The 142,441-nt window shown below is 42.4% G+C and overlaps 6 protein-coding genes across 11 annotated transcripts in view; 2 read left to right on the top strand and 4 right to left on the bottom strand.

Moving 5' to 3' along the window:
- The window catches only part of CACNG2 (calcium voltage-gated channel auxiliary subunit gamma 2), a 51,998-nt gene extending 33,807 nt beyond the window's left edge, over positions 1-18,191 (bottom strand). The window contains exons 1-2 of one of the 2 annotated variants that reach the window (XM_064702470.1): positions 17,457-18,186; positions 16,767-16,912 (exon numbers count right to left, since the gene is read on the bottom strand). In XM_064702470.1, coding sequence (XP_064558540.1) covers positions 16,767-16,908 — 142 coding nt within the window. In that variant the 5' untranslated portion in view covers positions 16,909-16,912; positions 17,457-18,186. Of the gene's footprint in view, positions 1-16,766 lie in introns of both variants that reach the window. The other variant, XM_064702469.1, reaches the window with a different exon arrangement.
- Positions 18,192-32,370: 14,179 nt separating this feature from the next.
- On the bottom strand, positions 32,371-42,065 carry IFT27 (intraflagellar transport 27). The gene is made up of 8 exons (XM_064702468.1): positions 41,938-42,065; positions 38,278-38,357; positions 37,157-37,216; positions 36,438-36,497; positions 35,380-35,497; positions 34,956-35,065; positions 34,653-34,754; positions 32,371-34,031 (listed from the first exon to the last, which is right to left on the bottom strand). Exons 1-7 carry the CDS (start codon positions 41,969-41,971, stop codon positions 34,656-34,658), a joined length of 561 nt encoding a protein of 186 aa, XP_064558538.1. The 5' UTR covers positions 41,972-42,065; the 3' UTR covers positions 32,371-34,031; positions 34,653-34,655.
- Positions 42,066-52,406: 10,341 nt separating this feature from the next.
- PVALB (parvalbumin) lies at positions 52,407-62,358 on the bottom strand. Its single transcript, XM_064702467.1, has 5 exons — positions 62,241-62,358; positions 61,867-61,934; positions 59,778-59,910; positions 59,185-59,294; positions 52,407-53,987 (listed from the first exon to the last, which is right to left on the bottom strand). The coding sequence occupies exons 2-5, from the start codon at positions 61,925-61,927 to the stop codon at positions 53,959-53,961; spliced, it is 333 nt and encodes a 110-aa protein (XP_064558537.1). The 5' UTR covers positions 61,928-61,934; positions 62,241-62,358; the 3' UTR covers positions 52,407-53,958.
- NCF4 (neutrophil cytosolic factor 4) lies at positions 60,485-99,976 on the top strand. Of its 5 annotated transcripts, none has more exons than XM_064702463.1 (14): positions 75,819-75,868; positions 78,087-78,167; positions 85,984-86,110; positions 88,026-88,110; positions 89,263-89,416; positions 89,722-89,792; positions 91,168-91,295; positions 92,276-92,333; positions 93,896-93,994; positions 94,736-94,866; positions 94,960-95,025; positions 95,805-96,029; positions 98,936-99,058; positions 99,871-99,976. In XM_064702463.1, exons 3-13 carry the CDS (start codon positions 86,079-86,081, stop codon positions 98,958-98,960), a joined length of 1,074 nt encoding a protein of 357 aa, XP_064558533.1. In that variant the 5' UTR covers positions 75,819-75,868; positions 78,087-78,167; positions 85,984-86,078; the 3' UTR covers positions 98,961-99,058; positions 99,871-99,976. The 5 variants fall into 5 exon arrangements, with proteins under 5 accessions (XP_064558534.1, XP_064558533.1, XP_064558531.1 ...); XM_064702461.1 differs by having other exon boundaries at positions 75,830-75,868; positions 86,024-86,110; XM_064702464.1 differs by lacking the exons at positions 75,819-75,868; positions 78,087-78,167; positions 85,984-86,110 and adding an exon at positions 60,485-61,100.
- On the top strand, positions 99,897-116,080 carry CSF2RB (colony stimulating factor 2 receptor subunit beta). Its single transcript, XM_064702460.1, has 13 exons — positions 99,897-100,040; positions 105,658-105,787; positions 107,754-107,947; positions 108,264-108,412; positions 109,270-109,441; positions 109,522-109,654; positions 109,745-109,905; positions 110,815-110,960; positions 111,061-111,235; positions 112,246-112,336; positions 112,605-112,674; positions 113,451-113,554; positions 113,831-116,080. The coding sequence occupies exons 1-13, from the start codon at positions 99,971-99,973 to the stop codon at positions 115,032-115,034; spliced, it is 2,799 nt and encodes a 932-aa protein (XP_064558530.1). The 5' UTR covers positions 99,897-99,970; the 3' UTR covers positions 115,035-116,080.
- A 23,271-nt stretch (positions 116,081-139,351) lies between these two features.
- The window catches only part of LOC135442556 (thiosulfate sulfurtransferase), an 8,831-nt gene continuing 5,741 nt past the window's right edge, over positions 139,352-142,441 (bottom strand). The window contains exon 2 of the mRNA XM_064702459.1: positions 139,352-139,838. Coding sequence (XP_064558529.1) covers positions 139,540-139,838 — 299 coding nt within the window. The 3' untranslated portion in view covers positions 139,352-139,539. The remainder of the gene's footprint in view (positions 139,839-142,441) is intronic.

Here is a 142,441-nt window from a genome sequence, read left to right as displayed (position 1 = left end):
TTAGTAGTTCATGCTCACTTTTAGTAGCCATGGATTGGACCCGATATGTCAACTTCATGACTTATTTTCCTGACACTGCCCAAGATTTAAACAGCACAGATTTTCTTTTTCTTTTTCTCCCTTGTTGTTTTCTTCGCACTCAAAGCATTGTAGAAATGGTTTGTTTTTTTAATAAAACCTTTTTTAGGTGCCAAGTAACCCTGCAGCTGCAGCAAGAACAATACCCCAATGTTCTCTCTTTCCCCTTTGGTTCTAACAACCTCTGAGTATCAATTGAGCATTGCTTCACAGAGGAAAAAAAGATAATGATGAATGACTTAAAATACCTCTGCTCAGGAAAATATGAACTTGATTTCAGTTTCAGAGGGAATGACATTTTTCCTGGCTCATTCACTGACTCTAATTGAAGACCAGCAAGATCTGGTGTGGCTCCAGCAGAGACCTCCTATGTTCAAAGTATCTGGGAGCTTGAAAGAAGTACTGTAGAGTTTGAATTGGCTCTAATATGCTACTGATTGCTATCCATGACGTTTCCCTGGAGCTTTAGAGAACATCTGCGTACTTCACACTTGGAAAACAGTCAATGTCCTTCCATGGTGTGACGGACAGTGGGGCCAGGTAAACAGCACTTTGGAAGGAAGGCAGAGTGATCTAATAGGGACTTATGGCTTGGTGAAAAGTGAGTTCAGCTCTGCTGCAGTCTTTGTGTATACTTGGCTTAGCACTTAAACTTCCCATGTCTGAAAATTTCCACAACTAGAATGGGCATGGGAGTATTTTCTTGTGCTCCAGAGACACTGGGTGATGGAAAGCATCAAGGGGTGAAAAACCACGCACTACCAGAACGGCTTCCATTGCTTTGAGCAGAGGACAGCAATTGCATGCATGGAAAGCACAAGCTGAAACCTCACCCAGCAGCACTGGTTTTGCAGCTGCAAACTGGGACCTTGCATTCAGTACTTTATCTGTTAGCCTTTGTTTACCTGACCAGTGATGACACTAGTGGGTTTGGAATGTCATCTTGATTGGCGCCAGTAAAACTTTCAGACCATGATCTGCCACTCTCTGTTCTAGAGGGGCCATGTGTGTCATGGAAAATAAATTTATTTTGAGGAGTTAAAAAATGTTATTGAGACTATTCTTACATTGCTTTCCTGCAAAAGCAAGCATCAGTTACTTCTCAGATAACCACACAGATCTCACAGGAGGCCATAATGGTCCTTTTAAAAATGCTAAAATAGTCTCTCTATGCATAAAAATGCCAACATTTTCAACTCATGCCATTCAAAGTGACTTCTGGAGGGAAGCTGTGGATTTCCAGCTTTTTCAGTGGTGTCTGAAGCAGGATGGTTTGTGTGGGGGCTAAAGGCGGCTTTGTGCTGCATTTGTGTTTTTCTGATCACCAGACCAGAAGAGATTGGCTTAGTCTCTGATACAAGCTGGAGTACCTCAAGGCTGTTGCAACATATACCTGACCAAATCCTAACTGAAAACAAGGGACCACTGTAGCAAGGGACTCCTGGAATGTGATGTCTTGTACTGTTCGTCCTTTGGCCACATCCTCTCAGTGAGAGAAAGCTTATGCCTTTCTTGGCTATGTGGGAGTTCTTGATAACAGGAATTTAAACCACCAATGTTCAGCAATGTTAGTAAAGGGCAGAATCTGACTCCATGGAGTCAGGCAGCAACAGAATTAACTGAAATAGCATGATGCTTTCTGTCTGAAAAAAGGAAACCACTGCCTTAAGACTAGATCTTATTCGTTTTGGGCCTTGGGCAGGTGTTGTTTTGGAATGCAAAATCACAAATGTCACAGTGTCTGCTTAAACTAATAAATGAGAAAAATGCACATTTTCCAGGGAAGGGATACTTCAGCCATGAGAAGTGGCTTTAAGTCAGTGCAGTCGAAGGCTACATAGGAAACCCTTCTCATCATTTCCCTGATGCACTCCAACAGGGCTACCAATGAGTATCTGAAGAACCCAGCATGACCTTGAAAAAACCTGTGTGACACAGCAGTACCTGATAGAACCAGTGCAAAATCCCATGATAACCTAGCATGACCCACAGGACTGACCCTGTGACAACATCTGATTTATGGCAAATGACATGGATTTAATCACTCACTGGAGAATGCTGAATGACGCAGCACAGCGTTGCTCACTGTGGCTCTACTGAACTGGCACGCTCCAATTGGCTTTGGGAACACACCCATTGGGTGATTCATACAATTAAAGAGCTGCCAATCCTCCCAATACTAATGAAATGCATCTCTGTTTTACTGGTAGCACTTTCTAGCAACCCATTTAGGCTTTTCTGCTGCTCTCATCACCCTAAGGTATGAGCACATCACAATTGATGGACAGCTGGTTTGCTGTTGAGGTTAAAAGGAAAACCTGGCTCCAAATAGGATGGAATTGAATAAATAATGAGTTTATAAGCAGAGTACAAATATTCAGTCAGATAATTAATTACTATACTGACTTAGAATGGATTGGACGAGGTACCCCCACCTTGGGAGGGGGACACATTAACATTAATCTAGGAATGCTAAGAACTGTGTGTTCTAAGTAAACCAGCCTTACAAAATTGTTGTAGTGTACAAACTATATCTCAAATGTGGTTTGAGATTTTCTGCAGACTGTGAGAAAGACACTGTGGTTCTTCTCCACTGGAAGGAACAGTAAAGATAGCTTCAAGGTGCACAGCAAGCTGCCTACTAAGATCACTGATCTATGAGCATACATCAGCCAGAGCAGGTGCATAGGGGTCAGTCTTCAAATTCATTCCAGTTGATTCAGCCCATTTAATAGCACAAAACAACAAATAATTTTGCTTACATTCCATCTGAAGACATTCCATATATAGGGGAAATCCTGGATGACATTAATAAAGGGACATGTGGACTCTGCTTAAGTCTCTTTTCTCTTCCTCTGTCATTCTGGACCAAGTATGACCCAGACATGCTGGAAGATGTAGTCTATCTAGGACAGCCAGTTGGGTCTGTCATGAACTAAACTAGTTCAATAGTATTCTCTCAAACCTTACAACAGACCTAAATTTCCTATTAGAGCCTCAGTTTCCTTTACTTCCTTTGGTTTAACACCCATGAGGATCCACCTCACTTCCTTCCCTGCGTGAAAATGAAATCTTCCCTTGCTGTAGGGTCTATGCTCACTCCCCACGCATGTTTTGCTGCTGTACAATTAAAAACCAGATTCTCCCTCATTCACTCTCCCCATCCTCCTAATCTAATGCCCTGGTGTTATCCTGATTACAGCATGTAGAGATGTGAACTGATCTGCCTCCCATCTTGTCATCTTCTCTCACATATCCGACCCAGTTCCCAGGGTCTGATTTTGTACAACTACGAACATTTAGTCTTGAAAATTGATCACTGGCCCAGAGGCTAGATGTTTGTTACCCGGAAAAAAAAAGATGACGTTACAGTTATTTTAGGTCCTGAAAAGGGCAGGAAGTCCTACTACATTAGCAGTGAAAGGATCAAGAATGGCTCAAGAAGGTCTTGGCAGGTTCAAAAAGTCACAACATTTGAAAGCATAGTCCACATTTGATCACCTATCAACAATTTATCAATAGCTCAGTGATTAAAAACAAAGCTCTTTCACTTCATTAAACACATTCAGTGCCGTTTGCTCTACATTCCAAATGGCTGAACTGATGTTCCAGTGCAGTCTATTTTTAGTCTTTCTGATTAGTTCATTATTTAGGAAAAGCTACTGACTGTGTATCTGTTGCAGGGATCTAATTCTTCATGTGGATCCCAAGGAAGAGAAGAGCTTCACATAGGTCTTAAGTATTTATTTGAATGTGGGTTTGACCACTGTCCCTGCTGTGGTGCAGCTCAGTGAAGTGATGAGCATAGAGCTTTCCTCTCCTTGAGTCTTTTCCTTCATTTTTGTTATGGGAAGAAGCCCCGTAATATATTATAGTTTTTTTCCCTGAGAAAACTAAGATACAGATTGACAAAACTAGCAGTCTCAGTGAGAATTAAACAAGATACTCAAAATAAGTGATCTCTTGGGTGTCTGAGTAAATCACCACCTCCAGATCAGATTTTATTTATTTTGAGAACAAACTATTTCTTTGCTGGTAAATCCTGCAGTTTTGTCATGAATCCAATGAATTTTTCTCTGCTAAGTGACAACCCTGGAGACAGAAGTGGCCGTGTATCCCCAGGGCAGATACCACATGGGCAAAAGCATTCCAGCATTACCTCTTCAGCAAGCTTCAGCCCTCATGTGAAAGGACAGGATCTGCAGGTCACATGGAGATTAGTCCCTGTGTCCTTCAGCCCTGCCTGCTAAAACTGCAAAGGAGAAATCCAGCTGTGATGGCATCTTCTGGCTCCCAATTTCCCAAGCACTTGCACACATGTCTGGGCCAAGCTCCATTTCAGAACCCCAAATAACACAATGCACCTCCCATAGGGACAGAATGAGATAGGATCATTCAGTTATTTCAGACCACCTGTGGTTACCAAGCATGAGGAGGCTCTTACTACAAGTGCCCATGGCATCACCAAGTCAAGTCTAAAATGTCATGCTCCAACTAGTTTGTTTCTTCTTTCCTTTTTCAAACTTCACTGTATAGAGTCAAAACCACTGGTCACACTTTCCAAATTGCTGGAGGTCCAAGACTGGTTGGTCTATATGATTGATCCTGCCCAGTCTTTCTACGTGTGAACCCATTCTCCCACAGACTGGGGCAGGAAGGAGTGAGAGGGAGCACTGTTAGTGGTGCTAGATGTTGGCATCAGCAGGTGAAAATCCATCCCATTCCACAATTCAAAGATGGATGAGGAGGTCTGTCTCTCCATCCATCCAGCCCTATCTGATACTCCTGCTTCTCTCAGCAATTCAAACCTCTCCTACCTCTGAGTCCCAGGATTTCTTCTGACTCATCTTCCTCTTTCAGACCATGTATCTCAATTATCTCCTTCCAGCACACTGCATTCCTATTACCACCTTCCCTTGTCATGCTGTGGCCAAGTCCTGGGTCCTCTCTTGCCTAATGTTTCCTTCTGGCCAGCTGTGCTTTCCAGCTGTCACAGACTTTTCCAGCCCCAAATGTCCCTCCATTTCCACCATGCAGAGACGCTTTCCTCCACATCTGAGTTGGTTTATTCCCAGACACAACCCATCCCTTCAGTTTCTGCAGAAGAATAAAAGTCCTTCCTGGTCCTGGTGCCTTTATATTGTCACAATGCTCTTTCTCACAGTCTTGCTTTGCTCTGAATGCTTTTCCCCTCACTGTTCCTGTAAATGTGGGCCAAGCTGTAATGATGCAGCACACAGAAAAACACCTTTCTCCTGTGATCTTAGACAGCCCCTGGAATTAATTCCTGGAAAGTCATTCTTGTCCTTTCTGAGTTATGCTTTCCTGTGAACAGATGGACAAAGTGATGGATGAAGAGGGGAAGAACGGAACAATGATTGAGAAAGAGTTGTGCAATGATTAGGTGCTCACCCAAAATTTAGAAAAATTGCCAGTCCCATGCATTTTTCTGTGCTGTGCTGCTGTTTGCATTGCAGTTCACTCAGCGGGGTAGACATACTATTTTCTCTTTTGCTCCCTTTCCCAACAGCAAAGCAGCTGCACTGCTCTGCTCTGCTCTTGGCAGTTGTTCCCTTTGAGGCTATTGAGTACAGTTCCAATGGAATCCTCAGCTAAAGGACACTGTGCAATGTTGAGCTCCAATTATCTCCAGCAGCAAGCCTGTTCACAGCTGCTGTGTTGCCCCAAACGCTTGCATTTCATGAGAGACCCTATCATCCTCCCAGGCTTCCTCCCAAATTCTCCTATTGAACTTTTTCTGTGTATTTTCTCTTCCTTGAAAGAAATACATGGCTCCTACTTTTGGAGACACATGGGCAGCAGGAAAGATTAAAACAACTCCATGTTTGGAAGTCTTAGAGGTCTAGTCCATTGTCCAATTCCCCCCAAGCCTGGAAGATATGAAGGAACCAAAGCCTGGTTATTTTTTAGGGAGCAGCTACATGTCTCCACTTCTGTTATTTCACAGGTCAACTTACAATTTCTCTCTGTGCTGCATACACTGAGATCATAGGGCTCCAGGCAGGCATTTTGAGGAATATCTGGGACAGAAGCTTCTACACCAAACTGTAGCATCCCCCATACCAAAAGCATGCACTGCAGTAGTGCTTGGAAGTAATTGGAGGAGAAAGGAGCCTGGAGATAGCTATTCCTGGACCTTTCCTCACTCCTGTCCAACTGCATTTCCACAGTGCAGTGGGGATCTCAGTCTCTCACTCAATTGTTTCCACTGGACACTGGCCCCTCTTGCTGTCCCCAAAATAAACTAAAACAGCTCTTCACCCTGCTTAAAATGTTCCTACTGTCTGTGACCAATTAGGAATTCCCAAACACAGGGAAACCATCCATCCTGTGGTTGTGAAATTCACTAAAACTTCATAGTGGCTCCAACCCATTTCCTGTACTTTTTGTCTCTGAATATTTGATTTCTGTCCCCCTCCCCCCTGCCTTCAGGCAGGATGACATTCTTTTCTGCTCAAGTCCTTTCAGTCCTTTCAGATCTTGAAGCTCCCCAATTACAACCACTTTTCTTGCGATGGTGACACCTTAAGAGACAACAGCAGCTGCCTATAAAGGGCCTCTGCCATCTGTTTCCTCTGCCACTTCTTTGAGACAGCTCTAGTTATATACAGAAAAATATTTATCACAGTTCATTCACTCCTCACTCAAAAATGAGCAAGAGAAAAATGCCTTCTTTCATGGTTCTGCCACTGCCCTTCAAAAATCCATGACCCTCAGCCTAAGGAAAAGGACAATGCTTGAATCTAAAACAAAGCAGCAGAAATTCCTGAAGGTTGGTCCCTTGAGACCCTGTACCCTGAAGGCAATTCTGGGGGTATCTACATTTGGGAATGGCTCCTCATGGCTGCCTGAAAGGCAAAAGTCAAAATCAAACCACTTCATCTCGAGCGCCAATCTTTCATACCAATCATATCTGAAAGGAGATGCACGTGTGCACATGTGCACACATGCACATTTGAACAGACTTAGTTGTGAATCCTTTTCCACCACCTTTCCAAAGAGGCTGGATGGGATGGGATTAAGTCCTCCTCCTACCCAGGAGGACTATGGGCTAGAAATGTAAAGGGAAGAGGGGAAACATCATCAAGGGTTAGGACTGTGGGAGAAAGATCCACACATGAGAGATGATGTGGAAAAAAGGGAAAAGATGAAGAAACAGCGAATTCTGAAGAAGAATGATGAAGATAATGAAGAAAACTGAAAACCAAAGGTGAAGAAAAATGAAAACCAAAGGTGAAAAAAAAATTGAACTAAGAAAGAAAAATATTATGCAACATCCTCAGGAAGAGATGAAGCTTCAGGAACCGGTTCTCAGAAATTTACTGTTTACAATGGACAGGTCACAGTAAGGTTGCAGAAGTCAGCAAATAGGGTTGGAGGAAAAGTCGTTTGATTCACAGTGATCTGTGATACTAAATGAACACAACCATGAACTTGGGAAATATTCAGTGTTCAAGCATTATCCATCTCACTGCAGCTACACTGGTGATATAAACAAGACCTGAAGAAAGAGAGAAGTTCCCTGAGTGATAGCAAATTTAAGAATGAAATGTTGTTATGAAGGAGTGGGAGGAGAAAAATAAAACCAGCACTAAAAAAAAATATCATGTTCAGAAGGAGAATGAAAACTGAGAAATAGGAAGAGAAAAATCAGAAAGGGATAGAAAATCCAAGGAACGGAGGTGGATAGTGTTATTCTTTATTTGACAGAATGTATTCTTTATACAACAAGCTAAATCAGAAATTTATAGGTGTTTGCTTCTAGCAAAAACACACATCAGAAAAATCCCTACCCATGAATAGGATGACATTGCATTCTCAAGTTTTTGTATACCATCCTCATTTTCTGTTTTTCACAGCTAGAAGATAGGAGTATATGCTCTGGGGGAATAGGAAATGCAGCATAAAGTCCATATGCTTCTCTGGGGAGTTATAGATTTGACAGGAAGCTAGTATAAATACTTTAGTCGCCTGTGCCACAGAAACAGAAGTGGATTTCACCTGTCCTGCAGGGCTTGATATGAAAACTCTGATTGAGTAGCTTGGAATTTTATGGGAGAGCTTTTCTGTAACACAAGGAGAATAAACAGGTCTGGGAGACAGAAAGCTGTCAATAAAATAGAGACATTCACATAAAGATAGAAATGCAGAAAGAAGAGAAAGAGAAATGTGAATGCCAGCAAGTTCACGATCACCTCTGCCATTTTACACACTCACCCATCCAAGGTGAGGAATGTGTATGAGAATTTTTGCCCCACAGGAGGAGCAGCCAAATCGAATTTTCCTAATGAGGGTGAAAGATGATGTTAAAGAAGGAACTGCTGGACTTGGTGAACAGCTGGCATAAGTAAATGCAGAATCTCATTACCTTTGGGGCTGTCTCACCCACTCACACTAGAAGTGAATTTAGCCCCTGGTTGGTTGGGTACGTCACTGGCGGAGCGGGGACACACGGTGACCTTGGGGGCACGGATGCTGGAAGCACGCACAGCCCTTGCTCAGCCTCGCTCTCCCCTTGCCTGCACGGGCAGCGTAAGCAGTGTGACTCCGTCCGAGTCCCCGAGGTCACATCAGAGCAGCGAGGGGAGAATTGGCCTCCATCTCTTGTGCACAGAAACACTACAGTGCTGTACGTCACTGCATGCCAGTGCAGTCATCATTTCCACAGATACCAGAGGAAAGAGACACCCTTGTTTCTAATTTCGTTGTGATAGCATCAAAGAGACCCAAAGCCTATTGCTTTCTGGGAAGCAGGGACTTCAACAATAATAATTCTTTGCACATATATAGCACCTTCATTGCCAGCTACTTACTTTGTACCCTGGGGTGTGAAGAAAAAGGACTCCACTTAATTCCATATGCTCTTAATTGCTCTCTATCCCAGATCTTTCCTAGCAAAATATGATAGAAATACCTAAACTTACTGTTAATTTGTCAAATTAGGGCAGTCATTGACACCAGCAGAAATGCAGGCCTAGTTTGCATCTTACATTGCAACTGCACAGCATAGCATCTAGAAACAAAAGAAATGCCAGACTAAGTAAATCTGAGCTCTGTTTAATCCCTGACAAATGTTTCAGGGAAGAGGCAAGAACCACATGGCAGTCAGATAGGGGATAGACTGCCCTTGTGAAATGTTATCCTAGTTTTTTATGGCGACTGGCTTAATTGCTGAATTACAAAACACCCAAAATGCTGTTCACATCCATTAGGAGGACGCTTAATTTTCGTGAACTCTGTCGTAAATGCCCACTTGCTTGCTAAATGTTGTTAAAATCTTGGCCGTGAGAGCTCCAGTGGCAGTGAGCTCCACAGCCCTGATATGCATCAAATGAGAAAGCTTTAACTGGGTCTCCTGTGACTCATGTCAGGTCCTCTTGTCTGTGTGTTACAAAATGGGGAAATCAAGAGCTACTGATCCACCTTCTCTAGTCCATTCATTATTCAACACAATCCAATCACTTTCCCTCTCGTTTACCTCTTTTTCCAGGCAAACATGCCTAGCCTTCATACACAACCTTCCTACTCTTCCTTGTCCCTGTCCCCCTTTTATGAACCCTGTTCTGACTTTGCAACATCCCACCCTTGAATAACCTTTGCTTCTGCACTCTTGCTGTCCCCTTTGCTTCACTCCTTATGCTCGGGGACTTGCTGGTGGTGGAGGGTTTTCTGTCTGCAGCCATGTGCTGCATTAGACCATTAACAGCAATGTCCCCATTTCTGGCACCCAGTGAGTCACCACGGTTCATGTAGAGCCCTGCATGGCACACAGTCCCCCTTTTCTCACCAGCCAGTGATACCCTCTGCCCCTCCTCACATAGGTTCATTCAGACAACCATGGGGCTTGGAGCCCCCAGCCCCATTCACCTCCCCACCTTAGGTATTCCTGAGAATCTCAGAGAAAATAATTCCCCTGAAAACAGTTCGAAAAGGACGACTGCTCGCTGAGACTCTTCTCCCTGACAACCAGAGATCCTTCACTGTAGTGCACAACAACTGCCCCAGGGTCATGGCTTGAGAGACCCTTATTTTCCATTTGGATCCTGGCCTGATCCATGTCTGAGGGTTGCCAGGGAGGGCATTTAGGGCTGCCATGAGCTCCTTCCAGCCCAGTTGCTGGCTGCACGCAGATGAGCCAGCTCATCAGCTGAGCTGCCAGTGAGCCCTCCGGCCATGGGAGGTTGGAGGCAGCAAAGTGGAGGGAGCTTGGACTGACCACAGGCAGTGAGCAATGAAGGGAGCAGAGGGAGGGGGTCGGGTTTCAGCCCCCTCAGAGGTAGCTGGGCTGCGAGTAAGAGGAGACAGTGACAGCAACCGGTGTCATACATTGCTTTGAGGAGGGGGCACTGGCTGGAGAAAGGAGGAGAGGGACAGCCAGAAAGAGGATGGAAAAGTGTTTATTTAGAGCACACAGGCAGCACAGCTCCAAAAGAATGGGGTCCTTTAGCTGGAGGGAATGACTATATGAAAGACAGGGGGAAATGATGGCAGGGAGAAGAGGAAAGAGGATAGAGAAATGCGACAGCAGCAGCAAAGGGGACGGAGAGGAGCAAGGACAAGATAATATAACAGAGGATAGGATAATATAAGATAAGATAGGATAATGTAACAGAGCAAGGGGGATGGGCCTCAGAGAACTTGGAGACAAACAGGGAGAAATAATGAAGAAGAAGCTTTTGAGAGAAAGCACAGAAGAGACATAAAGATGAAAGGGAAAAATAAAGAGGAAAAACAGGGGAGGGAAATGAGAACAAATTAAAATGGAGATGGATAGAATGAGTCAAAGATGGAGGGTGAGGAAAAGCTGGGGTTATATAGGGAAGGGAAAAATAACTTTTAGGTGTATTGTATTTACACTGCATTCTGCATATGCCTAAGCAGAGGCTGCCTAACGGGGTGGCTGCTGCCTTGGACTGGGGGCTGAGCAGGGAGGACATGAAGCAGGAACCCTGCTGTAAGCCATTCCTCCGGCAGCAGCCCCCTTCTCTCCTTGAGAGCCTCCTGCAAGGGGGAAGGTTTCGTGCCCATGAAAGGAAGGCAGCAGCACATCCCCTGACAACGAGTGCGATATGGAAGGGAGAAGCAGCCCCAGAATGGAGCAGCGAGGGCTCCCCCTGGGATAAACCGGGTATGCTTGATTGGGAATCTGCTCTTAAAACAGGGGCAGGGGGCAGAGCCATCTGAGAGCCTGAAATGTTCCCTGCTCCCCCCGGCAACCGCCTCGCTACTGCTTTTAAATTAAATAAATATGGAGATTCTGCTGTCAAACCTCAGTGGTTCTCCTCCCCCAAAACTCTTGCTTAGATCATACCAAACCCCAACCAAGTGAGACGGGGGCTCAGAGGGCTGCATGGGGAAAGGGATGGGTTAAAAGTGAAACGTTAGATAGGAATAGCTCCTGGTCTCCCTGGCAAAGAGACATTTGTTCTATCTCTGTGTAATTTCTTTATACATTACTGCTGCCACACTGAATCTCCATGTCCCTCCCACTGCATTTCACTCTCACTCTTTTCAGCAAGGCAATTTCTGGTGCATTTCAGGACAGTATTAACCCATTCCTCTTTCTCTGTCAGCAGGAATATTCATAATTTAAAAGCAATTTAGAAGTCTGTTCTAGCAACTCACTAGTGAGGAACAGCATTTCTTTGTCAGATCTTACAAAGGAGCTGAGCTTGCAGGTCTCAACCCCTCACATCCCTGTCTTCTCTGTGACTTCAGTCAGGTGTGAATTTAAGCTGAGAGGACAACCAAACCCACCCAAGTCTGGGATCCTGAGTAATTCTTCCTCACCATCTGCCACCCCACTTTTTAAAATCCTTTATCTTCTTCTTCTTCTTCACCCAAGGCCTGTCCAGCTTTGAATCCTTTTTTCCCTGTCAGATGTAATGCCAACAACAATCAGCTCTGTGCCTGGTCATTTCCTTCTGCTGCATCTCACGGCTGGGCTAGGATGCTCCTGGTCTTGAACTGTGAACACATGGAGACCCTGATTTAATCTACTGCTACACACACTGAATTTTCAGATAAGGCCCTGGATTAGGTCAGCAAGGATGAAAGGAAACGACCCTTTGTAGATTTATGGATCCTCGGAAGTAGGACGGCAGGCAATTCTGAGAGCAAAACTAGGGACACTGACAGGAAACAACAGCTGAAAGAAATAAAATCATGAAAGGTAAGAAGGAAAACAGGGAAAAAACCTGCATATAAAATGGATATGAAAGGAAAGAGGTGCACCAGGAACAAACAGCAGTGGGAGAAGGCAGTGAGAGGAAGCGACGCAGCGCCAGAATCGTCTGGCAGAAGCTTGTCCACTGCCTATGCCCTGCCTCACTTTGCTGTCAGCTCTTCATTTTTGCAAACACTGGATCTGCACTTAGCTCTCATGCACTGTTCAGATATAACAAGCTGGAAAGGGAACAGATCAGCTCATTAATTCTCCTTGGGAAGGGTCTCTAGGCAGGAATTATTTTCTCCACCAACATCCATTCAATTACTTGCCTTCACACCAGTCAGATCTACAGGGATGTCTAACCCCATGTGCATCACTCATGCCTGCCTGCCCTGGACTCTTCTCTCCCGCCTTCTCAGTACAAAAGCCTCCCAGACCTATCCGTTTCTTAATAATAATGACAACATGACAAAACCAATAACCTACAGATACGAAATACATTTCATTTCCTTGCTTCATAAGACCCTGATAAGGCATCGTCCCTCACTTTTTGAGATCCTATAGGAGATCTACAGGAGCTAATGAAAGAATTAGACAGGGCATCACTCATAATAAAAAGCGGTTTTAAACATTCAGTGCCAAGAAGGAATTAGGCTGGAATATCTGCAGCCATTTCAAAGTTGTAAGAGGTGCAGCATCCATGTGGGGCATGAGCTTGCAGATCTCAATTGTTCAGTGCTCGTGTGTGTTTTGTGCCTATACAGCTAAAGGGTGGAGAAAAACCATTTTTTCTTGAAGGGCAGAGACTTTTGAATGGCCCAGAGACACATTTGGGCAACCCCAAAGTCTAAGAGAGAATCATCTGGAGGAAGATTAGGGAAAAAAATCAGAAGCATGATCTTCAGTAATGTGAACCGACACCACCTGTCTGCTTGAGTCCCACCATAGAGCAGGGGCTCACTGTAGGACACAAGAAAGGGGGGAAAAAAATCCCAATAGAGGAAGAACTTCCCAAATTCTCAAATTACACTCTTCTTTGAAGTAATACAAAGATCTGAAAGTGCTGACTGAAAGTCCATTGTAGGGAATAGAATGACTAAAGACAGGGAAACCCAAAAATTGAAAGCCTGGGAATGAAATTCTCCAAGAGGAGCTTGCAATTCTGACAACAATGTATCTGTGCATAGAACCCAAGATAAGTACTCACAACCATTTTTGCTACTAGATCTCTTGGCCAAGAAGAGAAAAGACAATTTAGTATGATAACTTGAACATGAGGTGTCCACCATCTCTGACAGCCTACAGTGTTGACTAATGCCAGCATTCCTCCACGTTTCCAGAAATGAAGGCAACATTATCAGAGGCTTCCTACCAGTAGCAGATGGCAGTCTGAACTCCTCCTTTGATTATTTTCTTGTTACAAAGCCTCCTGCCCTCCTCTTCACTACCTCCCTCACCCTACAGGCCTGCCCTGAAATCTACCCCAGGGAGAAGAGTGCCTGCCCCACATCCTTTATCATGTGCCTCTGCCACATCATGGGGAGGCTGTGCACAGACCAAGGTTTTTGTCCTTTTTACAGCCTCCTGAGATGAAGGTCTTTCCTCCATAAATCTACCCACTCTATGTATCATGGGGGAAAGGAGCCTTTGCTGCATCCTTCTCTCTCCTGTTCACCAGCAGGAAGCTTTCACCAGGGAGAGGAAATCAACCAGGGACACAGTTCTGATTCCTTATGACAAGAAAGAAGATACCCCCTGACTAAGTTGATCAGACATGACAGTAAGAGCCCTGCCATCCAAGGGCTGGTGGGAATATTTGGCTGTGCTGTCCTGGGACCAAGGGAGTGCCAGCCACCACCCCATGCAGGCTGTGGGGCTGCAGGAAGCCAAGCAGAGGCATCCCAGTAGTGCCAGTGCCAAACCTATGCTGTGCCACCTCACGAGGCAAATCCATGCTCAGGCCCTGCTCAGCGCGTGCCCATGGGGATGGTTTTGCCTTCTGCTGAGATGCTCTTGAAACCAAGTCTTTATCCAAGTTTTAGTGCAACCTGTGCCCTCAGGCATGGCACTCAGAGCTGGGCTCAGCTCCCCTGTGGTGCAATGCACCCTCCTACCCCACTTGCTGCTGCTGCCCAGCATTGGGGGCCTGAGGGATTGGGCCAGCCCGACCCTCACGTGTGTGGGGTGAGTGAGAGCACCCTGCCAGAGCCACCCTGTGCTCAGGCAGAATTTCATGCCGTTCATGCTGGGCTGTGAGGGTTTTAGCCCACTGGAGAGCATCAGCAGGGAGGGCAGGGAACCTGGGCTGGCAGCACAACATTGTGGGGGCTGGGGGCACTTCAAAGCTTTTAATTGGAAGCATCCTGGCACATTCTTTTGCCATGCAAGCCACTTCTCAACAGTGCCTGTGGGGTCCTGTCAGATGTAAAGGAGAAGGAGCCCCGAGCTCCTCCAATCTGACAAACCTCACCCGCCCCTTCCTCCTCCCCCTCAGACCGCGTCCCTCTGGGTACGGCTCTGTGGGCAGATAGACATGATCTGAATTCACTGCCTCTCCGGGCTGGGGTCCTCATACCTTCTACCACAACCCCAGCCTCTCTCCACCCTCCAGCTTGGGGACACGGCTCAGGAAGGGAGTTCATCCCTGCAGCCCAGCCTCTCTTCCCTGCATGGCTTTGCATTTGGGCTTTTTTTTTCCCTCTCTCCCATTAATTTTTAATTAAGGAGATGTCTCCTTCCCTGATTGTAATGAATATCTGTGTGAAAGGCTTTTCATTTTTTATTAATATATACCTCTATGTATTTATCTATTTGCAGGAAATCTGTGCGTGTGTGTGAGCAAGTGTGTTTAAAACATCCCCCATTAATTTACTGCTATTGATTTTCTGGCGTGGATACAGCATATAGTATTCAGCATAGAGCTCCTCTGCAGGATATGTTAAAAGGCAGCAGTTTGGGTTGACAAAGGGCACTAAATGCAGTATGCGTCAAATAGACCATCGCTCAATGAAGTCACTTAGCTATTCAAAACATGTCCAGCCATCACTCAACCATTTGCACCAAGAACGGGGGGGAAATTCATGCTTCTTCCTGGACACAACCATTTCCAAACAGCACCTTTAGCTTTCTTTGGTGAGAGACATCAAAACATACATAGTTTATTTCCCCCTTCCCCCTGCCTTCCATCTCCCAGTGCCGGGTTAAGAAAATAATTTCTGCGGTATCCACTTGCCGTTCTCTCCCGACAGGGAGCTCCAGGCACACCCAGCTCCAGTGGACACCGGCAGGCACCGATCTTATCCCTGCATGCCCATGAACCCCAGCAGCCCACTGTCCAGCTGGGAGCTGATTCACAAACAGGGCTTTCACAACGGGCTCTAATGTGCGCTCCTGTTCTCTCACTCTCTCCTCACTACGTGTGTAACACAAACCATGCATTTACATCGCTTGCCCCTCTCCCTCCAGCACAGGCTGGAGACCACCTCCCCAGCCCACATGTACGCCAATAGCAGTACTCAGCAACACATATTTAAAAGCGAATCACTGGCCCCTCTTTTCTTTCCCTCTCCCTTTAGAATGTCTGATTCCAGAAGTTGGCTGCAGTGGTGTCTCTTCTGTCATCAGACATGTCACTGAGTTGCTGTTCAGTTTCACCACATCAGGCTTCAGCTGATTTCTCCATTCAGAGACTTGTTTATTGTAAGCCTTTACCATAAACCTTAAAAAAAACCCCCAAAACCCCAAAACCAACGCCAAACAAAACCCACCTCCCAACAACAAACGAACTGGGGAAAAACCCCAGCCCCCCCCAATCAGCAGCAAACTAGACCTCTCTGCATCCAGCCCAGTGAGATGTGGTTGCCTACAGACATTACAAAATGCTCTGAACTCTGTTTGAGATGACTGGTATCATTCTGTATGAGACATTTTGGATGTAGCACGGTTGCTTCCCTTTCTCTCTTTTTCCTTCCTAAAGTACACTAAATTGCATCCAAAGTGCTTTGCAATCACCTCCTCCCCACATTGCCCCTCACTCACAGTCTTGTCTTTGCAAATAAGCCTTGTGCAAAGAGAGCAATTATTTCACTCTCTGGTTGCAGTCGGAGCACGGCAATAACACAGCATTTTGGCTTACCCAGGCAATACAAACAAGCTGAAGACAGGCAGACTGCACAGTTGCTTTTTGAAAGGATCTCTCGGTGGTTTTGTAACACACATATTATCTAGTTGGAGGGAGGAAGTGAATTTTTGGAGAAGGTGGGAGTGGGGAGGGTGGGAAAGAAGAAGGAGAAGGGAACAGAACAGTGAATGTTTTGCCTGTCTTCTTGCCTCTGTGCTCTGAGTAACTGAGCCCACCACTCTCAATCCACCGTGAAAGGAATGAAGTGAGAAAATGGTGGAATGTGGAGGGATTTATTGGGGGGAGGAGGGAGAAACGTGGGGTGGTGGGAGAGGAAGGGGTGAGGGGGGGGGGGTGTGGAGGTCCAGAATCAAATACCTTCTAGGCAGCAGGTTCTCCATAATCCAGAATGGGTCATGACTTCCTCGTTCTTTTTGCTGGTTTCGTTCTCACTGACAGTTTTAGTCTTGCAAACCCCTCTGGAGTAAAGCCAGTAGTCGGTCCCCACAGCTATGGTCATCAGGCTGAAGGCAGCGAAAGCACCAACGGTGGTTAAAAGCATCTGAACACCTCTGTCAAAGAGCCCCATAATTCTTCATTATACAAATACCCAACCGCCTTCTGATTCTTGGGGTGTGTGTGTTTAATAAAATAAAAGAATAATAATTCCGACTAATAATATAATGGGTATAGAGAGAGAGAGATAGATATCAAAAAAGGGAGGTAAGAAAGCCCACGGAAAAGAGTGTAAATTAGAAAGACCACACGGGAAGAGGCTTGCCTTTTAAATCGGAAACGTTCTGGTTGAAATATAAAAAAAGGAAAAAGGAAAAAGAAAAAAAGAAGAGAGAAAAGAACCAAGAAAAACCAAACAAATAAAGAGAGAACCCCCCCCAAAATGAGACGCCTTAATCCCTTTTTCTAAAATTCTGGTCTCCAGTTTCCATATGTAATGGCTAATTTGGAGATGGCTTCCACAGTGAACAGGGGAGCAGCAGCAGCATCCTCAACACAATCTCTCATTATCTGGACCTAGACAGTTAGAGACTGTAAGAGCAGAGATGCAACCTTCAGTCTTCTTGCTTAGCTCTGCAGCCTGCGCCATGAAAATCCTTTTCCTTCTCAGTTATCTTCCTTGGGTTTTTATTTTTTTTTTTTCCCGGCAGCGGCAGTCGCTCCAATCCTCTCTCACTTTTTCTTGCTTGCTTCTCCTTCCTTTTGCTCGCTCCTACCACCAAGCCAGAGTGCCCAGTATACTGTAAGCCCTTGATTTCAGCTGAACAGGTGCCGAGGTCTTGCCTCCCATGGCTTTTCCGCACAGCCGCGGCGCTCGCTCCCGGCGGAGGTGGGCGAGGAGAGAGGGGGGCTCCTGGAAGGGGGGGTTGGGGAGGGGGAGGAGGGGGACAGGCGCGGCGCCCCTCCCGGGCGGGGGTCGCGGAGCGGAGCCCGGCTGCGGCACCCCCTGCCCCGCGGCGGCCCCCGGCGACTCCCGGGCCCCGCTACTGCATCAAGCCGGCGGCGGCGGCGGCGTTGGCGGCGCGGCGCTGGACGGCTCCCCCGCGGCAGCGGCAGCGGCGGCGGCGGCGGTGTCGGTGTCGGCGCTGGCCGGCGGTGCTGCAGGACAGCTCCCCGGGCGGCGGGGCGGGCGGAGCGCTCCCGGGCCGCCGGTGCTGCAGGACAGCTCCCCGGGCGGCGGTGCGGGCGGAGCGCTCCGCGGCCCGCGGTGCTGAAGGACAGCTCCCTGCCCGCGCCGCCCGCCCTGCCCGCGCCGCCCGCGCCCCAGCATCCGCGGGCGGCAGCCTCCCTCCTCCTCCGCCCCGCTCCGCTCTGCGCGGGCAGGCACAGGCAGCAGGCAGGCAGCGAGGGGCGGGGGGGCAGCCTGCCCCCGCCCTGCGCCTCGCCCGCCGCTGCCGGCTCCGGCAAGGGTCGCTTCCCCGCGGCCGCCGCGGAGCCCTGGGGAAGACGGCGCTGGGTCTCTCCCTCGCCGATCGCCTTTCACCCCCACCGCCGCCCCTCAGCTCGGCCTCCTTCGCGTCCCCGCCGTAGGTACCCGGAGCTGCGAGTGCGACCCGCACACCGCAGTTAGACCCGCACAAAACTTCAGTCAGCCGTTTCTCTCCCCGGGAGGCGGGTGAAATGTAAGGTGGAAGGGTAATTTAAAAATAAGCATGTATTTCTGCTCTTATTGCTGTTGTTATGATTTTTAAGTGCTTGCTCTTCACTCTTCTCGGGTTTGCTGCAAGTTGCATATGTCTTGGTGTTGCTCGTTTTCCGTCCCTCTGCCTCCCCCTGACCAGCGTTGTGTCGATCCCTGTGTTCTTACTTTGTCTTTGGAGATTTCACTGAAATCCCAATGCCTGCTCCAAGAAGCAGACATTTTGGGAAGATTCTTCATGAGAAAGGACGATTTATGATAATTAGTATCATTTTGTTAAGGAAAGACACCACTAAAATTGAATACCTCCACCCCCTCAACCCTGGGAAAGCAATCCACCTCACATCACATCCTCATTTTACACAGAAAGACGCATGAGCTGAATGGATGCAGACTGAAATCTATCACTGCTTAAGTTTTCTGTGTCAGACACAACCTGATAGTACAGGGAACACATACAAAATTGTGCAATACTGACATCTAAGTATGTCATAATCCTCTCTCTCTTCCTCAGCAGTATCATTACACCAGGTTAATTACATTAGTCACCTCCTGGTTCTATACATGTAGCTGCTCATTAATGCAACAATCATGAAGAAAAGAAATAATCTAATTCTTGATGCAACCGATTTTGTTTCTCTCTGATCAGATTCATTGTTCAGTGAAAAATTAGACCAGGAGATCTGCTTGAGGTTCACTGCTGCTCTATGCGGGGGAGCAGCGCTGGGGGAAGGGGGTACTGGGAAGTTGAACCAGTTGGAGAGCTTCAGCCATGCTGCAATTTCTTAACTCCAGTTACCTCTTCTCCCTACTCCCTCTGTGGGTGCAGACTGGGACAGGCCTTCCAGGCCAATCTGGCACAGGAGTCATGGACATTAAGGGCTCTATAGCAAGCAGTCAGGGGTCCACTGGCTGCCCTACAGGCCCACGGTCATTTCACCCATTTGGAGGGCACAATCCAGGCTGCCCTCACAGCTGAGACTGAGGTAGAGGTGTTTACCAGCAAGCACTCATGGTGTCCAGCATCAGCCATATACAAATCACCACCAGCAGGCAGAAGAGGCCCCAGGGAAGGCAGAAAAAGGGAGAGGTCATAGAAGACAGTGCAGGTTGAGATCACTGAAATCTTCTTGGTGGACAAGCATAGTACCTAGTTCATCTGGGGGAATCCTAGCCTTGCCCTCTGCCATTGGAGCTGCGGGGGCTCTTTCTGTACCCTGGAGCTGCTGAACAGCCAGGGATGAACAAGGGGGCAGGTGCATGCTGTACTCTGCATTTTTAGTACTCTGAGTACAGCCTGCTGCAAGAATGTGGGGGATGGTAGTTTGTGGGCAGGCTCTCCGAACTGTTGTCCTTGGTGCAAAGGAATTTGGGAGGCAGAGGGATGTGGAGAGCCCCCCTAAGCTGGTGGGAGATTATGGCTCTATAAGGAATGGCCTGTGCTGAGGAAGCTCCATGAGGCTCTTAGCTTGAAAGCTAGGGAAGATCACCCAAGGACCTCTCCTCCCCTTATATATCTCCTGAAAGAGGGAAGGGGCCTTGAAGAGGAAGGCATAAGGGAAGAATAAATAATTCTTGGAGCTCTGAGCATTTTGTTTTTGTGTTAGTGGTTGTTCCTTTCCAACCCCACCTCAATATTCAAATCTTCTCATTCTTCAAAGAAAGATAGAAAGCCTGGGCCAGGAGTCTGAAAGATTCTGAAGAAGAAAAATCTTCATTTGGCTATTCTTGCACTTAAATCCAGCAGGCACAAACATCTCATGTGTGGACAAGAAAACCACTCTGGAAATCTGGACCTCATACTTCCAAGGAAGGCTGGTTCTCAGTTACTCTGTACTCTCAAACACTGTATTACAGCAACAAGACAAGGCCATGTTCTCTCCAAAGAAATTGCCAGTGTAAGAAGGCCATGTTTGCAGGGGGGCAATTTCTATAATCTCTGGCTAACAGAAGTCAGACCTATGAGAGCTCAGTGCATCGCAGAATCAGAACTAAACATGGCTTCCTGCCTCACACTTCCCAATTTCCAGAAATAATTCTCTTCCTACTACCCTACTTAAATACTCCTAGACCATTCACAATAATCCCTCTACAGTTCTAAATGCCACAGGAGAAGAATGGAACAAAGGCAATGCAAATGCCAGACTGTCCTGTGTGACTGCTTGTGCTGTGGTTAGATGCTGTGCTGAGATTTCTTCTTTCCTACAAAGAATCATTAAAAATTATAATACAAAACAAGAATATAGAATAAAATCACTGTGGCAGATTTTTACAACAGTCGCATCTTCTGAATAGCGCAACACAGAATGACATCTATAGAAGAGTAAGGAGAGAGAAATTAATAGTCTGGAGGAAATAGAGAGATTTTAAATTACATTTTAAATTACTTGAAATGAGAAGCTGATGAGACAGGGAGCCACAGGAAGTCTGCTTCCAATGGCAAACCAAGAGTGCTGCTATTTGTGGAGAGAAGGGGCAGTGCTGTAGGAAAAAAAGGGGCACGAGAAAGATGCAGGAAGCGAGATGAAGGGCACAAAGTCGGAAGCAACTCCATGGGACGGTAATGAGACTGAATAGTGTTTGTGGATTGAGTGCTGCAGTGGAGCTCTTTGGCACATAGGATAAAATCAAACAGCAATAGTGTATAAAAATTTGATCTAGGAATCTTCATCCTGGGGAGGCCAGCTGAGAAGGAGCTGTTGCAATGAGCTGTAAAAGAGATAGAGTTGGTGCAGTTGCATTTGCAGGCAGAGCAGAGGTGTTAATAGGGAAATGCACCAGCAGAGGAGATGTTAGAAAAAATAAACTGGGGTTAGGGTGATGATCATAGAACTGGAAGCCAATGGGGCCGAGAAGAGAGAAATAAGATATGGCATATAAAGAGAATGAAAATATAATATATTCTACTGGGGAAGAAAAAAGACACATATCTGTATTGTTAGAAAAGCAGATGGGGTGATCAGAGCAGTGATCATTGACATCCAAGGCAGAGGGTCTCAAAGCACTTAAGAAACATTATTCGCATCATATCTTCATACTGGTGCTTTTCTTAGCCCAGTTCAACAAACTAGAAAGCTATGGAAAGATTTGTGGGTTTTGCCAGAGACCTGCAGGTGAAGGAGCTAGAGATGGAGATGATAGACATAGGGAGATAAATACAGATGGAAAAAGCCTCCCTGGGCCTCTCTTCTTATCTTCAGGTTCATGTAACTTGAAGATCAACAACATAGTTTAAACATCAGACAATCAATACCACAGCAAAGTAATCTCTAGTGTAACCCTGTTACCAAAAATTAAAGAAGAAGGGAGATACAGGATATGGAGGTCTATCAATTTAAATGAGCAGATTTCCATGCAAAATGGGTGCGGGTTCTGCCCTGGGAGTGCCTTAAAAAAATCTTATGATAGGCAGGAGTGGACTCTGGTAGGCACCAAGTATGAGATTCTAATGCTGCCATACAGAAGTCCCTCAGTTTCTCACTTATGTCCTCTTCCAAGATAAATCTTGTACAAATGGTTCGTTTAGCCTCACAACACTCCTACAAAGTAACATGTTCATTAGTTTGCAGAGGCATTGGAAAATCCAGAATGTGTTCAAAAAGCACGCCAAAGTGAAGGTGTTTGTGCTGATTTTAGTGGGATCTGCGTGCTGCTATGAATGAATTGGGTACCCCAAGATAAGTGTTTCAGATTTAGTCTTGAAGCTACAACTCCTATGCTTTCCATGTGAGACTCCTTTTCCCCTTTTTCTTACACACCTTTTCTTCCATTGAGTGGTATATTTGAAGACGGTTGGGAAACAAAGAGTGTCCTCTCATGAGCCCTGAGGGTTGATTTCTGCAAAAAAGGAATGTGTTCCTTCTCTACTCACAAGAGATAGTTGGAGAAGACTGAGATACAGGATGAATTTTCCACCATGATGAGTTGCTGCAGTGTGAACTGTTTTGCCTCCCTTTCTCTTTCCATGCTATGCTAAGGTTTGTATGTACAGCAGCCTCCTAATCAATAGAAATAAAAAAAAAATCAATACCTGCAACCCATTAGCTCTAACAGAGGGCAGGCTGCTAACAAGTCATCCTAGCTGGAATTCTAGTATTTGGTAAAGCACTCTCAGTGAGCATATATGCATATGGATATATATATATATATATACACACACACACAAACCGAATATGACTAGCAGAGAATATAAGTTGTGAGAACATTCCCCCTCCCACCAGCCTGTCTATCCCTGTGTATTTACATAAGTATGCTAAACTGAAGACACTCTTCTCCACTCAGATGCTGTGCCTCATACTTATCCTCCCCAGAACACACATTTTTCTACACTTAATCTATAATCCCAGCTACCTTCATGTTGGACTATCTTGAGTATAAATAAATACATGTCTCTACACTCCCTTACCCCTGCCTTAACCATATGCCATAGAAATCCAGCTTGAGATCCACTTATTCACAAGCATACAGTCATTGTTTCGCCTTTGCTGTATCTCTAGATCCTTAATGGAAATTCTCTTTTTAGTTCACATTCATATCCAAAGCCAGGCACAGAGAGTTTCCACTGACATCTACATACATCCAACCCTCAAAGCATATTCCAGGGAACAAAAAGTTGGTGAAAATTTTTGGCACAGGTTTTGTAATCAGAATCTGCTCTAGGGCCTAAGTCCCAGGGAAGAGTCTCCAGAACAGATCAGAGAGGCAATGGGACTCACTGCCCTTTGTGTCTGAAATATAGGCACCAATAACTATGTTACCCCCAGTAAAGCCTTTGTCCATTTATCTACTAACTGTAACTAGATTAGACCATCACTCCTGATTTGTCTCTCATAGAATGGGTGGTTTCTCCTGGTCAGAGGACTGGATTTCAGAAAGTCCAAAATCCAAATTAAAAGCAGTCATCATTTCTTGACAAACAGCTTTATGAAACTCCCCTGAGGTAATGTATATGGGCTGTGGTTTGGTTCTTAAAGAAAAAAAAAAAAACAAACGTGTAATCAGTTAATAAATCAAAAAAGAGAAAGGTCTTACTTTTTTCTAAAGGCTTTCAGAATCTTCTTGGAAGCATCAGTGCAATGATAAATGCTGAGGTAAAGGTGAGGCATACAGTGAGGATGGTTTGTGTTGACACTGATCGATACCCTGGGATATCAGTCTTCCTTTCAGTGTAAAGGGCACAGATGGGGACAGACAAGAGGATCTTGTGCAGCCGCATCTCTTCAGCATCATAATTTAAAGCCACAATCTGGCCTGAATTTGAGTTTTTGCCATCTAGACCTCTGCAGCCACAGAGGTATCACTGGGGCTTCCTCTATGGACAGACTTGGCCTCCTAGGTCTGGTGGTACTGACACAGACAGTACTGCAGGACAGCTATGCAAACTTTCATCTTTAGGATACCCCAAGCTTTTCTTCTGTCAGATAGTTTAGGGTATCAAGGCAGGAATATTGGACATTTAACTTATCTGATGCTCAATTGGTATATCAGGGTTAAAAGGATTCTTGAAGGAACATCCCAAGAAAAGGAAGAGAAATGGTTGGTGTCTAGGATAGGCTATTTCATCCCTCTGAATTTTCAGAGGGACAAATCAAGAGCAGCACATATCACAGCACCTATTCAGGAGTTCAGTGAGTTGGCATTCTAAGAGAATTCAGAATCAGCATATCCCACTGATGCCAGAAACAGGCTACCAATTTTAATGTGAGAAGGATTTGCTTCTGTAGTCCCACATAGTCAGGGAGGCATCCCATGAGGTGTAAAAGCACCTAAGACACTGTTTCTGAGCAAGTCAGCTGATACATCATGACCACAGAGCTCTTGTATTGTATGAATTCCTAAGATTTGTTTTCACATTACCATTGTAATGGTTTAGGATCCCTCAAGTGAATTCCTATAGAGGAAGTAGGTTAAACACATCAGATTAAGCCAGTAAGATGCTAGACTGGAGCATTATGGTGATGCATCGAAGAGTATTCCATGGATAGAAATTGTCAAGAGAATTCCCATTCTCTGCCTTGGGAATAAAGGCCTGCTTTAAAAAAGGAAGCAAAACACATAAGTCTATTTAGGCTTCTAACTCCATGTTTAGACAGTGAGGAACTGTCTTGATTTTCAGTTGTGCTAAGGAGTCAGCATCTCATGTCGAATTTAGAGGGGCTCTAAACACCTCTGAATATACAGATTTTTGTTTTGCTGTTTTAATGTCATTTAACCTAATAGTTTTGATCTCACGAACCAACAAATTTCTTAACAGAAATTAAATCAAAAATTCCAAGGCCAAATAGTGGGTTCATCAGTATTTGACACTTTCAGTCATTCACTGTAGATACTGACCACTTTTAAAATTTTCTGGGAATGATCAGAAAGCAGCCCTCATTTATATGGTGGCAAATCATGGGAAGTGAGAAGCCTACTGCAGAGCAAAACAATTCCCAGCAGGGCACTTGGTTCATACAGCCCCACCAGACCACACTCAGGGCCTTGATGATGCCTCTCTGCCACTATGTCTATGGGGTGTTTGGCAGCTGACCCCAGCTGAGGCTGACCAAACACTCCAGCCCATCCTCCACAAGTGTAGAATTATGGCTCTCCTTTGTACTTCTCTAATTTATTTGCTCAGTTGTTGTGCTCTTTAACAGAGTGAGCTAGTCTGGCAGAGGACACAGGGAAGCATCTCTCAGCCATGCTCCGAGTCCATAGCAGAGACATGGGAACACACACAGGAGTAGGCAGCTCAGAGCAGGAGAAAGGCTGTTTTTTCCCTGGGTTACGGGGGCGGCTGGGAGATGAGCAATCCCCTACGCAGAGCTGGTCCTCCTCCCATGCTCATCACTACTGCATTCTCTGACAGGATCCTTTTCCTGTGTCTGTTAGATAAAACTATTCATTTGCCATCTTTCCACTAGCCAGTCTGAAATGACAAAACACTTCTCTATTTCACAGACCATTGGGACTCTTCTCTGCAGCTGACCTATATTGGTTATAAGCTTCATTTGTTCTGGCCTGCACTCCTCTCTCTTCTCCCACATGGAGCACATGCACTGCTCCTCCCCCTCAAACAAACACCTTTACACATCCAAGGACATTGTAAAAATAAAATTATCACAACCTGGCCCTCCGGGAACCTCGGTTTTACAGTTTGTCCCACTCTGATGCCAGCAGAATTCACAACCCAGTTCAAGAGAGACAGACAGTGAGTGAGAGAAAGCAGGCAGACAGGCACAGACACAAGGAGATGGAGGAATCGGGGAGAGAGAAAAGGAGCAGAAGGAAAGAAACAGGGCTCCTAGTTCAGAACACAATGGAGAAAGGGGGATGGAGTTATAGGGACAATAAAAAACTTAAAATTATAGAAAATTGAAGGAGAAGAAAAATAAGTAGATAGAAAAAAAAAGCAGAGGAAAGTACAGAAGAAAACAAATGGTCAAAGGGAAGAAGGGGATGTCAAGTCAGGCAGCAAAGCAAACTGGTGTCTGTGAAACAAGACAGAAGAAATAAGAAGGTGCTTGTGAATCTGGGCACTACTTTTTCATGTCTCCTTTTCTGTTATGAGTACACTGTGAGGAAAAGGGCAAGAGGAAAGGGAAAGGAGGATAAATAAATACCTGAGCTGCCATCTTAAACAGTTTCTAATAGTCAAGCAGATATGCTTGAAATAGGCAGTCCACAGGTTGCAAACACTCAGGTACAAATTGCAGTTCAGCAGGTAGGAAACTGTCTGCACTAGCATAGTGGCATTTACATTTCTGGGTCCACTGGGTCTCTCTGTGCACTGGCAGCAAGCCCTGAATGCATAAAAATGCTTCTGTTTAGTACTGGGGAATAGTGCTCTGATGGCTGCCCTGCCATCTCTTTCAGGTTCCAAGAAGAAAACCTCAGCCCCAAACATACGAATGCAGTTAGTCTCCCTTCTTTTCATACAAATCCCTTCCTCCTCACTGCCTGATGCCAGCTTGTTTGCATTCCAAGGGTTTATCTCTATCTAGCATTGTTCTTTTGTTGCTCTGCTTTCACTCTCCTCTTTCCTTATGGCTCCCCTTTCTCACTTCCATTCATTCAGCTCACCCTTACACAGGCCTGTGTAAACACACACACACAGAATTTACCTCTGCAGTTATCCACTTATCTATGAGTGTAGTATCTGGCTGGCACACGTCTCTCTCCCACAGACAATCCATTGATTTCCACACCACAACCCTGCCAAATCTGCCTGTCTTTCCTTCCTTCACAGCCTTTCTCTTGCTGCCCCCAGCCACTCAGTTTCATTGTCTCTCCCTGCACAGCTCTCTATGTTTTCCCCTCCAATCCATTCTTCCTTCTTCCCAACTCTGCCCATCTGTCTGTCTGTCCCTCCTTCCCACAGTTCTCTCCAGCCGATACACATGTACCCCAGTGCCTCTCTCCCTTTCTCCCCCTGCCACATTTCATTTCTTTGTGTCTCCTACACACCCAAGCCCACACTTGCTCTCTCCCATACTGAGAGGAGGCAGCAGCAAAGAATTTGCTGCTGACCGCTGCATTGCTAGGAGGCAAACACATGGCCGGCCTTGTGCAGGCCAGTTTCTGCCTGAGTGCCCCAAGTCACATATCCCCAGCATCATCTCCAGCACTGGGAAAACAGATGGTAAAATAAATGAGCACAGTCTGATAAAAGGAGGAAAGGGTGCCTGCCTCGGATGCTCCTCACCCGCACAGAGATACACATCCAGCATGGGCACAGCCCTCTCGCTCCTATACCAGTCCAGCTTTGTGCCAGAACTAGCCAGCTGAACAGGGCACAAGCTCTTCCCTACTAACAGATGGAGAGGGGTAGGAGAGAATGACCAGTGGCTATTTTTCTGACCACAGCTTGTAATCCTGGAAAGCAAAGTACATGGGAGGAAATAAGCAGTCTTAAGGTCACGGGGATGGCTGGTGTCATGGGAGGTGTAGCAGAATTGTGGGGACATACAAGACCTCCACATGCAGAGATAGGAGGAAAAACACAAAAGGCGTGGACAGGGAAAGGAATCAGATATCAAACAGCTGTGGACCAAGATGGCATTCAGGAATCACTTTTATCTCAGTGAAGAGTGAAAGCCAACCTACTGGCAATCTTAGCTGTGAGGGTCATCAAGAGCAATGACATACTCTGCTGAAGGGAAATAGCTCCATACCTCAAAAGGGACAGAAACCAGAGAGCAGGGTTTGCATTACTCTGCTTTTGCTCATACAAGAACCATCCTCCTGTTCTTACCCAGTTCCAAAATACTGTCCAAGAATGTTCCTTTACCTCTACTACGTCCCCAGGTACCTCCATCCAGTGACTTGTAGCATCCTTTCCTCTGCATTTACCTGTTAGAAGAAACCTATACTTGTTACCCTTTCCAAACCCACCAGAATCCCTTCGTAACATTTTCACATTCATTGCAGCCTCTCTTTGCTGACAACAGCACTGAAAAGCATTATCTTAACCCTGCAAGACATCTTTCCTAAATACTCTGTTCTTCTGTGCCTACAAGCTGATTTTATGCTTGATGCTTCCTTCAACTGTAACCTGAATCTCAACACTTTCAGTTTTACAGTCCTCAAACAGAAGCCACCCAACATCACAGAAATAAAGTCCTATAACTGGCCCACAACGGTCACACATAACTGTTAGACTAAGAGAGAGCAATGCTTCACAGGAATCAAAATGAATTAGCAAAAGCAGAGAAGGGAAACCAACACAGAAAATATTCCTTCCATCCCTTTTGCTGTATGAACTGATTGTGAAGTTTCTGTTGTGAGATATCAATGCTCAAGTAGTAGCAGGCATTTCTGCCTGGTCAGGTGGAGGTGCAGGTTCTCTTTCCATTTCCTGAATGTATTCATGATGCAGCATCACAATTAGGCATAGATGTATGTGTTGTTGTCCACTTTCTCCTTCCCCCTCACCAAAAAACAAAAAAAAGGGTTTAAGCAGAAAGATCATGATAATTTTTGGCAAAGGAAAATAGAGGTAGCGTATATAGCATTGGAATTTTTTTGTGTTTTAAATGTGTTTATGAAGATGTGTGGGTACCAGTTGTAGATATCTATTTCCCTTCACGCAGAAATTCCCTTTAGAAGAGCTGTACTCAAATATGAATTTCCAACATCTCTTCACACTCTTCCACCCTGATAGTCTGATAGTGCCCTCAGCATACCTACTCTATTTTTTCTGGTCTCACCTAGGTATGCCGTCTCCAGCCACTGCTGCTCACAGCATCACAGCTTGCTGTGCTTATCTCTCCACACTATTCCTAGGTTTACCATTCTGGATCCTTGCTACTGCCCTTTCAAATTCCAGTGTCAACCCTGTCACACAGACTTTAACTCTTCCTGCCTTGCTCTAATGCAGGCCCTACATCTTAAACCTAAACTGATGGCTACCAGTAGCCTTCCTCATCATGGCTCTGAACCCCCTGTCTGCCCTTGGCCCTGAGAGCTTGGCCTGGAAAATCTCCTTTCAGTTATTTATTCTTATCACTTGCCCTTCCACCTGCAAGGTCATCCAGCTCTATCCTGTATCCTCATTTTCCCTCAGTGGCTCATGCAAAAATTACTTTCCCTCCCACTTTATTTCCATACAGCATTCTAAAAGACAGGAAAAGCCTCCGGTTTTCCCATTCCTAAATCCCACCCTCCCAATCTGCCTCAGCAAATCCTTTGGGCTCTTCATGAAGGAATACAGCCCTACATATTTCCTACATATTCCTGTTCCCCTAGTGCTCCTGCATTTTCCCCTGTCTGGGTCACAGAAGTCGATTCTTCTGCCTTTATATCCTTTTCCTCACAGTCCCTAACTGGCAGCCCTCATATTGTCTATTTTTCTAGTACTTGTGCAGAAGGATCACAGGCTCCACATATCTCCAATTGATGTATATCTGGCTGGAGGGAAACTCATCAAACTGACCCCATCCCTGACCCCAGCTTGACATGTAGGTTCTGTCACATTTCCCTTTTAAACATTTCCAGATTAAATCTCAGAAACCAGGAAAGGGAGCAATTCTAAGCTTCTTTTGACAAACAACTCTAGGGGAGGAAATATGTGAAGCCATGACAGATAAATGAAAGACCTCCAAGAAGTAAAAAACCCCTATCAAAAATTCCCACCAAAACCCCAGGTTAAAAGAACAGCCAGTGTCTGAAAAAGTTACACTGCAGCAAGGTCTGAAGAGCCCAGATGAGGCTGCCAGGACTCTGTTAGTGGTCTCCTGCCAGGAAATTACACCCTAGACTGAGCAACACTCCCATCTCTCAGGTGACTTCCACAAGGAGTCACAACAGCTAAAGAGCCCTGAAAAGACTCAAGACTGAGTCTAGCTCTGTTCTTCCTCCCTCCCCCAAGCATTGTTGTTCTGGGTCAACAGCGCCAAGGGCAAGTGGCACATAAGACATTGTTCTCCAGGCAAAATGACAGCAGGAGGAGGAAATAGGACGCGAGGAGTAGAGAGATGATGCGCCCCTAGGCCAAAAGGGATGTTGTGGAGGCCAACATGGCCCTTGAAGTGCTCCTGCTCTGACTCCACCTTTGAGATGTCCCTCAGCCCTAGGTTCCATCTGCAAGATGGAAAAATTACTTGTTAAGAGCAAGCAGAGGTGGATACTGTCCACCAAGGAGCAGATATGAGATAGGAAAATGACTGAGAATGCATGGGGAGAGAGGGGTCCCATCATGCAGGTGTCAATAATAGGGATGTCTTCCTGCCACCAGCAAATAATCTGACATGATGCTGCTGACTTTGTGTAGGCAGATGACTGCAAGCAACTGCCACCTGAACATGATACAGTAATTATTAAAAACAGAGCACAGCCTTGAGTTGCGTAAGGACCCCCACAGATCTGCATAAGCAGCAGCAGAAAGCAGTTGCTGCCTCCAGAACAGAAATGCAGAGTTTTCCCTGCTGTCAGCACCTGCGTCAGGCTCCCAGTTTCTCTTGAGATACAGCTCTTAATTGGGATAGATTGTACGTTTTCTGCCCAGCTCCCAGTTTAATTGCTAGTTTATGGCTTAGCCTGTTTTGTGCTTTCCACGCTACTTCTTTCCTCACTTAATCTAATAGAATTATAGAAAGTATTGCTGGGAGGACCTCAGGAGGCCACACAGTTTATCCTTCTGCCCCAAGGCAGTATTTCATTTTCAACAACATCATGTGTCTTTTGCTATCAGGTCAGATCGGTCCAAGATGTATAGTGGGTAAAGAAATGAAGCTTACCCAGGGGAGTCAATTGGCATAAAAGACTAAATACAGCTCTTCAAGTCACTGAAGTTATATCAGAAATAACCCTGATCCAAATGGTGTCATTTATCAGATCAGTCTTTTAAAAGATGTCCTTTCTTAAGTTTAAAGTCTTTAAAATGAACAAATCTCTAGAAGAAACTGTTTTGACAGCCCCATTTCAGTATATTTAATGCTTCATTATGAACAGCAGTGACCACTCCATTGTTAAGACTTAACAGATCTTATCACAGTGTGATCAGCTTTGAAACTCCTATTAATTCCCACAGTAAAACCTGATCTTTCTGGAATTTTACATCCTGAATTTCACTCCACAGTAGACTATGTCTGGCAAGACAAAACAAAACCATTAAAGCATCTTTAATATGACAACTTTACACAAATGAATTTCCAGTAAAATTTCAGAATGTCAGACAGCTTCTTAAGGCTTTTTCTTCCAAGACAATTTGATTAAAAATTCCACTTTTGTTTCCTTTTGTCTATTAATCTAAGAAGAAATGTCTTGCAGCCTTGGGAATAGATAATGCAGAAATTAGAAGGATAAAAAAAAATCAGCTGATGATGTATCATGCTAAGTAAAGCAGGGCACAAGTATAACAGAGATTTTGTGCAGACCCATGAGGACCAAAGGAAAGGTAAGAAGGAGGGACTCCAGGGAGGAAAGAAATGGTTTTGTCTAATCAAACAAGCAAGCAGGAAAATGGACTATGTATCTATTAAATCCAGTTAAAGGCCTGTTTGTTTCCTTCTCCTTCTTTTGAAATTTCAATCCTGGTTGAGCTGAGTCTCTTCTGTGTTGTAACACTCATGCTGAGCACCTGCAGCACTACACAGCTGGACAAAGCAGGGAAGCTGTAAGAAGACAACAAGCTTCCTGGTCAGCAGACAGGCTTTCTGTCTTCCTCTCACGGTTCTCCACAGCATCTGTAATTCAGACTGATACTAAGCCTATAAGCAGCAAACACAAATCCTCACTCTACAGATGTGACTGCCAGTAAACAGGTAGGAGAAACTTAATAACAGCTCCAGACTCTTACTCATCCCGCCGGTCCAGCTCACTTACTCACCATCCTGAACTCCTTCACACGGAGACAAAATTATTTCCCACAATCTTCCCATGTTTGGCTTCCATGTTTTTTACCCCCTCTTCACTCCTAGCCTCTACAACCAAGGTCACAATTAAGCCAGAAAAATAGCAACAACCACTACTTGCATCAGGCTGGTATTATACAGCACATTAGCCAGGAAGGACAATATATTACGCTATTAAATAGATTTGAAAGGGATGAGATTGCTATTGTCAAACACACTATTTCGAAGGACATTAAACTTTGTCCACACTAGTGCTTGAAACAGTCCTGTAAAAAGCAAGTTGGACAACATGCTTTAGACATGACTTCTTTTGTAATTGTGGTTGTGGCCTGTGGAAGAGGAAAAGGGGCAGTGGGTGAATCCCTACTGTTAGCTAATTAGATCATACATTTCCTCTCTCAGGCAATACATCTTTCCCTGCATGGGCGGCATTTTTCTTCACTAACTTCTCAAAAGCAGCTTCCCTATAAATCACAAATCACCACTGCAAGCATTCCATTAATGAGCTCCTCCAGCTTTTGCATTTATTTTATAAAAGAGCATTCACCAATCTTCATCTTACAGGTGCATTTAGAGTGTTTATTTGAAGTTATGGGAGGTCCTTCAGGTGCAGAGAGACAGACTCCCTGGTTAAAGATCGCACAGAATTCATTTTATTACCTATTCCCAAGGCATTCTTCCCCCTAGACACACCATGTCACAGGTGACACACACATCTGGTATGTTATTTTCAATACGAAAAAATACATGTCTTGTTTTGTGATCACATTGTCAATAGAACCAGAGGGAAATGAGATACCAAATAAAAACAAACCTTCTTTATTTCTTTAACTGGATCGGCACAGCATCCAAAGTAGCTTTTATTCTTACTAGTCAGAGTAAGAATAAAAGGTGCAGATACCAGCACCTGCAAGGAAGAGTCTATAAGGCCTATGTAAATCAACAGAAAACACCCAGGATTAACAAGAAAACCCCTGCTAGATACAAATGCTAGTAATGCTAATCCGGTTCAAAAAGAGTGAGTCTTCCAGCTACCCCTAAGTCCATAGAGGACTCCTTCCTTCTTTGGGGAAAGCAGGAGCTTTCCCAGCTTGTTCAGTCATTTCTGAGTTGGCTTTTAGCAAAAGAACCTCTTGTTTTTACTTCTTTTAGATGGAGCTGCTACTCATCCTCTTTAACTGGTATTCATGCTCCCTAGTGAGTTCTCAGCATCAACACACTGTTGCCAGTGAAATGAGGCCACTGCTTCTCCAGATTATTGAAGTGCTTCATAAAGTCTGCTACAACATCTGCAGCCATATTTCTTACATTCAGTTTAATGTACTTTTCCTAGCACTGGGCATAAAGATGATTATAAACCACACATATCGAAGTCTTGAAACACAGATTCCTGAAAAGGCTGCCTGAAAAATCACTCAGTGCTCAGTCTTTACAAAACTCAGCTTCCCTTGCCCAAGGGAGTCTACCATAATCGGGAAGATAGTGGTTAAATTTTTGAAACTCTTGGTGTTAGGCTCAGTTACAAGGCAGTGCCTTACCACAGATGCTTTTGCATACTGCATTAGCAAAGACTCTACACATGGAACATCAGTACTCCACACAATAGAGCAACTCTCTCTAGGCTTTTACCCTTTCTAATATGAAACTTCTAGCCAGACACAGCTGAGTCAGAGTAACTTAGCCAGGCTGCCTTTCATTTCCTTAGTTCTGTTTCCACTAGCAACATCAGAACCGTGGTCTTTTATCTGAAATTCAATGACAAGCAAAGAGACTTTAATAAGAGGACTCTGATTTTGAGATTGAGAGCTGAACCTAATCAGAACAGTATTGCCAAATTCAGCTGACAAAAATGACACAACAATATGTAAGATGATAAAGACATGAAGAAGAAAAGGTAATTTTTTGTAAGTTTTAGATTCATCTTTAGAATAGAAAAGGTATTCTTGCAATTTCACTCCATTTTGCAGCTAAGCCAGTTTGGATGTCCCTGCAGGAAGCCCTTCCTGCTCACTTCAAGGGAGGTGGCAGCCTCTGGAGAACTCCTGTGACCTGGGACCAGCAGAGGGCACTGCGTCACCAAGTGACAGCGGTTGGACGCGACACAGCTCCCACCAGGCAGGGACAGTGAGCCACGCCGAAGGAAAGAAACAGATTCTGGAAATTAGAAACATGCATTAGTCACCAGCATATCAATCCTACAACTGATAAAGGCTACACTGCTAAAACTGGCCTCCAACTCTGGGTGCTCCTGGAAACACACCGAAATCCATCTCTGCCTCCGCACATCTCAGTCTCTAGGTGTTGATTTTAAGGCAATAAGCCTCCTCCTGAAAATACTTTTCAAGGGGTAGGGCCAAATCGGTCCTGCCCTGAAGTATATGCATCAAGGCTGGCTTAAGTCAAAAAACATCCTGTCAGCTTCCTCTCTCCTTTTCCAAACCTCTAAATCCCTGTTTGTAGCAGCAGGAAGTCTATTCAGACAAAAAGATACTAAAGCAAAGAGCTGGCAATTTCCATTCTGTCCTCCCCTTTTACTCTCCGCCTCCTCCAACCTAGCAGACTTTCAATGAGCAGAGAACCAAGTTAGAGGACATGAAAGGAATGCTGAGGTAGCAGCTTTAAAGAGTGTCTTTCTACTTGCCTATTTCTAGTTTATTTTGAATTACCAGAGGATGACCATGAAGTAGCAAATAGCTCATATTTTTTCTTCTCTCTGTATTCAGTCCAGCGGGACTCTCAGTACTAGAAGAAGCTTAGAGGATTCATAAATCATACCAGTCAGGCTAGTGAGTGAAAAGTTTCCACTTTCTCTTTGTACAGTTGGTGGAATAACTTTGCCAGGATGTGGAAAGGGGCCTCAAAATTTTTCATTTCCTTCTGTAAAGAAATAAGAAAATTGCCAATTGCAGATGGAATAAGCATTTTATTATTTCTGCTCTGTTTCACCAAAGAAGGATTAAAACTGAGTTAGATGACAAACAAGGTGAAGAGAGTCCCCAGTTATCTTTCTCTGCCTGAAAGAGAAGACAACTTTACCAACATCCCCTTGCACAGATGGTGAAAGGAGCAGATACTCACCACTGACATCTCACAATATTCCAGGCCATGTTTCTCAGCCCATTCCCGTGCTTGTTCCTGCTCCACAACTCGACGATCAGCTAGGTCTGTTTTATTCCCCACTAAGACACCTACAGAAAAAAAAGACATGCAAGGAAAGAAAAAAAACCCAGCTCATCAATGCTGACTTGTATGCCATAAATACTGGAATATTTGTAGAAGTAACTGAAGAAGTTGTAGGTGTGGCAAATAGTCTATAACTACCTAAAAAGATTCCAAAAAGGAAACATATTCAAGCCTTATCTGTTTCTTGATAAAAGCAAAGGAGTTGGAGGAAGCCATGTCTGCCCCTGACTTAAAATAAATGCTCTGTTCCACAGCTCAGCAGAAACAACTGCTGTCATACAAGAGGGGAGTAGATAACAAGAATCACACTCATTCTTACCTGGGATGTGCATCCCAACTGCTTGAGCCCTCATCTTCTCCAACCATTTGTTACAGTTGTCAAAGGATTGCTCATTAGTGACATCATACACAAGGCACAGGACGTTGGGCTGCTCCCACTGCACAGCAAGAAAGGAACACTGTCAGCTCTAATGAAACTGATGTGGTCAACAGCCATGCTGTAAACGTAGCAAACACAGCTGCTAAGATGAAAATAAAAAGCCTAACACCCAGGAATCCTATGCCCTGGCTGAGGTTTCACATTTCAATTGACCCAACTAAATCACTGACATTGGGAGAGGTGGTTTTTCTTTCCTCCCCAGTCTTGTCTGTGCAGGCCTGCCCCTTGTATCAGCTCTGGCACTCATCTGATCCCCGGGGAAGCTGATTTTTCATGCTGAATCAGCACAAAATTAATCCTAGGAAAAAAGTGTAAAGGTTTTCTTCCACTTTGAGAAGCTGAGCCAGCTTCTAGAGAAGACCCTTGCAAACTAGATCTAGTGCAAGTGTAAAAGTGGAATCACTTTTGTAGACAATGAACCATTAGGTTGACTTAGCCATCTTATGAAAGCTTACACTAATTAACTGGTTCTGCTTCTCAAAATGACATAACGCAGTAGAGAACTGTACAGGGAAGGTCACAAATATGTGAAGGAAAAAACCCAAGGGCAGGATTATGCTCAAGGACAAGAATGAATCCTGTTGGATCAAACACATCACCGTAACACAAAAAAAACCTCCCACTGTTGAAGTCGCAGCAAAACAGATGTTTTTCTAAGAAATAAAAATAACTTTAAACAACAGTACACAGAAATCCTCCGTTAAAGTTTCCTATTTCTTTTGTAAGAAAACTGCCTATCTGCTTTCCTTTCTCTGGAAAGTATTTCTTCTAGTACTTACGCAAGTTTTAGAGAGGTAGAACAGGATGCGTTGGCAACAGAGGTAATTGCTCCCATTTACACTAAAGACAAAGTTTGCTACATCTGCCAGACTGGGGAGCTCAGATCTTCAAAGCAAAAGCACTTCTTTGGAAGAAGAGGACTGTTACATAAGACTTACCAGTTTCTCCAGCATTTCAGAAAATAGATCTTTTCCTGCAGAGTCAAAAATGAAGAATTCCTGAAAGCGGAAACAGAAAGAAGGCTCTTGCCAAGAAAAATGCAGTGTAGGGAAAGGTTTTGGAAGTAAATACTGCAACTTGTAACTCCAACATTTTATTCAGTACAGCAGTGTCATGTCCCTAGGGGACAAATTCCCCGCACTGAGAAAACTCCAGATAGTATGAGAAAATAAATAGCCATTTTTCAAGTATAAGCAGTAAAAGAGTTACTTCCAAGGCCCAAAGTTTAGTTTCCATCCCTACTGGAAACAGAATATGTTAAGTGGGACAGTAACTTCTACTATTTATACAAAATTATATACATTCCATTAGTGGGAGTATAGGGCATTAAGGAAAAATAACAGATAAGCTTTGGCTTTTGTAGTTCCAAGAATCACGAACTAAACCTCAGTGTCCTAAAGGACAGAACCGAATCTCAACAAAACTGGCAATAATTTTGGTTTAAAATATTGTGTTGGATATAAGTATATAAAAATTACACTTTTAAGACTAAACTAACCCTGGAGCATCAGCAATTATACATGATCAGCCTCATTTCCTTAATGAAACTTAATTGCCCTATGAACATGCTAGTGATCTTCTACCAGAATGAGACTTGTGTGGGGCTTGAGCTCTGGATGTCTCTTTCTGACCCAATTTATGTCACAGAAAAACTCACCACACTATCACTTGTCTCTGGAACTGATACAGTCTTCACCAACAATTCTATGCCCGCTGTCTGTCAAGAAAAATCAGGAAAATGAGGATCAGGAGAGTTTTTAAGAGCCTGTCCAACTGCATACCAACCGTGCATTGGATTGAGGCAATTCTTGTGAATCATTACAATTTCATCAAACACAGACCGCTGGAAACTCAGCAATACTCCTCCCAGCTCTGGTAACCTAATCTCACCAATATGTCAAAGGCTCATAGATTTGCTCAGCTGGGGGAAAAAGGAGGAGAAGCAAAGAGATTTGCTTATTTACAGCTCAGAGTATTAGCTGAAGTCCGCAGGTCTACGCTCACTCTCACACCGCTGCTCTAACGCACGCCTTCGAACGTTCTGCACTAACCATGTGATGAGCTAACATATGGGACTGAGATTATTTGTGCTTCTCCCACCTTTTATCTCATTCTGCTTTGTAGCTCATTTGTTTGTTCTATTTCTATCCTTAAATTCTGGTTTCCATCTTTATTTCAATGAATAAACATATTTTAGGGGTTTTTTTCCTCCACACTCATATTTCCCTTTTTTCACTTTACTTATATTTACTTTTATTTTTATCCTGCTTCTGATTAGTCATCACCATTGATTCTTACACTGAAAGACTGCAAACTGTATCCTCTTCATCTGGGAACAGTTTCTGTAGATTATAATTATCTTGGGGCTATGCAGCACATCTTGGTGTTTGCACAGTGATAAGCGCACTGTCCACATCCACATTTAATAGTTGGAATTAAAAGCTTTCTCCTTCAGCAGTGCTTTTTCATAGAGTAGTCCCTAAAGGGGGAAGCTCTCTAACACCACAAAACCTTGTGAAAACATTGGTTCAGTAGGAAAATCACAAGATTAACTAAATTATTCTGCCTTAAGTTTCAACACCAGCACCTACATAATGCAGACTTACAGAATGTTAACTGCTTCTCTTCAGAATCTAGTGTGGAAGAAAGAAAACCCTCTAAGTTCCCACCTCGAATGCCTCAACTTAAAATCATATTTGTTTTCTTCTGGGCCTCTCAGTTTTTCCACTCATCTTAGAAAACAATTTAGACAGCAGTCTGAGCCTGCTGTATGCTTACCAGTGTGTAGTTCTTCTGAAAATGACCCCCATCACTGCGAAACATCTGGGCTAAAGCACTCTTACCCACAGCTGGATCTCCTGCAAAATCAAAAATATAAAATATTTTTGTTTCATACTAGAGAATCTTATTTTTCCTCAGTTCTGATACTATCAATGTTGTAAGAGCCCATATCTCAATACAGGTAATTTAACTGTCACATGAAGCACAAAACCATCTCAAAGGTAATACCCACACAAGGAAATTAATATTGTCATTATGCATACTGGTGGCTGACATCTGATTTCTGACCTATGCACAACAACAAACGACTGCCACATCAAGGTGGAACTGCTGTTTGTTCTAAAATTCATACTTACTCCACAGCCCTTACCTAGGAATTAAAATTCCCCAGATATGTTATCATGTAGAGAAAACTACAATGTGAAAAGGGACTGGGCTTCCTAGGAGGCTATTTCTTCTCCTTAGGTTATCCATCTCCCCAGACTCAAATCCTTGTTATATACTGAGACAAAGCTGCTTAAGCTGGTAACATTTCTCAATGAACTCTTCTTGCTGACCCTGCTAAGAGAGCAACTCTTATTGACTCAATGCTGCTGGTGGCTCATTAGTTGCATCCTGGGCATAACAGAAGCAAACGTCAGAGAGAAAGCACACTCCAGAAAGGCTGGAGAGAGGAGCCTGCTGATTCATCCCTGCATGGAAGGAAAAGCAAGGGGCTTTGGTTTTTGCTCTTCTAGAGTCAAGGCTTTCTGATATGGCATGCACAACACTCCAGGCAAACCTGACAGCTGCCTGCTTTGGCTTGCTCTTACAAAACTCTGAGATCCAAAGCAATCACAGGATCACAGAACAGAATATGCTGAGTTGGAAGGGACCCACAAGGATCACTGGGTCCAACTCCTGGCCCTGCACAGGACCATCCCCAAGAGTCACACCATGTGACTCTTAAGAATATTGCCCAAATGCTTTTTCAGCTCCGTCAGGCTTAGTGCTGTGACCCCTTCCCTGGGGAGCTGTTACAGAGCCCAGTCACCCTCTGGGTGAAGAACCTTTTTCTAACATCCTACCTAAACCTGCTCTGACACAACTTCAGGCCATTTCCTCAGGCTCTACAGAACTCATATATGCCCATATTACTACATGAAAAAGATGATAAATCACAACTCTTCCTAAACAAAGACTTAATGCTTCCAAAGAACTTATAATTTCTCCACATAATGTCTCGCTAGCCTGGACAGTTAAAAGGACAAGAACCAGTAATTAAAAACCTTAGTGCTTCAAGCTTTACCCTCAAAGGCACACTCATTACAGCCAAGCCTGGAATACAAGTCTTTCACATTATGTTGTTAATAAATAAAGCCAGAAAGGAAGTATTTTACATTAAGTTGTTAATAAATAAACCAAGAAAAGGGTATATTTTTGACTCCATTACAGCTTCCTAATGGTGTTTTGAAGGAAATTGGTTAAGCCCTCTGCTCACATACTATTTCAGAGAAGGAAGGGGGTTTTGGATAGTGACAATTACCCCTAGATGTGTTAACCAAATGTAGTTCTTGTTTAAACATTTTTAGCATGCCTGCTTACTTTGAGCTGAGTTGGGCTCATAATATTTAGACAGGAAAATCTGGTAAGTCAGCTTGTTTGTTCTCTGATCAGCTCAAGCCTGTGCGGAAGACAACACTCTGTTCTGAGTGGAAGCTATTCTGTATTTCAATAGACAATTAGAACTGTCTTTGTAAAATGAGATAGAGAGGCACACATTGCTCCAAACTGCAGGCATCAGCCAGCACAAATTCTTAACTAATGCATTGCCTTTCTTTCACTTGACAGCCCCAGGTGTTCTTTCCCTCTTTATTCTTTGCCATCCTCTTAAGCCCATCACACCAGTACACTTCCTCAAAGTAAATTTCCTTGCCCTTTTCAGTTTAGTCTGGTGTGCCAGTAGTGCATCTCACAGTATATATTCTATCCATATTTCTGTTATTCTGCCAGAATCTGTAGAGTCTTTTGAAAATGCCTGCTACTGCCAGCTGTTTCTCTACAATGAAAACCTTTGTGTAGTGTCTCCATAGTAAGCTCAGACAACAGATCTTTTTACTTTATGCCTGTAAATGACCCTTGAGCTAACACAGGAATCATCTTCTATTGTCAATTCAATAGTCTCTGTTTTGCTAATAAGAGCCCTTTTCCCCTGTTCTTTTTGACCTTGGTGTAGCTCCCAATTCTGTGTCACTGGCTTTTCATAACCATTTCCTTAGGTCCACAAGAGCTCTCAGTTCCATTTCTGATGGGTTTGCTCCTATTTATGTAATTGCGTGTTCTTGTTCCCTTTAGGTTGTTGTGGTTACTCATGTCTTTGGTCCCTTTCACTTTAGTGGCTTTTTCTGCAATAGAAAATCTATTTTTCCTGGTCTGCTTCACTAATTTTTTATTTTTAATAATACATGGATATTATTGTGGCACATAGAAGAATGACATATGGGATAGGACATTCCTGTTCTTTGTGCTGTGAACAGAATTGAAAAGGCCACTCCAGATCCAACAAGGATTAAGGACATAAACAGGTCATCTAAACAAAACCTATGTGATCTTAAAATGGTTGTGGAATTGGCCTTTGGTAACACTAAACAACAAAACTGGATAGACTTCAGCAAAGCCAGTGTACTGGGAGCAGGAAACTTTCAAATTGGAAATGATGCCTATGTTTCAAGTGTAGAAGATGGACAAGATATTCATGCTGTTCACAGCAGCAGAGCCACAAGGGAGATTAATTCTTTTGCCTTTGCCAAAGACCACATCTGGCTTTGTGTGAGTTGATGGCCAGCTGCTTCTGAGGTTAAAAAAGGCAAACATTTTATTCCAGATGAAATAATTAGGAACAGAGTTAAACCTGGGAGCTGACTGCACACAAAGGTTTTATGGATTTGTGCTTTTGGCTGAGGCTGCACAGAGCTTCAGTGTAGGAGGGACAAAAATAACAAGATTTTTCACAAAGTTCTAACAGCCAGCTGTACTCACTTTCAACACCTCCATAATCCATCCTGACTAAATAGACTGGTGTCTTCACCTCATTTTTTTCTCAGGTTAGCCTCTAAATTGTTTGGAGGAAAAGATGCCACTGTGAAGTGCTCAACTTTCTACTCTTTATTTAGGCTTTACCTTTCTATAATACTCTCAGAATCATCCTAATTTCTAACATGAACTTCTCACACCAGCCCAAAGCACGGCTCACAAATGAGGCAGGACTCAGCTGCCTAGCCCCCTTCACGCTTTCTCCAGTCTCTGCGCCCACCCTTCCACACTGCCGAAATACTCTTTTTGGTTTGGGCTTGGTTTTTTCCCTCTTTCTCAGATCCTGTCCTCGCATTTCAGCCGATCCAACTGCACCTCACACCCTCCCTGGGCACCGCTCACTCCACGTGCTAGGCGGGGGCGGGTACCGAGTGCTAATAACACACACGACCGTTCCCAGGGAGCCGAGGTGTTCCCTTCTCTCCCACCGCCTCTCTCCCCACCTCTCCTCCGGCGGGGCGGCCCCGCCACGAGGGGCTGTGGGAAGCCAGGCCGCCTGCGCTGCCGGCCTCGCCCGACCCCGCGGCGCCCGCTCTGGTCCCGTGTGGGCAGCGGGGCGGATGGGAGCGGGCGGGCCGGACTCACCTGCCAGCAGGCACTTGGCAGCGAGCTTCACCATCGCGCCGGCCCGCGCTCGGACGGCGGCGGCGGGGCCGCCACCGCGCTGAGCCGAGGCCTTGGCAACCGCGTGGCCCTGGCAACCGAGCGACCGACCGCCCGCCCGTCCCCATAGGCTGCGGGCCCTGCTCATCAAGGCCACCCACAGTTATTATTGGTTCTCTCCTTTCTCCCCGCCCACTAGTCGCGCTGTCAATTAAAACAGACGCTCCGCCCCTCCCGGTGGCGCCGCGGCGGTACGGGGGATGCGAAGGGGAATTCTGCCTGGCAACTAAGGACGTCATCGAGAGCCGGCTTGTTATTGGGTAGAACACAGGGCCCTTCATCACGGGGCTGAAATGACCCTCTAGGGGCACGGCAGAAAATGATAAAAGTTACGGGCAAGGAGCTGCGGCAGCCCCTAGGCGGGAAGAGGCGAGCGGAGGGAGAAGCCGCCACTTCCTGCCTGTGAGCCCACGGAACGCGACGTTCCGTGCGGAAGGGCCCCGGCTCCGTGCGCCTTGCTGCGCGTGCGCGGGGCGGGAGTGCGGCCTGCACCGGCCTGCGCGTCCCTCGCGCCGGGCCCGGTATTCCCGTCATGCTTCCCTCAGGGCTCAGGCGGCATCGGAGCTGTCCCGGGCCCGAGCTTTGGGTCACGCTTCCGTCAGGGCTCGGGCAGGAGCGAAATTGCTCCGGGCCCGAGCTTTGCTGCGGCGACTTGAAAGTCGGCCACGAAGAGGGATCAGCGCGGCGGGATCAGGCCGCTTATGAGGCCGCTGGCGCCCTGTGGGATCGGAGCTGCGCTCCTTCCCTGGCCGGGCAGCAGCTGATCCGCTCTCCTTTGCTTCAGTGCACACTTTTCCTTGTGTTTGGCAGTGTTGATGTACTCACGGAGAAAGTTCTCTTGCTTGCTGATCTCTTAGCTGCTTTCTCCTTCGCGCCCCCCCCCCCCCTTGTTAATTTTTGTATCCTTTCACTCTGCAGTGGGTTAATTTCTTTGTTTTTTTCATATTTTAAAAATATTTCTACAAAGCTCTCCCTTGGCTACTATTAAACTATTTCTGTGCCTTATTTTATTCTTTGAACTGATTTTCTGTCTTCCTTAAGCAGTCCAAGTGAGTGGATTTGGGTAGGAGTCGGAAAAGAGGACCATGAAACTTCCTGGGTTTTCCCTCCTTGCAGCTTCTTTGAAAGACCTGTGCCACCAAAAAACATACCATTAATAGCAATCCATACCTTTTTTAGGGTATAAACTTTGCTTGGCTGCACTTAGGGTTGTTCATTCTGGAACACAGGATGTGCTTACTGTGGGAAACAGTCAGTAAGGTTGGGAAGAACAGAATAATCAATAATGCATCTGTATTTGGGTTATAACACTGGACATTCCAAGGGTCAAAAATAAAAATTTCCAAGTTATATTTTAATGGCAACATTTTATTTTAATGTGACTGCTTAGAAGGCAGCTCTTTCACCTTTTCTGGGATAAATTGCCCGTGACATGTCTGGCCAGGCAAGCAAATAACATAAAATCAATGAGAACCTATAGCTGAATCAAAGGAGTCTTCTGTATGCACATAAAATACCATTGGGCAGCACATTTTTATCTATGTGCTAAAAACGTGAAGGGGACTTCACTAGCCTGAGTGGGCAGACTTCAATTGTAGATGATGACTTGTAGTAAAACATAGTGATGGAGTCACTACTGTTCCTTTAAAAGGGAAAAGAAAAATTAATCCCTGGTCTCATTATTACTTTCCCTGTTTTCCATCCCCAAATCTTCCATCACATAAAACAGATGTGGGCTATTGATGTTCTCCATCACTTATGTCTAAATAGCTTACCTCCTCTTTCATCTTTTCTGCCTTCCACTCCATCCTCTGAGAAATTCGCTTGTCTCTGCGTCGTTCCATTTTTGCAATCTTTGCATTATCCTTTGTTGTCTGTTTGTAATATTGCCCCAGTTTACTGACAGGTCTCCAAGCAAAGGCTTTGAGGCTCCATGATGATGTGCTTGAGGTTTATTGATCGTGGCTGCAGTGTGGTGGGATCCATCAGCATTCACTGAGGTCACAAACATCCCCGGCATTTTACACTGGCACCGCTGCAACGGAAGGCATAGATTATGTTGGAAGTGAGATTTTCATTGCTACTGGAAATTTTTGCTTGGAATCTGGATATCTTCTTCCTACTTGCTGCTTTCATATTAGCACCCTGTTCCTTTATCCCATTCCCCCATTTCCTGCCTCTGCATGCATGTGTGCACAGAACTCTTAATGGATTTGTATCATCTCTATTTCTTCTGTCCTTTTACTCCACAATATTTTTTTTTTGTACCCAATCTATCTTTTCCTCTGCCTGACTTCTCACAGGTATAAGTTGTTCCCCTAGCAGCATTGACAGTGATAGATTAAGGATGGAATTACTTATCTGCACCTTGTAATCCAAACAGAATCACAGTCTGCTGTTAGCAGTCCACAGGGGTTGCTGCTGAATAAATTGGAATGCTGGTAGCTGTGCTTGCTGAAGCTTCTCTCATCTTGAATACGTGAGAAAGAGGAGAAGAGGAACCCTGTGGATTTAAACAAAAGAAAAACCCCAACAACAGAGGGTGATGCCCTTATCCTAAAGATGTTTATTAGGTTCAATCCTGTATTTAGCAGCTAAGGAGGAATAGAACATTCACACATTTAATTTTTCCCTCAAATGAAACAAGATTATTTTGAATGGGAAGTGCCCCTTCTTTCATGTGAGCAGGCAAAGTTTCCTTGCCAGCCACAAAACACTGAAATGTGAAGTCACATTCCCTTAGGTAGTGGTCACAAAGCAGCAGTCAAACTGCACGTGTGTCTGTGTGCCGTGTGTGGCTCGCATTTCATCTGGCTGCAGAAGGCAGCGGTGGTGGAACTGCATCTCCAGCAGGAGTGGCAGGGAATTTCAAACACCAGGTAAGGCTCTACAATGGGGATTAAACTGAGGTCGTGTGGTCTTTTAGGCTGAGGAGTGGTTGGTGTTCCAGGTTCTGTCAGTGTCACTTCATTATCTTTTTCACCGAGCATACCTGTTAAAAAGTGAGTTTTTTTCTGAGGCAGAATTCACTAATATTACTAGGACTTGTTTTCACAGTTGTTCATCCATCCATGGAAACGTTCTGGATGTGTTCAGAACTGAGCAGGTTACAACCTGTAACTTGAACCTGCTTCCTGATAAAAGCTACTGAGGAAGAACTGGAGCTTTCTTTGGAGTAAGCAGTGCTTCTCTCAGGAGGGCATTAATGTTGAGGAAAGCGAATTAGTAGGTATTCTGTAAGAAATCTCTTAAATACAAAGTATTTCATCAGTTCTTTTTTAAATCTTATGTTACTAAAAGGCAAAATGTCTTCAGAAGTATCTTGTGAATGAATATTCAGAGTTCATGCAGCTTTTTAAATCTGCATAGATTCTTATAGGATTGACTATGAATGTTTACTGGTATGTCTGGAGAGCTGTGAAAGCTGCAAGAAAGGATGTGTAAATTTTATTGTAGATTTCCATTCTTTACACTTCCCCCAAGCGGTGGAATAAATAGATACTCCATCTATTTTGAGGGCTACTTCATTTGGCATCCCCCAAACCCAGCTTTTATTTCTCTTCAGAGTGGGGCTATTAGCACAGAAGTGAGAATTTGGATGCTTTCTCTAACTCTGTTGATAACACCATTATAGTTCAGGTCTTCAGATTTTGCTCTTTTGTGGTGGGGGCTGAGGCACAGATCTGAAGGCTTTTTGGCTGAGAGTCGGTGCACTGAAATGTAAGATGATTACAAAATGGTTGAATCAGCCAAAGGATTTGTTGGCAGCTACAACAGCCCTTCTGACTGATCTGGCATATCTGCCATTTGTTTCTGATCTACTCCGTTGGGAGAGTGGAAGTTAGAAATGGATGGCAGTAGTGGCATCAATGGAAAGTGGGAAATTACTAAATGTAGGGTAGGTACCTCTACAACTTGGTTGGAGTATGCTGATTGTAACTGTTATGTCCTCTCTTCTCATGAATGTGAAAGGAGGGAAAGATTTCTCAAGGGTGCATTCAAATTCACAAGGATGAAGATAAAGAGAATTTCCAGAGAGTAATTGTTCTGCAAACATCTGGAAAAATTCCAGCTTGAATCTTTATTTTCTTGTTCGCACACATGGAAGCTTGAAAAAGTGCCGGGAAGAAGCCCTGAAATCTTTATTTAATTTTTAATCCCACTCCCCAAAGCAGCAGATAGTGGGCTGTTGATCAGGGAGCTGGAACATCACACAGAAAGTTGTCTGGGTTTCTCCACGGGGCAGTGTCTGTGGCAAGACTGAGGGCTTGCTGTGTGGCCTGACCTTCCCAGCTGTGAGCGCTGTTACTGGAGGCACCTCCGTGCTCTCCTGCACAGGGGGTGCTGGGGAGGGAGCACCAAGCGTGCTCCTGCATCCCAGGGAAGGGGTTAATCTGTCAGAGAGTGCATGAATATGTGACAGCTTTAAATGAGCTACCCACAATTCCAGCATGCCAGTCATTATGTGCTGATGATGACTATGATAGCAGCTGGGGATCTTTTTTTGGATCTTTAGCTGCTGTCTGCTTAGAAGGCAGATGCTAGGCTTTCACTAATGCTATATCTTATGTTAAGAACTTCAAGACAGATTGCATTCAAATAATGAGATTTATTAAAAAATGTAAGTTAATGTTTGGGTTTATATCCTAATTTTTTTAGGCTTTGAATGTTCAAGGCTTTCTTGGCAGGCATGACAGCTAGAATTTTTTTCCCTTTGCTGAAAACTAAGATTCAACCATATGACTCCAGGACTTGGAGGTTTAATGGAGGCAAGAGAAGAGAAATATTTCGGACTCCTAATTAAATTTTCAAGAGTTTACAATGCTCTGCTTTCTATTCTCATCCCTTTTATAACAGGCTAAAGTTTTGGGCACCAACTTTTTCACCTTAATGATGTCCTTTATTTTCAAGGTCAATTTATTATAATAAAATATCTTCCGCTGCAGGCTTTTCAAATCCTCACTCTAATTATGCCAGTACTTCCTGCTCTGTGTTTCCTTTTCCTGAGACCCTGAATTTCAATGTTCACTCTCTGACCTCTGTCCATTTACTTCCTGCTTCAGAAGCAAAACTCCTGCTCCTGCCCTCCCAGTAGCTGCTCACACCAGCTCCTTCCCATTTGTGGCTGAGCCTTGCTGGTCAAAATCTTTGTAGGCTTTCTTCCTACAGATGCAGGGTCTTGATTCCTGCTTCTGATGAAGCTTTAAACTCCTGGGCTACGCAGTGAACTGATAAAAATTCTGAGGGAGAAGGATTCAGAGCTTGCAAAAATAGGATAAAAATTACGTGGGAGCCTTTCATTGTTACTTGTTCAATGCTTTGTATTCAACAGACTAGATGGAATTTCAGGTTAATTTTGACCTATCAGACCTTCACTGGGAGATAATTTAAGTTCTATTGTATCAGTTACCTTTCGAGCATTCAAAATGAAGATGCGTTTGAACGCTAGGATTCTCAACAGCCCAAAAAAGATAGAGACTCATGAAGTCTATGGGCAAATGTCTCTTAAGACTCTGCTTTGCTAAGAAGGCTCTCACGTGTGACCAAGGAAGTTAATATATGCAGAGAGAACAGAAAAACACTGGCTCTAGTAATGGAGGTTGTTACAGAACATAATTGAACACTGACTGCAGCAAAGCTAAAAGGAGACTTGCATTACAATGACAAAAAATCTTTATTTTTTCCCCTAACCTCTGATTTCAGCTGTCTGACCAAGAGCAGGTGCTGGGCAATAGCTCAATTTCAACAACCCATTGCAGCTGAAAGAGTAGATGCGATTGTGCTGCATCCAGCAAAATTGAAAATTGCTTTAAAGGAGAGGAATGCAAATGTTTTTAAGACAGAAAATCTTCATTCATCTGCAGAATGAAGCATAAAATTAGCACAGCCTCATAATTTTTATTCCTCTTTATAAAGCAGTAATAACTGTGAGATAATTTGCTATTTCTTATGTATTTTAGTATCTTTCTAGTGATACATTTTTAAAACTGCATTGCATTGTGAATACACAGGGAGTAGAATTTATGAACAATTTAAATGTTATAATTTTAAAAAATCCTACCAGGCAGTGTTTCCAAAACCTGAAAATGTCTCTGAACCATTTGAGTTTTCAGCCATCTTGGGCCTTCCCTCCAGTAATCAATGATTAAGTCTTTGGCCTCTGGTCCTGCACCCCTTATGACCCAACTGGAGTTATAGCATGGTTTATGCAATGAGAGACCTTAAAGATCATCCCATTCCAGCCACAATGCCACTAGACAATGCCCCAGGCCCCATCCAACCTGGCCTTGAACGCTTTCAGGAATGGCATGTCCATGGCTTCTCTGGGCAACCTATGTCAGTCAGTCAAGAATTTTCCCCTGATGTCTTATCTAAATGCACAGTAATGGAGAATTGCCATGTTCTTACCACCTGAAGGCCTAAGTTAATGCCAGTGTTGTGCTACTGTAATACCAGTGAAACCAACTGTATTTCTGTTGTATTTCTGTTGTATTTCTGTACATAAACCTCACAAAGCATCTCCTGGTGTCGGATCTCAATATCTCAGTCCTGAGATGCTGAGCCTCCGAGACCATCTTGGGGGGCTCGGGACTCCTGGAATGTTGCCAGAAGTGTCTGGTGGCAGGACTTTAACCCTGCACAGGAGACGACAAGGATGAAGGCTTCACCGGGTGAATGGTGAAGGGATTAGTTAATTAGAGGGTGAGACACAAGGTTTAAGATTTATGTACAGGGGGGTTTAGAGGAGTAAGATGGAGGAATTGGGGTGTGTCCTGTCCTTCTTCTTCTCTCTCTTCTCCTCCATCTTCTTTGGCCACGGTGGCACCTTTCTATTGGTTATTACTAAGAGTACACCGAGTTATAATAATAGATGGTATTGGGGAAAAATGATAAATATTGTACACGTCACAATGGGTATAAAGATACGTGGCTGCCCGGAGGGCAGAGAGTGTGCCCATGGCTGACTGCTGAGCAGATCTCTGGTGGCTGAAAGAACATCTTTTAGATAAACAATTAATAAACATAAAACCAGAAAGAAGAACTGAAGCCTCTTCTCGTCTTTCGATACGCGGGTGCCCCGAGGCCACCTCCGGGCTCTCCAGGCCCCTCAAACAGCCGAGATAAACCAGACATCTTGGCGTTCCCTGGCTGGGCTCCACCACCACAACCTTTCGGGGGAAGATAAACCGGACATCCTGGAGTTAAAAACTGTTGTGGCAGTAGGAGTTGAACAAGCTGATTCAGACACTGACAAGATCCCTTCACTTAGATTTTCCTGGGTGGGAGACTGAATGAATTTATGAAAGAAATATCTTTTCTAGCTGCATATTCTATAGGCTTATTAGCATAGGTCTTCCTGTTAGTTCCACAGGCCTTTCAGTATTTATATCTGGGTCATCTGATCCATTTACTGTGGTAGCTCATGCACTTCCTTCTATTTTTCTGGTGGTTGGAGAAGGTCCTCTAGTATTATTTATATTAACTTCTGTCTTTAAAGGTGCATCAACCTTTTTTAAGCTTTGCTGCTTTATTGACCAGAAGAGCACTAACCAGAAAGGCACTTTCTCTCTTGTGAAGTAATTCTCCCACATTAGGAGATCCTACAGTCCAAAAAGTTTTAATGATTGATCTGTTATGCAGACAGCTAACCCTGTTTAGACACATTTGGCTTCACTTTCCTGTGTTCAGGAGAAATGTAATTTTAAATGTTGTAGCCCTAGAGAGTGTTGGGATTTCTAAAGGGATTTCTTTGGGAAAGGGAATCAGATAAAGTGCTTGCTGGCAATGAAGAAGCAGGAGCTCAGGTTCAAGCCCATGTTAGCAATGAGAGTCTAGGACTTAGAGGAGGTATTTAAACACCAGCCTGTACTGAAGCCAGTGCTCTTCTCTCTGTGCTAGCTGTGGCTCCTGAGTGGGATTAGAACAAGAATGTCAGCATGTAAATTAACCACAGCCGGATTTTGCTGTGCTATTGCATGCCTTATAATTTCTCTTTCATGTGAAGTTGCTTTATAAATAAAAGAATTGGTTCTCTATCAGCCAGCCATTTAAATCTCAATCTAGGATTTTAGAGTAAAATGAAGTTATTATGTACATTATGCTCATTAATAAAAATTTTGTGGGCTAATTTGTGACTTCAGTGAACCTTTAGGCACAATTTTTGATGTTATTTTGTTAAGACAAGACTTGTTGCAAATATTGTGCAATGCTGCAGTTTGTAATTCCATAACAATATTAACTCTGTTTTGAACAGAATGTTGTTAATGTTTAGCTACTGTAGCACAGAGGCTCTGCTAACACTGTGTGTGTGTTGCAGGAAAGGGAAACATGAACTCTATTACCAGTCTTCAAAAACATTTTGTTTAGTTAGAAAAGGCAAAAGAAGCAAACAAACAACCTTTGCATTGATAAAGTGAAGGACGTGTGGAAGCAATGGCAGGACATTAGGCAGTGTTGATCTCAGGACTTGGTGAATAGACTGTAAATATAAATCCTAGCTCAGCTTCTGCAAGGTGAACAGGTGTTATGGCCTCCAGTCCATTGATTCCCAAAATAAGACATGTGGAAAATTGCTGATCCATGAAACTCCATTAAGAGCTTGGCAGGACCCTTAAAGCATAAACAATTATGCATTTGTTGGTTAAGGATTTAGTAATGGTGATTGGAGAAATATTAAGAGTTGGTGACAGTCTGCTAATGCAAACTCTTTCTGTTAAATGCTAATGCCATTTGTCAGGAAGTGATGGTTCAGCTATGACTTGAGGATTTGGCTCCTCTTCCTCTTGAATTGTAGCTCAGAGCGAGCAATTTCTTCTCTAGCAATACAAAATACCAAGCAGTATAGGCGCTGAACAAGCAGTGCCTATTTTTTTTGTCATTCAATTGTGTCTCATTGCAAACCATTGGATATGAATCTAAGTAAAGGATATGTACTGATTATTTAAAAATTTTTCTTCAACAGGATGGCTGAATATTTTTTTTTCTTTCATAACTTCTACTGTATTACAACAGGGAAGAAAATTATGGAGCACTTACTGTTCAGGGCAGAGAAGATTTAAGATGGCAATTAAGAAATTTAAGGTAAATGTTTCTTGGAGAAATGTAATTTTGCTCCTTTGCTTATGCATCTGAAAATTAAAACATCTTTCTTCATGAAACAGTAAATTGCAGGGTAGTGTGGATTTTTGTATTTCTCAAGCATACTGTAATACACACTGTGCAGAAAGCCTGATTAAATTTTGTAGCAAATTCTGCTTTCTTCAGGCCTACAGCGGTTTTGTGACAGTCTCAAAGACATTATGGCAAGAGCAATATGAGAATGAATGACTTATAATTTTGTTTATGAAATGTTTTATATTTTATTGTAACTTCAAATTTTGCATTTGTTTGTTCTGTTTTGAGTCATGTCTAGATAACATCTGACAAAAAGGAAATTTATGAATTTTTAAAAATTTTGAAATGAAACAGTTGAAGATTTGGAGAGGATTTGGAAGAAATTTGTGTGGGAAAATAAGAGTCTAAGAGAAATATTGAAGATCCAGCAGTGAAAGGAAAGTAGTAGTTTGATGGCAATTGATAAAACAGTAATTTTGTCTCTGGGCAGAAATTTATTTATATTACACTTGTATTTGAGTTTTCTTTTTTCTGTGATAGATGCATATTGAAATTTGAACTTTTAATTGAAATAAAATAAATAGAGATTTTGAGAATTCAGAGTATAACATCTCAGAATACAGGATCTGAGTATACCAGTTGCATATTTGAATAAACCAATCAAATGCAGGTTTAGAATATCTTATACTGTCAGCATGAAAAGTAGAGATGGTATTTTGGAGGTCTCTCTACCCATTGCAAGTTTTTCAGTTTGAAAATAAAGGACATTTCTCTTCACCTTCTCCATTACTATATGGCTGAAAATTTTCAGGCCAAATTAGGCACTCAGTGTTGCTTGTTCCAGAGTGATTGAGGTAACAACATGAAGAAAGACTGAAGCAGGGATCACTGGGGTATTCTAGTGGCTTTATTTATTTGCTATTTGTTCTATTGGTTTTGGGGTTTTTTTGTGTTTTTGTTTGTTTTTTGTTTGTTTCTTTGTTTGTTTGTTTTTTGCTAAAGCCCTGGATAAAATCTCAGCTTTTGTGCCATCCAGTGAGGCATTAAAATACAAATCCTTGCAGCTTCAGAGAATAGAAAGGGACTATAAAGGGCTTTGTTTTTACAGCAGCTTTTATGTGGTTCTCGAATTCCCTGGACCTTCATTCTGGCTGCTGCAGTAGCGGGGTGCCGGATGCCTTCTCGGTATCTCTGTGTGCTCCTGTAATGAGGCTTTATTGCCACGCGAGGTCAGCAGCTGCCGAGAAAAAGCAGGAAATAAACTCTCTCCACAGCAGTCCGTTTTCATTTGCTTTATTTAGAATACTTAAAAATCAATACATCCTTCAGAACCGTATATACAGTGTGCAAAACCAAAGGATTTCTTTTGAACGCACAGCATTTTCAGCAAAAAGTCTTCCTTGCGAGTTACTACAGAGTGAGGATCTAAAATGGCTTTAGGAACGTTTATTGGCTTCCCGAGTAGCATTGGGCAATCGCCGGGGCAGAGGATGGTATTCTGTACAGTGTGATGATGACAGGGTTTCAGCCTTATCTTGTTGTCTCCACTAAATTGGTGATAATAAGTCTAAATTGAATAAGGTATTATTGCTGCAGGGAATAATTTGGAATACAGAAATGGAAAATACCCTTCCTTTTTACTGCAGTAATAATCAATGTTCTGTTAAGATGTCGGGGAGATGTTGCCTGAAAAGATTTCCCCCCTGCTTTTGTCTTTGCTTAAAAGCAAAACACCCCCCAATAACACAGGTAAAAAGTATAAGCTTGGTGCCAAAGTGGCTGAACAGGATTTGGGAAATAAGTGTTGAGCTCTGTGAAAGGCTTACTCTTGTCTAATCATTTCCTTAGCATAATTGTCAGTTTCTTATATGTAACTCCAAAGAAGATATTCACTTATCTGGTAAAATTTTGGAATAAATTTTTTTGGATGAGATTTTCTGATTTACTGTTTTTACAGTGGGATTATCAACTGCAGCATCACACCTGAATCTTGGTGTTCTCTTTCCTGAAATTCATATTGCTATTTCTTGTGACTATGCCATTCTTCCTGTCCTAGATAGTTGTGTAACATTGCAAGTAAGCATACCCTGTGTTTCCGAAGTGACTGCTTTTTAATAGTTTATGAAGTTATCTTCATGTATGATTGGCACCAGCTGATATTCCTGTCAAAGCTTTTATCCAAAAATCCCCCTGCACTGGGCAAATTTAACAAATGATACAGATGACAATCAATTTACTGATCACCAAAATGCAGCAGGGGAGATGTAGTTTAAATATTAGGAATTACTTTTTAGCTATAACACTGATTAAGTTGAAAGAACGAACTGCCAAATGAAGTTGGGTAATTGCCATCACTAGAGTTTTTCCATCACTAGAGATTTTCCAGGCTATGAGTATGCATCCATTTAGCAGGGATGGCTTAAAAATAATGCAGTCAGTTTTGCCACAGTTCAGGACTTGGACTGAATGACTCATTATATGCGTGTTTTATCTGTAATAATTTTTAAAATTTCTTCCTACTTTACCCTGTCTAGGGATAAAGCAGCAGGGATGTCAGCAAAAAACCGAGTAACATTTTCTCTCAGCGTGTGCCAAGCCTACATGAAATAAGAAACAAGTTGTAGTGAGAGAGAAGAAAGCCCAGATTGATGTGACCTTTATTATTTTAACAGTGTCTTTCAGCACAATTACAGAGTTGCAGGATTGCAGAGAACAGAGCTGGAGTATAAAATAACATAAATAAATAGAACAGGAGCCAAAGCAGTCAGCAGGAGGTGGTTGGAATTGGGCAGTGAAGGATGGGTGAAGGGTTTGCATTGGTCAAAGCCTTTATGATTCAGCCACCATAGTTGCAAATTCTGGAGAAAAGAAAGAATTTAAAAAAATATTTTAAAAACTAAAATTTAAAGGAGGAAGCATATTACAATGAATACAGAGTCACTGGTGCAGCAGAAACATCACAATAACAGAAGAGTAAAGAAATCCAAGTTAATTAAAGGGAAAGTATGATTTGGGAAATCTTACAGTGAAATGAAAGGATTTTTTGAGAATAAGGGAGAAATGCTATACATGCCAGACTGTAAGACTTCCACCACTATTTATCTAAAGAACTTGATTAGTTCTCGGTTATTTGGAAATCTCAATGGGATGAAGGCAAGAACTAGAAATTTAATCTTGCAGTGAGATAAATTTCTTTTATATCAGAGTTTGGCAAAGAGAATCACTAATGAGTCTTTCAAAGTATTTGTGCCCCATATTATAATTATATTGCATTTAAACTCAATTTTGTAATTGTAAATTGAGTGAAAATGACAGATTACAAAAACAGAAGGCTAATACCAACCTATGTAGCAATTTTGACTGTGTTGTAAGAATGAGAAAAATTCCTGTGGTGTCAGAGAGCCAGGATTTTACCCTGTGGCTTTTATTAGTGATACATCCATAATATTTACGTAAACGTATGTATCTGCAATTTAGGGTTATTCTATGCTCTAGTATATATACTGCATTTCAGCAGGGAGATAAAGCATGAAAAAGGCACATTTGTATCCTGGTGAATGGCTGACTGGTTATAATTCCTAACTCCTTCTAACCTTGGAAGAGTAACACACGAGAATGGCTTGCACAGTTGTATGTGCCTCAGAGCCCTGAAAATGACAGACTGGAGGGAATCCCAAGAAGAGCAACAAAGATGATAAAGGGATTAGAGGATATGCAGAGAGAGTGGTTTATGGGTTTAACATAATCAGCTGAGAGGAAAATGGCAAATAGGAGAGGGAGTCATCTGTAAGGCTCAAGAAAAAATACTGAAGTTTGACATAATGAAGAGTAAAGTCTGGCAACTGAAAAAGATAGAAGATTAAAATTAGGCATTTTAAAGAATATTCTGGTGTTCCGTTGAAAAATGGTTAACTCTAACCAAGTGAGATCTTAATTGATTGTTGTGTGCAAACAGCACTTCTGATAGCGTGTCCAAAAAATATGTTGCCAAATGCAGACAAACCAGACTGAGAAATAAAAAATGTCAGAGGGTTTAAATCAATTCCAAATTTATCCATCGTTTTGAAAGATGTAAATCCAAATTAGGATTAGTGATGCAGATTACTTAACACAAAACACGTATAAATCCTGTACATGGTGGGTACGTAGATTGAAAGTGTTGCAAACTGAATTTAAGAGATAACATGAAGTGCTTGTGCTAAAAACCCCAGCTATTCTGGTCAGAAAAGGAGAAAGGCCATGATTATTAAATCTTTGTGTCAATATGTCCTGCAAAGAGAAACATGAACTGCAATGGATAAAACCTTTCCAAAAGGGAAAACTAACTATGCATATAGTGTTAAAACAAGTTGTCATACTTATTACAGCCAAATTAAATACCTTTTATGATAATTTGTATCTACAGAATATATTTGGAAAAGGTTATTCAGACTTGCAGCCAAATATTTTGTATAATACATTTTGATTGTGTCATTATCACTTAATAGCAATATATTTTACAGGTACTTTATGATAGCCAGCAAACCATAAAATACTCCTTCTTGAGTAATTGTAACAATTTCACTTTTCCCAGGATTTTCAATGTATTTTAAATATTTCAAAGATGTTCCAGTTGAATAATCTTCTAAATTAGTTCACTACTCATTTTTGTATGAAGGTTAGTCCAACCACAGGTGGCTGGTAGAAGCATTGTTACAAAGTGTACTCATATATGCAAAACTTCTGAGATAGGGCAGGGTATATCAGTCCCTTGCAATTGGTTATTGTCTCTGGCCTGTTAGTGAGGGAATCCTTGTGATCTACTGCATCCTTGTTTCCAGTTGGAGTTACCCTTCCAAACAAAATTATGTCTTTCTTTGAATAAATAGTGGCTTTAAATTGCAAGGATTTTAGACCATTTTGTCTTGTAAAATAATTTACTAGCTGTTTTGTATCAGAGCTCTGACTTAAAAGGAGAGGACACTGTGTTCAGTACAGTTTAGTACTATATACCAGCCTAATGCATGCCCTCTAGTATTTTACTGAAATGACAGACATGATTACAGAGGACAGGTTGTAGGCTTGTGATTTCTCTCATCAGATTGTGGTTTTTACATTTTCTTTACAACAGAAATCTGTTCAGGAAACTTTATAAGTAATGACTTATGCTAGTTTATTTTAGAAGATTGAAGAGGACAAAGCCTGATGAGAAAAGAAGGAATTCCAAATATTTTTTGTTGTTGTTATGGCTTTCACCTGGCAAGGTCATGACTTAATAGTTGTTATTTTGCATGTTTAAAGTCACATTTTTACAACATTCTGATTTACAGGGATAAAAATTTGGATTGTGCTGCTCACAGTGCATGATCTTTGAAAGCTCTCTATGTACTTTCTCAAGTCTATTAATATCAGGAAACTAAAAGGCATGAGCTTCACGTCCAATGCTAATACACAAAATAGATTTACAGCAACATTATGACTAGAATTTTGCTCTTTTTTTTTTCATCTTTCTTATAAATATTTTCCTGAAGCTAGTAGAGCTGCTTCAGCATCCTTTTTCAGTCTGATCTAGAAGCTAAGGTTGCTCATGTTATGAGGTAACCTGGTCTTGGCCTGCAATTTTTTTCAGATTCATCATCTTCTGACCACATTGGTGGAGGGGGTCTGACACTGCGCAGAAGATGATCAGGTCTTACAGGAAATGGCTGCAAGTTTTCAGCTCTTTGAAACTGCTTCATGGTCTCAAGTTGAAACTGATCGGACAAGAGGTAAACTGCTGAAACTATTTCAGAGCCGAATGGTCTTGCAGAAATGAGAAAAGGTTTAAAGAAGAATCGAAAGAAAAGAGAGAAAATTTGTAATGTGATACCCCAGCTAGAAGAAGGCTGATTGGGTTGGGATAATGTTTGTGATGATACATCTGAGCTCGTTGTCTCTGTGGTTTTAAAAATCCCTGAAGATCAGTTCCTACAACTACTGCGGGCTCCTGAGGGACAGCATTCAAGGGCCATCAGGAGAATTAACATTAACCTCTGTGAAAGGCTGCTTGTTTGCAATTGTTTAGTTATTTAGGAAGCTGATATTTGAAACAAGGGGTAGAGGTGATGCCTGACAATTCAGTTGCAGGGAAACAAAATTGGTTTGCAACAGAAATACAGCATCACAATACTGCATATGAATGGGATGTACATTTGTGACTTTACATTTTATTTACATCTGCAGTTATATTATTGGATTGGATTGGGCCAAAGGAAAAGCTGGGAAGTATCTGTCCTCTTTGTCCTTTGGTCACAGTCTCAGCTGTTAACTTTTGTATGTATTTCAAGCCTTTCTGGTGTAAAAATTGGCTGTTAAAGTCAATTTAAGAGGTGGAAAAGAAACTGGTAGTGTTGTACGGTAGGGATATGGTCAGAAGAATCAAAAGAAAAAAGCACATCATTCTCTTCTCATTATCAAGTGTAAACACAGAGTATTTCCATTTCAAAGTTAGGGAACAGTAAAAGCTGCAGAAGAAAGAGATAAGGAGAAGAGGCATTTCATATTGCTTTATTACAATGTACTGGGTTTCAGGCACTGTTTCAAAGAAAAAGTTATGGTAGTCTTAAATATGAAGGTTAATGCTGTATTTTCTTGTACAAGCCAAAATCATTATGCAATATTGTTCTTTTATTCCAATTAAGACTAGTTTTGATTTGCAGCCTTCTGGAATAGCTGAAAATTTATCTGCTATGAGGTTGGTGGATCAGCTGTAAGCTTACTTACCTGAATTAAGTTTTCTTTTGAAAAACTTGCTCAGTGATTTTAGTACTACTATCACTAATTTTAGTGTGTATAAAGAAGATCTGTATAATAAATATGAATATGAAGTTTCAAGAAATGACACCCACGCTGGATTCAGCAGTAGTGCTGAAGTTTAGCAGGAGCTTCACCTAAACCATTGTAAAGTGATGATTGGAGAAATTAAGAGGCTTTGGTCTAGGGACATGGCCATAGTCACTGATATGCCAGTGTGCATCTCCTGACTGATATGTCAATGGCTGATTTTGTGTGTTGTCTTCTAAGCTGGGAGACTGTGTTAGTTAATTTTGTTTTTTATTTCTCTTTTAATTGACCTATTTTTTTGAGATAACATTTTATTAAATTGCAGAGATTGAGTAACACAGAGAGATATGAGAAGGTTTAGGTATTTTTTAGATTTCTGCTTATGATATGGCTTATTGATATGTCAAAACCCTAGCAATTGCCTGCTCTCTAGGTGATTTAGTACTCTGGCCACAAACTTCTATCTCCTTCAATGAGGAAAGCTTTAGTTTAGAATTGCATCTCTTCTTGTCTCCTTCAGTGTGTTTCATTCACTGCCACCTCCAAAAAAAGAGGAAAAAGGAGAAATTTTGTGTGTGGGCTAAGCTGATTCATCTCAAGGGGGAATAGAAAACAGCACTAGCTTTTTAAGTAATGCTGTGAGAGGAAAAGTTGTTCTTTTCTTGTATTTCTCATATGCGGTAAAAGGGACTGACAAGCTTTCTTAGGTGTTAAGACCCACGTAAACACTAGCATAAGCTGGATAGACTGTTATTGTATAGAAATTCTGTAGCCAAATGGGTGTACTTTGAATTTTAAGAGCATTGCCTTGCTAAGTCATGCAAAGTCATTACTTTCCTGCTAACTAAACATCGAGCAGAAATGCTGGCGCTGAGCTTTTATTCTTTCCATGCTTTATAGTCAAGCCTCGGTCTCTGAACTCGCAGTGTCCTGATTCTCACTCCCTGCTATCAACAGACAAATTACAATAAGTGGAGCGGAGTTTGGCTGGTGCTTAGTCCTGCTCTGCGGAGTGCCCGACCCACAGCCGGGTTCCGTGAGCTCCTGCCCCCTCTAGTGTCACAACTCGGCTCCTCTTCCTCTAACGCTTCCATGCAAGGTGCAGCAAATGGAGCGGGACTTGGCATTTCATTAAACCCAAACTGTGCCCTTCAGAAGGTCACAGCCCCCAGTGATTCCTAGGTTTCCTCAGTTCTTGCGTGTAAGGGTAATATTCGGTTGTTACTGTCAAAGTTTACTCCTCTAATTACATACCATCAGCGCCAATTTTACCATCACCGTCCTTATCTCCAGCAGCCAGAAGAGCCTTCGTTTCTTTGTCTGATAGGTCTCTTCCTTCTGGGGTAAAGCCCTTCAGGACAAACCTAAGGAGGAGGCATAGAAAGTAAAAGAACGTTTGTTTGGAGTTTTTGCTTGTTTGTTTGGTTTTAGTTTGGGTTTTTTTTTTTTTTCCACAGAACACACTTCGTATCTATTTGTACCACTGATTTCAGACACAAGTTGGAATCTGGCGTTGTGTCTTCTGTTGTTGACCTTCTCAAACATTCAGAAGTGCTTTACTCTGAAACTGCATTTGGCTGAAGAACTACCTGTAAGGTATTTGGCTGAAGAACTACCTGTAAGGTATTGACCATTCATGTGTTTCAGGGATCCTGCAATCCAAGTGGCAACTAGCTATCTCCAACACTCCTCAGCTCATGTGCTCAGCAAAAATCTGGCATAGCACACAAATACTATTCTCAAGAGTTTCAGCTGTATGTTCCTGCCTAGAGTCTTGTAAAAATAACCCCCAGGAAATTAGAGTCTTAAAGCAGGGAAAGGATGAGAAAGGATGTAACTTTACTTACTTCAATTCTTCCTCTTCAATGAAGCCGCTCTGATCTTTATCAAGAATATGGAAAACCTTCTTCACATCTTCTGGGCTCTTCTTTTTCAATCCTACCATCTCGAAAAACTTTTTGTAGTTAAAAGATTCAGCCGCTATAAGAGATGAAGAAGCAGAAAACTGTTTAGAGAAGTCATTGAAGCACACACACCAACACATACCCGTGGTTTTCTTCCATGCTGCTGTTTTTCCTGCCCTGGGAGGAACAGTGGAGCCCAGCTGCGGTAGGAGCTGAGTGTACTCAGTGTAATCGTCCGTGCTTCACAGGTGCTAATGGAAATAAACAAAGGCAATGTCTCCATTTTGCAGATGAAGAGCTGAGCTAGAGAAGGATGAGACTTGCCCAAGGTCACACGAGAAGTCTGTGATAGACTTGGGAGCTTTGGGAGCTGAGGTCTAACGTGCTTGGTCTCATTTCAGTGCCTTAAGCCTTCTTTTTTTTTTTTTTTTTTTTTTTTTTTTTTTTTTTTTTTTTTTCCCGCTAAGTTTTACACTAAAACAGACATCTGAGAGCAGACTGACTATTACATAGCTGTCACTTTTTACCATTTTCACCCCTGAAAAAAAAAAAAACCCAAAGTGCTCTTGCTCAAGCATTGGCGAGAAGCGTTTCAGATTACTGTGTGACTGTTTGTTTGTGGTTTTTTTTTCATGGAGACTTACTAGAAATCAGTGTTCCATTTTAACTGCTGAAGGAATGTGCAGTCGTGGTGTGTGAGCTCAGACACTGCAAGGGAGTGCTGCGCGGCGCGCTGCCTGCAAGACCTTGTGAGGAGCTGTCTCCGGGGAGGAAAAAAACAAACAACCCAGAGCCCTTGAAATCGGAGCCGAGTTTACCTGCTCCACCTCCCTTGTCCTTTCACCGCACCCGCTTTTGTCCCACCCAGGTAGCCTAACAACTGTGATGTGGATTGGAAATACCATACAGTGACCTCCAAAACGTGCGGCGGACTTTTTTTTTCCTTCCTCATGCATTCTTATTCCCGCCGCGTTAAATTTTCCTATTACATAAAATTAAGGAGGCTCAATCTTCCGTGATCTGCCTGAGATCTGTCATTAGTTGCTGCTAATTGCATCTGCTCCGGGACTTGGGGATGGCCATAGAACAATGGAAGCTAATGAGTAAAACAGCTGCTGGATCCAGCAAAGCAATTTGTCGCTCCCTCTGACTCCGGCTTGTGAGCTGAGGCGGGCTCAGCGGGTCCTGCTCTTCTGTCTGTTTGGGAAGGTCATCGCACAGAGCAGGACTGACAGAGGCGGCTCCCGGGATGGTGCGGTCAGCCAGGTAGTTTGGGGGAGGGGGGGATAACGTGCATCCCGGAGCAGGATTTCTGGCTTTCTTTGAGAGCAACCTTAACTACCTGAATCTCTGTAAACACGAAGAGGGCTTGCTGTCAGTTTTGGGGGTCGCGATGAAAGAGAGGAGTAGGGAACATCTGATACCCGGAGGACTGAAAGGGGAGTGTGGACCACTGCAGCCATTCGACCTGCAGGGAGCCCCTGCAGTCGAGCAGTGCACCCGCACCCGTGCTCTACTGTTGCCTTCTGTCCATCCCGAAAAGCAAAGCCCACCCGGGGATTCTGCATAGAAAGTACAGAGTGGTTTCATAAATCCTTGAAATGGGAAACAGCAGTTCTGTAACATCTGAAACTAAATTTCAGGAATGAGTGGGAAACTGCTGACATCCACTGCTGACTTCTCTATCCCACACCAAGATATAATGCAGCTTGGTTTGCCGAGGGGTTTCTTCCCTTTGAAAGTATCCTCTCGGTAGAAGCAAAGTCTCTCCGCAGTTACTGCTTACTTTCCTTAAAAATAAATATTTCGCCTCTGTAATGTGCAGGACAACTTTGCTGAGGATGCAGCCTTGTACTTTATAAACCTGTCAGAGACATTCATTGAACATCTGAAAACACATCCTCATTTGAAATTTTGTCTAGCTAGTTCCTCTAATCTTCCCATAGCTGAAATAAATGCACAGCTATCCTAACCTGAAAAGATGAAAGGAGGAAAAGAGAGAAGAAAAAAAAAATAGGAAAAAAGCACTCACCTGAAAAGGCTCCCACAGCCTTCTTGATATCCTCAGCGCTGAGCAAGTCAGTCATAGCCATCCTGCAACTGTTTGAACAGGGAAGCAAGTGCGAAAAGATTAAAAAGTGCTTTTCTCATCATTTCTGCTCATATGACCAAAGCTGCAGTGCTGTGTGGGGATGGCACACCGGGAAAGGCTGGACCCGTGCCAGCTCTATAGCTCTGCGTGGATAAGTGCTGTGGGCTGTCGCTCTCCCGTTTGCAGAGCACCAAGTAGTCCACAGACCCGAGGGTTCAGCTAAAGAGGGGGCACAGGGGATGCCTTTGTGGGTCTGGGGTGGGGGAGGACGCAGGTGGGGGTCGCTCCCTGGGAGGCTGGAGCCTAAGCCTTACTGGAGCGGTGCCAGAGGCTGCTGTGATACCGGCTGGAGAAAGAGTTTTGCCAAGGTCAAGTCCTCGGGTGCAGTGGACAAACTAGTGGTGCAGAGCAGAGCCTTTTCATTTAGTAAGTCAGAATGAGCTTTACCAGTTATATTCAGTGATGAGTAAGGAACTGCAGCATATGCCAAGCTTCAAGCTACTCTTGAGGTCGGGAAGCAAATGTTATGTAGCTTTTGAACATTTGCCTTATCGTTCAACCACTTTAAACGTCTCCCCCTTCTCCCTTCCCCCTCCCCTTCACACACATATTCCTTTTAGACCTTTTTTCTTTCAGGCCAGTCCATATTAAGCATCTTCCTCACTGAATTAATTATCACATCCCAGCGAATCCTACAGATCCCGTTTGTAATGCACAATATGCTGCAGAATCTTCTGCGATAGGGTATGGCACAACGAGATGCGAGGTGACAACGCACTCGTGAGGAGCTCCTGTGCAGTAGTGGGTTTCTCAGGCAGGACTGGGCACTTCCCGTTAGCATCAAAAAAAGAAAGCATTTAGGATTTGTAACGTGTTTTCTAGGGTTATTTTTTTTCTCCAAGAATCTGTGCCCATTTTTCACATAAAATATGGCAAGAAGTCCAACTTGCTCTCAGAGTTTGGGCAGGAGCCATTAGGCTGAGGTAGCCAAGGTTAGGGCCCAGTAGTAGGGCAGATCTCTGCAGGAGTACTGGCATCGCTGCTCCAGGAGAGACGGGGGAGGACAGAGTGGTGGCAGCGAGATCCCCGGGCGCGATCGACGGGTACGGCCCGGTCCCGCTGCCACAATCTCACCTCTCCTCTGAATGGGGCCGCCGGAGAGCAGCCTCGAAAAGGGGGCGGCTTGTGCAGAACCTCGGGTTGTGCTGTCAATATAATTGCTCGGTGGTTTTAAAAGTACCAGCCCTGTCCTTTTTTTTTTTTTTTTTTTTTTCCTCCATGGTCCAAGTTCAGCTATAATGGGTAAGTCATTACCATGATACTGAACGCAGGACTGAGGAGGAGGTGACATTGGGGTGTCCCGTCCCCCCCGCTTTTTTTTCTTCTCCTTTTCTTTCCGAAAGGCCATCTCTTCATTGTGGAAGGGACTGACGTTTTTCTGTCGTTGGAACTTCTCCCCCCCGCCTCCGGCCTCCCTTTTTCGTGTATTTCCCGAGATGCAAGAGATGCTTAGTTTTCTCCAAGGACAAACAAGGAGATGGATGGTGAAGCCAAGTCCCTCTCCCTAGGCTGAACGCATCCTTCCCTGCTCTGCAGGGTAAGGGGAGCTGAGAGCTGGGATGCAGGACCGAGATAAACAGCAGTCCCCCAGAAGAGCTCTGCGCACCTTCTCGCAAGGGTCGTTCTCACTCAGCAGCTCCCGTTTTTTTGGAACTGGAGGTGGGAGGGTGTAGTAAAGACAGCACTCGGAGCATTGGGGTCTCCTGCATTAGCAGAGTTCAGCGTTAGGACCATATTGTTAGTCCGTTTTAAACGTAGGATGAGTGCAGACCTATCAATATATGCAGCCATTTGCTAGAGATCAGCGTGCCATATCTTATGAAATTGACGTCCCTTTACCTTTCCTTAACTGAGGGAAGAGAGGACAATCTCTTCTTGTTGCCAGTGCAGACCCCGCCGGCACAATGCTACATCGCCCTCTGCTTTCCCTGCTTTGCTGCGTGCGGCACCGGCGTGGTCTGAAAAGGAGTTGGGCCTCAGTCTCTGCAGGTTTTTTCCCTTTCTTAGGAATCTTTTACAAACCCGTTGTTGAGCCAGGAGCTTCCTTTTAGGTCCCTACAAACAGAAACGCACCTGCCCAGCCGCCAGTGAAGATGCTCTCCTGGCGGGTGACTCGTGTTTCGGGGTTAGCCCCGCAATGCTGACAAGGCAGAGCACATTTGGACGGCTGCCCTCGGGGGTAACTCGAGCCGGTGGGTGGCAGAGGCGATGCTCAGCGCTGCCCGCTGTGCTGGCAGACGCCGATCAGCTTAAGTAGCCTCATGCCAAGCAAAGCGGCCAGAGGCGCATTCCCTGTCTGTGTCCTGGGGATGGGAGCCGGGCGGCTCCCTCCGCATCCCTAACGATGCGCGAACTGCCCCGCTTTCCCTCCGTCATCGGATCTGTCAGCCCTCTACGGCCTAATCATGCTGTGGAGGCGAAAAGTGAGAGGTGTCTGAAAAATGAGGCTTCAGATCAGGTGGAGCCATCTGCAGAGCGTAAATAACATTTCCCCCAGCTCAGAAGCCGTGTCTACCCTCCACAGCCAGAAAGGTGAAAGCAGCGACACAGGGTTTGCGAAGCGGACAGCTGGGATCTGCCTTGGAGGAGCTGCTGAGGCCCGGCTCCAGACTCAGCAGTGTCTCTCTTTAAGGACAGCTAGCAAATTTCCAGAAGCTTTTAACCACCAACCTGCAGTCAACACTGTTATTCTAATAAAAAAGGTGTTTCACGAGTTGACAGTTTCTCACTCGACCCTTCGTCTTTTTCTCATCATCCCTGCGAGATGAATGACGCGTTTTCCTTTATCTCTGAGATTTTGCCAATTTTCCTGCCCAAACTATTTGCAAAATCCACATCGTGGATTTCCAAGTTGTCTGCACCAAAACTTTTGTGTAGATCAACTCCCCATTCCACCAACACCAGAATGATGATATTGTTACTAAGTAAACGACCAACTAAATTAAGTAGAAATCAGCCCACCCTTGCCAAAAGCAAACCAGTGAGAATTTCCTGAAGAGCACGAAGCCCTCACATCAACAATTGAAGCAGAAAGGCGGCGGTCCTTTGCAAAAAGGGTGACACATTTCCTTTATCTTCCTAGTGACCACACCAAAGAGAGCAACTTCATCCCATCGCTTACAGTCATCTGTGCAGAAAGAGAGATGCCATTTCTAGACGTGTTCTGGATCTTGTGGTTTTGCTTTTGGATCTTTTGGTTCACAGCTGGCTATTTCAGTAAAACCTCTTCGGGAGTCCTTGCTCTTGTTCTCGTTCACTTTCTTCCTCCCCTTTCCCACTTTTGTCATTTCCACCTTCTCCCCTGCTTTTCTTCTCATTCCCCTTCAATGAGTTCACCTATGTACTCCTTTAAATGATCTATTCTTCTCATTTGGAGTCTCCTTTGAGGGAAGCGATTCCTCAATGTTTGAGAGATTTGCATCTCTTTGTTTCTGGGCTTTTGTTTATGGAAAGGGGAATGATGCCGAAGTGATAGAAGATACCCTTATCTGCGAAGATCCCGCTTCTTGCCCGAAGCTGGTGAATCCACCTTTGCTGCGGAAATTTGAGCATTTTCTTGCTACTTACCTCTTGGATCTCTTGTAAGCACGCTTGAAAAGGTGTTAGATAGGGAGGTGGTCAAAAAGAGGTGGAACTCGGGGTAGGAACCCCACTTATATAATCTCTGTCGCTCTTTCTATTTTCGGCAGGTGATACCCACTCCTCACTGGTATCAGATATTCAGGGGTTTTGTTGGTGGTGTCACATTTATCTTTCCCTTAACTAACAGAGGAACGCTATTAATAATCCTTGGCGCTTACCTTACCCTGGCTGTGAAAACCCATTACATTGGCAAACTGATGGTCTGCATGAAACTTGAATGTTAAGGGGAGAAGCAAGCAGTACAAGTGAGCTGTTAAGGGACAAATAGGCAAATAACAACGATGAAAATGCAATTGAGACCTATTTTCCATTGTGTAATCAATCTAGGGACAATTTTCCTCATATTTAATGTTTTTCTGGCAAGGGAAAACGTTTTGCAGAGGTCCATGAATCATACATTGGATGAAAGTGGCATCGGGGAGATCACGATGCATTAGGAAGCTCAGTTTGAGAGATGGGACTCTGCTGACGAAGGGAACAGGAAGATGTAACCCCCTTGCTGGCATGAGGGAAAGCAAAGATAGGCTCCGGAGTTTGCCATTTTCTTTCATTAGCCTTGACAGATACTACTTGAAACAAAACAGAAGATTACTAAATTACTTCCTGCACCTACAGCTACAACATTCAGCTTTACCTCTTTGACTTGAAGGAAGTCAGAAATTTTTTTCCTGCAGGCAACAACAAACTCAATTGTGTAATTCTGATTGCTCATACTTACAGGGGCATGCAAAATCTGCATCCAGGGCCCCACTGGGCGAGGAGCTGTAGAAGTCTAAAAAATTTACAGCCTGAGCTTTCTTGGGAGAGACTGGGAATAATAAATGAAAAGATCCTATATATACAGCCATAATACATTGACTGTAACCTTTTCAGCATATAAATTCTCTTTATGCTGCATTGCCTATTCCAGGGAAAGACACCTTTGAAGATACTTCTATTTTTACTCTGCCAAGCAATAATAACAACAATAAAAATGCCTATGAAATGTATTTGCCATTCTGTAATCCACTTGGGGATGTGTTTCCTGATATTTAATGTTTTTCTGGCAAGGGAAAACATTTTATAAAGGATTACGCACTACATTTATCTGTAGTACATTTATGAGTAAAAAAAAAGTTTTTTCTGTTTCAGCACTCAAACCCAACATTTCTTAGGTTAAACATTTCTTAGGTTAACCAAGGTTTTGTGATACAATGGAAATCATCTTTTGGGAAAGGCAGGTGCTGCAAAAGCTCAGATTTTTCTAGCTTGATTAATTGATCCTAGAAGTGAGGAAAGGTAATTGAGGTATGTATAGGATAGGAATATTTAAAAATATTTCTCTACTGCCCATATCATTTAGATGTGGAGTTCTGTGATAAATTGGAAGTACTCCATCAGCTTTAGATAATTTCTAAAGAGGCAGCTTTATTGAATCAAACATGACAAAGGTTAATTCAATCATTTGTCTTCTCTTATTTTTTTTCCTATTACACTTCCTGTAGTGGTTTTTGCATTTTCAGTGTACTGGGGTACTATGGGAAGTAATGCTACTTTTCAGCAGCGTTGTTAATTTCTCACAAACACTGTGTGCATGCCTTGGCTCAGAGCAGGTGATAATTACAGTGTGAAGTAGCTGGCTCTTGTGGGTCCAGATGTTTCAACCAAGTGGTTCATTTCCTTTGGAACAGTGTAAGTCATCGTATACTGTTTGCTAAATGCAGTCATGTGGGGTTTGCATCCCCCTTTCTCATATTATAAACCCTTGGTTAGATTCTGGTTTAGAGATACCAGTATCTCATGGTTGTTAGCTGCATGCTTCATTTCCATTTGGTAGGTGCAGAACAACTTTTTAACCTTCCTTTGGCAGCTTAGAGAGGATAAGGATTGTAGGACTGTCTTTTTGGCTAATGGACTGTGACTTCCATCTCTCTCTGTGCCACTGGAATGACTGCATTTGTCCACTGGTGAAAGGAGAGCAAGTGCAGGGCCAGTCATTGAGATTCCACTGTGTAATTCAGCCATGTGAATGCAATCCTGATTAGTGGAAATCCTTTCTTATCCTTTTCGTTCCTACTAAGGCTCATTTACAAAGAGTGAAGCAGATTTTTGATGACATTGGGCATATAGTGAGGTCTTTGTTATGTGTCAAGTATTTAATTAACTAAAATGGGGGCTGTTGTTGGGATTTTTTTTTTTTTGGTAAGAAGAACACAATCAAAATCTGACACATCTAGGTTATTCGTACAAATCTTCCTGAAGCTGGAAGGTGTGGAGAGTTGTGTCTCACTGAGATCCTGAGATTTCACCTACGTGAAATGGTAGAGTTTAGGGAGAAAGTTTGTGTTACTGCACTTGTCAGTTTTGGTAATGTGGTTGCATATTTACTATCATCTCAGTCAGGTTCATTCACAAAAAGATTAGGGCTGGGTTTCCCCTTTGGGATACATGTACAGTGCAGAGTTGGGGATGCTCATCCATTATAATTTCTTTTTCTTTTTCCCACCACACATAAATAACTGTAATCTGAATAATAAGGTGCTCCAGGTTCCTATCAGCCAATGTATCCAAAATTTGGGATGGTATATTCACAACATTAGCATAGCACCTTAAAACAGGAAGCTTGACCTGCTGCTATCTCATATGTCTGCTATGTGTTGTGATGAGCAACTTCAGTTTTCAAGGACAGCAGCCAGCCATCTTTTGCTCCCCATAGATTTTCCATATTTTTTTAAGATATAAGAGAATCAGAGAATCATTAAAATTGGAAAAGGCCTCCAAGATCATCAAGTCAAAGCTTTGACTGAACATTACCCGCTCTAAGTGCTACATCCAGTTGTTTTTTGAATACTTCCTGGGATGGTTACTCCCCCACTTTCCTGAGCAGCCCATTCCAATGCTTAACCACCCTTTCAGGGATGAAATTCTTCCAAATGACCAACCTGAACCTTTAGTCTGCGAAGGATATTATGATGATGAGCACTTACTTTTATGTGTTGGAGAGGAAAATGGACAAATTCATGGAAGAGAGGTCCACTGAAAATTATGAAACTCGTACAGGCCACATCCATCTTGTGAAGTTCCTAAGCCAAAATGGTTGTGATTTGGGATAGGATAAGGGGAAGGTGTAATCTGACTGCCTTGTGATTACATTCCTCCAAACACTTTTATCTATGTCCACTGTCACTGCTTACATTACTGAAAATGTCCTTTGTTTTGTATATACTAATTTTAATTTCCTCTTCAATGGCCTATTCTTGGCTTTGCCTGAGAGAAGTCTGTATTCCAAGGATCTAAGCTCAGTGGTTCCATTTTTACTGATTTTTCCATTCCTCTGATAATTGTCTCAAAAGCTGAAGATAGCAAATAGCTGCAAGAGATACCCCAGAGGTATGAAATAGGTCACTACTAGTCCATGCTACCAGTGGGCTTTGGGGACTCCCCAGCTTGTATTGCAAATGGTGTGGAAAAGAAAGTGAAATGTCTCACCCAGAGGGGATAATACAAATAAAAACCCAGAGATAGGTGTAAACCCCTGGTGAGAGTTAGGCTCAAATTACCAAAGAAGAAAAAAGCAAGTGCTGAAAGAGTAGGTCTGTGTATCATAACACCTCCTAGCAACTTCAAATGGATATTTACAGCAGGAAAAAAAGCTGTTAGTCCCAGTGGGAAACCCTGACCCCAAGGTTAAGAGAATGGAAACAGTTGGTTTTCTTTACAACAGACACTTGTGGGTATCAGACATTTGTCATAATTGACACTTGGGTGGTGTTCACACTGGGATGGATAAGCCCCATGTAATTATTACCACAGGGGTTATATTCCAGAAAAACTAGCACAGCAGAAAGATGGTTTCATTACTTATTCCTATTTATACCAGGCTGCTGGTAGAACAGTCAGAGTATTTAGATCAGGGTAAACAGCTTTTGGGTAAATTGGACTTTAGTTTTAGCAGCTGGAATCCTATGGTAACCCAAATTTTGATAGGCATTCTTTGATTAATCTGTTGGGGTCTTTTATTTTTTCTTATTTTTTTCTAATTTTTTCCTTTCTTTTTCTTGTCTTTTTTTTTCCCCTTAAAAATAATTAATGCACTTGTACTTAATTTCAAAGATATTAGTGCCCAGTGAGATGGATTTAAAAGTCAAAGGTTTGTAAAGGAGTCATGGGTTAACCCATGCTGTTAACTTGGGTTAACACATCCCAAATGTAAATTGCTAGATAAGGAAGTCTACAACTGTTACCAGAACAGGAGCACTGTGGTGTCAGCTGTTTATTTATTGTCAATATTTCATTAGAAAACAGTTTTTCCATTTACGCAATTGGTAAATGAGATATCTTCTTAAGTTAAAGTGATGATTTGAATCCAGCTAAGGTGAATGACAGTAAATAAAAATCATTATTCTGAAATGCTGTTTCAGTCACTGATGAAATGAGTTGAACAGCATCAGTACAGTTGTTAATAAACAAATACACACAAAACAATCTTATTTGCACTAAAAGAATATCTCCATGTTGTTCATGGTCTAAATCTGACCCAAACACTGAATTCTCCTGGGCTTTCACTTCTCTATATCTTTAGGTTGCCTAAATGGAAGGCTACAGGAAGGAAATCTCTGCTCTGGCTACCTGTTCTAAACTTAAGAGAATGGACAGACATTCAAGTGTTAGCTCATCCAACAGCACTCACCTGGGATCCCCTCAGGTAAATGTCAAATTGACAAGTTGAGTTTATCTCTTGTAAAATCCTTATTCTCTGTGTTCAGGAGAAAAAAACGTTAAAGAAAGAGTCACAGGTGTACTCCTAAGGGAAGTATATTTCCCCTGCCATTTCCACTGTTTCTCAACTTACAATTTGCTTTTAGATATTCCTTCTGATAATCATCACATCATTAATAATTTTATGTATGGTGTTTTCTTTATTTTCCTATGAAAGTGAAAAAGTTTATTCCTACTTCTTAAAAATTATTTGCAAAAAGGAAATAGATTTATTGGACTAGCCATTTTTATAGAAACTTATGCTTTTTTATATTTTGCACATCTGAGGATCTGAATTGATCCTCATCATGGGCATATTTTTTTTGCTTGGATGTTTGTATTGTTTCTCCTCCTGCAAAAGGTTCATGGTGGCAATCTCTTGCAGAAATCATCCTATTGCAGGGCCTTTTTGAATTCCTGAAAATTTTTGAAATTTTGTGTATATGCCTTGTGTAGGTAAGAGAAGTTGTAATCTAGAAGTAGAGCATCAATGCATTTGGTAGAGATGCATCATCACTTTAGGCTCAGGCTTTGGTATTTTGATGGTTGTTTGTAAGAGGCAATAGCCTTCCAAGCCTTTTGAGTTTTGATCTCACTGGACACAGAAGCTTCTGTCTTGAAGAAGAATGAGATATTTCAGAAAATTGATCATTAATTATTATATATTATTATATATATTATAATTAACTAGCTTGTGGATGTTGCAGAGACTTGTAAGACACAAGTGATGTGCTGGTTGGCGGCATTTTGCCTCTGAAATTTATAATCTCAGTCCTTTTTTCTGCACTTCTGTTGACAATTATGCTCTGTAATTTGTGAAGGAAAAAGCAAATACCAGGGCATACTAAAAACCTTGTTGATCTCAGAGGTAACGTGCTTCTATGTCTTCTGTTACTATGGCCTGGCTGCCTAGGGACTTTCTCCTGTTAAAGGGCAGACAAGTGAAACATCAACAAATCAACTGTTTACATGAGACCACACAGTATAGTGGCACAAGAAATTGCATGTTACATCCTGTCCTGGGGTGGTATCATCCAAAATGGACCATCCTTTCTTTTTGATGACAAGTATAGCTTGTAACAGCAGTTTCACTTGGGTGGAGCAAAGAGATCATTCCTTTCACACAGAGGATTTGTTTGTTACTTGACTCCTTCTTTACTACCATATTCACCCTGTTTATTGCACAGAACATTGTCTCTTTTCAGCTGGGCTTTCACCCCTTCTAAATAGAACTAGATTTGTTCCAATTATTAACATTATTCATAAGCCTGTATTCATAAGCATATTGAAAAAATGCTTAAAGCTGTGTTCACAAGAGACAGGGGGAGGAGTGGGGCTCTTCCTTCTCCCAGGAGAGCAAAAGTTTGCTAATGCCCTGTGAGGGAATGACAGATGATTCCTCTCTGTGGTTATACATGCTCTAAATCCTTGCCACGGTTTTTCTCCAGCAATGAGGAGACAGATGCTACTGTAACAGCACAGAACTTGTGCAAATTCCTTATAAAGACCTTTATTACTGCTATAAGTAAAACCAAGAGACTTGCTTAACCTTTCATACTATTTTTAGATGAGCTTACGTTTCTGAAGGAAATATTTGATTGCCTTTCATGGTTTTGGCTAGTTTTCTGTTGATTTCTTTGCCTTTTCTTTTAGTGTGATATGGGAGGATGAAGGTGTGATAAAGTGTCTCTTTCTCTGAGCTGTTGTGTTGGTATTTGTTAACCTGACATTTTGTGTGATGTGCCCAGTTCTCTTTCTAGCAGTTTCTAGTAGCCATGGGAATAAAGACAGCAGAAATCACACTTTTCACAGACAATTTCTCTCCTGAAATAAACCCCAAAAGTGGTGTAAGAGATAGACAAATGATTTTGTGAACAAATCTTTGATTTGGCCTCAGGGCAAATGCTATGAAGTCTCGGGAGAGGAAGTTTGTTTTTAATTCACCAGTTTAATGCAACCTGGTTTGCAAGAATTGCTTTTACATCCAGAGAGCTGCAGTTTCAACTCAGATGTCTTTTGAGGGTCTGAGCCATCTTCCACAGTTGTCATGGAGACTCTTGTGGTGTTTTTAATGGAGATTTCACCATGGTCCTGTTCTAGAGCTTTTCTCAGGAACTGCAATGTGATGGGCATCGATTAGTAGCACTGAATAATTACTTTGCAGAGAGAAGGCCAATTGGTTAGGAGTTTCATTTACACTATAAATCTATGTGGGTACTGATCTCTTGTTAGATATCAGTGACTGATGAAAACTACTGGTGTTTTAGATTGTAATCTAAAGGCAAAACCAGGTAGAAGATTTGTCTCTTATGCTGTTTCTTCTTAAGCATCCATATTCTATGCATGTGCTTTTTTATTGTTTATAAGAAGGAGTACATACTGGACTGTCATATTATGTTTTGTTTTGTGGTTTTGTTTTGAGGGTTTTTTTGTTGTTGTGGTGTTTGCTTTGGTTTTGGGGTTTTTTTTTGTGTGTGTGTATGTAAGGATACGTAATTGTCCATCTTCTGACATGGAAAAACCACAGAAGAATACAGTTCTGGAATGAGGAATTATCAAATATTGTCACCAAAGCTAACCAAGTATTGACATACAAAGTTTTAAACCACTGTGTATTTTATTACTCACCAAGACTAGGAGAAGTATCTGTTCTAGTAAGTACTTATGAGTATGTGAGACAAGCAAACAAGGGAATGATTGATTGTGTGAGGATGAAGGCTGGGGAATGGATACATACATGCTGAGAGAGAGAGATGTAGATAAATACCTTTTCACTGCGGGTGTCTCCTGGAACAGATGCCTCAAGCACGCCTGTGGCCTTAACCTAAGAGTGAGAGTGTGTGTGTGTGTGTGTGTGTGTGTGTACATTTCTCCTCCCTGCATAATCTAGACCTGTAGAGGAGAGTATGTACCTATGTGAAAAGAGCAAGTGTATACCTGATGTAAAGTTAAATGAAAAGTTGTTTCAATAGCTGAGTTCCTGCTCTTATAAGATCAGGGAAATTGTGGTCATCATGAAAAATATGTAGAAGCTTTGAGAAACCTATAGAGAAAAGCATAGTTCTTGCACATTTTGGTAAGTGGAACATTTGGAACTTTCTGCTCCCCTAAGAGAAGTGCATCTGATACACTGTACAGGGATTTCAAAGTTTAATTTAGCTTAACTCTTGGCTGCAAACAACTGCTGATAAATTTAGGTGGGGGATTTGGGAAGACTAATAGCTCCTTAAAAGGAGCCTGAAGATGAGACAGCAAAACAAAAACATCTGCTAGACTCTCCCTTAGAATGGTAGCACACCATACAGTCATATTTTAGAGAAATAAATAGGTAGGTTTTGGGCAAGAAGTGATTTTTGTAGATATAGACACTTGGAGAAAGAAAGTCAAGTGTGTGATTAAGGGAGTTGTTCCCTTTCCAAAGTGAAAGAGAGGCAATCTTGACTGGAATCAGTAGTATATAGCAAACACCCTTCTCCTGTGGTTCTACATAGTCTGCTCGTCATTTAAAAATAGCCATTGTTGACTTATTTTCCCCATTATGTTTTTTGTTGTTGTTGATTTTTTAAAATAAATTGTCATGTTTGTAACTCTTTGGATCTCCTTGTCAGCAATAATTCAAGTGTACATTCTTAAGCAAGGCTACCACACCTTCTTCAATTTCTCTGTGGTTAGTAAAGTATTAAGCAGTATTTCATATGTCCAGTCAAAATGGAGACTCAAACCAAATCAGTACAAGAAAACTCATTCAGGTATTTATTTGGAGAATAGACTTATTGGAAATTACTAGAAGTTTCTCTTCCTAGATGCTTCTTTCTCTCTTGTTTTATACTGCATCAAATTTTCTAGATCCCACTGTAAATGGGGCCTTTTATAAGTATTGTACTTAGATGTCTCATAGCTAAAAACAATTCTTATGCCAAAGGCAGTGTGATCTTGCACTTGGATAAGTTAAGAATAAAGTCTTCTTTACTCTTAACTTTTAGACTATGAACAGTCCCTCTGAAGCTAGATTTGGAGTTTAAATGAGAATGAAGTAACTATTTAATGTCTTTTTTCCCTGTCTTCTTCACATAGCCTTCTGCTATCCCACAGTTACATTTTTAGTTTTTCTATTGCCCAAGGGCCTCAGAGAGAACTTACATGAGAAAAGGTTAAAAAGAAAAAAGTATTTGAATAATTATTATTCAAACTAAGAGGGAGTCATAATTTGATAACATTTCAATCTGCTTAAAAAGAAATGTCCTTTCATAGAGTGTTTAATTATCTTGTGGGTTTAGCAGCTGGATGGCTATTATTTCAGCAAAGAGTTTATTGAGATTTGCAGAAGGATTATATGTAAAAGCAGAGTGTCTGTTGTTAGCCTAGCTAAATCTGCCAGACTTTGAAAGCATAAGACAGTCATCTGTAAGAATGTGAACTGTATTGCCAAGTCAAGCAAGTGTGTTTTGTTTTCAGTTTTTTTTTGTGTTTTGCAACAACAATTGAAATGAAAGTATTCAGATTAGAAATACAGGTCTGCTCTGATGAATCAGAATATGGATTCAAGAGGAGATAAATTAACAATTTTTCTAGTATAAAATTTCTGTTATGTTCATAAGCTCTTTGTATATTTTCATGATGATGTAGGTGGACTGGTAAGCCCCATGTCTTGCATTCAAAATATGTGAACTGTAACTTTTCTGTAACTGAGAGCAAAATGTCACTGACTTTTCAAGTTATATCTCTAAAATACCAGTTGCAGTTATGTACTTAAGTGGAAGTGTTATTTTGTGTGATTCTTGTTCTCTGAATCAGGTCTATTTATAAAACTCCACAGCCTTTCTGACTGCTCACTAGTTAACAGCCTAAAGAGCCCAGTTTCAAGTTGTGTAAATGTTTCTTCATCCTTTGTTTCCCCATGTCAGCATGCCAGGCGTGGTGAATGTTATAACTGTTTTATTTCTTCTACTAAGACTCTTGATGTCTAAAGGCCACAGCATGAGCAATAAAGAGACTGAGGGTGATGGGAGACAAACTACTAAGGCAAAAGAAAACCCAAAGAAATGTGTTAGCTACTAATAAAATTAGTGCAGGTCTAGTGCTTGTGTGGTGCATAATTTTAGTCTCTCTATTCATTTTCATGGCAGACATATTTCCCTCCTCCCCCTTTTTGGAGCACTGAATACTTGAAGTGTTAAAGAACATTTGAGGAAGGCTGCTCAAAGGTACTTCACGCATCTCTCAAGCTCTCTTGATTATTTTACAAGTATCATTAATGCAGACCAGGTTTTCCCTGGGATTACCAGGTCAGTTTATAGGTTTCTTGGTCATTCCAAAGCTTCCCCACACACTTGATAGACTTGATGACAAGAGAGCTGACAAAGCAGGTGCAGGCCCAAAGCCAAATAATTAGCTGCTATTTAGGGGAGGTGCCTTGAGGAATTATTTTCCAGCTCAGAGTTCAAGGCTAGACGGACAAAGGTTGGGATCAATAAAGGAAATAAAAGGTTCTGTGAAGAAAAAAGTAAGTTGAGGAGGAAGATGGGCTTGGGGAGGGATGAAAAATTTCACCATTTCCAGGGGAAAATGGTGAGGTGGGAAAAGTTGGTGATCAAGGAGAAAAGAATTTGCAGATGAATGAGACAGGTATGGAGCAAGGCATGGAGATCAGTGGATTTCTTCTTCTTTCCAATCTGAGAATATGCATGAATACATTTTACTATGATGTTATTAAAAGTAATGATTTTAGAAGTGTTAATTTTATGGAAACGTGGGTTTCATCTCTTTTGTTTTTTTAATAAAAGAAATTTAATTCTATAACACCATATCATAGACTGTCTGAAGTGTTCATAGTTGCCAAATGCCTGAGAGATTTTAATTTAGATCAAGCAGATTGTCTTGGCTGGCCAGTAACTCTGATGGAGGCTTTGGTTGTCTGAAGATAGCATCTGGTATCTGAACATAGAATAAGTAAGGTTAAAAGGGGCCACCAGATGTCATATATGCAATGAATAGCTCAAAGGTGACCTAATATAAAGGGTAGGTTAAACTTGTCTAGTCAAAGTTTGCACATTTCCCATGATAGAGATCCCACAGTCTTTCTAGGCCCTTGTTCCAGTGGCATGTTGAATTATTTTTTCTTATCTCCACTGAGTTTTTTTGCTTGTGCAGCTCTCTCTCCTGTCCTTTCATTGTCCACCTAGGAGGAGAGTCTAGCTGTGTCTGCTCTTTAATTTCACTTTGTTTAGTTGGAGTAACAACTATATCTCCCTCCCAGTCATTTCCTTTTTAAGCTAAACTAAGTCATTTACTTCAACCTTACCTTGAATATCGTGTGCTCCAGCGTTATATGTCCTTGGTTGAGCTCTATCAGACTGTCACTCTTTGTCTTGTTTTTGAGGATCCAAAACAAGTGATAGTATTCCAGATACAGTCTTCCAGTATTCCAGATACAGCCTGATAAGCATTTACTAGACAAGAAAAATAATTACTCTTGACCTACTGGCTGCTGTTCTGCTACTGCAAAAATCCCCAACAAACCAAAGTGGAAGTATAGAGAGAGAAACAAAGGCTAAACAACAAAGATCTATGAAAGAAGAGGAAAAAGCAAGGATGGAGTAAAACTTAGCAAAATTGCAACTGTTGTGGATCTGAGACTGTAGTTGTTCTAGTCAACCATGCAGTCAGACAGTGGAAAAAAGGCTCTGATCTATTACCTATTATGATGCAGAGGTCTTGGCAAGGAATATTACTACCTCAGGGCATCTACAGACTTTCAGGTACCAACAGAGTATATTCCAGGCAGTTCCCCAGAGCGTAAGGTCAGGATTCATCAGTTTTCCCTTCCTAGCTCCTAATATAAATCATATTGGCATATCTAAGAGATATAATTTATAGCCAACCTTCTGGGTGGTCAGCTTCACATTCCATAAATTAGATAGCCAGACACATGTGGGTCAAATTTGGAAATGCACTGCATTTCTTTAGAGAAAGGAGAGATTCTTCCCAATTCTTCCTTACATTTGATTGTTTCCACACATCCCTATTTTTACTTTTTATGTTACTTTTTTTGTCAGCTGTGCATTGTCCCTATGTTTTCCCTCATTCCATCCTTTTTCTTCAGTGGAGCATGTTAGTGATTGAAGTAAATCAGTATATGAAGTTATCTGACTTTTATGTAAAATTTTTGGTTTATCCCACTTCCCAGATGTAGAATAAAGGACTGTGTTCCTCTTCCCAGCCTTCCCTTCCTTGTTCTCTCTCCAGAGGCATGTACTTCACAATGAGATGAACTGCAGAGAAAGTTCAAAGAAAGTTCTCTGGGTGTCAAAGATCATGATGCTCTCTTGCAGGTGAACAGCAGAAGATGTCCCAGCTCTTCTCAAATTCTAAAGAAAGATTTAAATTAGTCTCAGATGGGTCTGTGGATTATCACAGCACTCACTGTACAGCAGGGCCTTCCTTTTTTTTTTTCAGACAAGGTTTGTGCTCGATACTGCTGGTCAAAATAATTATCAGAGAAGAGGCATTAGTGAGGATGATGCTGTACCATCCAAAGAAATCTTTAGGCAGTGCAGATTATTTTTTTTTTGTTCTGACATAAAGTGTTTACAGTAAAAGAAGTTACTGATACAATTCTGTTAGGGAAGTTCTTTTTTTTTTTCTTCTTTTTTTTTTTTTTTTTTTTTTTTTTTTTTTTTTTTTTAATCCTACAGTCCCCTCACTGTCTGTTTGTGATACAGTCAAGAGAAAGAAGATTGGAGTGGACAGAATAGAGTGATGTGGGGTGTTCTCCTTCTGGCAATATCAGCACCAAGGAAGAAGTAAGTAGTATTGAAAATGGATTAATTCAATAGTGTGGAAAGTGATGATCCCACTAAAAGGCACTGGAGACAAAGAGGGGAGTCTGTTTTTTCTGGTTAGTTAATGGGAAGACATCCAGTTCAATCCCCTACTGAGCATATCAGCCCATCTTTTGAAGGTTACTTGACCATTCTCATTTTAGTAGAATGTATTACAGTAAAGACTATCTCTGTGAGATGCAAAGATGTTAACCAAGGTGGGGAGAAAGAGAAAACAGATTCTCTTTCAAATCCTTGATTACAATATTGCAGAAATCAGTTTTTATACTATCTCATCAGGGCAGTACTGAAAGACCCTTGTGGCCAACAGACTGCTTTAGTTTTAGAGCAGCCAGACAGAATCTAATAGGGGGAAAAAAAGGAAAAGTGTGCATCCTAAGTTGACTGAGTATTTGCAATTGCTGGCAAATCCACTGGATGCGTCTTCTGACAAACTGGACAGGATGAGCTGGAGATGGATCCCTGATAAATCTAAGAGCCAAAAATTGGCTAAACATCTTGGACAAGTTTGGAATCTTGTTTCTTGTTTCTTGTTTGGCTCATTTCCTTGTCCCATCCCCCCTTTCTCTGCAGCAGAAGCAGTGTTGAAGGGTGTGCACTCCGTCTGGCAGGCTGTTGGAGGAGTCTCTGGCCTCAAATTACACAGCATGAGAACTCTGTGCACAAAATTAGCAGCAGAGTTCTGTGTATTAGGTGCCAGGGAAAAATGTCACATTCAGCAGAACTCAAGAGGCGAGATGTGGAACAGAAAGAACTGGAACAGGACATCAATCCCCCTCTACCTTTTACTGTTTTTCAGCTGACATATCTGAGAGTGTCATAACCACCTGGTTTGCACTAAGAATTATTTGGGTAGTAAATAGATTTTATTGTATGTCTTAGTCACAGGCATGTTTGATTTTTACTGCTCCCCACCCACCCACCCTTCACTTCCTCCTTTTCCTTTATTTTGAGGTTTTATTTTTGCCTTTTCACAAGGAAAACACTTTCCAATCATGAAAAAGTGCTGTTGCCATACAGTTTTCTGCCCTCTTTTCCACCTACCTGTGTTATGATTCCTGGTGAGAAACCTGCTGTTATGGCACTGCATTCACATCGTGCAACAGCTTGTACAAGTTGTTTGTAGTGAAATCTGGAAAAATGAATAAAGTGGTGGCAAATGAATAAAGTGGTGACAAAGAGGGCTAAGGCACTAAAGAGAGAGGAGAAGCTACTCAGGAGCTGTGTTCTGTAGCTACTAACTCAGTAGCTGCTGTCTCATTCAGAAAAATTATTACAGCATAGGTCATGGTTTGGGGGTGTGTTTTGGCTTCTTCAGTACATCATAGAAGTGGTAAAATTCTTGCCACACGATTGTTAGATTGCCCTGAAGCACATGGGTGAAAGAGGCTGCATTAGTATCTGCATGTGGAGATGGATTTTCAGGAGACAAAATGAGTCATTTGGGGCTGTACATGCACACACATGCACTCACTGTGTTGTCAGAGGAGAATGCTTTTGCAAGACAAAGTTATCAGGCAGTGCTTGTTTAATGTATTCCTCCCCATTCATTCTCCTCATCATGTCTGTGCTGTGAGCTGGGGTGAGAAATTGATCTGTGGCTTAAAAAACTGTTTTTACAGCTGGCTTAGTTAGCTGATGTATTTTGCAGGTGTGCCATCCTGCGAGGCAGGAAAAAAGCAAGAGTATGTGAAGACAGAGAATTTCCTAAGCTGTTACCATTTCCATATACTGATTTCTTGAAATCACAGCTTCAAAGTTCTCTGGTACCTTTGTTTAGCTCAGATTATTGAAGCAATCCACAAGCACGATGATGCATTCCAAGATTAAATAGCACTCTGGGCAGAAATTTATTCTTCATTACCTTTCCTTATTCTTTTCTGTAGTAGGACAGGCTTGTTGGCTACTGCTGTTTAACATATGTGATAGTTTAGCTACTACAGTCTTTTCTGAAGGTTTGAGAATCTGTTCTAAGGCCTGGCATCAGAGCATTACTGGCACATTTTAAAGAGCAACCTTTTTGTATTGTTTTCTGTTTGCACTGCAGGTGATTTTGAGTGCAGATGGGTTGCAAGGATAATGGTTGTAGTTTGTCACTTCTTACCTGATTTTCCCCAAGAATTATACCTCTGCTGAGCATTTTTCCTTCTCACCTCCCCCATCATGAGAAAAGTCTTAGTCAGCCCTATTTTACAGATGGCAAAGCTAGGACAGAAGGAATTACACACAGCAAGGCAGGGGCTGAACTTGCTATGGCAGTTAATTAAGAGGTCTCTTGTTCAGACCCAGTTTCACATAAAGAGGCAGCCTTCTGCCGTTTGAGGTATGGGAGACATAAACTCCAGTCTTCCACACTTGAAATGCACAGTTCAGCCACTGATTGGGGATTTAATTGCTTATTGAAATGTTAATTGGTGCATTCATTCCACGAGTTTATCTTTCAAGGAATGAAGGCTGAGGTAATAAAAGGCCAGTAGGTAAGGCAGCAGGTGAGGCAGGCTGTAAGTATTTGTTGTGAGGAATAGATAGAACAGAACTTTGAAAATCACCAGACTTTGCTATTATTGCCTCTCTGTTTGCTACTTGCCTGCCTATCCTAATCTCTTGCCCTCTTGCCTCCTGATTTTATTAAGGAATATTGTCCCAATTTATGAACCATTAGAAAATGAGCCATAAACTCTCTATAAGGAGCAGACTGGATATTTCTGCACCAGAAAATTGTGCTTCTTTTACTATATCAGTGTATCTTAAGTAGTACAACTCCCCTAGGGTAAAGACAATTATACCAGTGTAAAAGTGCATATCCAAATATAGCTGAGTCCCGAATGAGAAGGTACCTTTGTACCAGTAATAACTAGGTCCACATCAAGGGACAGATTTATTACCTTACCTTTAGAAACCTGAGGTGACAAAACTGGGAATATAGTAATTTCATAATTCATGTATATTCCTAGGAGACACATAAAACCTTCATAGGGAGAATTGGCCCACTGAGGTCTTATTTACTGGCCAGTGGTGCCTGTCTCTCTTTACTTTTCAGAAAACTTCACTTAACTACAGGCACTTATCTAAAGTTCCTAAATAAGGTAAAAAGGAATTTGGTCACAGGATTTCTTCACATGGATAGGGAAATTAAACTGTTAGGAACAGTGTAGGCTGATTTGAACGCATCACTGTACAAATTTTAGCAAATCCGAACCCTGTTTTGCCATTTGGGGAAGCTCAGTGAAATTTTTTTTGAGTAACTTTAACAGGTCTTTTGAACTTGTGAAATAGATGAAGCAGAATTTTTTTTGCCTTGAGCAGCAATCACTTACACAAATTTTTGGTTCTCAAGATGATTAGAAGAATTACAAAAACCATCCTGCCACAAAGGTGCACTGCTGCTGTGCACTAAAAGTAGATTTTAAAGTTCTGGAGGGATGGTTGTAGGCATAACTCTCTCAGGAGTGCTTGAATGGAACTTTCCTGCTTCTTTTTCTGCAATGGCGAGTTACCAGATTTTGACATCGGAGAAGTTGACTGGAGCACAGGGCTCCACCTCCAGCCCACATCTGTCATGCACAATAGCAGTGACAAGCTCTGCCCTATTTCTTCCTTATTTACCTCTTTTATCCAGGAAGTCAGATATGATCTGGATGAAGAAATGTTCTCTTGTTGTTTCTGAGCTTCCATTTCTTTCACTTTGTCTAGTGCTGGGTACCAAATATCCACCTGAGCTCTGCAAGAACAAAATGTCCATTGTTCATGAAGGACATAAACATGTTCCAACTGTTCCATTCATAGTGATTCTATTCTATCAGGAAGAAATCCTGTATATATTTCAAAGGAAGCAGGTTTATTTTAAAAGAAGAATTGTTTTCCACTGAGACGAAGATCATAATACTGCTTGTGACATTGCTCTGCATAAGAAAAGCTGGAGAGATCTGCCTATTGAATAATGAACTATCAAGCCTCAGAATGGTACTGTTGGTTGCCTATTTAAAAAAAAAAAACTGATAACGTCAAAAGATTGACATTTTGGTTTGTTGTTGTTTTTTGGTTTGTTGTTGGGATTTTTTCCCCTGAAATCCTTATTTTGCTCAAGCAGTAGAGGTGAAAAGGCCAGGATTCAGATATACGATTTAGTTTGGCATTCTGAGAAGAATGTAATTTTAAAAAATGGTGCTCTTTCCTTAAGATTTGGTTCTATAAACCTCTTCCGTGTTGAGTAATAATTTATTCTGGAAAAGACACCATTAAATTCACTGTCAGGAACAGTGGTAGATGCTGACCTTTAAATGTCTTCAGTCCAAGATGGATTATTTAGTTGTGTTTATATCAGCAGGGCATGAAAAGAGTCTTTTTCTGCAAATACCTACTAGCTACTTTTCACCCTAAAAAAGCAATCATGGAAACACTGTCCAGATTTAATTCAAAGAACATTTCTAAATTCTATCAATCCATACTCCTGTGACTTTTTAAATCCCAACATAATGCATGACAGGGAGAATATCCATACATCCAGACACTATTAATTGAACCATTATCAAATTAAGAATACAAAACAAATTAGCTCAACTTATGCCCTCTTTGTTTTGTTTTTTTTTTTTAAGTTTCAAGTTCAGAAAGATAGGAGAACTTCAGCTTTTTTATTTTTTTAAATTTTTTTTTTCAACTGTCCTGAAAGCATATGGGAAAGAAACAGTCTTATTAGTTACCATTGTGCCAACTGTCTCCTAAGGATTTTGTAGCACTACCTGCAAAAGTGCTCCAAAGATTACAGGGCAGACATTAATAGCTTATCAAATGTAACTTTCGTCCAGAAATTTTACAGAACTGTAATTAATTATTCATGAGCTATAATAAAAATAATTGCTGGTTTATACATGGCTGTATTTGAAAATAAGTATTGCAAAAGTCTATTAAAGCATTCCATAAAGCTGGTGGTCTGTACAAGTATTATTAAAGGAAAATGGAAAAGATCCCCAAACACTTCCCAAATCAGTGTTATTACAGTTGTAGCTCAGTCTCAAGCAACCACAGGAGTCAAGGCATCCAACTGCTAATGATGTGTATGCTGCAGAAACAAATATTCCACATATCCTTTGAAAACAATGGGTTGAGTGAAAGTATCTTGAAAGCCAACTCTGCCATATGTGTTTGTATTTGATGTTCAGCTTCCTTGCAGTAATGGCTAAATGTTACTTCCTTTGCAGATTAATCTGTGATGAGATCAGAATCATTTAACCATATTATTCTTGTTCACTTTCTCCTATCACTTAAAAGATTTATTCTATGGCTGGTGATTGAGCATAACTACGTAGCACTTTTGTAAGATCAGGTGCATCAGAAAGAAGCCATTATTCCATAGAGATAAGCAAAATTATACAGTTGCTGCTGCCCTAGCAGACATGGTATGTAGTGCTGTCACCCAAACTTGATTCAGCTGAGTATTTCTGCTACATTTTTTGGTTTACCTTTTATTGGTGGTTCATGTATCTCTAGTGATTTGGGACTGCATTCCTATTTCTCACTAGAATTCCTCACTCGCTTTGGTTGTTTTGTTCTAGCTGATACTGTCAGATTTCCAGGGTGCTGTGTATCCTTGTACATGTGTTTTCTAACAACAGGTGCATTGGACAGAAGGCCACAGTTTCACAGCTCACAGGCACGTCCAAAATAATAGAGAAGATTGTGAACTGTGAAGAGGCATATAGTGGTGGCAGCATGATTCAGTCATCTGAGGATTCTCTTAAATAGTCTCCTTTAATGAACCAATTTTTGTTTTATATTCCTTTCATTTGGATGAATTCCTGCTTTCTCTTCTCTTGCACATGTATTTGGGTTGGTGCAGCAGCACCACAATGACCGTGCCAGCCATTGTGTGTGGACGGGTTTTCTCAAAACTGAGAGCTGGCCATGCCAGATGATGAAATTGGGTACTTTCCTAGTGCAGGCATATCTCCTGACATAGGTATTGTTAGAATATCAGTTTTGTAATGGATACTTATTTCATTCATGAAATAATTATTTGAACAGAGAAAGCATGTGTATTTGATTAGAGACAGCCTATTTTCTCAGCCCAAATAATAGAAATTGCTATTTCTACTATAGTAGCACAATAGTAGAAATGGAACGAAAGCATGTGGTAGTTGAGACACTGATTTGGCACAGAAGAATATGGCAAAGCAGTTTTTCCAATCTTAGTCTCATAGCCTTGGTGATCCCTCGAAAAAATCAGTTATTCACTCATCTGAGGCAGAAATCTGCCTTTTGTCAGAAAAGCAAGGCCTTTTTCTGGTTGAGTTCAGAACAAGAAAATACTGCAGAACCATAAACATTCTTAGTAGGTTTAGCATTATTCTGTCAGGTTAGTATTATTCCTACCTGTAATCTCTAGTGGAGAGTAGTGGAATTGACCTGCTTTCAGTTTGCTTTACTCATCTTACAGCAGAACATTTGCATAGACAATTTGTCTGAGAGTTTCTGTCAACTTGTGTTCAAGAAGTCACATCCCTAGATAAACAATGAACATGTATTTTTGGATTGTGCAATGTCCTCTGTCTATTAAAAGATGTACCTGCAATATATCTAGATTATCTTTCAGGACATTTGAAAAAAAATAGGATACCCTTTATATGATTTTCTTGTCAAAGCTATGATATGCAGCGGAGTAGCAGATCACTCAGAAAACACAGTTCAGAATTTTGTTCTGCTGGTCTTTTCTGATCAAGAGACACCATATCCCCTCTCAAATTCTATTATGGTGCCATGGAAAGGAGCTGGGTGAAGGATTTACTTCATTAAAATGCAATGCAATGCAGTTACTCTCAAGGCTGATGATTACAGTTGTAAATAGAGTTTTATTTTGAAGGATGCTGGTTGATTTTTGCTCCATTCAGATGGGAATTTTTGTTCTTGGCAGCGGAAGGAGGAGAAGGAGGCAAATATGTATTGAACACGAAAATGGAAGAGAGTCAAAGACTGAAATGGAGAGGCGAGGATGCACATAGCAGTTTTTGACTAGGGCAGATAAGCTGTGTTACAACTTAGCCATATTGTTAAGAAATCATGGTTTCCTCATCACTTTCTTCCTGGAAGATTGTCAACTGATGTTATATAAATGCTTTGTCACTACAGTTTGAGTAAAAGCCAGGGCAAGCCGTTACCTTGTCTTTGTATGTGGCAAATGTGGGTTGTTTTGAGCACACAAAGCCAAAAAGATCTCTGGCCTTTAAAGGACTCCTGTCTTACTTTCATTGATCTGTCCTTCAAATCTCACCTCCTGTGCCCGATGCCCTGGTGATTGACAAGGCTGATTTTTCTGGTGATACATTCCGCTCCCATTTTAAAATTTATTCTGTAGCTCCACCTCCTGGCTCTTGGTCTGTGAAAAGGAGGATCCTTGGGAATCACAGTGCCTCAAGAAGGGATTAGAAGTATTCATCCTAGTTTACAAATATTAATATAGAGGTATATCTGGGGACATTTTAGCTGAGGCAAAACAGACTGCTGAGCCCACTCATACTAGCTTTCAACAGAGGCAAATATTTTGGTGAAGGGTGGACAATGGAATATGTGGCTCATAGTTTCTGCTTTTTTTGGGCTTTCAGTTTCTCAATTGTGGCAGTTTTGAGACATGACAGACATCACAGAGCAGTCTCTCTTTATTACTGTTTCCCCCCTGATACTTCCTCAAACTCATGGGGGTGGGGAGGTACAGCAGAAATCGTCTGACACTGAAACATGAAAAAAAGATCTCTGAGGCCTTGCAAAGGAGTCTTGTTTCACACAGGGAGAATTACTTTGACTTCGTGTTCATCCTATTAAACCAGGAAGTGCCCAAGAAGTAGAGGTATAGATCCTAGTCATCTGGATTTAAGAAGAACAATGTCTCTTCCCCGACAGCTGCGAGAAAAGAGGTAATGTGTTATATAGCCTGCTCCTGCCTCCCCACAAGCCTCATGTAACTCCTGATCTGTTTGGTTAATTTGGATGCAAGCATCTTTGGTGATTCTAAAAGGCTTCTTGTTATCAGAACAGTGTGTAACTTCCGCACTATTAGGCTGCTTAGGGTCAAGCAGACCATTTCTTTTGCTGGTGTGGACTTTCTTCTTTTTGTGGGAAATATTCACAACCTAGGACATAGTGGGTCATTGTCCTCTTTATAGCTGCAAAATAAGTTTCCCTTTTACTGGAGTTTATGATGAGTGTTTGTGATATGACTAATTATATCTCTTGCTCTCCATAACCACATCCTTCTTCAGAGTAAGGGGCAGTATTTACAGTATTGTGGGTGGTGCTGATTCATGGCATTTTCCTTGTAGAGCAAACTATTGCAAGATGTTGCATCATTGCTTCAGCATTTCAAATGGGCTACGCCTTGTGGAAGCCCCTGCTTGGGATATTCTCCTACCAGAATAAACTGACAGCTACCACTTTTTTTTTTTTTTTTTTTTTTTTTTTTTTTTTTTTTTGTCAGCTTGGGATTTCTTAGATGATCCTTTTAGAAGTCTCTCTTTATCTCATTTGTTATTCTGTTCTCCTCATTCTAGATGCTTTTTACTCAGCTGTTAATATAAATACCCCTCTGACAACACTGAGTTATAAGACTGAAGCAAAGGTGAATTTGTCTGTGCTTGTCAAAGCTGTTGCACTAAGGAGGTCATAGAGGAAAAGGCATCTGCCGATCCATGCTTTTCTTGTAGTGTGGGCAGTATAGACCAGTAACATGACTGTGTGGTCATATGGCTGCTCATTAGTAATCCCTGTTCCTGCAGAGATTCTTCCTTCTCACTTCAAATCCAATTCCTTCTAGGATCTGCAAAGCTTATTCTAACCTTGCCTATCAACATGAGTTCCTTCACACACTTTTGACATTTTCAAACAAGTATCTTTGTGCTTGCTTCAGGTTATCTGCTGAGACTGGGGGATAAATGCCAAGGTCGTATGTTCTATCCCTGTGCAGGCCATTCATTAAGAGTTGTACTTGGTGATCTTTGAAAGTTGGTCCCTTCCAACTCCAAATATTCTGTGACGAACCTTACCTGCTGTGACTGGGAGGTCTCTCTCCAAATATTTGATAGCCTAGCCTTATTTTTCCAAGCCTCTTTAAGACTTTGCTTTATTGTGATGTCGTCAAGAAAATTTGACAACATTTTGACAGCTGGTGTGGGCACCAATAATTTTGACATAGAACAATACTATGCTTTTGTTTCTTTGTTCTTTTTCTGTTTGTGCTTATCCTGTTGTTTCTTTTCTTATATGTGTGTGGTATATTTTATGCATCTTGCATAGAGTATAAAGTTTTTAGGATTTAGCTTTGTGCTGTCAGTTTCTACAGCACTTTGCATAACAAGCTCTTTTCTCAGAACTGTTTCCTATATTCTACAGTAATGCAGTAATAATAGCAGCATAAATCATGATGTATAATGATCTCCTTAGAATAGGATCCACTGATGCAGAGTTTTTTCTGTAAATCTCCTAGATTAAGGAAGGATTAAGAATGCATCCACAGTTGATCACATTTCTCAGGAAAAGATTAGCAGTTCAAGTGTTTGTTTTGTAGTCCTGTTCCTTGAGCAAGCCTAGGAATGAGAGGAATATTTTTCAGGCATAATGCATCTTCTCAATGGTCACTGATTTATGCTCAATTTATTGAAATTTGACGTCTCAAGATCAAACCTCCAGAGGAAGAGAATGACACCATGAGTTTCTAACATCTTGGTTTTGATAATAGAAAATGTGATATTGCCTATCTTTGCTCTGTGTGACATAGGACATCTCAAAGGCTATTACCAGTATGAGTAACCTAAATCTTCTGTTCTTGCTTCACAGTGATTTTGACCAGCTTCCAGATGATGTACCTGTTTCAGCTAATATCGCAGACATTGAAGAGAAGAAAGGCTTTACTAATTACTATGTAAGAATGGAGATTTATCCTGCCTCTACATGCCTTCACCAGTGACTGGTTTGGTTGTGGGAAGCAAAATGCAGTTAATCTGGTGTAATTGCTTTTTGGTGTGAGCAGTTCCATGTGGAAGACTTCTCAGTGCTTTATTTTTCAGGAATGAAGTACAGTTATCCCAGATTCAGTCTAAAAATTTATTTTCTGAATGAAGTGTAGGAGATATCCTCTAACATCCTAATTTTTCCTAAAATCTGATTTGTTTTCTGTTGGAGTGCTGTATCATTGGTGAAGATAGTGGGAAAGTAACTCAGAGGGTAGAAAGGTAGAGTCTTGGTTCATTATTTTGTGGTACTGGCAAGTTAGGATGCTCCCATCTTCACAGGAGGAAGCATATTAAGACACGAAAGAGCACACAGGAAGGGAATAGTAGGGAAAGGCAGTAAGATTTTCTGAAGGTTTGAATATGCCCATCTCAGTCTGACTTCTGCTGGAGACATTGCTCTTAAAACCCTTCCCACTGCAGAATTCAGATTTTTCTCTGGAATAGAGTGATATTTGGTTGCTCTGTCTTTATGTTTTCTGAAGCATCTGGCTGCAATGTGACTCAGAGGTCAGTGTGTGGAAGTGTTGGGTTCCTTTAGAGCAAAGCAATTTTGTCAAAACAGAAATAAAATAGTGGTTGAAGGAGGTCAGACAATAATTTCTGCAACTGTGTACATTAAAGTCAAAAAAAGAAGTATGAATGGCTTCAATTCTGAAAATCAATTCATTTAAATGTCAGTCTGTCTTTAGATTTAGATGTCCAAGGCATCTTATTGTAAAATATTTGTGTTTGTCTTTGTAATGCATTTTGCTTGTCACTGAGGCAAAGTGTGCAAGCATAAAGTTGAATCTAGTAATTTCATGTTTCCTTTAAAGATTATGTAATATAAAGTAGCCACAGGGACATGCTTCATATGCAAGCTGGACCCGCACAAATACCTTGTTATATCCTAGTTCCTGAATTGGCAGATGCTTAACTGAAGGCTTGCTTTCCTCTCTGCTCCTAAGAGGATATTCCCACTAATGGAGCACAGATCTTATGTTCCTGTTTTATTCCTCACATTCAGTTGGTGAGTTTTTTTAAGTATGAACACCAGCCAGAATCCCTCTTCTCTGTTTCAGATGTTTGTCATTGAAGTAAAGCTTAAAGGTGGTGGCAGATACCTGATTTTCCGGCGCTATCGTGAGTTCTATGCCCTGCACACCAAACTAGAGGAGAGATATGGGCCAGAGAGCAGTAACAGCCCGTTTACCTGCACACTCCCTGTACTGCCAGGTAAGCTGTCAGTACCAAACCTTTGCACAATTAGCAGCTTTTCAGCTCCAGGCTGCCCTAAGGAGCAATGCAGTGAGAGAAGTAGTTGTGACAAGGAACTAATTCCTGGCTGTGTATGCCAGAGAAATCATGTTCCATTGACAGCCCCTTCACTTGTAGTAAAGTTCATTTAGAAACCTAAAATCCTTTAGAAAAGATGTAAATTTTTTTTCAGCTTCTACTTCCTCCTGACTGCTTCATTTCTCTGATAGCCTCTTTTTTGCTTTTTTTTCTTCAATAACTGTTACAGGTTTTATATTTTCCAGGAAAAGTTTTTGTTGGTGCCAAAAAGGAAATTGCTGAGAACAGGATTCCTATCCTAAATGTCTATATGAAGGTAAAACTTAATTTTAAAGTAAAGAATGCAGCGATCACTGCAGATACTTACACTGAAATCAGCTAAGGCAGACAGTACTTTTTGGGTTCTAAGTATCTGCTTCTCTCTGCTCTGCTTTTCTGAAGACACAGTGCCTACACTGTGATACAACCTGAAGTCCTCTTCCCCAGATTGTTCAGACTGTAGGCTCTGCTGGGGTATGCAGTTCACAAAGGGTCACTCTCTCTCTTCATATACAGATAGACATCCTTACCAAAACCCCCCAAAATGTGTGAGGAAATGGTGAATCTCCAGGTGCTGCATGAATACATAGTTGGTGTGTGTATCCAAGGGATTGGGAGAATGGTGGGTGGGTTGTGCTTTACCCCACCCACCATCAAGTGCCACGCAGGCTCTTGCTCACTCCCTCCTTCCCTAATGGAATGGGGAGGACAACTGGGAAATGGTAAAACCCGTGGGTTGAGATAAGAACAGTTTAATAATTGAAATAAAGTAAAATATAATACTAATAAATAATTGTAATTAGAAGGGAGGTAACCAAAAATACAGAGAAATAAAACTAAAGAAGAAAACAAACAAATGATGCACCTTACAATTGCTCACCGCCTGCTGACCAATGCCCAGTGCCCACTGAGCAGTGATCTGTGGCTCCTGAGCAACTCCCTCCAGTTACATACTGGGCATGATGTCCTATGGCATGGAATATCCCTTTGGCTAGTTTGGTCCAGCTCTCCTGGCCATGCTCCCTCCTGGATTCCTGTGCAGCTCCTCACTGCAGGACTAGGGAACCAGAAAAGCCCTTGGCTTGGACTAAGTAAGCCAGTAGTTAGAAACAGCTAAAACATCTGTGTGTTATCCACATTATTCTCATGCTAAATCCAACACACAACACTGTGCCAGCTACTAAGAAGAAAACTGACTCTCTCACAGCCAGAATCAGGACAGGTGGGCTTCTGAGAGTACCTGAATTACAGTGAAGATGCAGCATGCACCAAGGAGAGATACTCTTTGTGTGCAGGTTAACTGAAGACCTAAACTTCAAATCAGTAAAAGTCTGAAGCACTGGCCAAGACTGCCTTCTTTCCACAGTCATTCATGTTCTGAAAAGAAAAACAAAAAGCAATTTACTCCTGCAGTAAATCAGGTACAAAAAGCATGAAGCAATACATTGGCCAACTCCAGGAGTAAAGAGGAAAGACTGTCAGCTGTTCAGCTATGTCCTGCTGAGTGAGAAAGGAGAGGAGGGAGATTTCTGGCAGTAATGAATATCCTTCATGATCCTGTAGGTCAGAGAGGCATATTTGTTACATGTAAATAAATAGAGAATTGGTCTCTCCCACTGTTACACTCTGCTTCCTGCTTGCTCTTGGCACAGAACCTGCTCTGCCTCCCTGCTTGGGTGTTGATGGATGAGGACGTTCGGCTGTTCTTCTACCACTCAACCTTTGATGGTGAGCAGGTGCCTCACAGACTGAGACGGCTTCGCCCACGGACACGCCGAGTGTAAGTGATTGACATGTTTTTTGCAGCATTGCTTGATTAAAGAGATGCTGTCCAGTTTTGGGGGGAGAGATAGATGAGAATCACCACTGTGTTTTCCAAGTGAATCCATGAATCCCTAATATGAGGGTCTTTGTGGTGGAGTGAACAGAGTGTATTTCTTGTTTTCAGTAATCTCAGATTTTTTAAGTGGATGTGGTACTTGCATTAAAGGAAAATTCCAAAATGAGAGTATTTGCCTTTTTAAAAATACTGTCCAGCTCTATCTGCCCATATTTCTTTAATGGTAATCTCTATTACAATGTGCAGAATATCCAAGCCAAGCTTAAGGACATAGGCTTGCACCACTGAAGTCAGTGTGAGTTTTGGCACTGAATTCAGTGAGATCTGGTTCAGACACTAAATGAAACTGAATATTTAATTTGTTCCCATCCTTTGTCAAAACAGGGGCCTGTCCTACATAGCAGCATTGACACCCCTTTGGAGAATTGCTGAGTAGATGTCATACTTCATTACCCTTCAGATAAATTAATTCTCCTTTCAGCATTACAAAGATGGGCTTGCTTCCTTTTCACCTACCTCAAACAATGCAAAAACTGCATGTGTGTATGATGGCAGAGTTTGAACTAAATGCCATAAATGCTAGAAACAATGATGCCCAGAAGGCAGAGTAGGGGGACTGAGCAATGCTGTGGAAGAGAGGTCCAGAATACTGACTGTATTGAAAATTCCATCTGTTCTCAGGAGCAGACACCATCAGATTGCTGCTGCTCTGCACTGAATCTGAGAGAACTAGGGCAGTGTCATTGCATCCATATTTATTTACTTCAGCGCTGCACACAGATTCTCATGCAGTTTCTCCAGTGATCTATGGCTTACATGCCCCTTAAATAGTAAAAACACAGACACTGCACTACTGATTGTGTAGCATTCTTAATGACTTAGAAAGATGTTTTCCTCCCTGTTGTCTCATTTCTTTGCAGTAAGAGTGTTTCAGATCAAGTGCCTGTTTTTGACCGCACAGCAGCTCCGCGGGCTGAGGTGAGTACTCTGCAGCACCTGTCACAGGACAGGAGATTAAACTCTGGTTTACTGTGGTACCTCATCCATCAGGTTGCCATTTTCATTTAGAGCTTGGGGGAAGAAAGTGAAATAAACAGAGAAAAACAATTGATTTTAACAACAGAGAATGAAACAAAGGATGGAAAGAGGTGTCCTGTTCCTCATCTCTTGAGTAATAAGAAGGTCTATGGTGAAATCAGAATGTCAGGAGATTCAAAACTGAGACATGTACAGCTTATTGCCAAATGGTCCACATTTGCATGGTGCCACCCATAAGTTAAATCTAAAACAGGCATAAGCTTCAGCCTCAATGTCTTCAGCATATGTTTAGAAGCTTTGCAGGGGAGGCATCTTATTTTTGTATTTTCTATAACATAAATGTATTTTCTGTAACATAAATGCCCATACTCTTGTCTTTATGGTATATTTTCTCAGTATTAAGCACATGAGACTGCTTTGTAACCAGTACTTGTCTGAGCAGGGTTTTGCTTCCTGAAACATGTGATTTGCCATATAAGATTAAAATCCCCAGGCATCTGCTTTGAGTTTTGTTTCTTTTGTTCTTTACACAGAGAGTGACAGGTCTTGGAACAGTAATATCTCTTGGGTTTTATCTATTAATTTATTAGTATTGAATATACCTACCAGAACTTTTCAATAGGTGAAAAAAGGCTTTTGAAAGGGCTAATAAGTAGACACTAGCACAATAGTAGCATTGTTTTGTTTGTTTTTTATTAAGAGAACTCTTGGCATTAACAAGACCAAAAGAAAAATTGCAACACAGAATAAAGAGCACCTTTTCATTTTTGTTCTTCTAAGACCATTTAAATGACCATGTTTCCCTAAGCACAATGGGGGAGATGTGTATTTTTGATAACACAGCCACTTTAACTCTCCAACTTTTTGTTAGGATGATAAGCATGTATTTGCCTCTTTTTTTTTTTTCCCTGAAGAGGTCATCTAAGTTCCATTTCAACAACACGTCAATTTCCCAAGCTTTCCCACATCTCCCAGTTCAGCATCCAGACCTGGAAGCTAGATGTAAAAGCAACAGTTAGTTACCCTTAAATTAAGACACAACGTTTCTGCAATTTTAAAGGCTCTTTGTGGTATTTTGCAGCAAATCTAAAAGTTGCAATGAAAAATAATATATGTTTTGAGTTCTCAGGATTTCAAGCTGTTAGTTGGCTTTAGCTCTGTTGCCTTACTTGCTCTTAAGTACTTTCAGCTTATGTATATTGATGTCTGTGGTGCTCAGTGTTGTCACTTTAAGAATCCTTTTATGTAGCTCTCTCAGGGCCGTGTTTATCCTAGTGCTTTCACTGCTTCTTCAAAGCAGTTTTGTGTGTGCTGAGTAGGAGAAGAGATTGTGAGAACTGCAGACTACGGTCAAATATATGTGACCTTATCCCAGAAATACATATGTGATGACAGAGTGCACACTGTCTTGCTGCTTTATGCGTTCTCCTCAAGAACACAACAGAAAGATTTGCTTTTGTAATTCTGTGAATTAATAATTTTGAGGTTATTACTTTCCATAGGCACTGTTTGATTTTCCTGGAACCAATAAACTGGAACTCAGATTCAAGAAAGGAGATTTGATCTATCTACTCAGCAAAGTAAACAAAGACTGGTTGGAGGTAAGACTGCAATAGCAGTACTGAATTATTAGCATACCTTGAAATATATGAGTAGAAAGGGCTCTTCTGATCCTTGTGACCTGCCTCTTCCTTTCAAGGAGAAACTGTATCATAATCAGGTCTTACTGTCAAAACTAAATCCCTGATTCCAAATTAGTAATTGTTTGGTTCCTTGATGGTTTTTAGCTTACAAATTTTTTGCCCTCCAGACTTCAGTTTTCATTTGCATTTGCTTCTGCTGGAGTGTTTTTAAATTCTTTGGAAGTGATTAGAACACAGAAAGGCCACAGAAAGGAGATGGAAACTCCATTTCAGCGATTAATTGGTTTCTGGCCCCAGGGTGAGTTGATGTATGCTTCATGCTTCATACCACAACACACGTCAGCCTGATTAGAGAGAACTTGGGTAATGCAGCAGTGTTCTGAAAAAAGGATGAGGGGAACATACTGTGTGTTTGCTGATATGATATCTCTGCTTGCTCAAACACCACAGCCTTCCTTGCTAACCATCTGACTTGCATTTTTTACACACTGTTTCACTCCCCTGCCTGGTATTTGACTATGTAATTGTATAACCTTTTTGTAGGGATGCCATCAGGTCACTTCCATAGAATTTCTTTTCTTGATTATAGTGGAAAAATTCTTACTGTTGTTTCTATCTAAACTAATCGAATTCCAGAACTTATTGCATGTGGCCAACATGGCATGGTTTTCTTGATTCTAACATTTCCTATCATTCCAGGGAACTGCTGATGGTGCCACTGGGATTTTCCCACGTGCTTTTGTGAAGATCATAAAAGATTTACCACAGCAGGAAGACACAGTTAATAAAGTTCGCTGTTATTACTATGATGAGACTGTGAGCACCATCAGGTAGTAACAAAATAGCCTCCAAGTTTGCTGATGAAGAAACACCAACAATTCTCTTGTCATGATATGTAATGACTATATGTGTTCTAAATACAGGGATATCTCAGTGGAAGAGGATCTGAGCAGCATTCCATCATTCAAAGATTTAATGGAATTGATGAGGTACAATGCAAGCACTTGGCTGTATATTTGATGCTTAAACATTTGTCAAGTTCAATCTGGTTTGAGATTTTCCACGTTCTACTTGGTCAGCACCACGTTTTGTGTATGAAATACTTTTCAAGTGTCTTGAAGAAGTTACACTTTGACTTGGCCCAGGGTCATCTGCGCAGACACTAGTCCTTCTCGGGATTGTCAATGAGTAAGGAATGACACACACTTCTGACTCAAATGTGATGGGTAGAAATTTCCTAACCCTAATCCTAACCCATTTCTTGTACTATGATAAGAGCCATACCCCCATAAAAGCATCTTTTGTCTAGTACATTTCTTCAGATATAGGACATGGCCTTCTAACACTTGTTAAACTAGATTAATCTGGTGTTGAACATCAATAATTTAGAACATTAAATATTAGCAAATACACCTGTTCTAATATTCTTACACTCCTCAGAAAGAGCAAAAATAAGTAGGCAAAAGTGGGTGGTAACCACAGTCAGCTCTTTTGCATGGTAGTTCTATCAAACACACAGAGTAATTGTGCCATTTATGTGGTGTTACTGGAAATGGTTCTTGGTTCTGGTAGATTTCTTAGCTTAAACACAACACAGCATGAATGTGGCTATATGATTTCTAGTACTGCTGTATCAAGAAGGCCAAGATACCCAAGGTTTTGTGTGACTTTTATTAAAATTAATTAGATTGTCAGTATATTATTCATCATGTAGCACCTCCCAGGCATTCCTTGATTTCTGGGGATAAATCCATTTCTTTTCTCCCAGGCAGGAGTTTAACCAAGAAGACATTGTTTTGAATTACCGGGACCCTGAAGGTGACCTGATCCGCTTGCTCTCTGATCAGGACGTTGAACTCATGGTGTCTCAGAGCAGAAGAAGTTCCTCTGAGAAGCACTTCTTCCCTTGGAAGTTGCACATCACTCACAAAGATGACTTGGGTGTCTACAACACTAGTCCAGGAGCAGGTGTTACTCAAACAGTAGGGGCTATGTAAGTGCCATATAGATATCCCTCTCTGCAGGCAGTTTCCTTCAAAATGTCTTTGAAGTGTCCTTGAAATGAGTAATTTTTAGTGATATATTACCTTTCAGTGTAAAATCTGTACTTGGTTAACTTCTTCAGCTTTTTAGCACACATCTGCAATACAGACAATCTACATAGAGACCAGAGAAAGAGAGTAATAGAGAAATAAAATCATGGGCCATGTTTACAAAGCAAGTCAGTGTCAGCCTGCAAGAGAGGTCTCCTGAGCCCTTAGACCTGCTCTAGTTTCTGTTCTCACTCTCAAGACTATCTTTTTGTCCAGAATGTCTTCATAAGCTTTTGTTTTTTCTCTAGACTCCCATAAATTTCTCTTCATTTGCTGATCTGAAGGTTTGTGGGCCATTGTGTAATTATATCTCTCATGTTGGAGTCTGACTGGGTTTTCAGAGTTTGTCCTAGGAGGATCAATAAAACTTTTTTGGATTTCAGTGAAGAAGTTCCAGCCCATCTTAACTTTCTTCTTTTCCACTGATCAGTATATTGAATTCTGTGAATCAAACCTAGTACACCTGTGGTTTTCCTTTTAGACCTTTATGTAACTGTACAATATACTTATTTTCATGTTTAGGAAAATGTGTAGGATATCCTACTGAAACAGCAATTTCTTCTCTATCTTCTGCTTTCTGACACTGCATTCAAAGTAGAACTAACAAGAAATTACTGTATCAGATTCTTCAACAAATAAAGTTAAATGTTAGTTTGTCCATTTTTATTTACAAGTGGTTTTTTTGGGTGGGGTGGGCTTCTTGACATTATTTTATTAAAATATTACAAAATGTAACTTCCTGCTTCAGAGGTATTGTAGCAACGCAGTTTAGAAAGGAGATGAAGTAACAGCAATCATTGTGTCAGTGATATTACATGTTGTGATGCATAAGAAAATGCATTGTAAGTTTGTAGCCTAATGGCAGGTATGGACTGCAAAATTTCTGGGGTGCAGGATTCTTTGTTACTTGTTCCTGGAGTTCAACAGAGCAAGTGGCACTCAGAGATTTTCAGTGACAGCTGGATCCTGTGATGCAGCCAGCAACTCAGCATGTCTGTCTCAAAATGGAGCAACATTTTCAATGAGAAGGGATAGGGAGGAAAAATGTCTGCTAGGAAACAACTGTCCTCTTTTATAAGGGTGCTGGAAGAACATAAACACACTGGCCTTTGAAAATCAGGGCAGGATTATCCCCCTCTGCCTTTAAACTTCAATGCAAAATAAATTCTTCCCATCTAGCCAAGTTACATATTCCCCTAGCTGTGTGCAGGTTTTATATGGACACCTTCTCATGCACAGTTACCCTAGATATTCTCAATTTTCTTTGTCTTACTTTGCATGTTTCCCTTATTCACATGGTAGGGGGTTTTCTTTGTTTATTTTTTGCTTGTTTATTGATGCAGTTCTGATGAGAGAATAACTGTGCTACCTGTGGTTTTGGTCAGTACCATGGGGATTGAGAGGAGGAGTAGCAGTGCAGGATAGACAGACTCTGCCAGTGATATTCTGTATCTGGGAACTCATATAAGCCCCCATATAAGTTTATCTCTGAGAACACAAACCTGAGCATGTCTCTCCCTTAGGGCTGCCTAACTTTCCTAAGGTTTATTTCTTATTGGAATATGAATACAAATATTACCAGTTAGATTGTGCCTGGGCCAGTCTGACCCTCGCTGCTGAGCCAAAGGCGGCTTCTGTGATGCATCACCCCAGAGACACCTTTAGCTTGCTGATGGTTGCAGCTGGGCACTAAACAAGTCCAGGCTTGTTAGGAACTCCGTTTACCTTAGGAAGAGGCTTCAGGCGATGGTGAGGACAAAGGAGGGATTCTGCTGGAGGGTTTAATATCCAGAGGTTTATTCCATGGTTACAGATGTCTGAATCTTGGGAAGAACTCCAACAGAATGGAGAGCACATGGTCTGCTTCACCTTTTAAGCTCAGGGGAAGGGGAGGGGAGGGGACAGGTGAGCCACCAACCAGGTGGGAGGGGCAGGGTCTCAAGGGACGAGGGACACCTAGACAGGCCAATGACCTCTGGGCCTGAGGGGCATCCTTTGAACTCGACCAACCACACGACGCCTTTCCTGGAATGTTAAGCCTGATTGACAGGACTCACTCAGCATGGGGGCAAGGGGGAAGGGAGAGGCGTATAGGCACACCTGGGAAGGGACCCGGGACCCGGAAGTCTAAAACAGGACATTACAACACACTACAACAATTTCTGAAGGCTACTGGGCTGTTTTATGGTTGGATTAAAAGATCAGGCTGCCTTGGGTGTAGGATAACTTCAAATCAACTACTCTCACCAGTTTTCTTTTGTTTTCTTTATGTACTACAGTACTTATAATTTTATTATTATTTATTATTGTTGTTGAAATGGGTAAAACTTAGAAATATTACTAAAGAGTTACAGAGATAAAGGTAGTTCACTCTCCCCCAATACAGATGTCCAGAGAGATCTCTGCCATGAAGATTGTCTAGTCTAGAACAAAGCAAGAAACAGCACTGGAGTGAAAAACATAAAATTCTTTCTTCATCTCTCTTACATCTGCTGCAGTCAGTCCTGTATCTTTCTTAAAATACATAAGTCTCATGATCTGGTAATTACTAACACATAGATTGGCAATGACAAACTTCCTTTCCCTCCCTTCCCAGTTAACCCAACAGTCCCATCTAAGTGCGTGCTTTGGGGGCTAAAATAGGAAGTACAGACTTCCTATTTTGTGCAATTGCACTGACTTTCCTTGAAAGGGGGGTGTCAGCTTCTCTGAAAGTGGCATTTGAGGTTCACAAAAGATGTAGTAGTTATTTTGAAGACTTACTTGCCAAGAAAATCCTGTGGTTGATTTATACTTCTGTCTCCAGTTCTAGGCAAGTGTGGATTTGCTGATATCTGCATCAGAGGATTCTGGTGCTGGGGTTGGTGCTGGACAGGGAGAGTTCCCCATCAGGTTGAATCATCTGCCTCACAGACACCCCTGGATTCAGGTAAGGGAATGGCTTCCTTTCTGGGGGAAGCATAATGGTAGAGGCTGCTCTCATACAAGGACCTGTGAGTTACTGGGGGATTCCTTAGCTGCAATGATTATTCAACGGCTCAGCCAGCTGCTTCCAGTCCAAGGAGGTGGCTTTTGGGAATCTGAAAGTCAATAGGAATTGAAAAGTAGTTTTTCCATGCTCCCCTAAAGTAGAAAAAGTCTCAGATCTGTAACGTACTTAAGTAGGTGTGTATTATGATTTTGAGAGAGTGATGAGAGATGGCCAGAATTACTTCAATTCCAGTATTGGTCCTGGAACTGCTCAATCTACTTTTAGTCTCTACAATCACTAGGAAAAATATTAAATTAATTTCTTTGGTAGTTTGTCTACAATTTGCAACTTGTTTGGGGGGCACTGAGAAAAGTTCAAGGAAATTCTCAAAGTGAACGAATATGGAAATCCATCCACTATAGCTCCTAGGAACTGTTTCATTGAGATCATATTTTTAAGGAAATTAGCCACTGTTGTGGTTCATTAGGAAGGCTTTAAGCATAAAGAGCAGAAGAATGAAATTAATTTTAAGGATGAGTTCTCATAACAAATCAGGATTTTTGTCTTGTTGCTGCTCAGCTGACCAAATCCCTGCACTTCCTTGGAAATGTACATTTACTTCATTCTCTGCTTGCGTTGCAACAACACACAGTGAGGACGTGAATTTTGTCCTACAAGAAATGCCTGGTAGAAGTTCTTCCTGAATGTCACTTCAACATGATCTTAAAGAAGTTCCCTTATTCAGTTTTACTTCTCTTTATGTGAAACAGAAACAAACAGTTCCACAGTAAGCAGGGCAAGAGAGTGGCCAGTGGGCAATGAAAACTCTGAAATTCTGAGTTAGGATCAAACCTGTGTGCCAAGGACAATATGGACATAAAAGAGATTTTCATCCTGCTGCTGTATCTGTATTTGGTCTTCCATGTTCAAGCCATTCAAGGTGAGATTCAAATTTATATTCTCTTTCATCCTTCCATTATTGCCTTTCTTTTAAAATGTCTCCTTCTTTCAGCTAATGCTCTTCCTCCTTTTCTGCTTTCTTCTCCTGTTTTCTAAGCTGTGAGAGAGCAGACATCTTGATCAAAGCCAGCATGTAGCAGGTGCACGTGCAGCCAAATCAGTTGTATGTTGGTGGTATGGACAGTTGAAATACTATTTAAATGGATGAGATGAACAAGCTGATTGGATAATAAGTGAATGGAAGGAGGGATAGACCCTGATAATTAGTGAAAACATAGGAAAATGAAGGACTGCAAATGAATGCATAATTCAGATGGTGCACAGGAGTAGAGACATGTGGCCAGACACAAAGTGTGGTGGGGGCTACCAAGAGCAAAATCCAGATGACCTGATTTTCTTCTTCTGGAATAGCTGACAGATGAAGAGACCATCTGCCATATCCATTGCTTGTGTTTCCTTTCTTACACAATGAGAACTTATCTCTTCTCTTCTCTTCTCTTCTCTTCTCTTCTCTTCTCTTCTCTTCTCTTCTCTTCTTCTCTCTCTCTCTCCTCCTCCTCTCCTCTTCCTCTCCTCTCCTCTCCTCTCCTCTCCTCTCCTCTCCTCTCCTCTCCTCTCCTCTCCTCTCCTCTCCTCTCCTCTCCTCTCCTCTCCTCTCCTCTCCTCTCCTCTCCTCTCCTCTCCTCTCCTCTCCTCTCCTCTCCTCTCCTCTCCTCTCCTCTCCTCTCCTCTCCTCTCCTTCCTCTCCTCTCCTCTCCTCTCCTCTCCTCTCCTCTCCTCTCCTCTCTCTCCTCTCCTCTCCTCTCTTCCTCTCCTCTCCTCTCCTCTCCTCTCCTCTCCTCTCCTCTCCTCCCACACTCTGTCCTCTCCTGCCTCCAAATTTGATTTCACAGAGCTGAGAATAGGAAGTACACCATACCTGCCACAAGACTAGGCCTATAGCCATCCTAGAGACAGCAGGAAAAGGAGTGTTATCAGGAGTTGTGCTCCATGGACATCTACCTTTTCTAATGCAGATGCTCATGTCTGCAGTAGCTGGAGGAGTTGTGCTGCCTGGCCCAGCATTAATTGCAGATATCTTCCTTTGAGGTCTCTGAAGTGTAGGTCAGACTGCGTTCTTGGCATTCTGAGCCTTACCCCCTCATTGACACTTCCACATCCTTTTCTATGTGGGATGCTCCATTTTCTGGTTGCACAAGGAAAGCAGTAGAACTTTGTACTGGTTTTCAGTAGAAGATCAAAGTAAGGTCCCTCTTATGGTTCCTAAGAGCATTCTGTTTGATGGGTTTTTGCCTGTAAAAAGCCCCTCAAACAAGCTGATTATAGCTCTCATCGAGAAATATTATTTGAGAGAGCACACTCATGTATGCACCTTTGTCACCTGAAGGTGCAATAGCCCAATAGTGCAGCATGGATATTGTCTTCAGGGAAAATAAGGAAGGGTAAGAAAGCAGCTTACTTCATAGTACCTGTGACAGAGGCAGTCTGTATTTTTCTGCTTCACAGTTGTGAACTTAAAAAAAAATATCCTTGATGAGAGGTCTGGCCATCTCTGGATCATAAATCTAGTTCCAACAAATTAGTTTGGACATTCTTGTGAGTCATAGCAAGGTTATTCCCAGAGCATCTCACCTTTAAATAGACCTTTCTAGCATTACGAACTTTACTGGGAAGTTAGTAGCTGTCCGGTTTATCTTCCCCCGAAAGGTTGTGGTGGTTCGTGGCCCACCCAGGGACGCCAATATGTCAGGTTTATCTCGGCTGTTTGAGGGGCCTGGGAGGCCCTGGGTGACCTTGGGGCAGCCCGGGTATGCAAGGACGAGAAGAGGCTTCAGTTCTTCTTTCTGGTTTTATGTTTATTAATTGTTTATCTAAAAGATGTTCTTTCAGCCAGACAGAGATCTGCTCAGCAGTCAGCCATGGGCATACTCCCTCTGCCCTCTGGGCAGCCACGTATCTTTATACCCTTTGCTACGTATACAATATTTATCATATTTCCCCAATACCATCTATTGTTATAACTCGGTGTACTCTCAGTAATAACCAATAGAAAGGTGCCACCGTGGCCAAAGAAGATGGAGTAGAGGAGGAAGAAGGAGGAGGACAGGACACACCCCAATTCCTCCATCTTACTCCTCTAAACCCCCCTGTACATAAATCTTAAACCTTGTATCTCACTCTCTAATTAGCTAATCTTTTCACCATTCACCCAGTGAAGCCCTGTGAAGCCCTCATCCTTGTCGTCTCCTGTGTAGGGTTAAAGTCCAGCTACCAGACACTTCTGGCAACATTCCAGGACTCCCGAGACCCCTAAGCTGGTCTCGGAGGCTCAGCATCTCAGGACTGAGATATTGAGATCCGACATCTCCCCCTTCTGTTTGCCCCAAGAAAACCTCTTTTACAATCTGATTCATGGCATCTGGGACGACATGGATGAGGACTAGGAAAGCTATTACAATATAAAATCCTAAACTACTAAAACATAAAATCCTACCCTTAAAATTCTTCTCCAAATAGGAGAAATGTCAAAGAAATCTGCCCTTAAAATTCCTCTCCAAATGGGAGAAATGTCAAAAAAAATCTACCAGCTGATCAATATATGATCCTTTGTCAGTTTTCCCTATAATAGGTAAATTTATCCCATTGCTTATTGCAATTCAAGACTTTAAGGAGAAAACCCCCTAGTCTTTCGTTCTTATACAGAAATATTCAAGACCCCAAAGAGAAAAACCCCCCAGAGTCTTTCGTTTCTCTTGTTTCTCTTCCGAGTTGTCCTTTGCAGTCTGAGTCCCGACTTTTGTCTGAGTATTCGTTTCTTCTTATATCTTGTTGAGGAAAATCGCTGCATAGTTGCATCCGGCATGTTGTGCACTTCGGTCATTCCCCCACGAGTGGCGCTGTCACCGGGCTCCGTGGCTGGGATGACTGCACTCTTTGTTCCGCTGATTGTTGCTGTCTGCAAGCTCACTCAGGGGTTACCTAGTTTTTGATTCAACTGACAATAGGGTTAGAAAACACACAAGCCTCCCCAGGAGGGGAGAGGCTTAGGACCCCGAGGGTTTTTACCAAAGGCACCAAGTCTGGAGAGGGCCCCTCCTCGCCTGAGACGTCACCGGGGGTCTGGCCCGCCCCCGCCCGCGCTCGGCGCATGCGTGCTTTCCGAGCTGCTCTGTGTCTCTCCCGAGGTAATTTTTTTCTCTCCCTTTTTCTTCCGCCTCTGAATTTTCCCCCCTCGGTCTGCCCTGACTGTCTCCTCCTCCTCCGACGCTGTGTGTGTGTGTGGCCTTTCGTCAGCGTGTGCGGCCGTCCCGCCGGCACCCGCGCCCGCCGCGACTCGCTCCGGGTTTTTTTTGCGTCACAACCGCGCGCCCCCAGCGTCTCACGCAGCTTTTCTGGGATTGCGCAATTTCCCCCATGCCGCTGCATGGGTCAGACGCCCCGGCTTTGGTTTGTGGCTTCTCCCCCCCGGGTTTTTTGCGAGTTTTGCCCGCCGTGCGCGTTTCTACTGCCTTGCCGGCCCCCGGGGCCGCTGCACCCCCCGGCTCTGAGCTTAGCAAAGCTGTATCTGAACACGCGTCTTTTGTTTTTTCTTCAGCCGCGCTCCCGCCTGCTCCGCCGCCGCGTGGCTTTCGCGAAAAAGCGCCTCCCCGATCCCTTTTTCTCCCCCCCCTGCTCCCCCCCTTTGGACGCTTTCGGGGTCTTCTGGGGTTTCTGGGTTTTGGGACCGGGTGTTTTAATAATATTTCTTGCTCTTTTTTCTCCAAGAGCATTTTTCTTCTCGGCCTTTTAAGGCCAGAGCTAATTTTTTCTTTCCTGGAGCCTTGCTCCCCCCTCTCTTTCAGAGAGTCCCCCCCCCGGACGTCTGGTGCGTCTCGGGGGTCTACCTTCCTGGCCTTTTAAGGCCAGAGCTGATTTTTTCCGGAGACTTGCATTGCTCCCCCCTCTTTTGAGGGCCCCCCCCCGGACGTCTGGTGCGTCTCGGGGGTCTACTTTCCTGGCCTTTTAAGGCCAGAGCTAATTAATTTTTGTATGTTTGTGTCACACCTTATAAGGTGGACAAAATTTCCCGTTGTTCCTGGGAAGGTGTGCCTCCCATGTTCTTATTTTCAGGCTTTCTTACCAAATCTGTCGCCAGAGCAGTCTGGACGTCTCGATCTGTCCAGCAGATCACGAGAGGTGGACCCAGGGCGCCTTCTGGTTCCAGTCCGGGCTGTTCTGCTACGAATATTCTTCGGCAGAAACTGAGAGGTGGATTTCTCAGTGACTGCTGTTTTTTTTTTTGCAGTCTCTGCTGGCTTTTTTTCTCTTCTTCTCTCTTTTTTTTCTTCAGGGCTTTGAAGGTGGTGGTGGCCCCCCCGAAAGGTTGTGGTGGTCAGAGCTCACCCAGTGGAAGCCAAATGTCCGGTTTATCTTCCCCCGAAAGGTTGTGGTGGTTCTGGTCCGCCCAGGGAACGCCAAGTGTCCGGTTTATCTCGGCTGTTTGAGGGGCCTGGGAGGCCCGGAGGTGGCCCGGAGGTGGCCTTGGAGCACCCGCGTATCAAAGGACGAGAAGAGGCTTCAGTTCTTCTTTCTGGTTTTATGTTTATTAATTGTTTATCTAAAAGATGTTCTTTCAGCCAGACAGAGATCTGCTCAGCAGTCAGCCATGGGCACACTCCGTCTGCCCTCTGGGCAGCCACGTATCTTTATACCCTTTGCTACGTGTACAATATTTATCATTTTTCCCCAATACCATCTATTGTTATAACTCGGTGTACTCTTAGTAATAACCAATAGAAAGGTGCCACCGTGGCCAAAGAAGATGGAGTAGAGGAGGAAGAAGGAGGAGGACAGGACACACCCCAATTCCTCCATCTTACTCCTCTAAACCCCCCTGTACATAAATCTTAAACCTTGTATCTCACTCTCTAATTAGCTAATCTTTTCACCATTCACCCAGTGAAGCCCTGTGAAGCCCTCATCCTTGTCGTCTCCTGTGTAGGGTTAAAGTCCAGCTACCAGACACTTCTGGCAACATTCCAGGACTCCCGAGACCCCTAAGCTGGTCTCGGAGGCTCAGCATCTCAGGACTGAGATATTGAGATCCGACAAGTAGCAAAAAAGTTCACACAGCAACACATAAGTAGGAAATGATCATCATATGTCTGCTGACCATGGTATCTACTAATCCTTGGATACACTCAGTGTTTGAAAAGTGATACCTTGGCTAGGACTGTATGCCTTGCAGGCACAAAGACTTCACTAAATTGTTGTTAGCTGTAGCCTGGTTTGGACACGTGTGTTGTGGAGATGTGCAGAGTGGTCCCAACTCTGCACATATATTCATGGAGTCATGCCCCATCCCTGAGATGTTCAGGGCCAGATTGAAAGGCGCTCTGAGCAAAGTGGTGCAGTGGAAGGTGTCCCTGCCCATGGCAGGAGGGCTGGAACTACATGAGGTTTAAGGTGCCTTCCAACCCAAACATTTCTATGAGTCTAGGATTTTCTGGTGCAAGAGGAGACTTTTGTTATCAGAGCCTCACGCATTCTGTATCTCCTCTCTCACCATTTATATTTTTAATCACTGCATCTTTTCTTTGCCTGAATTCCTTTCCCAGAGAGTATCCCAATGAAAAGCTTGAAGTGCTACAGTGACTACAACTCACAGGTGACTTGCACATGGATGGAGCATTCAGAGGCTCATGACCTCATTCCTATGATTCTTTACCAAAGGGATAATATTGACATGTAAGTACCTGAAATGTGCTGAGCTACATAAAAGTCCAAAGGGAAATTTGCCATAACTTGGAATTCTGGGGACAAGCAGTCAAGTTTTTAGAAAGCACATCCACACTCTTTTTTTATTAAGCAAAAGTTATACATGCTTCTGAGCCTGATCTAGAAGAGAGGAATGAGTAAGCTATGCCAGTGGAGATATTTTTATCACCTTTACAATTATTCTCTGTAATTTTGTTGTAGGATCATAGATATGAAATAAAATGGGGCATATAGGCTGCTAATAATCAGCATTAGGGGAGAAGGAGGTGTCAGAACAAGTGTGAGTATTGTTTGTAACCCTAAAGGGAAGAGATATTCCCCCTGTCCTTTTGCCCATTTAGGAGCATTGAGAATGTGGTTTTGATAATGTTTGAGAAATATGTGTAGACTGTATATTTATGAGATAGAGAGCTGGTAAGTTCTCTATCAGTGCCATCAGTTTTCCTCCAAGAGATACTGGTGTGTTTATGACAGTATCTCTCTGTCACATTTGTTTCCTTTTCAAAGGGGAGCCAAATCACCAGACTGGATCTTTGGTGAGGATAAGAAATGACAGAAATAGAGAAATAGTTAAGGGAGAGAGGAAGGCAAAGAGGCATAGTTGAGAAGAAAATTATTTAGAGTCTGGAGATACAGGAAGAAAAGGAAAAATTAAGAACTCTTGATTTTATTGCAAACAAGTGGGAATTTAATAGACCTAAAAGTAGATGAAAACAGTGAAAGAACTTTGGAACAGGACCTTGGGGCTAAATGCTACTATGAAGTTTCTTGGACTTTCGGAGGATTCTCTGAAACATTGTTACATGATGAAGTGTGTGGATCATGAAATATAACTGAGGGGAAGGAATCAGACAAGCAGGTGTTAAACATGGACAGTCACACAGCTGAAATCAAAATAGCCAACAATTAAACAAGATCAGCTCGTAGGTGAAGAATAGTTGACTAAACCCCAAACTGTAAGGTAATGCTGGTGAGTAGATACAAATTACTTCACAGCTTTACACCCTTTGGGCTGACTCTTTTACTTAAGGCTACACACATACTGCAGTGTCCAATCCATACTTCAGCAATGTCCCTAGTTTCCTTGCTAATACCCAACTTATAAAAATAGCAATAGTGCTGAATAATGCTTGCTGACATATAGTTGGCTAGAAGACTCCATCCTGTCCTGGAAGAGACTATTTGGCCTTAAATATTCACAACTTAATATTTCTCATCTGAGCTGGAACAAGATAATATACTGGGCATGAAGCCATAAGCACAAACAAAATTCCACAGGGTGCATAAAGAAGCAATGCATCTCTCCAGCAGCTAAGGCTACTGCAACCACACAAAGATTATCCTCTCCTGCCTAGTTTAAAAAAATGTTTCTAATTTTCATGATGCTGCTTGGCCTGGAGAAAGGCCATCTGAAAGGAGGATTAACATTGTGGATGAAATCTTTAATGAATACTTAAGGTCCCTTGGCAGAACAGAACTACTAAGGACACAGAAGTACATTTTGGTTGAGAATCTTATTTTAAGTGTTTTTCTCGTACTGCAAAATGAAAGTCTTAAAGCAGCTTAGGATCATCAGAAATTTTATGGCCTTTAACTCTGAGTAAAAGGTGTATTTACATGACATAAATTTTCATCATACTATTTCTCACCTAAAAATATGAGATTACATAGAGCTATGCTAAAAAGTAACAACAATTAACTGGTACTGTAACATTCTGCCACACAACTTTGAAATGGGGAGGCAAAATTCTGGTGTAAAAAATGTTTCTCATATTAACTGATGCAAACCAGGACTAATAGGAACAATGAGAAGAGGATATAAGTGCTTTCATGAATTATAACAGCAGGATGGGATGAAATTGGTTTCAGGTTTTAATTTTGTACTAACTACAGGTTTTTGGATAAGACCTTTATAGATCACTTTCTCTGTACACAGGGAGAACAAGAACATGTCTTGCGAACGCCAGACAGAAAATGACTTGCATGAAGCTCCAGACGTCTTTGTGCACTGGGTCTGCCGCAGGACAACAGACTATTTAGGAATAGGGATAAAGGATACTTATGGCTTCAGGCCTAAAAATGGAACATATGTTAATCAAACACAACTGGATGTTGATATTTTCCAAAACGGTAAGGCTTAAAGTACCAAATTCTTGTTTCCCAATGAATTTTAAGGATTTTTTGAGGATGTATTTGCTGTTCATCTGGAATTGTGAAAACTGCCAAAGAACTCCACATTGCGAGGGTTGGGTAGGGAGAGAAGGCAGCAAGTTTCTGAGGGCAGCTGGATGTGGTATCATCTCAGGAGCTAGTAAAGCAGGAGGTACTTGGTCTGTCAGGGATAAGATACTCTGGAAATGGGGAAGCTTACCTAGGTGTTTTCTTCCCCTCTTTGTGTGCTGTTTCCTCATTATCTCCTCTCATGCATTGTACCTTCACCTTCCAGTTCGACCCCTCCCACCTCAAAACCTCTCAGTCAGCCCAATGACATCAGGGGACTTCTTGCTCACCTGGCAAACAGCTGATGGAAGCCAGGGGCTGGGCAGTGCACTGGACTATGAAGTCACTTACAAGCGGCAGTGGGAGTCCTGGGAGGTAAGAGCAGAGGAGCTGAGCTGTCCTGGCTTGGGCTGCACCAATTTGGGCAATTCAAAGTCTGTGGAAAAAGTTGTGCAAATGAATGGTCTTTCCATTCTTCAGTGACTGTGAACAGATACAGCAAGTGTTGTTTTGGGCCAGGTGGAAGGGGCTCTCTTTCTGTTAGCAAGTGAAATGCCATTTTTCCTGAACTGAATGCAAAGATCTCTTCTACACTTAAAGAAACCCCCAACCATTGTACTTGGATTTGAGTTGGATTTGGATCCCTCTTAAACTGAATTAAATCATGTTCAAACAGGAGGCTGTGGGTTCATATGGGGAAAACAGCAAAATACATTTGAAGTTGCTCCCCCTTTGAGAGAGATATGTTTTGAGTTTTTGTTCTTTTTTTTTTGTTTAAGTTTTTAGGAGTCCATATCCTTTGCCCTATAATTTCCCTAGATCTGCACATGTTTCTGCTCTGTACTTGTCAGACTGATCTTTAGATTTTAAGGGAATTATCTTGGCCAGATTCCCACATAATTCTGCACTGAGCAGTGCTATGAACATGTGTAGCTGGAGCTGAAGACAGTCTGGACTTTGCAAGCTGCAGGAGTTTGCTACTTGTTGCGGGGCAAGATTGTGCCTGACAGTGGCCATGCCTCACCTGCCTTGAGCTGTGCTGCAGCACACACTGGAGCCCTCTCGTGTGGCATGCACATGCTCACCATGTGCATGGACCATCGCACTTGTGGGACTGTTTGAGATGCAGCCTGGCAGTCAACTCCTCCTCTCACTCTTTCTCTGTCTTCCCTGCACCTCTCCATCCCCCAATGTCCCAATTTCCTATGTCCCTTCCTCTCTCCTAACAACAGGAAGCTGCCTCACTCTTGCTCTCCAGCACAACCCAGTGCAGTCTCAGGGCTGAGGACCTTGTCGCAGGGAGCAGCTACGTTGCCCGTGTGCGAGCCAGACCAGGGCAGGCCAGCAGCTTCTCTGGGCAGTACAGCGAGTGGAGCATGGAGGTGTCCTGGAAGACCCCTGAAGGTAGCATGGGAGGGAGTGGGACTGGAAACTGAGAAGCCAGAACTTTCCTGTCAGTAACCTTGCACTTGTGCTCTCTGAAGGTGGCCTTCAGCCCAGGAACCTTCGCTGCCTCTTCAATGGTGGAGATCGTCTGACGTGCAGCTGGGAAGTGAAGAAAGTGATCACCACCTCTGTCCTCTTTGGCTTGTTCTTCAGGGCCACCCCAGAATCACAGTATGTGCTCTGTCCATGGCAGTGTGTCTGTGCCTCTCCCATGCTTGTCCTATTCCCCTGATTCCCATTCATCCTCTTTCTTCTCCTCAGAGAAGAGGAGTGCTCTCCTGTGCATGAGAAGACTTTGCCCCACACCCCATACGTGGTCCAGAGCTGTGAGATCCCTGTTAGCAATTCTACCAGCCAGAGCCAGTACCATGTATCTGTCCGGGTCAAGACAGAGGAAAAGATGATTGAAGCCCACAAAAACAGTGAGTTCCTGTGTTGTTTCCTGCTTCTCCTTCTTGTTTCTTGGAGAGATGCCTGTCTGAGCAAGTGGGGCTGAGGACAATGGTCTTGAGGAAAAGTGTGTGGGAAGTGGAAGAAACAATCACTGATGAAGAAAGGGACTGTATCAGGTCAGAGCTCTGGGGTGTAGGGGTGGAGTTCCTCAGCGGCACTTGCTACTCTGAGGAAGGTGACAGTGATGGAAACTGTTGTGCAGAAATCCAAGTTGTGACCTGGAGCTTCTCAGTGAGCATTTGCCATCCTGCTGACTTCTCTGTGATTCACATTCATGAGTGTCCCAGGTGACAGGGGACTGTGGTGAGAGGTGTCTGTAGTGAGTAGGAGTGTGTCACTATGTGGTTTCTCAAGAAGTCAGTGAGCTCTTGTGGGTTTGTGCAATGGCCCCTGGAACCCTGGATGAGGTAGGAATCCTTTTCCCAGTGAGGTGCACCAGGTAGGCCGTCTCTGCCCACATGTATCTGAAGGTATTTGGGTGACTTCTCAAACTCTAAAACGAGGGCAGCTCCTGCAGTGGGTGAAAATATCAGGAGGTAGCTCCAAAAGAATTGAAAATTTCTGGAAATGTGGTGGACAAGTACAGATATTTCAACTATTGCTTTGCTGCTTTTCTGTACACAGGGAGCACCCTCAGTATTCATGGGTATGGATTTTCTGTTATTTAATACTATTGTATTAAATAACAGAAAATACAATACTGTTAATATTGTTGTATTTGACTAGAAAATGAAGATGTAGAAGGTTAAGAAGTGTTGAAAAGCTGAGCCATTTTACATTGCACAAAACAACCTTGTTTTCAGTCCCAGAAAATTATTCACAATGTGGAAAGAGACCAGTAGGTTGGTAAGTGCTCTGAGACATTCAGTGTGTTTCAGTCCAGGTGCTGCCGCCTGCAAATGTGTCAGTAACAGCAACAGGGAACCAAGAGTATGAACTAAGCTGGAAAAAACACAATTTGAAGTACAACTTCATACCACAGAGATACCAAGTCAAGTACTGGGAAAACAACCAATATGAAAAGGTAACTTAAAAAGTGCAAGAGTCATGGATATTTCTTCACTGGTCAAATGGAAAGACAGTTCTTCTCACCTCTGTCATTTGTGCTTCTTCTCTCTCCCCAGACTCTCCAGGTGTTAAATATCAGCAATGATGAGCCTCCCTTCATCTTCACCCTGCAGATGCTGGCAGCATCTACAGAATATAGGGGGAAAATGCGTGCAAGGGTGAATAAGTCTCCAGACTATGAGGGACCTTGGAGTGAATGGAGTGAGGAGTTCACCTGGAAGACTGAGAATGGTACTTTCCATGCTTCTGTCAGGTTTTGGTGGACTGCTAATGGCTGGGATGGCTCTTTAGTATAACACATTGTCTCAGCTGGGGCTGGAGTGAGGTGCAGCTATGGCCTAGTTGGAGTCACTTACCAAGGCAGCTGCCCTGCCTGCATCCTTGCAGTGCATCAACAGTGCTAGGGAAGGAAGTGAATGACCTTTTAAACTTCTTTCTTGCTTGCCTTCATAAGGTGAGTACAACTAACCATAAAGTTTTCCATGTGGAGAATGAATCAAAAACATCCTGCCCAAAAAATTATCATTATTTTCTGATTCCAGTAATCCATTCTGCTGTTATTGACTAAAGAGCCTGATACATTAAGAAGATAGAAGATAAGACATCAGGTTTTTGTATTTGCAGAGTGACTATAAGGTTGTGTAAAACACACAATGGAGTCTGCTGGAGATAAAATCTTTACATGTTTTTGCTGTTTATGGACTTGGAGGCAGAATGTCTGCCATCATACAATCTTTTGCCCAAAGTAATATGATCTTGGATGATTTGTCCTGAGGAAGGTTGCAGTGATTATACTGTGGGCAAATTTTGATACACATATTCAGGAAGAAAATAGTGTGCTGTTGTGGCTATTGGCAGGGAGACCTCTCAGAAAATCTCTGAGACCCCATTTCCTCAGAACTGTGCAGAGTCAGGCAGACTTAAGATGTCTGAAGCCATGCCTGTTGTTCATAGTGGAGTTAGGTTCATAACCATCTTTTCATTAGCTTAAAAAGTTTAATTCTGATGTTAGTAGAAGCTAAGAAGTGAGTCAGTAAAGGAAACAATGAACTCCTTTTGTCAGTGTACTGTACAGGGCGCATTTGGCCTGTCCCACTTTGGAAAATATTCCAACAGTTTGAAGGCCCTATGATCCTGTTCCTCCACATATCAAATTCCCTGAATAGTGGCCAGAGTGAAAAACCTGTTGCAGGAAACAGTCACTCTGCAGGTGGATAGATTTTCTCTTTTCTCTGTTTCAGTTCTGCCACCTGTAGTTCTCCCAGTGATGCTCCCAGCTCTCATCATCGCTTCACTGATAATTGCTTATTGCAGCTATAAGTATTTCCTCAGGTAGGCTTGCATTGCATCAGGGAGACTCAACGGCCCATGTGGGTGGCATGAAGTCTGAGGCACCTCTTGTCCCCCAGGAGAGAGGTCTGTGTGGAGGTGGGCCTTGCTGGGCAGCCTTGGGCATGGCTGTGCAGGGAAGAGAGCTGGGTGGGGCTGCAGCGTTGCCTTGGCTGTGCTCTGCTGCGCTGAGCAGCACCCTCTGTGTGGGGCAGCCTTTTCTGGTAGCAGCAAATTGAGAAGCAAATCTTGAAAACTGTTCTTGCTGCAGGAAGAAGAAAATGTGGGAAGAAAAGATTCCAAACCCCAGCAAGAGTCTCCTGATCCAGGGCTATCTGGGGGTAAGCAGGAATTGTACCTTGAAGGATTCATTCTTTCTCTTTCTTTTTCAGGACCTCCAATAATCTTAAGAGCTCTTCTTGTTTTCTAGTCCACAATTAACAGACAACATTTATCTATTACTTGTTTTTAGGTGAAGTTCTGGTCCTACTCAACATAACAGTGCTCTTATATTTAGCAGACCTCTTTGTGCTGTGCTTGTCAACGCAACCGTGACTTAAAATCAATGTAGAAAAATTGTCAGTACTTTAAAATTTCCTGCGCCTTGCTTTTAAAAGGGGGTTCTTAAAACCTGCCCAGCACTTATGGGCTCACTAACTCTCAAAAGCAGGTTCCTCGGGTACACTGCCAAGTAGCTCCCTGAACAGCTTGAAGTTTGCTCTCTTGAAGACCAGAGTCGTAACTCTACTGTTCCTTTTTGTTTTTTCCCATTACTCTGAAAAACGCGATCATTTCATGATCACTTTGGCCAAGACAACTACCTACTATTGAATCCCTTAGGTCCTCCATTCACAAATAACAAGTTTAGGAGGGCATCTTTCCTAGCTGGCTCACTGAGTACTTGTAGTCAGGTCAGTGATAAGGCAACATGGGTTTGAAGAAACCATCTTCTGGAGAGGAGAACATACCTTCAAGTTGTATTAGTGAAGTTGTATCCCTGTTACCAAGTGATATAGGCTCTTCTATTTGTTTTCTTCGTCCATGGGGAATGTACAATTCCTGATTCTACTGCCAGTGAGATACTGCTCTTTGGTCATGTCTGCTTTTTCATTTTCAGAAAGGACGTTTGGGAAGTTGGCCAACAAGCAACCAGCTAGACTTCAACAAATACAACCTTTCAGAGAAGATGGAGCAGGCTAGCTTCCTCCAAGTTGTGGACAAGTGAGTGAATAGCACATGATGGTGACACTGTGGATGGTCTCTAAGACCTCACTGCATCATGGCAGAATATAATGAAATGTTCTGTCACTAAAAATCCTATACAAGTTGCTTTTGAGGAGGAGATTCAATTTTTTATTACAGGGGTAACTGCATCTGCACGAATATTTTTTCTAAGCCTGTGTGTAGCTATGTGTGTTTTCAACTAAGATTGGTTTATGTTTTGTGTTTAAAACAATAATCTCTCTCATGAACAACTTTTAATTTTCCCATATTCAGGCCGGCAAAGACTTTGGCAGAGCGCCTTGAAAGGCAAACTAAGAAGACAGATGTTTCCCCTGTTACGCCTGACCTACAGAACTCATACCATGCTTTAAATGAGTCAGAGCATGCCCCAGTTGCCTGCTCAAGTCAGAGAGCTGGTCATTCCTTTCCCATTTCAAGGAGAAACAGTGCTGATGCAAGTATTGCTTCCCACACAGCAATCCCTTGCTTTGCTTTCAATGGTCCGTACTTGTACAGTCCAGTGGTGTCCTCTCACCCTGATATACACCAGACCCTGGAAATGGACCCTGTGGGCCTCAGTAAGAAATCAGTTTCCCTTCAGTATGTGACTCTCCCAAGGGAAGACTCTTCCCAGGCCCCACAGAGCCAGGAGCAGCCAGAAGCAGCTCCTCCAAGGGACATGCTCCCAGATCAGAGGGAAATGATGCGGCACCTCAGTGACAAGGAAGAAGTCTCACAGGCCTCACCACTCTGTGGGGAAGGCACCAACAAGGGAACAGAGGAGCAGAACTCTCCAAAGGCTCTCAGCTGTACCACATCTCCTCAACAGTGCCCTTTGGAGTACATCACCACGGACAGCCTGGTACTGCCATCGGCCAGCACCTCCACCCATCCTCCACTTGTCACAGCTGAGGAATCACCTTGTGGCTCACAGCAGCCCCAGCCTCCCAGTGACCACTCTTGCCATGAGTCTTCTCAGGGGAAAACTGGTGTCACGATCTCGGTTTCAGGCCAAGCACCAGCCTCATCTCCTGAATTGCACCTGAATACCTTTGGCGACTATCTTACTCTGCCTGAAGGTCTCAGTGAAAATTCAAAGCCCACAAAGACTTCTTTGCCTGTCTTCCAGAAGGAAAATGGTATTCCTAGAAAGCAGCCTTTGTCAGAAGGTAACTTGGTGGTGTTAAACCCTGACAGCACTGAGCCAGTTTTCCTTTGCCAGGTTGGTGATTATTGCTTCCACAGCCTAAAATCCAGTGTGAAGATGGATAATAGTCAGGAAGACCATCAAGTCATGAAACTTTCTGAAAATGAGACAACACTTGGGCAGCCTGTATGTGATGATGAATCCAGCACAGAGAAGGAAAAGGATGTATGGAAGAGGGAAAAAATACAGGCCATCCAGCTCTTCAAAAACCTGAAATCAGATGATTACTTTTCCTGGCAGCAATCTTTGAGGATCAAAGAAATCTGTTAAATGAGTAAATATTAATGAATACCAAAGAGACAGGTAACTGAAAGCAACTATCTGGTGAAAATGAACCCTCAAACCTAGGAACAAATAAACCAGTTCCATTTTCAGGTTTTCAGTCCAACATGTTAAAAAACTTGAAGTAGCTCAATGTCATTCTCGGGGGTCTTCGCAGATTTGGCTTGAAGGACTACACAAGTGTTGCAGTGTAGTATTTTTTAAACTTTTTGGCTTATCCATGATGATCAGTTTATCCTCCTCATGATCCTGTAATACATCACAATCATCTTGCAATTATGTCAGCTTGCTTGGCAAATCTTGTGGCAGGAAGTGCAGACTTAACAGCTTGAAAAACTATCAGAAGACAAGCCTGAAAAACTTGGAAAGAAAAGTTCTATTCTTAAAAGCCATTTTGTTTAATTTCTGTGCACTTATAAAATAGCTCTAGAAGTCACCAAGGAAATTCTGTATCTTTGCCTTTCCAATATGGCATGAAATAGGTATTGCCTAAGGTGAAAAAAACCCAGACACTTATAGAAGCATAAATAAAAATATGAGAAAAAGATTGTCGAAATACAGGAAAAGTTTCTTAATGTTAATGTCCAGTCTATCACAGTGGATTCAGAGGATAACAAGGAAACATTACTGGGATACATAATGCAAGTTGTAGAGAATCATTTGGAAGAAGAAATATTACTGAAAGAAGACCCAAAGGCTCCTAAGGTTCAGTGAGAGGGAGTGAGGCAGATAACAGAAAATGGTAGGTAAGAGATGCTGGGAAGGTGCACAAGCCTGTAACTGCTGTGATTCTTCTAAGTGTGGAAGTACTATATGATTTTCTTTTATGTTCCTTGACTGTTTATGCATTATATACGTCATCCTAAAGTGTAATTGATTTTTAGTTTGTTTTTTTTTTTTTCCTTTAAAAATGAGAGTTGAGAAAGAGGAGACCTTTTTCCCAGTTTTGCTGTGTAGAAAGTGGTGCAAGGTAAGAGCATTTGTTCAGAACTGCTACTCTGCAATCAGTGAAAAGGCTTTGGTTTCAGACCTGAAGGTAGACTTGGCTTCCAGAAAACCATATATTTTTTCAAATATAAAATCTGTATTAATAAACATATTATTTCTTCCTATGAGTATTTTGTTTCATATGTTAAAAATATTGTGTTTACAATAAAATTACTATCAGCTCATTTGCTCAGGTCTCAAAAAATTCTATAGGTTCAACTATGCGAGATATGAGGTAGGACATTTTTCTCCTTACTTTGCTGTATTACTTGACAGAGAAAAGAAGTTCTGTGTTTGTGCCACTTGATTCCTCCTGCTGGGTTAATGGGACTGTGCTGATTCAGAAATTACAGTGAAATTATTTGGGTTTTTGGCAATTTAATCCTTGTAAATACCATTTTAAATCTGAAAGGTGTGCAAATTGAGCTTGGTGCTCTTCACAGCAGAAAGCAGGCAGTTGCAGCCTCTGATAGAGAATAGTGATGAACACTTTGAGAGATTTGCAATTTAGACCTTTTGTAATCAATGGATTTTTTTTTGAGAATTTCTTCTTTGGCCTTTTATAAGTGGCACAATTAGCTTCTTCCAGGTTGTATAATTGTGCTCTATCGAAGCATATCCTAAAAGGAGATGTTCAAATTCATATGTAAATGTTGTATCTGAATTCATATCTTAGATATGCATCACTTTGCTGGGCCTTGAATTGCTGGGGTTCCATAATCAAGAAGAATAATGAGTGGGGGAAGTTTTATTCAGCTCAGTGGCTTTTGGATAAAGCCCATTTGCATTGTCATCAGTACTCTAAGATGTGATCAGTACTCTGACAGCTCTCTGTTCCTTCTGCTCCTCTGCACTTGGCTGGGCATTTGCAGAGGCTGATTTTGGAGACAGGATTTACAGATAAAAGCACATTTGTTATGATCCCACAGAGATTATATTGTCATTTAAAGGAGCCTGGAATTTGCAGAGTAACATGCCATTGTCAGGATAGGGGAGCTGCACAGTGGTTTGCTTTCCAGCTATAACAATTCATTTAGAGCACAATGAGTTTCTGCTCTAGGGATACTTTCTTCAATATCCACCTAAGTATCATTAAATAAAATATGCAACGAATGTTGGAAACAGAGCTCATAATCCATGGCTCTTCTCTGCCAGAGGAATCCACTTCTTACTGGAATCAAAACATCTATAAACTTCACCTGTTGCTGATCCTATGAATTTTCCATTCTCCTCTGCATGAAGTCCAGATGCAGTGAGGGTGGTAAAAAGCGTTTTACAGTCCTGTAGCCTGGTGATTCAAGACTTAGAAGCAGCCATGAGTCCCAGGTCTTCAACTTCCTGATCATTAGCTTGAGCCACAAAGTTATGTGCAAAGGTAAGTTGCTGTTCCCTTCCCCAGTGCAAGGTACTGATAAGCAGGAGGGGAATCATCATTCTGATGATTCAGGAGCCAATTATGACATGCTTCTCTCTGTAGGGATTCTCACTAAGTAGTTCAGCCCCTCAGCCTGTATTTCTGCATGATGAGTCACCAATGTTTCCTACATAGTCAAAAAACGAGTTATGAGATGATTGCAACCCTTTCCTTACTGCATACTCAAACATAAAAGATTGTGCCTATGTTTTAACAGCAGGCATTTTTCCTTGCTCTGAAGTAATCACTTTATTATTCCCTTATCATAATCTTCATCAACCAGAAACATATTACTTGAATTTGCATGAGACTAGGGTAGGAAGTTTATTGTGACCTCAGTAGTTCTAATTAAGGTCAATGCTGAACTGGTCTATTGCTGTATTTCTGTAGGCTTGGGGGTTTTCTCTTATGTAAGGAAGGAAAATGGGGCTGAATGGTTTGCTAGAAAAAGAAACCTGTGGTGGAAAGCCCTCCAAAACCTCAAGGAACAGTAGCTGGAGAATTTCAGAGAATCCTGTACCTCTGCTGGGAAATGGAAAAAAACCCGACCCATCCTGCAGTCCCTGCCTAGTTTCTTGTTTACAAGCACATTGTACACACAACCTTATTCCCATAGAACTCCACTCTGTCTCTTCTCCTCACTCCCTACATGCTCCCTTTGCTCTCACTATGGAGATGGAATTTCCATGAAAAAAGTCCCATTCTGTGCATGGGGAATAAGTAACACTATGACTTCATGCCTCTTTTTGCCCCTCAGAAGTCCTTTCAGGTGTATGCCAGGATTCCACCTGTTCCAACCCTGACCCTAGCAACTCCTCATACAACACAATGGATGTTTTGCCATGAGGTTCAGTGGCTGAATCCAAACTCCTCTACAAATTTGTACAACAGATTTAGGCCAAAACCTTTGCAAGCTGGTTGTGTAATTTTCAGCTTGTTGGTAGGGAACCATTTGGTCCTCATTCTTGAAGGATGATTTGTTTGTCTAGAGAAGTAGTTGTAAAGCTATCTGAAACAACTAGACAGCTTTTCCTATTATCTTTTAAAAATTTTTCAGCTCCTTGCTTGCAGTGTGCACATTGCAAAGGTTTGGGATGAGTGCTTTTTAATCTTGTAAGCTGTTTGTCCTTCTGTGGCACTCAAAGTTACAGATTGTTGACACACATTTTTGAGTTTATTTTGTGGACTGCAGTTTCTACCCTTGCATTCCTTGACTTCTCTCTTTGTTTTCCTTTAGTCACAGATTTGGGGATTTTAATTAGAATAATTTTGACAAGTTTCTGTCCTTTTCAATGCACTTCTTCGCATCTCAGAATATTTGGTGTAACCATAACGCTAGGTGCAGCAGTACAAGCAGCCTTGGGCTGAGGCTGGTGCCAAGCAGAAAGGTGTGGAGGGAGCCCTGTTGTGGTAGACCTGTGTTACCCTTAGCATGGCATTTCTAACTGCAGTGTTCCCAAATCAGGGAAGAAAGGGGAACAAACTCTCTGGAAGAGAGATATGATCCAATAAAATATGATTGAAGAAACCCAGAGAATTTTGAAATTGAGTGACTACAGCCAAGTATACGGAGATGAAAAGAGGTGCAGTGAAAAGAATTGAAAACTTTCCAAAAGTATTCTCGTTGAAATCCCCAAATCAGGGAGAAAAGCTAAACAAAGAGACAGGAGAAGAAACTGATGATATTCAATGCTTGAGAGAAAATGAGAGAATTCTGAATCAAAGTGAAAGCAATAAAAGTGGATGGAGATGGCATTAAGTGCAGGAATCTGGATGGAAGCTTGCCCAGTTGATCCTCATTGAAATCCCAAGGTTTCATTCCTGTAGTGACAGGACAGCGGGCAGCAGTTTTAAACTGAAACAGGATAGATTTGGATTGGACATAAGGAAGAAATTTTTTCAATGAGAGACAAGACAAAGAAGCTGGCAGCTCAGAGAGGTTCATTAGAAGGTTCAAGGCCAGGATGGATGGGGCTTTCAGTAGCTTGGTCTAATGGGGGATGTCCTTGCCCATGGCAGGTGGTTTGGATCCTTCCAACCCAAACCCTTCTGTGAATCTCTGGTTTTATGATTCCAATCTCATATCCTGTTTATACCTAATACCTTAGTGTTTTCTCCATCATCATTAGGTTGGAGTACTCCAGAAGAAACATTGTCTCTGTCAGTCATTCAGATCTCTCAGGTAAGAGATCTCTCACCACTTGGTCTGCCAGATAATTAATAATTATTATTTTCCTGGAAAAAAACTTAAATCCTTTCTCCAATATGAAAACTAACCATTAATTTTTCTCATTAATTTTCTGTCTTTAAAGGACTTCAATCTACATGATGACCTCCCTTTTATCTCTTAGTTTCTTGGAAATGCATTTTTGAGGGACTTCAAGATGTTTAGACATCTAGGTGTGAGGCATTAATTGGATAACCCTGTGCATGTTTGCTTCTGGAGTTCTTCCAAGAACTCTATCAGTTTTATGAGGCATAAACAAGTTTCTTTTACACAGAGGTGCTAACACTTCTCCAGAACATTTTTTCTCTACAATTTCTATTTTTCTTTATAGTTTGTATCATCCTGTACAAAAACCAGCCTGACTGGTCAGTGTTCCCTGGCTAGTTCTCTGAGTACTCCTCAAAGGTTTGGTATTTGGTATTTCTTTTTCTCTGATGCTGAGGCCTGCTAATGCCTTTTATTATTTACCTCAATTCCTTGTTCAGCAATTGAATGTTTAAATTCATTTGCAGATTTATATGATAAGAAACCAATTGAGTAATAGTATAGGTTATGCAAGGCTTGTAAAGAAAGTAAATATGTTTTCTTAAACAGTAAAATTTAGTTGCAAAAGATCATTCTAATTTGTCGTTTTTCTCTACATGTCTTGCCTCATTTATTCTTTTCAGAATATTAAGGCTACAATAACTCTACCTTTACAGCATGGGTAGACTTACAAAAGGCCTAAGTTCACTTTTAAAATTTGTATATGATGCTTTAAACAGCTCCTTTGTCCACTGAAAACATTTCATTCTTTAAGAGCTTCTTAGCCTTACTTTTGCCAGTTTTTCCTTAAAACATTATTGTACTTGTGCCTTTCATTGTTTCAGCTTGTACTCCATCGTGTATATGTTTCAGGACTAAATCTGTTTGTTTTCTTGTGAGTGCTTTCACAAATAACTCCAAGAAGCAATTATTTACAGTGGCTAAAAAATAGACTCTGGGACTAGATTAATACTAGCAAATAAAGTAAAATAAAACAAAGCATTTGTCTTGATTTGGTTGCATAGTTTTGTACGCTCCGCTTATCCAGGCTATTGTTTTTCTCTGTATTTTTCTTACCTTCTATCCTATCCCTTTTTCTAAGTCACAGGCTTTCTGTGATTTCAGACCACACAAATAGATCAATCCGAACAATTTATTTTCCACATCTGGCATCATTTCCTTGGTTTTCATTTTAAAATTGCCTCATAGTGTCTTTAATCTTAAATGTCAGCAGAACTGATTCTGTTTTGATTAGGTGGAATCCATCTTATATAAACTTAATCTGCTTCAAAATGTTACCAGATACTAATAAATATAATCCCCCTTTCCCCACAGAGTTTAATCAATCATGCAGTGAGACTCTTATCTGACAGAGTGTATAAAAGCAGGACCATTGAAGAATGCTACTATGTAGGACTGCTTTTCTCAGCCTCCTGGTTTAAACTATTCTTTCAGAACCTCTCACCTGCTGTTTCTTTGTTGTTGGGCCACAACCATCGGGTTTTTCTTGGCACATACTGAGAGAATGTCTAGATACCTTGTGCTCTGTCATCTTTTCAACTGCATGTGTCTTTTCTAGGAAAAGCATTTATCCATTTTAGTATTTACTTGGTCATGACAAATGAAGGAGATGTTTTCCTTTTTTCTGCTCCTGAAGGGAGCCCATCCTACTGAAGAAGACACCTTTCAGCTTTTTTTGCACATGGTACCTGTGGAATAACTCCTGGTGCAGTGTTGGTAATGTTCATGTAACTTCAGATCTCCTTTTGGGAGGTGGCATCCTCGGGGGGGGTGGAGACCAGACCCAGCCAGGGGTACCTGGCTGCTGTGATCTCAGTCTGTGACATCACATGCCTGGCAAAGCTTCCACTGTGTGCGAGAGAGGCTGTGGATGGCCTGTACTGAAATGGCAATGCCCACACGGTATTGAGGCAATGATTTGGCTTCATCCTCATGTCCTGTGTTGGAGCTAAAAGGCTTGATTTGTCTACCTATTCAGTCAGGTTATGTCCCACTTTGGGATGGAAGTTTTTGACTGCTTTACAGATGGCCTTTTGGTGTCTTGTCAGCTCATGATTCTGTGTTTCCTGAAAAGATTTACTGAAGTATTTCTGGTTGAAGAGCCCATCCCAGTAGCCCTGAAGAGATTACCTATGAATTTATGGCAATTTGCCCACTGCTTTTCATATACACCCATGAAAGCTGCTTTCACTAAGGCTCAGCAAATAGAGAAGGAGAAATTCTGGGATTTAGACTGATCTCTCCTGCTTGCTCTTTATATCTGAAGAGTTTTCTTGAACCTCTACCCTAAGGTGCTGCTGAAGGCTCTAACTGGATTTCACTTTAAATAGGGAATTAACACACCAGTTAACTCCCTTTGGGTGACCTTTAAGAAGAAAGGCACCAATTCACAGCCTGGCTCTGCGGAGGGAGTTCCTTTCAACCTTCCCAAGCCAGAGCTGTCAGGCCTCTTTAGCACAGGTGCATCCTGACACAGTGAGGCTGCTGTTTCAGTACAAGCTGAGGTAAAGGGGGCTGCCAGACTCTGCCATGAGACCAGCGTGGTGAATTTGCTGTCACTGATCCTGTCACATTCCAGGCAAGCACAAGTTGCCACAGCTTTGCTGAACAGAGATGCCTCAGTTCCACCCTAGGGAACTTTAATCTCTTGTTCACCAAGCATTGCTCGGTTGCAGAAACACTCCATCTGATAGGCAGATCCTTGGTGTCTAGAGACACCAGGACCTAATTGGAGTAAATTAAGTGAGAGGAGTAACAAAGTATTGCTTGGAATCACACACAGTGTGACTGTGTTCAACAAGCATGAAGAAAAGAAAAGGCAATTATTTATGAGTGACTGAAGTTTCAAGAGACAAACTGCAAGGGTATTCACAACCAGTTCTCATCTTTCTTCACTGAGGTCTCTCTATCTAAGTAGGAAAATTCTTCTGCCTGTTCAGAGGTATCTAAAAGGATAAGTTTACACACCTCTTTTGTTTTCTTTTTTTTTCCTTTTTTTTTTTTTTTTAAGTCTGGGAAAAGAGCATGAAGAGAGAAGTGTACATGTGTGCCTTTTGGGAAATGTGAAGGTGAAAACTCTCCGTTCTCAAGTTCATGTCCGTGCACTGTGTCCAATGTTCATTTTTACAGTATGCTCTGAAAATTATTGTCAAGTAGCTTTCCCTTCTTATTCCACTCCTTGGCTTACTCTGTTTGTCTTTTAGCTTTTAATTTTTTAAATTTCTGATGCACTTCCAGCTGTCACTGATTCCTAAGAAGCTGTGGTGGATGTGATCCAAAGTTGCCTGAGCTCTGCTCCTTTCAGTTGCTGAAGGCACTGCCCAAACCTGCAGAACTCTCTTCACAAAGGCTGCAGTCCAGGTTAGCGAAAACCGTAAGAGATTTCACTGCCTCTCTCTTCATTAGATGCCACCAGCCCCTTCCTTTTTTCCCCCCAAGATTAAAAAGATAAATATATCTTACATTACACTGTCTCTATTTGAGTGTATTTGCCTCACTTCTATTGATGCAGAGCGATATTATCACTTAAATTAAAATATGTAATCAGAGTGTGACTTGAATTTTAATCCCTCAGTTGTGTGGGTTTGGTTTAAGCAGAATCCATATTTAGTAGTGCTACTATGAAGTACTCAATAGTGCTATTACATACTCTGTAGTGCTACTATTTGAATGGAGACAGTTTTATGCACATCAGGCTTAGCAACAACAATGTGCCTTTAAGACAGCATTCACTGTGTAAAACCAATATTTTGTTTCTTGACCGCTTAAATTTATGGAAATGAATTTTCATTTCAAAAAGCATTGCACACCAGGAGAATGGTGATTTAAAGGACAGGTTCTGAGTGCAGATTAACAGAAAAGGGAACAAGCAGCAAAGTTCAGCCTCTGGTAAGAGATCATTACATCTCACTAGCAGAAAAATATCACAGTTCTGGGAAATTGGTTAAGCAAAATGTAACGCTGAAAATACTTACTTCCCTGTTCTTCTTAATTTTATGACATCTCATCAGGAACCTAGTTGCTGGACCTACACTAAAGTCAAGATGTAGTTAGTACCACAGCTGGCAGGGCAGAGGCACAGCACCTGTGTGAGAGAGGAACTCAGCCATTACTCTTACGTGTTGGAGCCTCTGGGGTGCTCAAAAAAAGGTATTGGAACAAAAGGTGATGAAAATGCTTGCGGTTTCATTCCAGGTGGCAACTGCCACTCAGCATCTCTTGGTTGGAGGGGAAAAAGAATGGAAAAAGGAGGAATAAAAGTGAGAAAACTTGTGGGTTGAGGTTTAATAGGGAAAGCAAAAGACAGTTTAATAGGGAAAGCAAAACCTGCTCATAGAAGCAAAGCAAACCAGGGAATGTATTCACCACGTCCCATGGGAAGGCAAGAGCTCTGCCATCCCTGGGAATGCAGGGCTCAATCCTTTCCTTAGTGTTATGGTGACTTTGGAAGACAAATGCCATGACTCCAAAGATTCCCCTTCCCTCTTCTTCCCTCAGCTTTATGTGCTGACCATGATGCCATGTGGTATGGAATATCCCTTGGGTCAGTTGGGGTCAGCTGTCCTGGCTGTGTCTTGTGCAATTTCTTGTGCACCCCAGCCTCCTCCTCACTGGTGGGGTGAAGCAGAAAGGCCTTGACCCTGTGTAAGCACTGCTCAGCAGTAGCTAAAACATCCCTGAATTATCAACACTGTTTCCAGCACAAATCCAAAACACAGCCCCATAACAGCTACTGAAGAAAATTAACTCTATCCAAGCCCAAACCAGCACATCATTGCACTGAACTTTCCAGAAATAAACACAAACTGGGAAGATCCTTTGCCTTACATATGATTCACAGTACTGAATGCCATGGACTTGTGGTCTCGAGCAGTAACTCTACAATGGTTAAAACAACCCAGTCTTGGCAGCCTGTCTGACTTTTTGGACCTGACAGTGACTTGGCTCAATCACAGGTTTTTCTTGCAAGGTTAAGCTGTCCTTGGGCTGCTAGGAAAGACAAAATCATTCCTTGCCGTCTTTTGTCTGCTGTTTCTGAAAAACAGAGCACTCAACCAAGCTGATCCAGGAGTTCTCATGACAGCAGAGACAACTTCAGCTCCTGTTCTTGGAGTTTGAATTCTCAGGGAAGGGCACATTCATTTTTCTTGATTAACAGTGACTTTTCCTCAACACAGACTCAGCTCCCTCTTGCATGGAGGTTTTTCAGAAAAGAAAAAGAGTGGGTTCTCTGCAAATCCACCTGTGAGAAATGTTTGTTTACTGATAGAGGGACACGAGTTTTTCAGCTGCTAGGTTTTTGAAATGTGTTTTCCTTGCCAGGAAGCTTTCTCCTTTCTGTGACTTTGTAGCTAAACAGAGTGGGTGTCTCTCACTTTTGCATATGACTTGCTAGAGGCAGAACTCCTGCTAAGGCAAGTGGGCTCATTTGGTGGGCATGGCAATGTATTGACCAAATAAAAACAACCCACAAAGGCAAAGTTGAATATCTTGCTTAAGGAGGCATCTAGTTTTTGCGTTAAACAATAAATCACTCACTGATATCTTGCCCTTGCTGACTTTTTAATGAGATCTCTCTTGACTGCTAGAAGAGCAGTGGACTGCTGAGAGCATTTGTTTGGCTTTTAAAAAATCTGTAATTATGTTCTTAGTTGTTTTTCCAAATGTCTACTACATTCTTTGTCTTGTTAAGAGGTACAAATTCAACACTACACTGCTTAGGTCCTGAGGGTCCTCTCATTCAGCTTAGACCCTTACTTTTTGCAAAACTATGCAGAGAATTACCAGGAGTCAGAGTTATGCTTATCCTAGGACACCGATACTGATGTGAGTGCTCAGCTAAATAAATTCCCATTCAGCATTACCCAGTTGGTGTTGGTACTCTCATTTCCTCCAACAACAGGTTTCTCACTGGGGAGAGCTGCTCTTTTAGGCTTTCTGTGTTATACTCACACTTGCTTGACCAGCCTTCCTTCTGTGTTGGGGTTTCAGGCCTCTGCAGCTCAGGAAGAGAGACAAAAGTACCATCACAAGTCTTAGATGATAGCTCACTATGTCAGAATGGCTGTGATTCCTTTTAGGTGGGGGAGAGAGGGAAAGGGAAAGATGTATTTGCAATTTTAGCAAGTGTTATGAGGCCCTTTTTATCCAAAGGCATGAAGCCTAATGAGGCTTAAAAGCATCAAACTTAACCCTTTAGACCTATCTTTTGAATTAGCGTATTTATTGAAAATTAATTTTACCTATGAGAAAACAATTCCAACTTTTCTGCACAGGTTGCAGACCAGAGTCTTACTTTACTTGCAAGACATTTTGATTTATAAACAAGCAGAGTCAAACAGTTAAGACTTTTTCAGTTCTAAGACTCAGATAAAATTCTGATAAAAGGCAAAGACTCCAGCCTGTTCTAAGAGCAGCAACTGATGTTGGAGACTTCTTGCCACTTTCCCATGTGGGGCCAATCTTGACTAGTGAAATAAACACAGATCAATACTGTGGTTATTCCCAGCAGTTCTCATCACCCAGCACTTTCTGTGTCTCTGCTTTCTCCAGTCCATCTTCATTTTACCATTTCCCACTGTGTTCTTCAGCCTGATCCATTTTCTACTCAGAAAGCCTCCCAGTGAAGACCCTACAGTGACTACAACATGACCCTACAATAACTACATCTCTTACAGCTGGCACATGGGTGGAGTGTTCTCAGGCTCATCAAATCATGAATGTGACTCTGAGCTTTAATAACTGCTGTAAAAACAAAGTTCCTGGCTGGTGTCCCCTGACGGGCCTGAAGAGGCTTTGTTGATGAATCTGAGAGATGGAGCTGGGCAAAAGGACATGGGCTGGTCTTGCAGCTAGCATAGTATCCAGCTTGCAGACACCAGTATTATGTCCAGACTAGGGAGGAAGCTGGTTCTCTACAGGATGAGGAAGAACAGGAAGCAGAGCATGCTAATCCATCTGATTTCATTACCTTTTCAATCACTGTCCCCTGCTTTTGCTGTGAGAGACACATTGTAGCACATTTAGTAACAGGACTTGCTAATAATTGCACTTAAGTGGAGAATAATGTGTTACACTAGAGACAGTGGTGATAACAACTAATCAGATTGGCAAAGAAGGCTGGTTCTTCCCTATGCCAGTAAGAGCATAGCTCTGTTGAAATTATTTCTGCAAAACAAAAACCGTGAGAAAAACAGAAGCTGTATGTGTTTGTTTGACTTATGTTTCCTCCCAGATATACTAGATGTGTCTTGCACTATCTTGTTGCTACTTCTGCTTCCTTTCAGGAAGAGAACAGAACAGTCAGATTGGAGAGTATGAGAGGGAGGAAGGAACAGAGAATTAAGAAGAGATAGGGGAAAGAGAAAAAGTTCAATAGTGAATGAGGAGATGATCTTTCTCTCCAGCAAAGAGATTGGCAGGAAATAAAACACATGAAATAAGAATAGGAAGAAATTACCTTGGTTTTAATTTTGAGAAAGATCTGTACATTTCATTCATGAATTGACTTGACAGCTGTGAAGGTAATGGAGAAAGTAGCTCTAACAACCCCTAGAGTATTGAATTACATTCCAAAAATTAGCAATTTGCTCTGAAGTCTCAAACCACAGAAGTGTTCCTGAGGCATAAAGGACTTCACGGTCTGCACGGAAATAATTTTCTGTTTGCAGGAGCTCTGCAATCCCACAGTCCTTACAAAACCTCTGTCTCAACTGCTGGTTACATTTCTCTGGTGTCCCTGCTTTGTATTCTCTAGCGTGAGCAAGCACAATAGATGTGTGTACACATGTAAAATGCCAAGCCTGCTGCTATGGAAGTCACAAGCTTTGCTTGCTGAGGGAAGGTGAGCTGGGAGCTGAGGGTGACAGCAAGGCATTGACCTCAGTGACAATGGTGTGATCCCACAGTAACAGGAAATGTAGAGCAGTGAGAGTGACCAGAGTCAGCCATCAATCCAGACCCCATAGGAAGTCCCTACCCAGTAGCCAGACATAAGGTCAAGCTAGGAAGTCAATCCCATGGACCACACTCAGCAATGTGCATCACCAGGCACAAATATGGCTGTGCCACAGCTCAGACAAGGGCCTGAATTTACAAGCACTTTCTGAATGAAGGTGGGGAGACTCTCAGCCAGGATGATTCCAGTTTAGGCAGCCTTGAGCATGGGCAGCCAAACCCCTTTTGAGGGAAGGCATGAAAAAGGTTGTGCTCAGGGCCCAGATATCCACCAACCCAAAATAGTTATTTTGAGAGCATCTTCCTTTGAGAAAAGAAAGAGAGAGTAAAGCAGAAGTGTTTGATATTAGAGAATTTATTCACGTCACTTAAAGAATTACAGGAGTATGCCAGCATAATGTAATATTGATTTAGAAACTGAGTAAAATATAAGTGGGGAAAGATTCAGCAACCACGCATAGAGCAGTGCAGCAGCATCATACTGAGATAGTCATGCTTTTTTCCTTCTGATTAACCAGGAACAAATAAATGGTTCTGAACAAAGAAATAGACCTGAAGGTCTCACAAAGGTCTAAAAAACCTTGACTTCCAGAACTTCACAATATCCTGGGTGTGTCACATCCATGGATATAATCAAGAAAACCACAACTTCTAATTTGACTTGATAGTGGAGGCAGAGATAAATATCTACTTGTTTCAGAATGATAAAGGTGAACCACTAAGTTTTGTCTCTAGTCTTGAGTATTTAAAACATTCTCAGGTTATATTATTGAATACCTAATCCCTGAATTCCTTACTAGCTCTAGGCTAGGAGCAGGCTGCACATGGGTATCACCCATTGCAATGGGGGGGACAAAGCATTTTCACCCATTTATCTCTTGTGTCACCTTCCAAACACCTATGGAAATTGTAAGGAATTACTGCAGCTGCAGTCCTTGATCTCCCTGGATGGAAGTCTGAGGACAGAAAACTTCTTCCTTTCTTCTTCTGCATTTCCTTTGGAAATGGGTTTCAATAAAAAGCAGTGGAAACCTTGTTGACTGAATTCCTTCCAGCTTGCCTGGACACAACTTCTCTCTCACAAAACCTAGATATTCCCTTACCCCCCTCTCATCCTTTAGAAATGACATACTTTCTGCTCCTTGAAGCAAAGTCAGACATTGAAAGTGGATTGTAAACAAAGAACAGCTGCATTGGTCCCAGCCAGTGTGTGGCTGGTCAGAAATAGCTCTAAATGGTCCATAATGTCTCAAATTTATGACAGAGTGGGAAGGTGACCAGAACACTCTCTTTGGGAAAATATCCTAGGTTGCAGAGCAGTTAGGGAAGCTGATACAAATTAAATTGACTCCTGGGTCTTGTGATAATTATCTGGCTCCTAGGAGTGAGGGTCAGGTCTTTTTAATTTGTACTTTTGTAAGTCATGTGAAGGAAAGTTGGGGTTGTTTGCAGCTTCTTGGAAATTGTTGTCTTCTCCCTTTGTCTAGTCTCACACTCAGTGCTTGTAAGAGACAAGGGCCCTTTATTTTAAAAAACTGACTGCAAAATATCCCTGAAAGCTCGTGAGCTTCATAAATGCTGATGCTAGCAGTCACATTGCCTGAGTTATTAGTGCCAAATAATTCAGGGCCAAGATGTAGTATCACACACTGCCTTGCAACTGCTTGCACTGTTTTGTTGTCAGCACTCCCCCTGCATGGTTTTGCCAACCAGTGTTCTCCAAGATAACAACCTGGCACCATTTGGGAGACAGCACAGGGTAGCAACAATTCCCACTGGGCAACATGGACACAGCTGTACTGGCTGGGGCTGTAGGCAGTGTCCTTCAGCAGCATTCCAGCAGGCTTTGCACCCAAGCTGGGCAAAGCACATCCTTTTTCACTCAGAGTACAGCTGTAACACAGTGTGTCGGGCACTTTGAGCTGAATAAAAGACACAGAACTTGATCTGTGTTTTACACTGCAGAGGCTCTGTGGGAGACGAAGGAGAGCAGCAAGGCTGCAGATACAGCCAGCCTGTCCCATTTTACCAGAGAGCCAGAGAATGGCCCCTGCCCCTGTTTTATTTATGGGAAAAACATAGATTTTTCTCAAAAGCTGAATTGTGCTTTCATATCTCACAACTGGGACACTTGTAGTTGGCAGTACACAGTTGACCTCTTCCTGGGTCATAGAAAAGTCTGAGGCTTGCAACTGAGGAAGGCACAAAAGATTTGGCCAGAGGTTCCTTCTGGCTTCCTGGAAGACAATGTACCCCATTAGGTCATCTCCTGTCTACATGCACCTTAGAGCATCTCCTATTAGCTCCTTAGAGAGCTGCCAGCTAGAGAGCTGTTAGTAGCAGCCAAGTCCTGTGCTTCTTTTCATCCAGCAGTGGCAAGGAAGACACTGCAAGGGTCTTCAGAACCCTAAAGAAAGCTGTTGGAAAAGGAAAGTAGCCAGCCTTGAGATTCAGAAAACCTCTTGCGGGGTGTTAGATAACCAAACAAAAAATTCAAAATATAACACCACTATCATTCCATTATCTGTTCAAAAATGCTACCTCCCCTCTCCAGCTTCTAGTTCAAGACGGTGAAAGATCTCAAACAACCCCAGCTCTTTTTTAGTCATATTGATGTATTTGGTAAAAGGGACAGGCCATAATTCCTAGGCACCTGCATTCAGATAGGCTTGTTTTGCACTCCCTTGATAGGTGTGATTGGCAGGGGAAGAAGTCAGATTTAGCTAGAGCTTCTTTCTAAAAATAGTTAATCAATTTCAGTTCAAGGCTCTCGGGTTATAGGAAAAGAAAATGATTTCACTTGGGCACATAATGAGCTTGGATAATCAGTTTTCCTGCTCAGAAGCAAAGAATCCAAGGGTTTAAAAGAAAAGAAATGCTATTAAGAGGGATAAAATGGCAACTCAGCATAAAAATTCTAGGCCTGTTCACTATAATCAGCAATAGAACCTTCTTGCATATTTTTCAATGTAGCCCTCACCCCTGTTTTGCCCAAATAGAGAGAGCCTATTCTCCATCTGTAAGGAGTTGTTGTTCTTAAACCGCTTGTACTGTTTCCCACCCCTGACACGGGGTCACTGCTCTTCCAGCTTCAATCCAGGAAGCTTTGGCTCTGTCAGAGAGGGGTCTGTGGCAAGGAAAACACAAAGTGAGCCCTGAGGAACACACCATATGAGTTTTGGTTTTCTTTGATACCTTTCTTGCTCCTTGGCTCATTTGCTCTACCCCTATCAAGTGGAGCACCACAGGTAATTCCTAACCCTCAAATCACCATTCTCTCTTCATGAATAAGAGTTTTTAATATCTTCAAATGTAAGACACAATTGTATTTTAAACTGTCTGAGAGTGAAATCCACTGAAGTCAATTCACCTGCTCCCTTTTTGTTGCGATCTCTTGTCACTTCAAGCAGTGCTGGATTTCTCTTTGATCCCATTATGAGCAGGATCAGCAGTAAGTCTCCATTCTTTTAGGAATACTGGGCTTACCTCAGGATAGATGTAGCTCTGAATTTGAGTTTTACTTCCATGCAAGTTTACAGCACAAAGAATTGAATCGAATAGCTGGCTGAAGATGCTAAAATGAGTTTTTGCAGTGTCTGTCTTCTGTTCTTACAGTTGTTACCATCTCTTTATATGAGCCATTCAAAGTCATTCACAGTGGAGATACCAAAGGTTGGAATCATTCAGGAAAGCATAAAATAGGCAGAGGTGAGAGGGTTAAATGAAAAGAAAAATAAAATATTGTTTGGATAATAGGAAATATTTATTGAAAGTGATATCGTGCAAAATGACCTGTACTTTAACTGCAGTGATGCATAAACCTGAACTGGGAAGTAGCCATTACTGCTAGAAAAAGCTGTGAGGAGAGTGCTGCAGAAGCTGGGGTGAAACCAGCTTCTTCTGCTTCAAGTCCTTGTAGTCTGATTATTTTTCAAGTGCACCGACTCTTTAGAAGTGACCTAAACAGTTCTTTAATAGCAATTTCAGTGAATGCTTTCGCTAAACCAGAGAAGAACTCATTTTTTCCCAGTTTCTGAGCTGTCAGATAAAAACACTGGCTCAGAGCTGCCACCCAATGATCAGACCCTGTAAAATCACTCAAATACGGGCTACCTGCGTTGCAAGGCACTGCGCTCTATGACACAATACAGTGGAGGCAAACTAATTTCTTGCCGCATAAAAAGGCAGTGAAAGGCCATTTCCATCTCCATTCTCCTTCTCCTCCTCTTTCCCCACATCTGCATATCCCATCACTCATTGCCTTGTCTGCAACAAGGTCCTTTGCCTAGAAATTTTAATGGTTAACCTGTTAACTTTTGGGTTGTTTTGTTTTTCCTTCTGTATTGATTTTCTGCTGGTTTATCAATTTGACTCAGTTCAGAGCATGGGCAGGGAAGTGCCAACACCAGCACAAAACAAGCAAGAAGGAATGAACTGTTGAGAGCTGAAGAATGGATAGAAGGGAGATTTCAGCTGCTGTGAGCAGGAGCACTTATTTCAACTCTGTTCTTTTCTATCTGCATGTGACATGGTACCTGGAGCTTCCATATATGTGTTTGGAAATTCAAAGCACTCTAAAACACTTCTGCCACACAGGAAAATGCTCCTTGCCAAGGCTGTGCCTAAATTACTCTTTTCAGCACTCAAAGACTTCAGGTATTGATTGTCTCCAGTGGCTGTGCCGCCTTACTGAAAACTATAATCTCTGTTTTCTCTGCAGCTTTCATGTGCCACCTGTCTGAAAGTGGTTTTTCCTGGCTGAGCTGTACCTTTTGGGAAAGCAAAGAAGATGAAGGGGGATTGACACAGGTATGTTCATTTATCATCAAACAGCTGTCACCCATTTGAGTGCATTATACAACACCAAATATTTTATACTATTTAAGTGGTTATAAAATATCTTCATTTGTAAAAGGTATACACAGTGCCTTCATTTCACTGCAAGAGGCAAATACCCCATTTTGGGCCCAGTGGTGCACCAACAGGACCTTTCAGTCCATTTCTCTTCTGATCTATTCTCTTAATGAGTCCATGAATAGTAAAAGGGTATTTGCTTCCAGCTGAACCATAATCATGCAGTCTGCCTGCTTGCCCTAATGTCCATTTCTAATGGCTAGTAGGCATTTTTAATGTCTAGTAGGAACAAATTTTACATCTATGCATGGATTCATCCCACATTATATGTTGCCTATTAGCTGGCTGTGCCTTGAACTGCCTGCTTCCAATATGCCCAATAACATCAATAGATTTCTCTTCAGCTCCATGTTTTCTGGACTAGGACCTGCTGTGGTCTCAGAGGACAGTGTTCATTATGTACCTGGAGTTATATTGGCCATCAGTGCTGGGTGAAACACAGAGAACCGGCTGTTCCTGCAGAGCTGTGCTGTTCAGGGCAGGCCAGAGTGGTGTGTGCTCAGACAGCAGCCACTCAGTACTGATGTACAAAGCAAACCCACAGGGATGTTTCTACAAGCTGCAATTTGGCCAGTCTCCTTAATTGGAAAGACTTGGACATCTGCCTGGAAATAGTCCGTTAATTATTGGTGGTGGAGAATGATTATCACTTGATTATCATATTAGTTAAATTTTAACCTTCTTCACTACTTTAACAAAGTCAGCATACTGTTATCTAATCACCAGCCAATGGTGAAGTAATAATCCTAATTCTGTCCCAAAACAGTTCATATTATTGAGCAAAGCATCAATCTTCCAAAATGGTGAGATCTTAGGACCAGATGGGGAAGAACAGGGCATTGCTATTCCCAGAAATGTACTTTGTGATTGCTGCACCAAATTGCTACACTTTGGAGCTGGAAGGCAGAGTCTGCAATAAAGACCATTACATTTGTGAGAAAAACACATCAGGAAGCACTAAAGACCCTGCATAGCCTGCATCATTCAACCCTTGGGTGGTCCTCACTGCCCACATACGCTCCTGAACACCAGGTTGAACAGACTGGACGCTGGATGCACGTGCTTCTCTCTGAAAGCCACTTAGCTCTGAGCTAGGTAAAGGTCTGTCAGAGGCTAGTGGGGCTTATGAGAGCTTCAGTAAGGGAACATGCATGTTGTGGGGTGATTTGTGCATTGGAGGAGTCCTGAGGCTTCTTGCAGCTTTCCTGTTCCCTTTAGGTGGAATAATCTACCGTTTCTTTGGTTTTATTTTCACTGGCTTGGCCTGTAAATAGCATGAACTTTCACAAACAGCCTGATACTGCCTCCTCAGGTGAATTTCCATTAGCTTTAGCACATTGCTGCTGCTGGGACAACCCTGGCTGGATCCCAGTGCATCCTCTGTGCTCTCTGGACTGCTGGGGTAGCTGTCAAAGCATTATGAATCTTCTCACAAAGATGAGTTTGCTCACAAACACACACCCCTTCCTCCACTGCCCTCTTACACCACTCACAGGTCCTGCTCAAACTTACAAGCTGAGCAGTTGAATTTCTGTGTGGGCTCCTCTCAACACCACATCCTTCTGCAAGGGTACGGACATCACACACTAGTCCTTCCCACTGTACCAGTGGTGGAAACAACAAAGTGATTTTTTTCTTGTTTACATATTCAGATTTATCTCACACTGCTCTCCCCAGAAACACTTTATAATAGAGAGGGGAGAAAGCACCAGGAACAAATCTGCCGTTGCCAGCTAGCAGGCAATGGGTTCAGGTTTCACAGGCAGGTTTATTAGATGGTGGAAGAAAAAGACTCATTGTTGAATGCACTCCAATCTTCAACCTTCATCGTCTAGGATTTGTCTTTTTTACTCTCCTCATATTTCTCCATTTCTTTCTGCAAGTTAAGTTCTAGGAAATATTTCCCATACCATCTCCCTGAAAAGGGGGGAAATCGTAGTTCAGTTACAGCTTCCCTCCTAGTGATATCATACCCCAAGGATTATTCTAGATGTAGAGCTTTTGTCTTGTTAAAATGCTAGTTTCTACTCCCCTTGTGCCTCTGCCCAAATTCATCTTTTTTCCTTGGCAGTTGCAGCACCCATCTCAGGAATTCAGCAATGTACTTTTCCTGGCAGAAGTCATACCTAGTTCAGTAATTTTCCTTCCATGCCAATGTCTGGGATCTCTGACTGCCTTCTGAAATATGTCAGGGGTGTAGGAATCTTTCATCAAGCTTTGGATCTTCAATGGGCCACCTGTAAGGAACAGCAAATAAAGAATTGTATGTAGAAATCACCCTACTGCAGTCCTGGATTTGAGCAGGGGAGCAACACCAGCAGTTGCCAGGGCTCAAGAAAAGGCATGTGATAACTGCAGTACCTTCTATCAGGTCTGAGGCTGGGTGCTGAAAAATAGCTTCATCATCATCACCCAAGAGGTTGCCTGTGTTTGCCAAGTTATCTGCTTTTCATTCTCAAGTATGAGATGCACACAAAGGGTGATGCAAGGTATCATCTGTATTTGTATCCCGGTGCCCTTTCTTCAGTCAAGTGCCCGCTTACCTCCTGTTGAATCTCCTCATCCATGTGACTAGCTTCCTAGCAGCTGCTAGCAGGGCAACTCCACAAAATCACCACCATCTTACCACTCCAGGCCTTCTTGATCTCATTTTCTGCCACGTTACTTAACAAAGAGTTGCCAACTATGACTTCTCTTTTTATCCCCTCTTTACTTCTAGCCACGAGGGGGCTTTATTTTAATCTCTAACCCTTTCCTCTTCACCTTCCTTTTAATCCCACCTTTGTCTTGACAGTATTGATTTTGAGCTCCCTGAGGAAAGATGTCCTTCTTTTCCGTGTGACTACACAAACCCAGGACAATGCAGTCCTCAATACCCACAGTACGTCATGGAACATATTGTATAAGGAAAAGGAATCTGCCTTATGCTGATACATGAGAATCTAGGACCAGGGACAATTATTTCAGAATTTCTTGGATGAATTCTCTGTTTCCAATATTTGCTTAGATAGAGGGATCCTGGGGAACCTTGGAAACAGAGGTTAGGGAAAGATATTTCAGAGCTCCACATGTCTAAAGGTCTGGGAGAGAAATTATGTTGAAACTGAACTGGAGGTAACTAGCAACTGGATATGGCAGGGACCATTGGTGTCCATTTGGACAAATGCAAAAGGTGTCCATTTGGACAACTCTGGACAGGATGACAGGTTATGATTTGTGTTCACTTTTCACACTGTGGGGGAAAAAATAGTGAAAGGAAAGAAAGGGATAGAATACATAAAATGAGAGTGTGTAGGTTCCAGTTCCTCAGGTACCACAGCCTGGAAAAGCAGTGACTTTGGATGGAGGGAATGAGAAAGGAAAGTGAGTATTACCTATGGTCAGATCTCTACCCACAGCAATGTGGCTGCCTGAGCCCTGGCAAAGCATAGATGGAATCAGCTTTGAAAGTCAGGGGTAGGTGGTGTGTCCCCTCACCTTGGAAGAGATTTACTCTCAAATTGTAATCCAGCTGTTGGTAATCTGAAAGAGATGCCCAAGCCAAGGAGTTTTTTGTCATTTCAGTACAGTTTTTAGGTCCTTTTTGTCCTGCTTCTAATGCTGCATTGGCCTGAGCTTGATGTTTCTGGAAATAAATACAACAGGGAAACTCTGTCAATCCACTTTCCCAAAGTGCAGCAAACTCCTGGCATTTCCACCCCTGCACAGCTCTTTCAGCTATGACTAATCCCTGGGACCTGGATCTGTCCTTGAGTCTCCCTTAGCAGCTTCTGTAGGCATTGCATTTGCATGGGACAACCAGGATGAGAAGAGCCTTTCGGGCAGAGGGAACATCTGTGTAACCCTCTGTCATGTCCTGCTTGTTGGGTGTGTTCCTCATCCCAGGAGGACTTGACAGGTTTAGCCCATGCAAAGGCTGTGACAAGTTAAACCCAAAGCCCTGCCCATGGTGTGTGGAAACCCAGGGCACAGGGAATATTTCTCTGTCTGCTCTGGGGTGCCCTGACCCCCTGGGGAGCACTGACTTTGATCCTCATTCATGGAGAAAGTTTCCTCGACTTCAAGATAGACTAGAATCCACAAAAGTGTGAAATAGATTGTAGAGAGTAGTGTTGGTGTATCACCTGGTGAGAAATTTAGGTTTTAGGATTTTTAGTATGTTGTGGATGGAAGCAAGATGAAGGGCACAGGGTGTCATCCTGGGTTTCTTCTTCATGCTGCTTCTTTCTTCTTCATGGGTTTGGGTGGCATTTGGTAATTGGGCAGGAAAGCCAGCATTGGGGGCTCTTTGGGATCAGTTATTGGGTTAAAAGAGAAAATAATCTAGGTGTCGGTTCTTAATTGGATAGTTTAGTTGTAAAAGACCTTACAACAAGAGATTGTTAGCCATTTTGTGCTTTCTAATGAAAAGCTGCCAAACTCACAGTGTCTGTTTTACAGATAAATAATAAACACCTGAGTCCAAACGTGAACTACTGTCTCAAGTGCCTTCAATCCAGACCCAGAGAAACTGACTACCGGTACTGCCAGAGTGGTGGAATACAATGACTGTGAGCCTGCTGGCACTAGCAGCAGGACAAATGGGATCTGGATCAGGTAGGATTGTATGTTTGGATTTGTCAGATTAGCTCAGGACATGACATGGGGCTTACCCTCTGCTCTTGAGGCAGTTGTGGGAATAAAGGTGCCAGCCCATGGGATAGGGAGCCTAGTGCTCCACCAGGGCTGCCTTGAATCAGCAGCAGCTTGGGTTTTACACTGAGACAAGTCTCTGCAGCACCAAGTCTTTACACAGGATTGGGATCCTGAAGCTGAAGTTACTGTATCAGCCAGACTCCAGGAGTCAGTGCTGCATGCTCTGCAGAACCTCTCCCACAAAAAGAACAGAGCCACAAGACATGAGGAGAGGAAGCCAGTCCTGACTCACAGGGAATGATCTGCTTCTTTTCTCTATCACTCTTCTTTCTTTTTAAAGAAGAGCCATACACTTACACATGATCAAAGTGCAGGAAGCTGCTGCTAAATAAACTGCTGTGCTAACTCCCACCTCCTACTTAAAACAAAAACATGTCTGTTTGTTATTATTACTATATTCAGTAGGAAGAACTTTCCAGTCTGCTGATGCAGAAATTCCTCCTCTCCCATTTCTTCCAACAAAGCAGAATTTCTGTGTAATGAGGCAGTCTTCATTTCCCAAATCCCTTTCATCAATAATTTCCCCAGCTCCTCTCAGACAAAATGACACCAAAGCCTGCAACTGTTCATACTTTCTAGTTTGTAATTGTATATGATGTTGTTGTCAGTGTTATTATAAAAACACTGCAACTGCATGTGATTGGTTTTTTTTATTTTTATTTTATTTCTGACTCTGAAGGTCCAAAATCAAAGCACTGCTCAGAGAATCCCACACCTTGAGGTCAAGAAGGACTTCAAGGCCATTTCACCATTCTCCTGGATAACAGAAACCACAGAAGTATGTCTACTTACTGCTCTGCTAAATCAATTCTGTGAGGGACAATAGACAACCAACCAGAAAATATATATCTTGATCAAAGAGCTAAGAAGGGTTAAACGTGATCATTCTTTCTGAAGGAAATGTTTAGCATAGCCTAACACAGACTTTCCTGACATGCAGCCTTTGAGGAAAGAGGGAGCTGTTCTTCCCAGGCAGAAAACCTCCTCAGACAGGTGTGGGAACTGGCCACTCTCACCACCCAGCAGCCAAGAGTGGTCTCATAGGCCTTCCACCTTTGACTGGGTCTCCAAAGTGTGAGGAGGTCTCAGTGACTTTCCAAACCTGAGAGCCCCACGGATGTGAACATGACATTTCTCTCTTCTTTTTTTTAACTGATTAAAAAAAAAATCCAAATATCTGTGGTGTACCAGGAGGCAAAGCCTCTTCCATAACCACCTCTCTTACCTGGTTCATCATCCCTGGTGTGGTGACCGGTGGTTTGTAGAAGCACGGAGGTCCTGCTGAAGTCCAGGTATGGAGGTAGGATGAAGGCTGAAGAGTAGAGATGGTTGCTAGGGAACAATGTTCCCTCCCTCTATGAGCTGTGGGCTCCAGCTCCATAGGAAACATGGAGTTTCACACAGTTTACAGAAGGGTTATCCTTGCTGATGGAAAACCACACAAAGAGCACAGTAAAAGGCTCATATTTCATGAAATACCTGTACCCAAAAGTTCTCATCACACATAAAGGATTTAATGGAGACTTTCCTAACATAGTCATAATAATCAACAAGACTGTATTTCAGCAGAAATGGATCTTTTAGCATCTCCAAATGCTAAAGCTGAACATGAGCTCTCCGACCTCAGCCTTCTTGCTGGGACCTTGTTGCTGCCTGTCTGGAACAGCAGTAGAGGGTAATAATCAGTGGGCCATACCAGTTGATAGCATACATTTCCTTTGGATGTCTCTTACCTGGACCCCAGGGAAGCAACGCACCTCCCTGTGGGTTGGGTCCAGTTGCTATGTGGAAGGTACCCCCATTTTCCATATTCCAAATGGAGAGATGGCAAGAAATCTTCCATAGAGTCAATGACAGAACCACAGCTTGGCCCTCTCATGTCCAATACCCAGTGCTGTATTTTAGCACTGGACTTTGATTCATTCTGCCCCTGATCTTTCACCAGGCCACTGGAATTTCTGCATGTCTTCAGGCACAGAGTGTAACTCTTTCATGCTGCAGAGCTGCTTTTCCCACCCAACACAAGCAGGGCGCAGGTAACAGAAGAGAATTAGAAATACTCACAGATGCATCATCTAAGATTTTATTAATTGTCAAAAATCAAAAGTTCAATAGAAACCTAATGATAATTCTTTAAAAAATTCAAAAAAAACCTAAACAATCCGATATTTTCTTTACTTCCACCTGCTCCCTTTTGCTTTACCCTGGGCTGGAGACAGCCGCTAGACCGCGTTACCCCAGACCCAGCCCTCCCTCTAGGCCTTGCTGCGCTTCAGCTCGGTGACTTTGTAGTGCGGAGGGGCTCGGTGGAACCACTCGGACCAGGAGCCGTCGTACACGGCCACGTCACGCTTGCCGCACAGGAAGGCGGCCAGGGCGATCTGGCACGCCGTGACGCCCTTGCGGCACGTGGCCGTCAGCGGCTTCGAGAGATCCACCTTCTTCTCACGGAATATTTCCTGGATCTCCTCAATACTCTTCTCGTGCCCCGTTTCTGATAGGAATGAGTGGAAGGGTATGTTCACAGCACCAGGGATGTGGCCAGATTCCAAGCCTGCGAGAGTGAACCAGAAAATGAAACATGAGCAAGGACACATTAACATAGGTGATGAAAGACACCCACAAGAGACATTAAAAACATCACTGCAGATAGTCTCACTCCCTCCAGAAGACTCATTTGTTCCACTTGATGATGAAGATGAAAAGTGGTATTAGGCTAAAAAGAAGAGGACAAATATTATTCAACTTTGTTGAAGTCAAAACTTCCACAATATTTAGCAAACTATTTCCTCACTGAAAGCAATGAGATGTAGAAATCTGAAGAAACATGACAGAAATCAAAGATCCTCCACAGAAAATGCCTTAACAAAGGCATTAAGGGCACCTGTGATAAGAGGAATAAAGCAATGCATTTCCAACCTTCCCCAGGTATGCCATCAGTGTGTAGTGACACACTGTCGTTTTCAGAAGCAGGAAATGTGGCCAGTATGTGGAATTTGTGAAAGTGGTTATCTGTTCACGGTTTATTCCTGCATCACCTTAAAGTCATATTTCAGAAAAATAAATAAGAAATCATAAAGCAACCTTAAGTCAGCCACATCACTTCTGAGGCAGCTATCCTGGGACAATGGGGTTAGAGAAGTCAAAATTTAAATTTTGTATCACTTCTTATCTACTCCATGGATGAAATCAGCACAGGTTGTTTTTCTGCTGGTGTATCTGACCACTTCAGGCAAGTTCAAAACTGCACGTCAAAAGAAGGTCTTTAGAGAGTTGCAGATATAAAAATATAATGGACAAGGTTGGCATCACACCCTTCAAATTCAGACTCTTAAGGCTTAATAATGGAAGCTTTTCCAATCATTTTGAGAGGCTTTGGATCAAGCCTCACTGGAGCCAAAACCATTATGTATTACACTGAAAATGTGTTTCAGGGAATGTTTCCTTGCTAGGTTTGAACTTCCAATGAGACAGATCTAAATAAAATCACATGAATAGTAATCTGTTTCACTGGCAGCTATCTATGTGCCCAAATTATTGGGATAACTGGTCTCGGGAGATGGGAGTGATTGGGGCAGTTTATTCATTTGACTTTGTTACAGTCAAATGATTAAAGTATACCTAGGCAGAGACTGACATCATACATAATGACACTGCATTTTCATCACTATGCAGAGTGGTAACATGACATAGTGAGATATAAGGGGAAAATGGCTTTGGCACGGAATTGAAGGGAATTTTTGCTCTGCTGAACAAAGACAGAGCCTAAAGACAATCAAAGCTGCCCTGAGTCAGCTTCACAAGTCCTCTTCCTGTTCCAGATGGACCCTTTTTGTCTCTTGATTAATCCTCCCCGGGTGCATTAAAAATACAGCACAGTTGTCTAGGAGTCACCTCATGCATCCTTCAGAAATGTTTAGCATTACTGAGAGAAGTTGGGATAAAAACTGCTGACTTCTGCAGGGACTAACGTTTAAAAAGGAAAAGAAAAAATAAAAGAGGCAGTGTTTTGACTGATGGTTTCACCATACTTTTTCCAGTTCCAGAAGACAACAGCTCATCACTTCAGTACAGAGATCTCCAAAACTCACTCATCAATACAGTGTCTGTATGACAGAGAGGAAATGAAAAATGAAGCAAAAACTGAGAAAACCTTGTATATGGTTCTCAGACTGCAAAGCTGCTTACTGAAGCCTCTTACATGCCTGGGTTTGGCTACCACTTTCCCACAGTAAATGGAAAAGGACGCTTTCAGCAAAGGATTTCTGCAAGGCTCTGCTGCAGTCCTGGTGATCACCCCAATACAGAAAAGTCTGTGAGCCACCTAGGGCACTGGGATGTGTCCTGAGACCAGGAACTCCTGGAGAATGAACTAGAAGGGAACTCTTGCTCCAAGAGGCTTGCTGGGCCATCGATTCACTTTCTAGGTGTCCCAGGCATCAGGACCATTATTGCTTCTCTAGACTGTTCACACACCTTAAAAGAGGTTTGTACCTCTCTTATTGGAGACTGACCATTCATCACCCTTAAACAACTCTTCAGGTAGGAGCTGAGCAGATCTGAAAAAAACACTCATTTTAGAGCAGTTTGGACTTTGATCTTTAGGGAGACTTTATTGCTCCAGAGATTCAAAAGTCTGCTGGAGTCAGAGACCAGTGTTTGCACTCTGTGGGTGAAAGATGGAGAATTCTGTAGAAACTGCATTTATTCACATATGTGGGTGTTCAGCTGAGAAAAAGAGCTGAAACTGCACAACCACAATCGCTTGGACTGCCTAAGAGCTCTCAAGTGGCTGAGGAAGCTTTATAATCTCTCTCTGCTAGGTCAAGAGCAGAGAAAGACAGGACTGGAAGGCAAGGCTGGATGCAGCTGGAATCTGAACAGGGGAGAGGATACATTTGCTCCTGTCCCATATGAAACAGAGGACACTCCACACCAGATTCATGCAGTCACCATCAGAAACTCCAGGAAGGAACCCTAGGACTACAGAGCCTGGGCCCCAGCTACCTCAGCAGTCATTTTATATGACTTTCAAAAAAGCATCCATCTCAGAACAGTTTGGATTCTTGTCATGAAACTTCCCACTGAAGTACCTCCTGGCTCATGTGAGGAGGAACATTAATTTCCAGTGTTCAGATCATCACAGTCAGTCCATAC

This window comes from Zonotrichia leucophrys, chromosome 1A (assembly GCF_028769735.1).
Source record: "Zonotrichia leucophrys gambelii isolate GWCS_2022_RI chromosome 1A, RI_Zleu_2.0, whole genome shotgun sequence".
NCBI classification, from domain to species: Eukaryota; Metazoa; Chordata; class Aves; order Passeriformes; family Passerellidae; genus Zonotrichia; species Zonotrichia leucophrys.
The sequence above is the reverse complement of the archived record's forward strand: the minus strand, read 5'-3'. Positions and strand labels throughout refer to the sequence as shown.

Excerpts from the sequence above, each read along its gene's own strand:
- IFT27 (XM_064702468.1), bottom strand. The coding sequence starts at position 41,971 with ATGGTGAAGCTCGCTGCCAAGTGCCTGCTGGCAG. Across the intron at positions 38,358-41,937 it reads TGCCAAGTGCCTGCTGGCAG|GAGATCCAGCTGTGGGTAAG; the intron begins GTGAGTCCGGCC and ends TTGATTTTGCAG. Across the intron at positions 36,498-37,156 it reads CAGAGACAAGTGATAGTGTG|GAATTCTTCATTTTTGACTC; the intron begins GTGAGTTTTTCT and ends TTCCGCTTTCAG.
- PVALB (XM_064702467.1), bottom strand. The coding sequence starts at position 61,927 with ATGGCTATGACTGACTTGCTCAGCGCTGAGGATATCAAGAAGGCTGTG. Across the intron at positions 59,295-59,777 it reads ATTGAAGAGGAAGAATTGAA|GTTTGTCCTGAAGGGCTTTA; the intron begins GTAAGTAAAGTT and ends CCTCCTCCTTAG. Across the intron at positions 53,988-59,184 it reads TGGTAAAATTGGCGCTGATG|AATTTGCAACTATGGTGGCT; the intron begins GTATGTAATTAG and ends TCTTTTCTCCAG.
- NCF4 (XM_064702461.1), top strand. The coding sequence starts at position 78,124 with ATGTGGGGTGTTCTCCTTCTGGCAATATCAGCACCAAGGAAGAA. Across the intron at positions 92,334-93,895 it reads CAGCAGCTCCGCGGGCTGAG|GCACTGTTTGATTTTCCTGG; the intron begins GTGAGTACTCTG and ends TACTTTCCATAG. Across the intron at positions 95,026-95,804 it reads GATTTAATGGAATTGATGAG|GCAGGAGTTTAACCAAGAAG; the intron begins GTACAATGCAAG and ends CTTTTCTCCCAG.
- CSF2RB (XM_064702460.1), top strand. The coding sequence starts at position 99,971 with ATGGACATAAAAGAGATTTTCATCCTGCTGCTGTATCTGTATTTGGTC. Across the intron at positions 105,788-107,753 it reads CAAAGGGATAATATTGACAT|GGAGAACAAGAACATGTCTT; the intron begins GTAAGTACCTGA and ends CTCTGTACACAG. Across the intron at positions 108,413-109,269 it reads GGCAGTGGGAGTCCTGGGAG|GAAGCTGCCTCACTCTTGCT; the intron begins GTAAGAGCAGAG and ends TCCTAACAACAG.